The 144,179-nt window shown below is 38.2% G+C and overlaps 1 protein-coding gene, 1 non-coding gene and 1 pseudogene across 2 annotated transcripts; 2 read left to right on the top strand and 1 right to left on the bottom strand.

Annotated features, from left to right (window-relative positions):
• Positions 1-36,488: 36,488 nt before the first annotated feature.
• On the bottom strand, positions 36,489-37,582 carry LOC138432426 (small ribosomal subunit protein eS4, X isoform-like; annotated as a pseudogene).
• Positions 37,583-46,829: 9,247 nt separating this feature from the next.
• Positions 46,830-143,968, top strand: CSRNP3 (cysteine and serine rich nuclear protein 3). The gene is made up of 5 exons (XM_069574322.1): positions 46,830-47,023; positions 63,552-63,722; positions 120,916-121,175; positions 136,677-136,973; positions 139,378-143,968. Exons 2-5 carry the CDS (start codon positions 63,575-63,577, stop codon positions 140,425-140,427), a joined length of 1,755 nt encoding a protein of 584 aa, XP_069430423.1. The 5' UTR covers positions 46,830-47,023; positions 63,552-63,574; the 3' UTR covers positions 140,428-143,968.
• Positions 106,895-107,001, top strand: LOC138434817 (U6 spliceosomal RNA). Its single transcript, XR_011254896.1, has one exon. It is a non-coding gene; the product is annotated as a U6 spliceosomal RNA (small nuclear RNA).
• Positions 143,969-144,179: the final 211 nt, after the last annotated feature.

The raw sequence follows: 144,179 nt of genomic DNA, 5'->3' as shown, positions 1-144,179 counted from the left end.
GTCAGGCCTCCCTGTCCATCACCAACTCCTGGAGTTCACTCAGACTTAACGTCCATCGAGTCAATGATGCCATCCAGCCATCTCATCCTCTGTCATCCCTTTCTCCTCCTGCCCGCAATCCCTCCCAGCATCAAAGTCTTTTCCAATGAGACAACTCTTTGCATGAGGTGGCCAAAGTACTGGAGTTTCAGCTTTAGCATCATTCCTTCCAAAGAAATCCCAGGGCTGATCTCCTTTAGAATGGACTGGTTGGATCTCCTTGCAGTCCAAGGGACTCTCAAGAGTCTTCTCCAACACCACAGTTCAAAAGCATCAATTCTTCGGTGCTCAGCTTTCTTCACAGTCCAATTCTCACATCCATACATGACCACTGGAAAAACCATAGCCTTGACTAGACGGACCTTAGTCAGCAAAGTAATGTCTCTGCTTTTGAATATACTATCTAGATTGGTCATAACTTTTCTTCCAAGGAGTAAGCATCTTTTAATTTCATGGCTGCAATCACCATCTGCAGTGATTCTGGAGCCCCCCCCCCCAAAAAGTCTGACACTGTTTCCACTGTTTCCCCATCTATTTCCCATGAAGTGATGGGACCGGATACCATGGTCTTCATTTTCTGAATGTTGAGCTTTAGGCCAACTTTTCCACTCTCCACTTTCACTTTCATCAAGAGGCTTTTCAGTTTCTCTTCACTTTCTGCCATAAGGGTGGTGTCATCTGCATATCTGAGGTGATTGATATTTCTCCCAGCAATCTTGATTCCAGCATGTGTTTCTTCCAGTCCACCATTTCTCATAATGTACTCTGCATATAAGTTAAATAAGCAGGGTAACAATATGCAGCCTTGATGTACTCCTTTTCCTATTTGGAACCAGTCTGTTGTTCCATGTCCAGTTCTAACTGCTGCTTCCTGACCTGCATACAGGTTTCTCAAGAGGCAGATCAGGTGGTCTGTTATTCCCATCTCTTGAAGAATTTTCCACAGTTTATTGTGATCCACACAGTCAAAGGCTTTGGCACAGTCAATAAAGCAGAAATAAATGTTTTTCTGGAACTCTCTTGCTTTTTCCATGATCCAGCGGATTTGATCTCTGGTTCCTCTGCCTTTTCTAAAACCAGCTTGAACATCAGGAAGTTCATGGTTCACGTATTGCTGAAGCCTGGCTTGCAGAATTTTGAGCATTACTTTACTAGCATGTGAGATGAGTGCAATTGTGCTGTAGTTTGAGCATTCTTTGGCATTGCCTTTCTTTGGAATTGGAATGAAAACTGACCTTTTCCAGTTCTGTGACCACTGCTGAGTTTTCCAAATTTGCTGGCATATTGAGTACAGCACTTTCACAGCATCATCTTTCAGGATTTGAAACAGCTCAACCGGAATTCCATCACCTCCACTAATGTTGTTCATAGCGATGCTTTCCAAGGCCCACTTGAGTTCACACTCCAGGATGTCTGGCTCTAGATAAGTGATCACACCAGTATGATTATCTGGGTGGTGAAGATCTTTTTTGTACAGTTCTTCTGTGTATTCTTGCCACCTCTTCTTAATATCTTCTGCTTCTGTTAGGTCCATACCATTTCTGTCCTTTATCAAGCCCATCTTTGCATGAAATGTTCCCTTGGTATCTCTAATTTTCTTGAAGAGATCTCTAGTCTTTCCCATTCTGTTCTTTTCCTCTATTTCTTTGCACTGATCGCTGAAGAAGGCTTTCTTATCTCTTCTTGCTATTCTTTGGAACTCTGCATTCAGATTCTTATATCTTTCCTTTTCTCCTTTGCTTTTCACCTCTTTTCCAAATGGATATTTTAGACAGTGACAAAGGTTATCAGTTCTTTTACGTATTGTGTAACCTACACGTTGGAGATTAAAGATGTTCATAAAGGAAAAGTCCTTTTGTCTTATTCTCAATGTGATGACTTTTCACATAACTTCTAGAATGCAGGCTCTCAGTGACTCATGAGCACTAATAGAGGTTGTCCTATAGGATGCTGACTATCCTAAGGCCCCTCTCCTCTGTGTTTAGCTACTTTAAAATGACTTGAAATTGCAGGTTTGACTACCAGGTAATGGGTGGCACCTCCTATCAAAGTGTTCTGAGCATTTTATAGTACAAATTCTTCTCCACGCACATCTAGAGTATTGCAGGGTACCCAGCCCAGGGGACACATTCCGTGGGATAGGAAGGTGAATTAGATCATCTATGCCTATACAAGCAGTCAAATCTAGGTGCAATGCCTGCTGAACACTAATGATATCCCTGAAGATCTCATACCTTTAGCAACTCTTACTCTATGTGGGGCACAACCCAAGCAATTTTCTCCATTCCTTCCATTGTGCACTTGATTGAGGTCACAACTCCCCAGTTACCCCAGCTTTAAGGGTCTTAACTCACACTGGCCAGCATAATGAGGAAGAGAGCCAATTATTTCCCTCTACAGATTTTATATTTCTAAAAACATTTATATAGTATCCTGAAAGCAAGGTCACATAATAGAGAGATGGCAGAATTGGCTTCTTACCAAAGAGGAACCTGAGACTGTGTTCTATGGTCTAGTGATTTGTCCAAAATCTTGGCCAAGTCTAGAACTTGGAAATCTGTTCACCGCTTCGATGTCCTTGCTGGTAGTTTCCAAGTATAGTTATTGCAGCCATGGAGCCGTGATTAGAATTTTCAGAGATATTTTCCAAATTGCCTATTCCTTTCCGCAACTTTTTATGATCTCATCCTAGCACTCCTGACACTCTACTCCTTCCTCTTGAAAATTAGTTTCCCGAATGCAGAATATCACCGATGGGACTGTTCTGGGAAAGTGAATTGTGTGCAGAAAGTAAAAGTGTTAACTACCAAACCTTTTAAAATTAGATAAAGCTTTCCGGGGAAAAAATAAAAGGCCCATACACACAAATATTTGTATATACTTTCCTAGGACTCATGAATCTCTTAAAACTCACTGTTATCATTTGGTGTTGATCCTGTCAATATTAGTGAATGTATGTACACGTAAATATATATATATATATATATATATGTAAGATATATGTTGTGAAATATATATAGTGAAATGCATGTAAGTATATACATGTTTACTTAAAAGACTCAAGCATTTCATCGTGTGTGTGTGTGTGTACACCAAGTGGCTTCAGTTGCGTCCAACTCTTTGCAATCCAGTAGGTCATAGTCCACCAGGCTCCTCTGTCCATGGGATTCTCTAGGCAAGAATATTAGAGTGGGTTGCCATTTCCTTCTCCAGGGGATCTTCCCAACCCAGGGACTGAACCTGCAACTCTTACATTTCCTGCATTGGCAGGTGGGTTCTTTACCACTGGTGCCACCTGGGAAGCCCTCAAGCATTTCATTATGTAATATTAACTTTCTGATGGTTCAGAGGGTGAAGAATCTGACTGCAGTGCAGGAGACCCAGGTTTGATCCCTGGGTCAGGAAGATCCCCTGGAGCAGGGCATGGCAACTCACTCCAGTATTCTTCCCTGGGAAATCCCATGGACAGAGGAGACTGGCGGACTACAATCCATGGGGTCGTAAAGAGTCGGACACCACTGAGTGACTTTCACTTCACTTCAGCTGTCAATAAATTATGAATCTCTTCTCATATCAGCAGATATACGTGGCCTCACAATTTTAATGACTGAATAATATTATACTATGGATATATCAAATTATATGGTAAATCCTCTTTTCTAAACAATGAGATTGCTTATATTTTCCCATTATTCATAGTGATCCTTAGAGTTAAATGCTTAAATATATGTATGATAGTTCTTCTTTCTGCAGAAATTCTTAGAAATGAATTTTTTAAGACTTTTGATTAGAAATGACAACTCAGTGGACATTTATCTTGCATATTCTAATTTCAACTGATCATAGTATTCTCTTTTAGTAGTAAAGTTTATGTTGGGTATAGATATGATTATTTAGGAATATTCATAATCTTCAAGATTTCTGGGGACAAGTCTTAATGGAGTATCCAGAAGTAAATCTGAATAATATTCTCTGAATTTATCAAGAATCTGTGCTTTTGTAAGCAGCAGTAAATTCTCATACTCCTCTGAAACAAATCAAGCAATCAGCTCTTACTAGTAGTTGAAATATGTTATATGACTGTGTCCTCTCTTGAACATGCTGAGGAGGACAGTTATCTGGCTTCCTGGATTGGCTGAAACATCAACTGACTCATGTTTAATTTGAGGTTTGGGGATTTCCTACATTCACTAGACCAAGTTGTTTCAATCATCTTCCCTAACTATCCCCAGCATCTCCCTGGACCACAGAGCTATAGCTGCCCTTGTCTCTAAGGTCTTCCTGGATTCTTATATTTGTTATTTTTTCTACTATTGGAATTTTTATCTAATTGGTCTGCTTTTTTAAAAATAGAAGAAAATATCTGTAGCAAAAAGCTTGCAACTTAAAAGTACATTTAGTAGTAAAGATAGAAATAGAAATTAGTTGAAATGTTTAAGTAAGCTCCTGTGAACATTTAAATTATATTTTAATCAGAATTTGAAACTGGATATGTAACTATTACCATATCTCCATTATCATTTAGTTATAGCTTTAAAAGGTTAAATATGTTATTTTCTATCTATATTTAAAAAGCTGATTTACTAAAGGGAGAAGGGAAGATTTCTCAGTCATCAAACTCAATTATTTTCTTCTTATTCAGGATTGTGTTGATATTCTAATGAATGCAGAAGTTAATTAAAATAGTAGGAGTTAACTTATTTTGAAGCTGCAATAAAATAAATGGTTTTAAATAGTTCATTCAATAAGTACTGATTAAGTTTCTATTTTATGTGTAAGACATTATGTTAGGGCCTTGAACACATCAACAAAGAAAAGAGATGAGGATACCTTTCTCATAAGGATTTACTTCCTAGAAAAAGAAGATAGACAATGAGCAGTTAAAGTAATAATATGTTCTGTGTACCTGTTATATATGTATATCCTATATGCTTTTTATATAGAATAATATAGATTCTGCATATGTAAACTATTCAGAATATCATATAGTAGGTTAAAAAGAGATGAGGAAAAAGAAAAATAAAACTGGGAGAGTGAGATATGAAGTGCAGAGGGGATGGGGGCAGATTATAGTATTAATTAAGGCAGACATTTTACTGAGAGAAGGAAAGAACTGAAAGGTGTGGAGAAGTGGAGGGGGTGGTCAAGGGTTAGCAGCGGCAATTGGCCAGAATGGAGGCCTTTAGCAGGGAGTGGCTCCACTTCAAAGACATCAGTGAGGCCATGGATGGCTACGATAATTAAGAAGAATGACTGAGAAAAAGAGTTGGACAGAGCAATAGCAGTGGAAATGGAAGAAGTGGTCTAATTTTGCATGTGCTGTAGGCATTTCTAATGGGACCAATTGACAGGTTGTGAAGTGCTGGAAAAAGGACCAACACAACAGAACAACTGGGATCAAAATACGATGAGTAGAGATGGAGATGGCCACATATGACAGGACTGAGTGGGGGAATCAGCAGTTCAGGTGAGAACAGTAAGTTTAAAATATCCATTATACATCCCAGTGCAGATAGTGAGGATGCAGTTAGGCAGCGAGGCATGGAGTTAGGACTAAATATATAGCTTCAGCAGGGAAGTGATGGCTTCTCAGGTGGCACTAGTGGTAAAGAACCTGCCTGCCAAGGCAGTTAGATGTAAGAGACAGGGGTTCAGTCCCTGGGCTGGGAAAATCCCCTGGAGGAGGGCACAGCCACCCACTCCAGTATTCTTGCCTGGAGAATCCCATGGACAGAGGAGCCTGGTGGGCTACAGTCCAGGGGGTCACACAGAGCTGGACTCATCCTAGCAACTTAGCACTCAGCACTCAGTGATATGTAAAATCATGAAAGTGAGCATGTGCTCACAAAGGCAGTCAATGTAAACAGAGAAATGATCCAAAAATAGAGACGGGAACCTCTCCAATTTAATTGAGAGGTTGGGGAGAGAGGACTACCAGCAAAGGAGACTGGGAAAAGACCAAAAAGTGAACTAGGAGAAAAGACAAAGGATGTGACATCATGGGTCACAAGAACGTGCATCAAAGAGAAGGAAGTGATGGGTTGTGTCAGGTGCTTCTGATGGGCCAAGGAAAGGCAGATCGAGAATTGGCCATTGCATTTAACAACGTGGAGACCACTGATGGCCTTAATAGCCGCTTTTGTGGGCCAGTGGAATTAAAGCCCTATTTAAGTGGATTTAAGAGAGAATGAGTGGAGAAGATTAGTGTATGTGTACCTAATTCTTTCAATGCATTTTGCCACAAAGGGGAGTAAAGAAGGAGGGGGCAGTAACTGGACAGAAAATGGTGTTGGAAAAAGATTGTCATTTTCTTAACTGGAAGAGAACAGCATGTTCACGTGAGAAGGATCCTATAGACAGTGAAAAATTAATAACATAGGAAAAGGAAAGAATTGCTGACACAATGTCCTTGAATAAGCAGGATTTGGTAGGGCCTAGTGGAGATCAGTGGAGAAATAACTCCACAAAGAATGAAGGGATGGAGCCAAAGCAAAAACAATACCCAGCTGTGGATGTGACTGGTGATAGAAGCAAGATCCGATGCTGTAAAGAGCAATATTGCATAGGAACCTGGAATGTTAGGTCCATGAATCAAGGCAAATTGGAAGTGGTCAAACAGGAGATGGCAAGAGTGAACGTCGACATTCTAGGAATCAGCAAACTAAAATGGACTGGAATGGGTGAATTTAACTCAGATGACCATTATATCTACTACTGTGGGAAGGAATCCCTTAGAAGAAATGGAGTAGGCATCATGGTCAACAAAAAAGTCTGAAATGCAGTACTTGGATGCAATCTCAAAAACGACAGAATGATCTCTGTTCATTTCCAAGGCAAACCATTCAATATCATGGTAATCCAAGCCTATGCCCCAACCAGAAATGCTGAAGAAGCTGAAGTTGAATGGTTCTATGAAGACCTACAAGACCTTTTAGAACTAGCACTGAAAAAAGATGTCCTTTTCATTATAGGGGGCTGGAATGCAAAAGTAGGAAGTCTAGAAACACCTTGAGTAACAGGCAAATTTGGCCTTGGAATGTGGAATGAAGCAGGGCAAAGGCTAATAGAGTTTTGCCAAGAGAACACACTGGTCATAGCAAACACCTTCCAACAACACAAGAGAAGACGCTACACATGGGCATCACCAGATGGTCAACACCAAAATCAGACTGATTATATTCTTTGCAGACAAAGATGGAGAAGCACTATACAGTCAGCAAAAACAAGACCAGGAGCTGACTATGGCTCAGATCATGAACTCCTTATTGCCAAATTCAGACTTAAATTGAAGAAAGTAGGGAAAACCACTAAACCATTCAGGTATGACCTAAATCAAATCCCTTATGATTGTACAGTAGAAATGAGAAATAGATTTAAGGGACTAGATCTGATAGATAGAGTGCCTGATGAACTATGGAATGAGGTTCGTGACATTGTACAGGAGACAGGGATCAAGACCATGCCCATGGAAAAGAAATGCAAAAAAGCAAAATGGTTGTCTGGGGAAGCCTTACAAATAGCTGTGAAAAGAAGAGAAGCGAAAAGAAAAGGAGAAAAGGAAAGATATAAGCATCTGAATGCAGAGTTCCAAAGAATAGGAAGAAGAGATAAAAAAAGCCTTCCTCAGTTATCAATGCAAAGAAATAGAGGGAAAGAACAGAATGAGAAAGACTAGAGATCTCTTCAAGAAAATTAGAGATACCAAGGGAACATTTCATGCAAAGATGGGCTCGATAAAGGACATAAATGGTCTGGACCTAACAGAAGCAGAAGATATTAAGAAGAGGTGGCAAGAATACACAGAAGAACTGTACAAAAAAGATCTTCACCACCCAGATAATCATGATGGTGTGATCACTCACCTAGAGCCAGACATCCTGGAGTCCTAAGTCAAGTGGGCCTTGAAAAGCATCGCTACGAGCAAAGCTAGTAAGGTGAAAGAATTCTTATTGAGCTATTTCAAATCCTGAAAGATGATGCTGTGAAAGTGCTGAACTCAATATGCCAGCAAATTTGGAAAATTTAGCAGTGGCCACAGGACTGGAAAATGTCGGTTTTCATTCCAATCCCAAAGAAAAGTAATGCCAAAGAATGCTCAAACTACCACACAGTTGCACTCATCTCACACTCTAGTAAAGTAATGCTCAAAATTCTCCAAGCCAGGCTTCACCAATGAACTTCCAGATGTTCAAGCTGGTTTTAGAAAAGGCAGAGGAACCAGAGATCAAATTGCCAACATCCGCTGGATCATGGAAAAAAGCAAGAGAGTTCCAGAAAAACATTTATTTCTGCTTTATTGACTATGCCAAAGCCTTTGACTGTGTGGATCACAAGAAACTATTGAAAATTTTGAAAGAGATGGGCATACCAGACCACCTGACCTGCCTCTTGAGAAACCTCTATGCAGGTCAGGAAGCAACAGTTAGAACTGGACATGGAACAACAGACTGGTTCCAAACAGGAAAAGGAGTACATCAAGGCTGTATATTTTCACCCTGCTTATTGAACGTATATGCGGAGTACATCATGAGAAATGCTGGGCTGGAAGAAGCACAAGCTGGAATCAAGATTTCTGGGAGAAATATCAATAACCTCAGATATGCAGATGACACCACCTTTATGGCAGAAAGTGAAGAGGAACTAAAAAGCCTCTTGATGAAAGTGAAAGAGGAGAGTGAAAAAGTTGTCTTAAAGCTCAACATTCAGAAAACGAAGATCATGGCATCTGGTCCCATCGCTTCATGGAAAATAGATGGGGAAACAGTGTCAGATTTTATTTTTGGGGGCTCCAAAATCACTATAGATGGTGACTGCAGCCATGAAATTAAGACGCTTACTCCTTGGAAGGAAAGTTATGACCAACCTAGATAGCATATTGAAAAGCAAAGACATTACTTTGCCAACAAAGGTCTGTCTAATCAAGGCTATGGTTTTTCCAGTGGTCATGTTCTAATGTGAAAATTGGACTGTGAAGAAAGCTGAGCACCGAAGAATTGATGCTTTTGAACTGTGGTGTTGGAAAAGACTCTTGAGAGTCCCTTGGACTGCAAGGAGGTCCAACCAATCCATTCTAAAGGAGATCTATCCTGGGTGTTCTTTGGAAAGACTGATGCTAAAGCTGAAACTCCAGTATTTTGGCCACCTCATGCGAAGGGTTGACTCATTGGAAAAGACCCTGATGCTGGGAGGGATTGGGGGCAGGAGGAGAAGGGGATAACCCAGGATGAGATGGCTGGATGGCATCACCGACTCAATGGACATGAGTTTGAGTGAACCCTGGGAGTTGGTGATGGACAGGGAGGCCTGGCGTGCTGCAGTTCATGGGACTGCAAAGAGTCAAACACGACTGAGCGACTGAACTGAATGGAACTGAACTGAACTGAGTACATAAGAAAGTGAGCATTTTGGGAAAATTCTAATATACTGCTTTGGCACTGTATGACAGTGTCATTAGAAATAGTACAAAGAGTCCAAGATTCAGGGCAGAGATGGGGGCATGTGGATAGGTATCTGGGCTTATTGTCACTTCTTTCTAAGTCATTAATTTTTAACCAGGAACCATGAGGATAGTAACCATATCTATCTTATTTATTCTATGTTGTGCCTAGTGCCTAGGATGAGTTCTGGCACATTAAAGAGGTGCTTAATAAATATTTTCTAATTTCACTGATTATATGAAGGAGATTGGATTATATGAAGGAGACAGGAATGAGTGAATTTAATTCAGATGACCATTATATCTACTACTGAGGGCAAGAATCCCTTAGAAGAAATGGAGTAGCCATCATGGTCAACAAAAAAGTCTGAAATGCAGTACTTGGATGCAATATCAAAAACGACAGAATGATCTCTGTTCATTTCCAAGGCAAAGCAGTCAACATCACAGTAATCCAAGTCTATGCCCCCTGACCAGTAATGCTGAAGAAGCTGAAGTTGAATGGTTCTATGAAGACCTACAAGAACTTCTAGAACTAGCACCGAAAAAAGATGTCCTTTTCATTATAGCGGGCTGGAATGCAAAAGTAGGAAGTCTAGAAACACCTGGAGTAACAAGGCAAATTTGGCCTTGGGGTACAGAATGAAGCAGGGCAAAGGCAAATAGAGTTTTGCCAAGAGAATGCAATGGTCATAGCAAACAACCTCTTCCAACAACACAAGAGAAGACTCTACACATGGACATCACCAGATGGTCAACACTGAAATCAGATTGATTATATTCTTTGCAGCCAAAGATGGAGAAGTTCTATACAGTCAGCATAAAAAAAAAAGAAAAGAAAAAAAGACCAGGAGCTGACTGCAGCACAGACCATGAACTCCTTATTGCCAAATTCAGACTGAAATTGAAGAAAGTTGGGAAACCACTAGCCCATTCAGGTATGACCTAAATCAAATCCCTTATGATTATACAGTGGAAGTGAGAAACAGATTTAAGGGCCTAGATCTGATAGACAGAGTGCCTAATGAACTATGGACAGAGGCTCTTGACATTGTACAGGGGGCAGTGATCAAGACCATTCCCAAGGAAAAGACATGCAAAAAGGCAAAATGGTTGCCTGAGGAGGCCTTATAAATAGCTGTGAATAGACGAGAAGCAGAAGGCAAAAGAGCAAAGGAAAGATATACCCATTTGAACAAAGAGTTCCAAAGAATAGCAAGAAGAGATAAGAAAGCCTTCCTCAGTAATCAATGCAAAGAAATAGAGGAAAACAGTAGGATGGGAAAGTCTAGAGATCTCTTCAAGAAAATTAGAGATACCAAGGGAACATTTCATGCATGTCAAAAATGGTACAGACCTAACAGAAGATATTAAGAAGAGGTGGCAAGAATACACAGAAGACCTATACAAAAAGATCTTCATGACCCAGAATCATGATCGTGTGATCACCAACCTAGAGCTAGTCATCCTGGGAAGTCAAGTGGGCCTTCAGAAGCATCACTACGAACAAAGCTAGTGAGGTGAAAGAAGTCCAGTTGAGCTATTTCAAATCCTGAAAGATGATGCTATGAAAGGGCTACATTCAACATGCCAGCAAATTTGGAAAACTCAGCAGTGACCACAGGACTGGAAAAAGTCAGTTTTCATTCCAATCCCTAGGAAAGGCAATGCCAAAGAATGCTCAAACTACTGCACAATTGCACTCATCTCACATGCTAGTAAAGTAATGCTCAAAATTCTCCAAGTCTTCAACAGTACATGAATCATGAAATTCCAGATGTTCAAGCTGGATTTAGAAAAGGCAGAGGAACCAGAGATCAAATTGTCAACATCCACTGGATCATCGAAAAAGCAAGAGAGTTTCAGAAAAATATCTACTTCTGCTTTATTGACTAAGCCAAAGCCTTTGACTGTGTGGATTACAATAAACTGGAAAATTCTGAAACAAATAGGAATATCAGACCACCTACTGCCTCTTGAGAAATCTGTATGCAGGTCAGGAAGTAACAGTTTGAACTGGACATGGAACAACAGACTGGTTCCTAATAGGAAAAGGAGTACGTCAAGGCTGTATATCTGCTTATACCTCTGTCACACTGCTTATTTAGCTTATACGCAGAGTATATCATGAGATATGCCAGGCTGGATAAATCACAATCTGGAACGAAGATTGTCAGCAGAACTATCAATAACCTCAGATATGCAGACGACACCACCTTTATGGCAGAAAGTGAAGAAGAACTAAAGAGCCTCTTGATGAAAGTGAAAGAGGAGAGTGAAAAAGTTGGCTTAAAGCTCAACATTCAGAAAACAAAGATCATGGCATCTGATCTCATCACTTCATGGCCAATGGATGGAGAAACACTGGAAACAGTGGCAGACTTTATTTGCAGGGGCTCCAAAATCACTGCAGATGGTGACTCCAGCAATGAAATTAAAAGACACTTACTGCTTGGAAGAAAAGTTATGACTAACCTAGACAGCATGTTAAAAAGCAGAGACATTACTTTGCCAACAAAGGTCTGTCTAGTCAAAGCTATGGTTTTTCCATAGAGTTGGGCTATAAAGAAAGCTGAGTGCTGAAGAATTGATGCTTTTGAACTGTGGTCTTGGAGCAGACTCTTGAGAGTCCCTTGGACTTCAAGGAGATCCATCCAGTCCATCCTTAAGGAAATCAGTCCTGAATATTCATTGGAAGGACTGATGTTGAAGCTAAAACTCCAATACTTTGGCTACCTGATACAAAGAACTGACTCATTTGAAAAGACCCTGACGCTGGGAAAGATTGAAGGCGGGAAGAGAAGGGGACGACAGAGGATGAGATGGCTGGATGGCATCACTGACTCAATGGACATGAGTTTGAGTAAACTCCGGGAGTTGGTGATGGACAGGGAGGCCTGGCGTGCTGTGGTCCATGGGGTCACAAAAAGTTGGACACGACTGAATGAGGAACTGACTGATGAAGGTGACATTTTATTTTCTGTATTTATTACACCTAGTGTAATTTACCCTTACTACTTTTTTTTCTCCAGTTTTATTGAGAGACTGTTGACGTATAGCACTGTATACTTTTAAGGTATATACCTTTATTACATTCTAAAATAAAGAGTGAGCATTATTAGTCTTCAAGAAATAAATGGATCCAGGAACCTATAATTGGTGATTTCAAATGAAAGCCAGTATTTGAAAAATAGTCTACCTTAGGTGATTTGCTAAACACTATGTAATTCTCAACTGTTGACTGAAAAAAAAAAAACAAAACACAACATGTAAGTTGTGAGTTAAGATTTATTGGGGGGCAAATAAGGACTATAGCTCAGGGGACATCTCAGCTCTGAGACTCTGCACCAGAGAGGTAGGGTGAAGGTCAGCGTTACACATGTGGGGATGTGAAGGGGGATACATGCAGTCAGGCGCCTGTTTTGGCAGAGGCTTGCTGCTAGTCATGTGGTGCAGATATCTCCATTAATGATTTTAGTGCTTTTCTAGATATGGGGAAATGCAAGAATTTGGGCTCATAAAATCTTCTCCTGAAAATATCTAACTATATGAAAGCCTGCTCTGCCAATTTTCCTCAGAGCACAAAGTGCCTCCTTCCTGATCTACCCCAAACTCCTTTCAGGGTATATTGGAGGTCAGCAGTTGCAGTGGCTACTGACTTCATCCTTGTGGAGGCAGATGGTGAATGCCTTCACAAGGCACTGATTTTTAGACAGCAAAACCAAAATAAAAATAATATATGTTGAATGCCAATAATGTGGTAGGGTTTTACACTATGTAGTAAGATATTACAAATACTCCCATTTTAGAGATGAGGAAACTGAAGCTGAGAGATGTTAAGTCTCTTCCCTGATATCACAAGGTGAAGTGAAAGACATGGGTTCAATCTGGGTCTGTCTGACTTCCTGCTCTTTCTACTTTACAAGTTTGTCCTTTGCAATGACGGTAGTCTGCATAAAAAAATTGCTCCAAAAGACAATGCAACATTATATTTGAATCAGATTCATCCTAAGCAGTTTTTTACCCCATAAATTCAAAATTGTTTCCTAGCAGTGTTATCTTGTTTTAAAATGTATTTTTTTCTTCATATACTTTTTTTAAAATTTTAATTGGAGGTTAATTACTTTACAATATTGTGATAGTTTTTGCCATCACTTCAGTTCAGTTGCCCAGTCGTGTCTGACTCTTTGCAACCCCATGAATTACAGAACGCCTGGCCTCCCTGTCCATCACCAACTCCTGGAGTTTACCCAAACTCATGTTCATTGAGTTGGTGATGCTATCTAATCATCTCATCCTCTGTCATCCCCTTCTCCTCCTGCCCTCAATCTTTCCCAACATCAGGGTCTTTTCAAATGAGTCAGCTCTTCGCATCAATCCTTCAAAATATTTGAATTTCAGCTTCAACATCAGTCCTTCCAATGAATACCCAGGACTGATTTCCTTTAGGATGGACTGATTTGATCTCCTTGCAGTCCAAGGGACTCTCAAGAGTCTTCTCCAACACCACAGTTCAAAAGTATCATTTCTTCTGCGCTCAGCTTTCTTTATAGTCCAACTCTCACACCCATATATGACTACTGGAAAAACCGTAGCCTTGACTAGACGGACCTTTGTTGACAAAGTACTGTCTCTGCTTTTTAATATGCTGTCTAGGTTGGTCATAACTTTCCTTCCAAGGAGTAAGCGTCTTTTAATTTCATGGGTGCAATCACCATCTGCAGTGATTTTGAAGCCCCCCAAAATAACATCAGCCACTATTTCCACTGTTTCCCCATCTATTTGCCATGATGTGATGGGACCAGATGCCATGATCTTCGTTTTCTGAATGTTGAGCTTTAAGACAACTTTTTCACTCCTCTTTCACTTTCATCAAGAGGCTTTTCAGTTCTTCTTCACTTTCTGCCATAAGGGTGGTGTCAGCTGCATATCTGAGGTGATTGATATTTCACCCAGCAATCTTGATTCCAGCTTGTGCTTCTTCCAGCCCAGCGTTTCTCATGATGTACTCTGCATATAAGTTAAATAAGCAGGGTGACAATATATAGCCTTGATGTACTCCTTTTCCTATTTGGAACCAGTCTGTTGTTCCATGTCCAATTTTAACTGTTGCTTCCTGACCTGCATACAGGTTTCTCAAGAGGCAGGCCAGGTGGTGTGGTATTCCCATCTGTTTCAGAATTTTCCACAGTTTATTGTGATCCACACAGTCAAAGACTTTGGCATAGTCAATAAAGCAGAAATGTATGTTTTTTGCCATACATTCACAAGAATCAGCCATGGGTCTACATATGTTCCCCATCCTGAACCCCCCTCCCACCTCCCTCCCCATCCCATCCCTCTGGTCATCCCAGTGCACCAGCTCTGAGCACCCTGTCTCATGCATCGAACCTGGACTGCCAATCTATTTCACATATGATAATATACATGTTTCAGTGCTATTCTCTCACATCATCCCACCCTCGCCTTCTCCCACAGAGTCCAAAAGTCTGTTCTTTACATCTGTGTCTCGTTTGCTGTCTTGCATATAGGGTCATCATAAATTCCATATATATGTGTTAATATACCGTATTGGTGTTTTCTGACTTACTTCACTCTGTATAATAGGCTCCAGTTTCATCCACCTCATTAGAACTGATTCAAATGCATTCTTTTTAATGGCTGCGTAATATTCCATTCTGTATATGTGCCATGGCTTTCTTATCCATTTGTCTGCCACTGGACATCTGATTAGTAGCCTTTTAAGCAATGTGGAAGCACATTTTATTGGGTTCAGAGAATTTCCCTCAAGTAATACTGTATAGCCAAATTGCTTTTCCTGACAGGCACCTAACTTTCCTCCTGGGTGAAGGTGGGAGAAGAGAAGGAGCTCACAGTTGAAACCCATTCATAGTTTGAGACCCTGGAAAACACTATAAAGCAGAAAGCGAATTATATACCTTTTTTTCAAAGATGGAATTCTAACTGACTTAAACTACAGAATTTAATTCATTGGGTAGGTATCTGGGATTACTTTAACTATATTGCGACTTTTTAAAAACTTGAAGTATGTTGGTAAGCATTGTGAAGATCTTTGCAAATAATATTAAATATATTAAGTAAAAATTAAAGTTTCTTTATCTCCTTTCTTCTAATTGGTAAACTGAGTCAAAGACATATCTTCTTTTAAGCCTTTTTCTGTGTATGGTAAAAACATTACCTTGGTGTTCTCTACGTTGGAACATACATAGGAACCACTCATTTTTACATCTGCAGAGCACCCCATGTTATGAATGTGTCATTACTCATTTAACTATTTCCATTTGGAAAGACGTGTGAAATTCTTTTCAATTTTTCACTGTTACAAGTAGTGCTATAGAAGGCACTTATGTATTTCCAGAGAATATGCTCCTAGACGTAGAATTGCTGGTCAAAAGAGTTGGACATTCAAAACTTCTGACAGTGCCAAATTACTGAACAAAAAAAAACTGTGTCTGCAGTGAAGTAGGCAAAAGCCTGCCAGCACATCCCTTTGCCAACATAGAATATCATCAGTCTTGAAATCTGCCAGTCTAGTGTGTGTGCTTTGTTGGTATCTCTGGGTTTTAATTTTCCCTTCCCTGATTATTAGAGAGGTTGAGGATCTTTTCATATGTATATTGATAGTGTTTCTTTTTTCTGTTAAGTACATGCATAGAATTCAAAATACTCCCAGTTTCTCAATGATTTTTGCTTTTAGATTTGACTGAAATAGTCCAGAGGGTAGTCAAACTTTACCCAGGAAATAAGAGTATGTGCGCAGATAATTATTTTCAAAATAAAAAGCATATTTCTTTTTGTGTATTTTTTTTTACTATAAAAGTAAGTCATGATAATGATAAGAAAAATAAAATCCAGGTGTGCAGGGAACTATTTAAAAAAAACTACTAAGAATACACTTAAGAAAAATGTTAAAATCTCTTAACAATAACAATCCAGAGGTACCACTATCAACATTTAGGTGGATATATATATTTTATATTATTTTGTAGCATACTGGTTTACAAAATTAATAAAAGATATTAGAGCATATTATTTTTAAACTGCAAGTATTTTAAATTGTAATTTATTTTGTTTTTATTATGAAAATAATGCACACTCACGGTAAAGCACACAAATGCCTAGGAAAGTATGATATGGAACTCAAAACTTCATGCTCAGCCCTGCTGCTGCACAAGCTAATTTTTTGGTTTGCTAAATCATTTCCTGAACAATTGCCTTATTATTTTGGTATTCAAACCCACGGAGTGTGTAGATGTTAGTTGCTGAGTCGTGTCCAACTCTTTGTGACCTCATGGACTATAGCCTGCCAAGCTCATCTGTCCATGGGATCTTCCAGGTAAGAACACTGGAGTGGGTTGCCATTTCCTTCTCCAAGAGATCTTCCCAACCAAGGAATCGAACCCAGGTCCTGCACTGCAGGCAGATTCTTTCCTCTCTGAGCCACTGGGGCAGCCAATTCAGATCCACGGAGAAAACCTGCTTAAGCAATAATGTAGTGGAAATTCCTTCAACGTATGCACTGGGAATAATTAATCACAGAACTTTGCTTTTCCTGAAGTATCACAAATAAAACACAGCCTTTTGTTATGAAGACATGATTAGAGTCCCATTTCTGCTATTTATTAATAGTCTGACATTAAGAACTGCTTCTCTCCTCCTCAGATGTAAACTGGGATTAGTAACATAGACCTCTCCAAGATAACGCTGAGGATTAAATGACATTACTGCCTGACACATGGCAACTGCCCAATAAATATTCTTGAATTTGAATTATCCAAACTATCCCATATAACTACATTTACCTTATAACTAGATTTACATAGGAAATAATGTTATTTTCACATGCTATAATTTAAATATATATATATTTAGTTATAAATATATAACCAAAAGTCGTTGTGTCTTATCACAAAGACAGCAAACAAGATTTTAATATTGTGACATAAAACATAAGCGCTTCATATTAAGTCTTAACATTTATTATTTTCAAGAAAAAGGCATTTAAATTGTTTGGAGATGGTTATATATCCTAAAAATTGAGACGTGTAAACATGAGCAAGCACATAAAAACTACCAATAGCATCATTTTTTAAGTGACATTAAAGAATCATATTTAATCATGGTATCTCAATATTTCTGTGAAGAATCCATCATGGACAAGGTACTCTTTAAATAGATTTAGACAGAATTATGTCAAAAATTAATATAACACATATTCATGGTATTTTTCAAAACTACTTCTTTAGGAATTTCTATTCCAGTCTAAATAAAGAGAGAATTCACTTTTAGAAATATTTTCCCATTACTTACATTCCCATCCTTTCAACTTTTTTGGTAATTGTTTTACTGAGGATATATATATATATATATATATATATATTACTGAAGAGATAAACACACACACACATATACACACACTGAATATACATAGGCTAGTAAAGAGTTTTATGACTTACTTAAGGGAAACTACTTTTGAATTCTTGAATTCTTAGAATCTGGCTATTTAATCTGCTCTTAGTTATATTGAGATTGCCTGAAGGAATAATTTTGAGCTGGTGTTTCATATTGTGAAGATGGTTCTATTTATAATCTGAGCTAATAGAAACTGCATTTTTATGAAGTCTTCATCTCAGAGTCCTATTAAATCTGGGAAGTACCAGAAATACTTCTCAATTTTTCAATGTAAAAATACATAGCTTTTCCAAGGTTCACAACTATAAACTACAGATTTGTTTGGAAGAGTTGAAAGTTAGGGTAATAAATGTACGTTTAAACTTAAGGGACCAGTTTGAAAGTTTACACTTATAGTCAATTAATCCAAGTTAATAGCAACTGTCTGCTTATGAAACTAGGCTGCTATAGAGCTTGGCCTCTGGCATAGAAAGCTCTGGGGTTTTCTATGCTAGAGAGTTAGGTTTTTTTGCTTTGCTTAAGAAATACACCCTAGTTACTCAACTGTAATTTAAGTTTAAATATGATAGCTCTCAATTACATGTAATATTATTGTTCTCAGTGAACTGTTACATTTTCCTTCCATGTTATTCTATTTGAATCTTCACAAAATTGCTGAAAGATACATCTCCTCACCAGCACTCGAACTGGGAAGAATTGAAGGGATGGGAAATGTGACAGAATCTAACATGACAAGAAGATAGAGACCATATTTTTTCTACCTATTAAAATCCCCTACAAGGCCACACAGGCTCTAGAGTACAATAAAGATTCATTGTTACGGCTGCCTAAAGGAGCTTTCAGTTTTTCTGAAGTCCATATGCTGTAGATGATGTGTCCTTCCACATTTATATTGACATCTAGAGATAATCATCAAAATGACCTTGGAAATGTACAGAGGGAAATAAATCATTAGTCCAGCCCAAAGGTTTTCCTGCAGTCTGTTGCTCATCACTGAAGAATCGTAACATTTTTAGAGTGGGAAGCATACCATGATTTTAAGCAATTTAATTGTCATTATATGCACAGGACCTTGAATATTCTAAGAGCTGGCTAAATAACCCTAGCTTTAGGAAGGAATTAAAGATGTGGTAAAAGGATAAACGATCTTCCTAGGCCCTGGTGATGATTATTAGTGATTTGAGGGCAAAAAAAGACATTAATAAAACATCAACAAAATTTTCAAATATCACTGGTGGTGCATGAACAAAATGGAAAAGAGAAAAGAATTGGATGCCTGAATGAAGGAAAAATGTGATTTTGATGTTGCAGAATATTATTATAAGTAAGGCCTTATTTTAGAGAGAATTTAATACATCAGTACGTCTGTGGATGAATTATAATGTGATCCTGTGGGAAAAAGGAAAATCAAGGGAAACAGAGTGGACGATTTATTTTGAATAGAGGAGGAATGGTATAAACAGCTCAATTAAGTGCCAATAGTTTAGAATTCACTGAGAGTCATTGTCTTCCTGGGACAAATAAATTCTAGCTGTTCTAACTTGCTTTATGTTTTACATAAATGTGAACTAAAATGTGCTTACATCTTTCCTGTTGACAACAGAGCAGCCAGAAAAGGCTTCATCTGCTGAGGAGAAATGAAGATTCACCCGTTATTGTTTTCTAGAACACTGTCAGGGCACAAATCCTTTTAAGTTTCTATATTTAGGCTAATAGAGATACATTTTCACTGCAAAAATCTGGCCCAGCTCTTCTGAATCTTCCCCATTCCTTGCTGTCCTACTTTCTCTGTCTCCAGCTCACATTCACTAGCTATGTCTTAAGAGGCCACCATCATTCCATAGGGGGTTAAGGTTCTCTCATCAGTCATTCTGCCTGGATTCAGGCCTCTGACAAGAACAATTATTTGATGAAACAATCATGATCAGCTTTTCCTCAAACACAGTTTCTCTGCATTTTTAATTTTATCATATAATCCCACTTTCTCCACCTCACATCCTGAAGACTTTTTGTTTTACCTCTGAAGTTGCTCTTTTAGATCCACTTTCTCTTACCCTTTTTCTGTGATCTGCTTCCAGAACTACACAGCTTTCACAATCCCTTCCTGTGCTCTCATTCTTTGATTCCAAATCTGCCTGAGCTTTCAATGCAATTCCAAGGTCATTCTCTTACGGAGGGTTGAAGCTCTTGTTTCACACTGGCTAGGTCAGGCTAATATCCCTAGTCATTTCATCTCCACTCAGAACCCTAGGATAGACACACGGTTATGAGTTCTCCCCACCCCAGTGTGACTCTACAAAAAGATGTTGAAACAGACATTTTAGAAGTTCCCATTAAGAGAAAATGAAGTATCCTTCACAACTTATTTCCAGAGTGCCTATCTATTTTCCCCAAAATCTTTTAGTCGCCCCTATACCCAAGTGAATAGTGGGACTCCCACTGTTTGTCTCTCTACTACTCATCTTTCTCTTTCTCTGTTGTCCCTGAGTGCTAAATTGCAAATGGAGATAGAGAAATTATACATTAAAAACACTCATGTGTATCCAGCAATGGCAGAAATCAGTTTCAAAAGCCCCTGCAGATCTGGATAATGATGATTTCTTTCTAATTCTGGTTGTTCGTTGCTAAAATAGAAAGCTGGGAGCAGAACAAAATTGCATTACCAGAGGAATCTAAATGGTAGCATTTCATAACAAAGTAAAAATAATGTTCACTGATTTGCAAGCTCTGTGGATGTGTCATAAAATATTGGGCTATCATTCTGGATCTGGGAGCAAAACAAAAATATGTGAATTACTCTAAAAAAAGTTCAGAAGTCCAATCAACTTTAGCCTGTAATGTCAACTTGTTCTCACATGAGACAGATACATGGAAGGAAATCTTCAGAGGGTTTTAAAGAGTTTCCAAAGAAGTACAGAAATTCAGTAAATAGAGAAAGTGTGAAAAAGTGTTCATATTTATTTTCAATGAAGAATCTAGCCTATTAATTTTCATGATGTGATGATAAACAACAGAAGACCCTACATCCTTGTTTACAGACATTTTATGAAGAACACTATCCTCCAAAATATTGAGAACTCATGTTGCTGGGAAGGCCAGTGTCCTAACAAAATCTGTGACCCATTCTGTTGCCCTACATTTTCATTTATAAGCATGTTGGGCAGAGTGGCTCAAATGGAAATTTAATTGAAAGAGAAAAAAGCTATTAGTTTTTATGCAAATAGGTAAATTATGACTTCATGGAATTTCTGATTAATATATTACCAAAATCATCATATCACAGAAATTCTACTTCCTGTTCTCTTAAGCCCATTCCCTTCAGACTCCTACAGCCATCTCTATTAGTAATCTAGAGAGAAAACTAACCATCTCTTTTAGTATAATACTTATCCTCCATCAGCCAGTGTTAAGGTGAGATAGGCTTTGGTGTTGGCAACAGGTGGCTCAGACAGTAAAAGCTGCAATGCGGGAGACCTGGGTTCGATCCCTGGGTCGAGAAGATCCCCTGGAGAAGGAAATGGCACCCCACTGCAGTACTCTTGCCTGGAAAATCCCATGGACCGAGGAGCCTGGTGGGCTGCAGTCCATGGGGTCACAAAGAGTCAGCCACGACTGAGTGACTTCACTTCATGGATGTGATAGGATAATAAAAATCAATATTTTTGAATTCACTGTGGACTAGTACTCTGGAAATCACCTTATATGCATATCTTCTTTAATCCCCAGCAACCTAAAAGGTACAAGCTATCAATATCTCTATATACAGCTATCTATAAACCCCGTATGTCCCCTTCCTTCACTGAAAATGTTAGTGTCTTATTGTTACACTCCCTAACATCATATCTTCATAACCTAATTCTTGGTTATATCAATGTCCAGGCAGATAAGGAGAAGGCGATGGCAGCCCACTCCAGTGCTCTTGCCTGGCAAATCCCATGGACGGAGGAGCCTGGTAGGCTGCAGTCCATGGGGTCGCTGGGAGTCGGACACGACTGAGCGACTTCACTTTCACTTTTCACTTTCATGCATTGGAGAAGGAAATGGCAACCCACTCCAGTGTTCTTGCCTGGAGAATCCCGGGGACAGGGGAGTCTGGTGGGCTACCTTCTCTGGGGTCGCACAGAGCCGGACACGACTGAAGCGACTTAGCAGATGCAGCAGCAGCAGCAGGCAGATAACCCTTCCAGTGGCAGGTTTCTGACTACCTTCTCCAATAACTTTATGTTTTGCTTTCTTTCTGTGTATATACCACACAGCTTTTCATATCCAATCATTGTAGCCCTTCCATGAGCTCAGTCTCACTGGAACTCTTCTGTGATCACCATTCTCTAACTACCTCCTGTCTTACTTGCTTTCTCCCTCTAGTAATATGAATCTTGTAATTCTTCAGTCTCTTAAGGACTTACCATGCATGGATCTCACCACCTTTATACTCATGTCTTCCTTTCTTCCCCTAATAAACTAGATTCAGTTCAGTTCAGTCGCTCAGTCGTATCCGACTCTTTGCAAGCCCATGAACCGCAGCACACCAGGCCTCCCTGTCCATCACCAACTCCTGGAGTCCACCCAAAACCATGTCCATTGAGTCAGTGATGCCATCCAACCATCTCATCCTCTCATCCCCTTCTCCTCCTGCCCTCAATCTTTCCCAGCATCAGGGTCTTTTCAAATGAGTCAGCTCTTTGCACCAGGTGGCCAAAGTATTGGAGTTTCAGCTTCAACATCAGTCTTTCCAATGAACACCCAGGACTGGTCTCCTTTAGGATGGACTGGTTGGATCTCCTTGCAGTCCAAGGGACTCTCAAGAGTCTTCTCCAACACCACAGTTATAAACTAGATTACATTGCCCATTATTATAATCACTTCCTTAAATTTATCCTCAACTCCCTTTGCCCATCTCTCCCACTTTATAGTACATTCCTGGCATGCTCTGACCCCAGGTTCAACCTAACACTGCCTGTTTTAGACCTATTTCCAGTTGAATGTGATTGGAGAAAAATGTACAACTATACTGATTTATTTCTTTTTAAACTTATAACTACTAATTTCAACTGAGCTTTGCTGGTAGTCACTAATTCGATCATATTCTCCAGGTTCACTAAGTTCCTTCGAGTTCAAAAGACATTCTTTCTCTTCTTACAATAAATTTCTAACATCTCTTCCTGACATCTTTGTGATCAGCTTATGATCTTGTTTACTACTTCACTGAGAAATAGAAGCAGAAGAGAAATGGTGCAGGCTCTCCTCCATAGCTCTACCTTCCGTTAATATTTGTCACTATGGATGAACTGTTCGTGTTGCTCTCCAAGACCAGACACTCAGTGTATACATGAGATCTCATTCTTTGTTGCCTAGCCAAAGAAATTACTCTGATATTTACTCTTCTTTCCCATATCATCAGTATCTCCCTCTATTATGTCAGTTTTATCAGCATGTAAGTATGCCTTTTTTTTTCCTCTAAAAGTGAAGTCTCTTTTCTTTCACATCACCTTCCATCTATGCCTCATTACTATCCACACACTTAGCAAAACTCCTTGAAAGAGTTATTTACGCTCTCTGGTCACGCATTGCCCCTACCACCTCATCAAAGCTGCTTATCAAGGTCACAGTGGCCTTTGAATTTCTAAATAAAATAAAATTGAATTCTCAGTCTTCCACTTACCTGACCCATCAGTAGCTTCGGAGAAAGGTGATCACTTCCTCTTGTTCACTCTCTTATTTTATTTTTTTGCTTTCTTTACTTTACACTCATAATTTTCTTTTTGCCATGTTTGCCAACTCTTCTGTTTCCTTTGCTGCTTATTCCTCATTTCCCCAGTAGCTAAATACTAGAGTGCACAGAACTCAGTTCTCAGACTGCCTCTCTCTTTTATCTACAATCTAGAGGCTTTATGTATATAATTTGTTCACTGGAAAATGTTAATCTTGAGCTTAAAGACCTTCCATAAAATTCAGCTCATATATAGATTGAACTATCTATCTGACTTCTTCACTTAAATATATAATAGACAACTCAAAGTTATTTTTATCTAACCTAAACTCCTATTCTGATTTATTCCTTGGGAAATTTTTGCAGGATTTCCCAGTAAAAGCGCTAACACCCTCTTTATAATCACACAGGTGACAATCCTTGGAGTCAAGGTTGTCTCCTCTCTTTTCCCACACCCCAAATCCAGCAAGTCTTTTTTTTTTTTTACACTACTCCAAAATGTGTTCAAAATAAACCATGTCTTATCACCTTCACTTGATTCAAACTTCCATCATTTTTCATCTGCTTCATTGCTAACAGCCTCTAAAATGGCCCTCTTTCTAGCCTTCCTCTCCCATGATATATTTTCAACACAGCAACCAGAGTTATCTTTAACCTTATTCAGATCATCTGCTTTTCTGCTCAAGATCCCCGAGTGACTATTTCGCTCAAAGTCCTTACAAGAGGCTGCAAATGATAGTCCTGTCTGCTCTCTTCTGATACCGTGTGACTACCTCCCCCACAACTTGTCTCCTCCTCTCTCCTTCCCTTGCTCACTCTTTTCCAGCATTCTTGCCTCCTTGTTATTTATGGAACAGGCCAGTTCTTGTGTAGTTGCTGTTTCTCTTTCCCTGGAATTCTCTTCACTGTAGATACTCTCATGGCTCACCTCCTTCAGGTCTCTGCTCAAATATCACTTCTCAGTGAGACTTTTCCTAATCACTGCCTGAAATTTCCCATCTTCCTCGTCCATCCTATCACTTTACCCCCATGCCCTGTGCACTTTCCATATGTTAGAGTGTATATTTTAGTTATTTTCTTATTATCTATTTATTTTCTTTCTCCCCTCCTTCCCTTACGTCTACTAAAATGAAAGTTCCTTGAAAATGAGAATTTTTTCTGTGCTTAGAAAAATGCCTGAAACATAATCTGTGTCCCAAAGGTATTTTTTTCATGAATGACTTGAGTTTCTATTTTAAATATGAGGCTTAGAAAGTGTAAACCCCAAACCATAGAGCAATAAGCTGTGATGCTGGGAACAGAACCCAGACACTCTAAATCCTGTGCCTTGCCAAGTAGTCTTCACCTAAACCTGTTTACCAGTTACTGGAGTAGGAGCTCGAGTGACAATGACTATCCATACTTTACTTGTTTGGTAATAGTGAAGCTGAGATAGTTAGAGAAAAGAGAAGTCATACTTTCAATAGAAACTGAAAAATAAAATGAAAACAATGAGGAAAGGCTCTTAGAGCAGTCTTATGAATTCAGAGGCTGAATAAATAAGTAGGACTAGGCAGAGGAGAAAAGAGGAGGTATTTTTGATAGGAATAACATGTTCAAAGGCATGGAGGTATAGGATTGCATTATATAATAGGGCATTATATATGTGTGTGTTATTATTTTGTATTAGCTTTTTTCCATCCCCCCCCCCCCATTAGTGGGATGGAGATAAAACATATAGGATTTGATAGAAAGTAAGAGGCTTCCTGGAGAGAAGGCAATGGCACCCCACTCCAGTACTCTTGCCTGGGAAATCCCATGGACGGAGGAGCCTGGTGGGCTACAGTCCATGAGGTCACTAAGAGTCGGACACGACTGAGCAACTTCACTTTCATTTTTCACTTTCATGCATTAGAGAAAGAAATGGCAACCCACTCCAGTGTTCTTGCCTGGAGAGTCCCAGGGACAGAGGAGCCTGGTGGGCTATGGGGTCGTACAGAGTTGGACACGACTGACACAACTTAGCAGCAGCAGCAGCAACAAGAGGCTTCCTGAGGCAGGAAGCAGAATCTATATGGTGGAGGGTCTTGGGGCCATGCTAAGTATGCTAATAGTGAGTCACTCAGGAGGTTAGTGGAGAGGGTGGTTTCTTTGATTACATTGTGTTTGAGATGGCCCACCTGATGGCCATCTGGTGGTATAAAAAGGGAGAGCAGGGACTAGAGCAGCACAGTGGTCCAGCTCAGTGAGAAAGCCTGGGCAAAGGCAGCCATAGTTGGGATGTGGCTAGAGGGGCAGAATTAAGAAACATTTGATGGAGAAGTCAGTGCTTAATTAAGTGGAATTAGGTGTAAGGGCAGGAAAGCATTGAGCATGATTCTACATTTCTTGGCTTCAGCAACACGGGTGGCGTTGCTGGACTAAGATATGGAATGTGAGAGAGAAGCATGTCTGGTGGAAATATCTACAGATTCGTTGTCTGACACAGTGACTTTGGGGACACCTCAGGGAAATCCAAGTGATGAAATGACTCTGAAGTCTAAAGAGAGATCAAGGTCAGAGATATAAACATAGAGGTCACCTGCAAAAAAGTGAAAATAAAACCCTAAGAATGGATCAGACTGCCAAGGCAAGAACAGGGAATAGGGAGAAGTGGGTGGAGAATGCTGGGGGATACCAGGTGGGAAGGGTTGCAGAGAAGAGGGCTGGATAAAGAGGAACCTGCCATGGCAACCAAGAATCAGAAGTTGGAAAAGTAGAAAATGCCTGGAGGGATTTAATGCAAGTGACAGAAACTGAACACATAAAAAGGGCTGAAAAATTAAAAACAGTTTCTTCTGGAAAGGCCAGTTTTAAAGGAATGATGGAAACAGATGCCTTAGTGAAGACTAGATGAGAGATGATAAATTACAATAATTTTCAAAAATATTGGGTATAAAGAGAGTAGACCAGTATCAAGATGGCAGTGCAAAATGTGCTTTGTTTCATTTTTCAGATGAAATGAGGTGTGTTCTGGGTTGGTATTTGTCCTAAAGACATGAAAATTATTCACTAGTTGCTTATGGCTCCTATTAGATATGAGAGGTAGATTTTCCCTATTCTGATTGGTCAGAATCTAGAGTCATCAGTCAGTATCCAGAGTCATTGCTAAATATTTTTTATATTCTCCTTAGTGTGATTGGGAGAAGGCAATGGCAGCCCACTCCAGTACTCTTGCCTGGAAAATCCCATGGACGGAGGAGCCTGGTGGGCTGCAGTCCATGGGGTCGCTAAGAGTCGGACACGACTGAGCGACTTCACTTTCACTTTTCATTTTCATGCACTGGAGAAGGAAATGGCAACCCACTCCAGTGTTCTTGCCTGGAGAATCCCAGGGATCGGGGAGCCTGGTGGGCTGCCGTCTCTGGGGTCGCACAGAGTCGGACACGACTGAAGCGACTTAGCTTAGCTTAGCTTAGCTTAGTGTGATTATAGGCTAAAAGGGAGAAAGTAGAAAAGGAATGGTTGAAGATGTGGAAGAATGGCCATTATTCATAGCAGAGGTCAGCAAACTATGGTTGAGAGTCAAGTCTGACCTGCTACTTATCGTATTTGCTCATAGAATGTTCTAACATTTTTTAATAATTGGAAAAAAGAAAAATAACATTTCATGACTCATAAAAATTTCAAATTTCAGTGTCCATATGTAAAATTGTATTGGAACACAGATGCATTGATTTATCTACATACTGTCTATAGCAGCATTAGCATTGCAACAATAGGGCCGAATAGTTGCAACAAAGACCATATGTCTTGAAAAAGCATAAAATATTTATTATCTGGACTACTACAGAAAAAACTTGTTGACCACTGATTTATAGTGCAATTCCTAAGAAGAGAGAGGGAGAATATGGGATCAAGGGCACATGCAGAGGTATTGGCCAAGAAAAGGAAAAAAGATGCTTCGTCCTGTGAAACAGGGAAAGCGTGATAGGATTGCACAAATATAAACAGTTTTGTAGGGGCTGGAGGAGAAAGGAGAGGGAGCTCCCCTCACCATCACATACACCCCACACTTGAGGTGAAATGTGTTAGCTTCCATCGATCATGACATTCTAGAGGGCAAAAACTATGTCGTATTCATCTCTGTCTCCCACACAGCTTTCAGCACACTACCTTTCTTTCAGCCACTCTCACTAAATATTTAATTGAATCCCAGGTGAAACTCTATTATAAGCACATTCCTAGAAACCTCTGCCCTTAGGGCCTTGCATTTAATTCTCTTACTATCTGAGCCCACATTTATTAAAGTTTGATGTTATGTTTAGAGGTGTAAAGATAATGGAAGCTGGCTTCTCATTCAGTTAATTTCCAGTTCACTAAATGAGTCAATGTAGTCAAAGAGAGTTAATGTTCTTATTAAAATTGGCCTGTTTTCCCTTTTCTTTCAGCCTGAATAGTATTGTATATCTCTAAAGGGTTTTAAAAATAAATACAAATATCAGGTGTTAACACAGATTTTAAAAAAGCTACTAACAATGTAAAAGGAAAATAGAAACCATAGGAAAGTTGAAAAGTTAAGGGGGAAAATTATTATAAAGTAGAATATATGGCAACTCTTTAGTTATTTTATTTAGCCAGCATGTTAGGTTTTAAGAGTTTGAATTCTAACACCTTTGGGTATATACTACTCATTCATTGCCACTATCACAGTTTCTATTGTCTTATACCTACTCGTAGGAATACACTGCCGGCTCAGACCTGGCCTTTAATTACAAATTAAATTTGTAATTGCTAATGAAGAGTCATCTGAAATCATAAGAACAGTGATTAGCTTAAGGTTTATGTTTATCATGACTTAAATATACTTGCACACATACACATACAAGAATATTTACATAAATATACATAAACTCACCCCAATCAGCTCTCTCTTGGAAAACTAACAGCATGACAGTGGTAATCATATGGCAATATATAAATATATCCAACCATCATGTTGTACACTTTAAACTTACACGATATTGTGTGTCAATTATAAGACAACAAATAAGCAAATATAAGTAAGCACCAAATTTTTTAAAAAGTGACAGCATGTATGTGGAAGTGTTAGTGACTTTACCTGTTAATCCATTATGAATGTGAAGGTTGATTTTGCAAGCACTCAGTTATCTAATCTTCTTTAGCCCCCCGCTCCCAATAAATTTTTCCCATCTCCAAAGGGAGCTATTCATGTAGCAATATATGATGATACTTTTCTTGGCATGATCATCCTTATTATTAATCATCTAGCAGGCATAGATTGCTGAAAATAATACTCTGAATTACTGATGATAGCATTATAGTGCCCAAATGAAAGAGAAACACATCTATACATGCAACATAATAGTACGGAAAAGGCAGTGGCACCCCACTCCAGTACTCTTGCCTGGAAAATCCATGGACGGAGGAGCCTGGTGGGCTGCAGTCCGTGGGGTCACTAAGAGTCGGACACGACTGAGCGACTTCACTTTCACTTTTCACTTTCACACACTGGAGAAGGAAATGGCAACCCACTCCAGTGTTCTTGCCTGGAGAATCCCAGGGACGGTGGAGCCTGGTGGGCTTCCGTCTATGGGGTCACACAGAGTCGGACACGACTGAAGCGACTTAGCAGCAGCAGCAGGCCCATTTTCATACTCACAGGCCGCTGCCTGTAAACTAGACACTTGTCTAACAGGTCTAAAGTAAAGGACAAACGTACAGTAAAATGATATAGCAGAAGCTTTGGGGATGGGAGGCAGAGCAAGAGAGAGAGAAGGCATGTATAAAGAAAAAACTCAAAACCTTTTGCATGTTAATCAATTAATTTGGGATATGAAATTTCAAATATGGAAGTTTCCATTTCTTATTTCCAACTGCATTAGTTTTCAAAAAAATACAAATTTTTGGTTCTTTGCTGTTTTCCTCAAAAAAATCACTCTGGTACCAGAAAAAATACCCAAAACAAAACAGTGCATAAAGGTGACAGAAACAGCAATAAAAATATTCTGTTAACTGTTGATCTCTACTGACAGAGGTGCACCTTTAAGATCACTTGTTTTAAATGGTATCCAACTCAGCATAGATAAAGACTAGGAGAAATAGGATATGATTGTCAAGTGAACATGTTTTTTATTAAGTCTCTTATTTAAGGCTTTCTAACTGAACAACATTTAAATGCATTAAACCAAGATAAATGTTGGGAAGCTGAGATTTTTTTTTTTAATGAATGAAATATAATTTATTAGCAGACTAGTCTTTGGAAGGAGTCCCAGTTATTCACAAGTAAAGAAAAAGAATGTATAATAGGACTAGTAGTTGTACTAATGAACAAGATCAGGTTCTATTGTCACCATTTAGCTTTGACACATTAGAATTCAAGGGAATATAGCTAAGTTAAGAGATCTATAAGAACAAATCAGAAAACTATTACATTTGCATTTTAAGTCATCTTTCTAGTCTCCTATTTATCCCATATTATAGGATTACTCTCTGTGATACTTTCCAAAACCAATATCATTTTTAATTCATCCTGTTCCAAGAACAAAAGGTTATATATTGTTATAGTTAAGTCCTATTTCTTGTCTTAGAGAGCTCACAGACTATTATCTTATCTGGAAATTTCTTCATTGTTAAATGATGGGATCAATGGACTTCATCCCTAAAAATTCATTTTTAATAGGAATATCAATTTAAAATATTATACCTATATTCCTAGGGACAGAAGTAGTTTCTTAGTGACTTCTATAAAGATTTTTTGAAAACGCCCCAAGGTACAGGTCTCTTAAATAAGAGAATAATGTAGTTTGCCCCCTTTTTAGCACTCACTTCAAACATAGTTTTCATAACACGTGTGAATAATCTTTATGTGCCCATCTCTTTTCCTGCATCTTCATCTATCAAGTTATTCCATAGCCAACCCAAGCTCTATACTGTCTTTTCTATCTAACCTAAAGCCATGTAGTTCTCACCAAATGATTCCATTCATGCCCCCCCACAACCTCCCCATCTCCAGTGATAGTATCCACCCAAACAGCCAGAAGCCTGGCTCCCCAGTTGAGCTTGAGTTATTCAAATCACTCTGTTTTTGACAAGAAGAAAAGCAATACAGTAATCAGGTGATAAAGTCCTATCTAAAAGCAAAGCTCAAAATGTCTGTGTATAATTTGGCTAACTACTTATCAGATATGAAATTCAGGTCCGTATGGCGAACCAGACATTTTCCCGTTATGTGCTTGGCTTGCAGATCTACTCCATTCGTGATTTGTCTTCAATCTCTAAACTGTTTCACTGGTGTCTATGATATGATTTGGCTCACTGAAGCTTAAACTTTTGAGAAGCAAAAAATGCTATTATTTTTATATTTGGTTATAGCTATCCACTTTCATACAGTGCATTTAGGAACAGGAAGCATCCCTTTAAACACTATCCATTTATCTAACATATAAAAAGAAAGACTTTAATTCCTTATATTAGTTACTAAGGACTATTGCTTGTCAAATACATTTCTCTAGTTAAATAAAAGCCAGAGTGCTTGACTGAAAAGAGCATTAGTCTAAACTAAGAAAATGGTCCCTTGAAATATTTATGTCTTACTTTTCCCATCAGTAAAATGGGATAAAGTTACAAGTGGTGCTTCTTTCTTGCATGGCTACTTAAGGATGAAAGAAATGTTTAAAACATCTCAGGAGAAAATTCAAGTCCATCAAAAGGTTGAATAAATTCAAGTTACCCAGCACAACCCCTTCAAAAGGCCATATGAAATTGGACTCAGAAAGGGAGAATAGTTGAAATGTTTTTTCTTTCTCTCCAAGAATGATTTCTTACTTTTCCAATTTAGTAATGATATTTCTGTTTATTCTGTGCTCTTGATATTCAGTAAAAAGTCATTTCAATTTTGGCAATATATTCACTGAAACCTTTTGGGTTTTATTCTCTCTGCAAATATTATAAAATTGTATTTTTTTCTATAAATTTAGCAGCAACATTTACAAAATTGTTGCAATACAGGTCACCTTATAATCTCTTTGTCCTATGAAATTCTCTACAACTAAACTGAAATCTTACTATTTTCCACAGCACAGTATGTCCCTTGCCTGAAGAGGAAAGAATAGTCAGTTACAGGCAGATTCATGTTGATGTATGGCAAAACCAATACAATATTATAAAGTAATTAGCCTTCAATTAAAATAAATAAATTTAAATTAAAAAAATAAAAACAGATTAAGAAATTCCTACTTTGTAAACCCTTTTTCCTTCTGGTCCATCTGCTGTAGATTTGATGGGGGAGGGGGTTCTCATCATCAATCAATGTCTCAATGAGCATTTCTTATGTTAATAACCATTAGAGTCTTGTGAACTTAATGCTGAATGAATATAAATACAAAGCTCTTCTGTATGCACTATTACTGTGTGGCCATTTTAGTCTATCTAACATAGTTTCATTTAACACATGTCATGAATTGACAGAAAGCTTCTGTTGACAGAAAAAGTGTTCTTGAAATGGCTTACATATTGGCAGACGTGTTGATCTGAAATGTGACATGTTTGTTAAGGCCCATTAGCAAAGCCTGAATACCTCTTGATGTGCAAGTGTCTGTACTCTGAAAGAAACTGACCTCTGACTTCAAAGAGATCACGTTAGGCAAACAAGTACAAGCAAAATCACAGGCCCTGCTCTTGGACATAGCAACAGTTGAAGCATATCTCTTCTGTATTTGGAAGAAAAGGAGGGAAGGGAGAAAAATTGTTGGCAAAGAGGATAGTAATGATGATTGGTACTTGAGGAAAAGGCCCAAGAAGTTTTATCAGTTGGAGAAATTTTTAACAAGGCTGAAAATGTGTTATCAGCTGTGGAACAGCTACTAGAGGAGAGAAATTGTAAGATATCCTGTCTGATCCAATTTTCACAACCCTGTTGTGATGGGTGAGAGGAGGAAGTGTGCACAATCTTTCCAGCTTTTCATCTGTTTTCTATTGAGACAAGCTCAGAAAACACAGACTGGAAGCTGGTGTTAAACAATAATTCTGTCCTCTGAATAGCAACCTGTGTGTTACCAGTGTTATCAAATATTCTAAAGACAGCTATCTAAAATCTTTGTACATTTTATGTCTATATTCTAAAAACACTTTTGCAAGAACTTGTTCACAGCATTGAGCATCCCCCAGCGTGAAAGGGTTGTGGGAGGCACTAAAGATATAAATGTGAATAATGTGGAGCCTTTATCTTTGAGATCCCAGTTTATTGGTATCTTTCTAGAAATGCAAGCACATTCTACAGTATGATATTGTAAGGTGGATAGTAGAGTAATAAGTGAAGACATGTGAAAGAGAGAGAAAATTATGGCCTTTTCTCTCTGTGTGCAAGGGATATGGAGATAGGTTTTAAAGGGAAGGCAATTTTGAGCTAAATCTTAAAGGGGGAGCAAGAGTTGATTGATGAAGGAAAGAAGAGAGAATAAGGAAGCAGAGAACCATCTCTCAGTTAATACTGGCCTGTGGTCCAAGAATGGTCTTCTATTCCAGAGTCTCCTATTTATCACCAAAGATTTATGGGTCATTGCAGATTCAAAGTCGCTCCTCAAATTGTCCCCAGCTATGTTATACTTTTCCAGTATATGATTAACTGTAACAAAACTGACAATGGGATATTAGGTTCATAAGTTTTAGCATCATGTCTCTCTGGGATAGCAAGAAAGCCAGAGTTAAATGGCTGGGCACTTGTTTTCCAGGCACTCTCATGCATAAGGAATATTTTGTATGAATACATTAATATTTTCCCAATCAGATGCTTTTACCCCAGGCTTTTCAATTTTTCTGCTGTTGAGTTTCAACTGGAACTACATAATACCCAGCTGTAGATTTTTTATTTTTAATCCCAACGTCTTCTTCCAATTTAAACATGTATCTCTTACTCTAGGGCCCTTACCTTCTTCTGTATGTAAAACAACAATCATCTCCTCCAGGCAAGTAAAATAATGTATTGTAATGTAAGGCTCAGCAGCTCATTCAGGAGTGGGGTTACACACTGAGACCTTCTCGTGCCACCTCTAGTCACCTATTCTGGTCCACTGCCCTGAAAGAAGGCCTGCGAGTAGACGCGTGAACGTTCTTGCAGTACCTCAAAGGTGAATTTAGAAAAACAGCACACACAGTGTGTAGTTGCTTGAAGAAAATGTTGAAAAGGAATCTGTTCATCAATGAAAAAAAAATCACATCTTTGAAAACCTAGTAGACCAGATGGCATTGTGTCAAATCTGGCCTAAGGGTGGAGTGTGGAGGCAGAGTTCAATTTCCTTAATATCTGAAGGCTTAAAATCACAGCAGTTAAAATTGTTTGAACAATAGCCTTAACTTTAAATTCTTTTTCTACAATTAAATTAATTTAGCATAATTAATTTTAATATGAAAATTATAATATCATTAATTTTTCACTGTATCAGTAACAGGAAATAGAACACATAAAATTTAGAAAAAGCCAAAGTCAAAAATCAAAATCACCTGTTACTTGATGTCCAAGAGATAACTACTTTTTATGATTTTGATTCTACTTTTCTAATTATCCTATGCTTAAAACACTGAACTTGCAGTGTGTGTATTGTTTTAAACTCATACACAATCCCTAAATTCCTTTAATTCCTCACCAGTCTTCTTTTATACATTTTAGTTGTAATCATGTTTGTTTATATTTCTGGTAAATTTCTTCACTAATTATTATCTTTTAAACATTTATATTTTTATATAGTCATAATGCTGACTTTAATGGCTATATGATATTCTATGACATTGATAAATATGTAATAAGTAATAAGTATTGATATTAATTACATATATAATAAGTAATATGTAATACTTAACTTGTAGTTTATCAAGTCTTAAATTTATTGCTTCCACCTGGTTTCAGGGTGGCTATAATATATATTAAATTAAAGCAAAGGGAAAAAATAAATAAATAAAGGGGAAGTGAAATAAGGTAGTCATAGGCTTCCTGGGTCAAAGTGCTACTGTACAGACACAATGTAATAAGCATCAGTAGACAACATTAAAGTCACCTCACTGTGCATGGCTGGGAAATGGTAGCAATATAATGCCTAATTTTGTCTCAGTCATCATAATCCCGTTTCATAGATAAATATGGGCTTCCCCCATAGGTGACTCAGTGGTAAAGAATCCGCTTGCCACTGCAGGAGAGGCAGGTTCAATCCCTGGTCTAGGAAGATCCCCTGGAGAAGGAAATGGCAACCCACTCCAGTATTTTTGCCCGAGAAATCTCATAGACAGAGGAACCTGGTGGGCTACTGTCCTAAGGGTTGCAAAAAGTGGGACATGACTTTGTGATGGAATAACAGCAGCAACAACAATCAAAAACTATCAGGCTTCCCAGGTGGCTCGGGTGTAAAGAATCCGCCTGCCAATGCAGGCGATGCAGGTTCGATCCCTGGGTTGGGAAGATCCCCTGGAGGTGGGCATGGTAACTCACTCCAGTATTTTTGCCTGGAGAAGCCCATGAACAGAGGAGCCTGGTAGGCTACTGTCTATAAGGTTGCAAAGAGTTAAATACGACTGAAGTGACAGCATACACATAGATAACTATCAGCAATTACAGAGGCAAAGATTAAAATCTTGCTTTGGCCTCAAAAGAGTAGCAATACCTGTAGTATCCCTGATTGTCAGCTAAAGTTATCAGGAGTCACCCAGGAATCCCTCAGGATTCCAGATAAAATGTATTTACAGTTCTTTCTATTCTTAATCTAAGGTAAGAAATTCTTAGAGTATCTAGACAGAGTTTAAATGAGACTGTGATCAAAAGTCTTTTTTACTATTTATTTGCAAGACTGATGGCTTTCCTTCAATGGCATGTTGAGGTTCCAAATTAAGATAGGTGTGAAAGGTTCTTTAGCCTGATAACCCGAATTAAATAACACCACCGTCTAATACAAAGGAACACATATACACTCTGATCACATGTGTATATAACAATCGTGTGTGTGTGTGTGTGTGTGTGTGTTTGTGTGTGTTTTAGTCTCTCAGTCGTGTCCAACTCTTTGCGACCCCATGGACCCGTCAGGCTTCTTTGTCCATGGAATTCTCTAGGCAAGAATACTGGAGTGAGTTGCCATTCCCTTCTCCAGGGGATCTTCACAACCCAGGGATTGAACCCAGGTCTCCTGCATTGTAGGCAGATTCTCTACTGTCTGAGCCACCGAGGAAGTCAATTATATACCAGTACAATAAGGGTGTATAATTTCCTTCCCTCCAGAGTTAAAAATTAGAGCCAAACATGCTTGGATCATGGTTTCATGTAATAGTGCTCTTTGATAAAAATAGATATGAATAATGAATACTAAACAGGAAGCTGACTATATGAACAGGAAAGAAAATGCATTCCTCATTTCAAAGAAGTCAGTCACTAGCATTAATAGCAAGCCTGGGGATTAAGCTCATTAAAACACCTGCCTAAAGGAGAAATCTAATTTACTTTTTTGTATGTCTTTATGTTGTATGATTAATATAAAGCATGGAGATAGATTTTGTGATCTGGACCATGATCTTAATCTGCATAGAACACTTTTATATAGTTTCCTTATATGAGTATCACAGTTAAGTTCAATTAATGGTATTCCAGATTTGAAGTTTGATTGTGAAGTTGATTGTGTTTTCTTCACCTTTAATCAGGCCACTGAGAGAATGGAGAGAAATGTATATCTGGATAATTGATCTTGTCTGTGAACTGCTCTGCCAGGCACTGAACACTCAGGATGGAATCCTTGTGTTCTTAGGGCCTTGTGCTTTTTCTGGGTGCATTTTAGGCATCCAGTGTTCACCACTGACTGGCTCCATATCTTTAATTAAGTACAAAGACTTTGAGAGTCATGTCACCTAGAGATCATTTTATACACTGCTCTGTTTGGCTGCCGATCTCTTCTCTCCTCAGGAATGCTGAGGCAGATACCCTTTCACGAGGAAGAGAGATCCATGGTCCGTTGTCTGTGCCAATAACGAAATTGTTGGAGAGCTGGATGGCAAAGCTGTTACCGTTAGCATCTTTTACGTGAGCTACATCAAAAGAACCAGGATGTCTCTCCCTGTCGGTGATAATAGCAACTCTTCCCAAGTTGGCACCTCCAGTCACCATGCACAGGTTGCCAGCATTAAATTTGATGAAATCAGTGATATTTCCAGTCTTCAAATCAATTTGAATGATGTCATTCACCTTGATGAGGAATTCGGGGTAGCAGATAGTGTGGGCATCATGGGTCACAGGATGAGGGATTCCTTTTGTGCCCATGAAGATCTGTCTTACTTTCCACAACTGATACTTGGCCTCCTCAGGTATAATATGATGAGCAAAGCAATCCCTGATGTCATAGATCAGAGGAAAATTCTCTCCAGTCTTGCCAATGCTGATGACATCCATAAAATCATCAGGGTAGGTTGTATCAATGTGGACCTTGCCATCAATCTTAACAAAATTCTGTATACAGATCTTTTCTACTTCATCCCTTGGGGCATACTTAAGCCTGTTCCTTCAGTTCAGTCACTCAGTCGTGTCTGACTCTTTGCAACCCCATGAACTGCAGCACACCAGGCCTCCCTGTCCATCACTAACTCCTGGAGTTCACTCAAACTCATGTCCATCGAGTCGGTAATGCCATCCAGCCATCTCATCCTCTGTTGTCCCCTTCTCCTCCTGCCCCGAATCCCTCCCAGCATCAGAGTCTTTTCCAGTGAGTCAACTCTTCACATGAGGTGGCCAAAGTACTGGAGTTTCAGCTTCAGCATCATTCCTTCCAAAGAACACCCAGGACTGATCTCCTTTAGAATGGACTGGTTGGATCTCCTTGGAAAATGACTGGGTGGAAACATTCCCTCAGCTTATGGGGACTGGTAGCTGAATAAGGAGCAAACACACCAGTCAGTGTATCCAGCATGGCATGCTCTGGAGCTGCTACATGTTTCAGGTGCTACTTGGGACCACAAGTCATGGCTGCCCTAGGCATGAAAAGAATTCCTCTGTATTTCTAACACTGGTTACTGATATCATCATCCATGCTGTCCCCCAAATAAAAAATCCTGGATTCAGGGTTCCCCCTCATTCCCACCTAAGTATCTGCTGACCTACTTCCTGAATATCTTTCCTTTCCATAACTAGGGCTGCTACTGTCTTCATTCAGAGCTTTGTAACCTTTTCCTATTGGATATTTCAGCTGTCTCATTTGGTGTCCTTTTTTTCCAGACCTTCTCTCCAGTTCATTCTCCTGAGTCATCTAATAACAAAAGACAGATGAAGTCAAGCAGTTTTTACATCCCCTATAAGTACAAACTGATTCTTAGTTGAATTCCAAATAAGCCAGCATTACAAATGCACAATCCCATATCAAGATCAAATAAACTTACCATTTTCACAGTAAAGTTTTTAACTTCTTCCACATATACATTAGTCATGCCTCAGACTCTGTATATATTTTAGCTCTTCTGCCTAGAATACTCTTCTCCTTTTCTGCAGAAGAACTCTTACTCATCCCTTAAGATTCATTTTCCATATCACCTCTTCTATGAAGCCCACTGTGACTATCTCAAGTAGCATGAAAGCAGTGGAGACACAGTGCATTAAAGTTATACTGTCTGGCTTTGGATACTGACTCTGTCAGTCACTTAACTGACAAGTCACTTAACTAGCCTATTCCTCAGTTTTCTCATCAATGAAATGGAGATGGTAAAAGTAACTTACCTCAGAGGCTTGTTGCAATTGTTATGAGTCCATTTATATGTGTAAAGTAAAACACTTCAGTCTTAGTTAAGTACTTGATAACTATTAGCTATTTTTATATAGCTTATTCACTCCTGTCTTTATGTTCTTATACATTTTTCAATTAGAGGATGTATCCCATTATGTTGTATCTATTTCTTTATATAGGTCCCTCCCTCTCGGTGGAAAACCACTTAGCTTGCTGCCTGTGTCTTAGTCATCTCTTTAACCTGTCAGAGCACTGAATCAGATTCTGAGCATATAGTAGTCAGTGAATGTAAAATGAATATGTGAATGAATGAATGAACCCAGGTAAATAATATGCTAAAACTATTTCTGTATGTCTCATATAAATCAGAGTAGATTCAATCTAGTGAAGTACCTACAGACTTGTGTTAGTGAAATAAAACATAAGAAACTCCTCCCTGTCTTGAACCCCAAAGCAGTGTCATAGCTCTTTTGTGTGCATGCTCACTCACTTGGTCATGTCTGACTTTGAGACCCTACAGACTGTAGCCTGCCAGGCTCCTCTGTCCATGGGATTTCCCAGGCAAGGATACTGGAGTGGGTTGCCATTTCCTTCTCCAGGGGATCTTTCTGACCCAGGGATTGAACCCCCATGTCCTGTGTCTCCTTGTATTGGCAGGCAGATTCTTTACCACTGATAGTTCTTTTACTTATGATATAACCTTCCCGTTGATATGGAAAAGCCACTGGTCCTATTAAATTATTATTTTTTTCTTTTTCTTTTTTTTACCTGCTCAGTTCCATATTTTTGGTCCCATGTTAGACATCTAATTCAGCATAAAAAGAAATCCTTATAATCAAAGTTGATGGTCACTAAGAAATAAATGTATCCTTTGTGTTCTCAGAGAGGATGTTTGCTTCATTTACTCTTTTCTCTGGATAAATGCTGTTTTCTAATGCCTTTGTGCTGATAAAGAGAAAGAAGGGTAGGGGAAAACCTGGATACTTTCCTCTCTGGGTCACTTTGCATAAAGACTTCTTTGCAGCCGTGTTCAGATGATTTATATACATATTGTATATGCAGCAGCAGCAATTATAGCAATACCTACCATTTAACCTGCATCATTCTGCGTGGCTGTTCACTGGCTGCTTAACCTAACATCTGATACTTTGGCAGTCTAGTATCCAAATAGAATGAAGAATCAGAAATATAAAGCTCTAGTAGACTTGTATACTTTGATAGGTAATGGTGTGTGGTTTCGGGGGTGTCTTAGTTTGCATTATCCAAAAGTATCTACCTTTTTAATCTTTGCAGAATTAAGACATATTTTTATTTTCCCAAGTTAGGAATCAAACAGCAGAAAGACACATAAGTGGTCTCCTCTATGTACTTTTCCTATTTAAGGAAGAGCCTGTTTTAGTCTTTTGTAAGCTCCCAAACACAATGTTAACAAAATTTGATGTAAACCAATTTTCACAATATTTGAAAGACAAACTGAGGCCAATACAAATCAAACTACCCATGAAATCACTAAATCTGTTTAACAAAGCTAGTTAGATGCTCTATACTGGTCATATATAATTTGTAACTAAATCACAGAACTGTTGAATTTAACGTAATAAATCAGAGAGCTTGGCTTATCCCACCAATTTAAAATTCCTTCCTTCTTTATGATGAATTCCTTTTTCTTCATTCCTCAGTTGCCAGGGTTTCATCATTTCTCCGTATCTCCTCTTCCTCAGACTCCCTGCTGCCTTGCTCCTCTCCTGCCAGCGTTGACCATCACTTATTCATCACTTTGACCATACCTCCTTTTCTATGCCTCGGGCACTTCCCAGTGTCTCCTATGTTGCACAAAATCTGTGCACTTCATCACACTCTAAGAAGGGGCACCAGACTTCCTTTTTTCTCCTTTAACCTCCCAGCACATGCCTAAATCTCCTGCCACCCAAGCTTCCTCAAAGTTCCTCTTATTATAGTAAAGCTATTGCCTCTGTTTCTGGAATTTTCCCAAAGTGCCATTACTGGGAATTCCCTTTTCTTCTGGCTAGTGAAGCAGTCTCTTCTCTGTTAGTTCAGATACCCCATTTCTGCAATACACTCTTCTTGAATAACTCAGTCTTCATGTGCTTGGACACACTCTGAATTTTTTTTTTCTTTTTTCTCCACCTTCCTAAATTGTATTTTCTTTTAATGAATCTATTAAATTCATCCATTTCACTGAATGTGTGCATGCTAACTCACTTCAGTCATGTCCAACTCTTTGTAACCCTATGGACTGTAGCCCACCAGGCTCCTCTGTCCACGGGATTCTCCATGCAAAAATAATGGAATGGGTTGTCATGCCCTCCTTCTGGGGCTCTTCCCAACCCAGGGATCGAACCCCTGTCTCTTAAGTCTCCTGCACTGTAGGTGGATTCTTTACCACTAGCACTCCCTGGGAAACATGTATGTGTGTGTATTTATATATATATGTATTTGTGTGTGTGTGTATATATATATATTAGACTGCCCTTTCTTGTACTTTTATGTTTATTATGTTGTCTTTGTCCTATACATGTAAAAAGGTTCTAGTTATCAATATCTGAGTAACTACCACAACACTTAGTGCCTAAAACAGCAACCATTTTATTGCATCTTTTGAATTATTTAGGACAAGAATTTGAGAAAAACTCAGCTCAATGATTCTTGCCCCATAGTAACAACTAGGGTAACTTCACGATACACCTTTGGTGGATAGGTAGATTTGGAGGGTTCATGATGGCTTTACATATGGGTTAGGCATCAGGAATGGCCAGAATCCTGGGCTCAGTTCAGATCATTTGATCAGAGTGCTACTATCTGGCTTCTTTGTGACAGTCTTAGTGTAGTTATTCCTCTCACATGGCAACTCAAGCCTCCTGGAAGACTCAAGAGACTCTAAGAGGCTAGAGTGGAAGCTTTATAGTTTCTTAGGAACTAACCTTGAAATCTCCAAAACATCACTTGTGCAGCCACTATTGGTTAAGCAAATCATTAAGGCTAACTTAGAATGAAGGTAAGGGAAATTAAATTCAACCTCTTGATGAGAAGGATACCACAGGAATATGTAGCTAATACATGTTACATATATAGATATACACATCTGGATATGACATTTGATAAGTGATTTTCTGATTTTATGAAACAATATTGAAAAGAAATTATATTCATTGTACCTAAAATACATGTTAAGTCAATAAAATAGTCAAACTGTAGAAAACATATCTCTATTGTACTACTCCTCCCATAACTTGCTAAGCAACTTTTATTTTTTAGCTAGATAGATTATAATCTTCTTGGGTACAGTGTATTTTTCATTTTTATATCCCTAGCAACTCTCTCAATCTTAGTACATAGTAAACTCTCAAATGTTTGTTGAATTGAATTGAGTTAGTCCTGGATTTTGACATTGACGTGGCCAACTTATTGACTTCTTTGAATATACTGTAAAGAAGGGTGAAGGTACCTTGAAAATACAGCCTTATCAAAGATACATCTAACATGACATACTGGTATATGCCAGTATATGTGTGTGTGTGTGTGTGTATGTGTGTGTGTGTACGTGCCAATTAATACGGTTCTAGTTAATGCAGGTGATGGTATCTGTTAATCTTCATCTTTCTTCATGCGGTAGAATTTTCAAGGGACCATTCACTTGGCGTGTCTATATCCAAGTAACTGAATGAATTGGATAGCAAACATTCTGGATTGCTTCTGACAAGCTTTAGTTATTTTCTAGAAAAGAGGGGCAAACAAAATGATTCTAGGGGCAAACAAAATGATTCTATTATGCCTCTTTGTCATCAGAGAAAATTCAAGCTAGTAAGAGTCAATAATAAGAATTGACATATCTTTTTTGAATTCACAGCTTTCCATATACAAAGCAAATTAAAATTTTCTTTTAATCTTGGATGGAATTTCCTTCTTTAAGCTGTGATCTTGTGTTTCTCTAGTAATTTCAAATGTAAAGAACTCTTGGCTGATGAACCTGTTATATAAGCAGAGGCATTGCTGTTCATTGTGTGAGAATCAGAAACTACTGTAATTCTCTTATGTCCCTGACCAAGTTACAGAATTTTGATTGGAAGGACGGGTATATTTTGTAATTTGTTTTAATCCTGAGGCAATTTTGAGATTCATTTCAAATTACTTACTAAATTCATTTCTAGTTTATTTTCTGCAGGTATTAGGGAAAAAAATCACCTCTTGTTTCAGAAAGTCCTATCTACTTACTAGAACTGTTTATCTCTGCTATTAGGATAATGCATTTGAAAATTCTCTTAACTATTCATTAGAATTTTACATCATTTCTCCTTATTTTACTAATATTAGTTGACAATGCTTGGTTAAAACTTATTTAGAGAACTGAAGTATAAAAATATTGCTATTTATTTCCATGACATGTTTTCCAAAGATTTTTCTGTTCCTATTTGCAGACTTGACAAATAAGGCATAAGATGATAGAATAATTCACCAAGGTCATTTAAGACAATAGTAGACCTGGGAAGCTTATATACTGTTTCATGATCATTTTGTTTTTTTCCTAGATCTTTCCAACTCTGTTGTCCATCTTTAAATACCTTTTTCAACATTAATGAATTCAATAAGCTTTTACATTTAATACATTGTTTACAGACTATAGTCTTTCCATTGGAGATATTACTTTACTGATAATTTGTTTAAATTGCTTTCTATTTCTACATCCTTTGTTTTTATTTATAGTTCTTTATTATTATAAATCATTTCTTTATATACATTCACACAAAATTCATATATATGGAATTTTATTTCTAATTTCACAAACTTTGCCCCTCCCTCTCCCCAAAATTTGAAAGTAACTTGGTTTTCTGCTGATTCTTTTTTTCCATTTGGCGACCATTTTATTTCACTGTTTTTGAAGTGATGCAGTAACAGAAAAATGGCTGCCTTTTGTTTATTTCCTTGTACATTAACATGATGACATCATCAAAGATATTAGCTACAATATGCATATCTTTAAGAACCCAGAATTACACTGTAAGCCAGAAACCCTTGTTTTCCTTTTTCTTTTAATGCCCCAAGGTTTTCTAGCTTTAACGCGTCTCTTGTTTGCAGGGGAAAATGAACATGAGCATTTTGGAACAAATACATTAAAATGGTGGTATTTGAAACATATCTGAATATTTTTTCAAGGTTAAGAAAAACCCATGAAAAGGCATTTACTTAAATCATGAAACATTCTAAATCAATGTTAAGACTACAAAAAATATTATAAAGAATGATGTTAAATCATCATATTTAGAGACTGGCTATTTAGCCACACATGCCTATTTTGGCTTTAAATTATTTTTTAAAGTTTCAGCTGACACAGAAAAATTTTAAATTATAATTATTTCCAAAAAATAACTTCTCATTAATGAAAAGTTTAACAGGTATATAGATTTACTATTTTTAGGATTACTATATTACTTACAGGCATTATTAAAATGTTCTATATATCTAACTGTACAGAAAAATTTATTTTCTGATATTTATTTATGGTTTTCTGACTGACTTTTACTTCTGTGCTCTTCATTGCACATTGCATGTATTTGTCCTAAGATTTCCATTGAGATTAACAAGAAATAAGCTTTCAATTACCAATTCAATTTAGATTATTAAAGAGATAAGAAGTTTATTTTTTCATCAACTTCCAATTATTAAATAGCTTTTTCATTTGGAAATCCACTATCCATTTTCAAATTTTGAGAAACAATTTTAGGTAATTATTTTAAAATATACTTTGGAAAGATAATCTGACTATACCTATGTGTATATATGTATGTGTATTAATTTAATATTTACATAAGAGAAAAATTACTATAAATGTTGAGTAGTCAGCTTTGAAACTACTTGTTAACACTGAAATCAGATAAGGTAAACCATATGCTTTATTGAGGTAAGCTGTCTAAAATAAGTTACTGCGATTTTAAGAATTAATATGAACCACATGCCCTTTAGATCTTTAAATTGAAATCTTCATTGTTCTTTTAAGTCAGCTCTTCTAGGAATGTGTCATCTTTTGTGAAGATAAATTAATCTACCTTACTTATATACATCAATAAGACACTCACTCTCATCTACTTTATCAAAAGTAATTAGAACATCTCGATTTTTATTCATATATCTTATCTGTTAGTGACTGAGATTTTCATTGAGGCGATTTTGAGGGAAACAGTGACTTATCCTTTAGAAAACAACCAAGAAAAAGAAAGACCAGCAATCTAAAGGTTAAACATACTGTCAAATCATTCAGTTCAGCAAGGTTCTTTAATAACATTTGTACAAAAGTACTTTCAGAAAGCAAAAGGTGGGAAACAGCTTTTTCCTTAGTTCCCCTTCCTTAAATTATTTTCCAGCCTCTTATTAAAATGAAATCTAGTGAAGTTCTTTTGAATTCCTGCTCAAATGTTTTCTATAATAAAAAAAAAAAAATCTTGTGAAGGGATTTCCATAAGTTGTGCTGCATTAATGACTTAGAGCAGCTCCCTAATCTGTTATTCCTTCCTCCTAGCAGACCTCAGCTGATAAAAATATCCATAGACACAGTGAAGTCAGTGGCATGCCTGGCTTTCTCAGACAAAACTCCCATGTGATCACATATAGGCAGCCTCAGTGAGGCTGATGCCGTGCAGCAAGCAGTAGGTAATGAGTCTTTGTGCAGAGTGAAGCTCTTGTCGCTGAACAATAAAGCATACGGTACCAGCAATAAAACACAGGGCTGGCAAATTTCAGAAGATTCCGCTGAACCAGGAAGAACAGTGCCTTCGGTGATGCTGACACACATTAGAAAATGTTAATCAATTTATTTTGGATTCTAATGAAAAAAGAGTGCAAGGACTAAGACTACTGCTATTTGAACAGGTCAGTGATTTTATAAATTACTCCAACACTTCCTTGTGTTTGATTGGATTTAAATTAGGATGGGCTGATGTGTATTTTGCCTTAAAAACTTTGCAAGATATTTACAGTGTGTAATATGAAGGATGCACTTGAATTGACCCAACTCAATTAAATGGCTGATGTAGTCAGATGTGATAGAGAAATGTTTATATGATTATAGTAAACTGAAAAGTTATTTATCCAATTTAAAAATTTATGGGTTAAAAAAATCATTTAGTAATTTCTAACCTTCTATAATGCAGAAATAACTTATGGGAGAATACTAACAAATAGCTCAAATAAAAATCTTCACATTTATTTTTCCATGATTAAAAAATTCTGTACTGCAATAGTTTGTGTCTTATGAATTAGATGATATAGCATTCAAAATTTATTGATATCTTTTAGTGTACTACAAGAGATTTAACATAGTTAATTAAATAACAAATTTTAAAACCAAGAAAATTTTAAAATGTTAATAATGCTATCTCCCAGAACAATGCATTTTATATTTTATAAAATAACATATATCTATATTAATCTGTTGTGTGCCTTTTATTTTTCATGTTATATTTCTTTATTGCATTAAACCTTTTATTTCATAAATATTATTCACTCATTAAAGGAGAAAACAAATTAGCTTAATTTTAAAAAGAAGAATGGATTAATTATGTGATGATGCATACTTCCATTGACTCACCATTTAGAAAAGAATATGTGCCTTCATGGGTATTTATAAAAATATGTATACATGACCTTCTGTACCTAGAAAATAATCACTTAGGTTTATGAGCAAGAGAGTTTGTGTTTTAAATAGAGAGACTGCTGTGTGTAGGAAGACAAGGGAAGAAATAACTCTAGCAAATAATAGCACAACACTGAACATCTCTGCCAAAGAGAGACAAGCGTTACTGCTGCATGAATCTTTGGATCAAAACACATAGTTTAACTTTGCTCTACATTTTTATTGCTGTGTTATTTTAAAGGCATCGTGGGACCTAAATTCTTTACAATTAATTTCTCGGACACCATTCAGGATGATCTTAAGGCACTAGGGCGCATTTAACATTTTATAGAATTACCACAGTGACTTCATGTATTCGTATAGTGACTCAATGCTTGTAAGATGCTGTTTAAACCACAACAAAAAGAAATAGCCTATGTTCCTGATTATGCGTGCACTGTGCCTTCCAAGGGGGGAAAATAGCTATGTTTCAAAAACAAGAGGAGTTAATGAAAATTTTAAATTGGCCTTCCACATGTATTTAAATGAAGTATTTGACTATTTGGGTTTCCTTGGTTACCATAGTCGCGGCTGACAGCTTCTTTTTGGTGGGGAAGGGGAAAGCAGGGCTCTAAAACAAAGAGTTAAAAACACTTATACATTAATAGACAAGGGGGCCTGGGGGTGGGGCTGTGATACGGGCAGCCCGGCGCAGTCGGTGCCCACCCCCTCTCGCGGATTCCAGTTCTCGGGTGATTCAGGTATTCTGGCAGAACTGCAGTTCCACAATTCCTTACCCAGCATTCCGTTTCAGCTGCTGGAGGGCTGCCCGAGCCTTATGCAAATGAGACCAGCTCCGAGGCTTTGACTGCAGAAGCGAGAGGAGGGGGGGCAGAAGGGAGTTCAAAGGTCACAGGGCTGGTGGAAAGCTGGATCAGTTGCCCGAAAAAAATGCACTGGGCTCCTCTGCAGCAGTGTTTTGCAGCAGTTACATGAAGTGTGCTTTATGTCTCAGAGTGAAGATCTTACAGCGTGTGTGCCGTAGTCGTTTAAAGTGCACGCAGGTACGGTGACAGATTTCGTGATGCGCCTGATTTTATTTCTATAAAAGACACCGATGAGGATTGGCTATTTTAATTCATTGTGGAAATAGGCAGGGTGTTCTCGATTTTCACCTTCCCTTAACTAGTTTATTTAATCTTCTTACTGTTGTCTCAATTTGAAACGTGGGTATTTTGTTCCAGTGGAATAATGCCATGAGAGAAAAAAATTGGATTGGGGATTCTAAATAATTCTATTTGGGAGAAAGTTTTTGATTGCAGGGAGGTATCTCGGTTGAAACATCTAGTTGAATGTCAAGACTTTAAAGTTTTAGAGGATTTTCACATTTTTAATAATTTTGTTTTAAATAAGAACCTAAGATTGTCGTGAGGTATCTGGAACTAAATAATGGAGTTCTTTTGTTCATAACCCACATGATACCATAAGGACAGTTTCAATAAGTTATATGTTCGCTTCCTTTTAAGAGAGGATTCATTGTGGAGAGTCTTCATTCTGCATTTCATTACTAAACACCTTATCAAAGAAATAATTTCTTATTTGGGGGTTGCATCCTTTAAATCCTTTAATTTTCATAATTGTTATTAATTTTCTTTGGGACTTTTTGGATAATGCTATTTTGAACTCAACATGTTCAGCTTCCTATGACTTTTCCTTTCAGTTAAGTCTAGATTGTGAAGTGAACCTCATAAATGTCACAGGCAGGAAAAAAGTCTTTTTCCATGGACTAAATTTCACACTTTCGTAAAATGTGTGATTACATCATAGTAAAGTCTGACCTGAACCAAACAAATGTGTCCTTACTTTTATTGTTCATATTGCTTTTTTATTTAAAAAGCATATTTTTAAATAAACTTAATTAAAGCAGCATGATCAGACTATCTATGTCATTAAAATTTTCAAATATATCAATTCAGCAGTTACAGTGCTGATGGGGAAAAATGTTATTGTAATTTGCATCAAATATTTATATGTTTACCTTATATGTATATGAAAATAAGTTGGAAAGATGAAGAGGCAAAATAATGTTTCATCGTGAAATTACTTAATGCTTTCATATTTGCCTAAGATATTTTGAGTGAATTTTAAGAACCTTACCTACAAAGAGCTAGCACATGTTTAGATAATTACTTTCTTTTACATTGAAAAGGGGGGCATTAATTTTATTATAATGATTATCAAGATTTGGTAGTTTGGCACTAATATCTTTTATTTTAAAATGGGGTACGGGGAGCATGGAGGGCAGACCAAAACAAGAGAATGGCCATTTAAAACAGTGAAGGACAAGTATTGTAAATATTTATGAAATCACTTCATAGTAGTCATTTAGGGCCAGATTCTCATCCTTTATCACTCTATGGGGACATTCTGACATTTATCCAGGATCCTGAGATTAAATTAGGAAAAGATACTCATATTTTGTATGAGTTTTGTAAAAACAAATAAACTGCCATTTTCTTCTAAACTCTCTTTTGTAACTTTCAGTAATGAGCTTAAGGGGGTATATTTTAAATCAATCACTCCTTTTTATGTTGAATGGAAAATGCTGTCCTTTGGTCCAAACAACATATTTGGTTACTTTTGTTTTATATATAGGTATATAATTGTTTTGAAATACATATTTACATATATTTTATATATTTATATGTTATATATAATATATATGATACATATATATTATATATGTATGCTTACATACTACATGCATACATGTATTTCAAACAGCCAAATAAAGTCTTTCTTACAGTCAGCTATATTTTATCCAACAATTTTGAAAAGCAAACCTCTTTACTTTTAGCTCAGGTCATGCCCAGAGTTTATACCTACCAATCCTCTACGTGTGTTACAGGCAGGGCACAGGGAAGAGGAAAGAACTAGGTTTAAAGTTCATTTAGCCTGTCCAGTACTATTAACTTTGTAAATGCAACTGCTACTACCCATTAGCACATTCTGAATATAGAAATAACAACAGTGCGGGCAAAGAAGGAGCGCCTGTGAAGATTCTTGTAGAAAATGTGGTAATAGACAAATGTGAAATAAAGAGAATTGTTGTGCTTTCGTGAGCCACGAGAGAGCTATATATGTCCCGCAGCAAATTTATGGCTTTGAATATCCTGGAGAATTTATGTCTCTATGCAAATTCACTCAAAACTTTGAAGTCTTTTTTGCATTTGCTTGAACCATACAGCTTCCATACAAATCTCAGCAGCAGGTACCTAGTAAGTTCATAGTCTGGATACTTAAATGCATATAGAAAAATGCATTTCTGTAAATGCAAATAAAATTAAATTTAGAAAGTTAAGAGTAAATAGAGTAAAGTAAAAACAAATCATTGAAGGACATACACTTAGTGTACTTTAAGAGGTGGTATTATATCAGACTTCAAAGAAATCTTTACGGATTTTTCAAAAATTAATTTCCTGCTTTCTGATTACCAATCTGTCTTTGTCATCATTTGAAACTAGAGACCATATTGTAAGCTTGGAAAAGATTTTAGGGCAAACATGTTGTACTCAGTCTAGCAGGATGGAGCATAATCTAAAATCTACAAATAGCTGTTGTTGTCTCAAAATTGTGTGTGTAGGTTTTAGGGTGTATTATCAATATATGTGTCCTTTTCCTGAACTTCTGGTGCCTATGAAAAAGAAAGAAGAATAAAATTACAACATATAGATGGAAAATGTTCAAAATAATTGAGTATTCAAAACAATCACATTTTTTCATCTTAACCTGGCATTTCTTAGGAAACAAAGCAAATGATTGCATTTTTATTGGCTATTCTAAAATGTAAATAGACTTGTATTAATTTTGTTGAAGAGTATAAGGATAACAAAATTGTAAGATGGTTTTAAAGGTCTTATTTTTATTCCATATTATTAGACAGATGGCAACATTATAGTAATACTTTGTCTAGGACAGTTGGAAAGTAATCTACTAAATTAACCAATTTTCCAAATATGTAAAGTTTATAACTTAAATGGCCAGTTTTTCTTTAATGATAATTGGTTTCATGGAAGTAAGATATGGTACATATCATTCTGCTTTGTTGAGCAAAGTAGAAATCAGTTTAAGCCCTTCTTCATGGCATAAGAATCATTATTTCACCGACTTATAGCAAATGATAACACTGTTACTCAACTGTACCCCAGTACTAAACAGTGTTAGTTGCTCAGTCATGTCCAACTCTTTGCAATCCCACAGACTGTAGCCCACCAGGTTCCTCTGTCCATGGGATTCTTCAAGCAAGAATACTAGAGTGGGTTGCCATTCCCTTCTCCAGAGGATCTCCCTGACACAGGGATTGAACCCGGGTCTCCTGCATTGCAGGCACATTCTTTACCATCTGAGCTACAGGAAAGTCCAGTACTAAATAGTGTTGCTATTATATACTTTTTAGCATATAGCTTTATATGCTTTCTATATACTTTATGTGCCTTTTATATTTTACTCTTTCTTTTCTCCTTTTATATTTATTATTTTAGTAATTAATAATTACTCCTTATCTGACAGTAATTAAAAATGAAGTGTATGCACTTTATTTTACATTAAATTCCATATAGCTTAGACTTTGGTGGGCAAAGTGGGGAGAGGTAAACATCCCTCTATACTACCCCATGTGCTGACCTTCTGACACATGCAGATATGTAGTATACTCAGCACAGAGACGTAGAATTTGTCTTCGTTTTTCTTACATTTAGGATATTTAAAATCATGTTGGAACTCCAGATAAATGAGAAATTGATTTTGGTTGCTACAGTGAGAATCTGTCATACTAAATCACCAACAGGGATTCGAAAGTACTTTTTCTAATAGGAAAATTAGGAGTTTCTAACAAGTATACCGAAGAAAACACACAGACCAATTATCTTGGTGGCGTTTGACTAAACACTGGTGCATATACCTATTCTTACCAATTTCAGGAGTTGTGGTCTATTTCATTCTTGAATCCTGGGACTTTTAGGTACACCACCATGCTAATTATTACTCAGGCAATCTCTCATCTCCATGTAAGCTTATGAATGCACATATTCATTTAGAAATGCATTTTTAGTTGTTTGTGTGTGTTCATGCATGTACACACGTGTGTACACCTAATATTCCCCCAATCATATACAAGAAAAGTAAGACAACAGAGCCATCAATCCCTGTTTCTTCAAAATTCACTAGTATAGTGTATATGTTAAGACACATACAGTGGTTAATATCATACCCATTAATAGATGGTCTCTTACATTCTGAAGATTTTTGAGGAGCTGAAGAAATGTTGCTTCTCATTCTGTAAGAATTAGAATAGTCCAAAGTGCTGGGGAAAATTTCCATATCATGGTCTTTTGCCCACTAGCATTTAAAAATGCCTGAGAACTACTTTAACAAGCCTGGGTAATTTTGTCTAATACAAGAAAACATTGTAAATCTAGGGCAATTCATGAACAACTGAAAAATCAGGAAAATGTTGTACATTGTTTTCTTGATAAGTAAGTGCTTTTATGATGTAGTTTTAAAGAGTGTGAGTTCACACTATATTGTGGAGCATGAAAAGACTGAATAGCATGGTGTTTGGGAGTTTACCTTTAAGTTCCAACCCTGGCATCACTTCTAAAGCATGGTCTGCCATTTACAATCCATGTGGCCCTGGACAGAGTACTTGAAAACTGTAAGCCTCATCTTCATTTGCAAAGTGGAAATAATTGTATCTATATCAAAGAGCTTTTATGAAAACAAAATGGCATGATGCATGCCTGGCACAGAATATCAGCATTAAAAGTGGTAACTATAGTAGTAGCATATTAAAAAGCGGAGACATTACCTTGCCAACAAAGGTCCATCTAGTCAAGGCTATAGTTTTTCCAGTGGTCATGTATGGATGTGAGAGTTGGACTGTGAAGAAAGCTGAGCGCCAGAGAATTGATGCTTTTGAACTGTGGTGTTGGAGAAGACTCTTGAGAGTCCCTTGGACTGCAAAGAGATCCAACCCATCCATCCTAAAGGAGATCAGTGCTGGGTATTCATTGGAAGGACTGATGTTGAAGCTGAAACTCCAATACTTTGGCCACCTCATGCGAAGAGTTGTCTCATTGGAAAAGACCCTGATGCTGGGAGGGATTAGGGGCAGGAGGAGAAGGGGACGACAGAGGATGAGATGGCTGGATGGCATCACTGACTCGATGGACATGAATTTGGGTGATGGACATGAATTTGGGTGATGGACAGGGAGGCCTGGTATGCTGCGATTCATGAGGTCTCAAAGAGTTGGACACGACTGAGCAACTGAACTGAACTGAACTGATAGTAATAAATTAGTAATATTTTTCAACCTGCAGGAGTTGGTTCCCTGGTCCTCATATGACAAGTTCAGCTTAAGTCTATAGTTACAACACTCTTGATAAGATTTCAATGAAGACATGTTTTCCAAAGATAGAAACCCACTAGGAGTTTCTTAGAGGTCATACCTAGGAAGTACTGGGCCGTTGCTACCTTATATTCAGATGGGACAGTAGAGGTGGCAGCCACCATAGTCATCAAATTCAAAATATATGTGGTTTCATAGTCCTACCAACTAGAAGTATAATATCCACAAAATCCTCACAAATGTAGTAATATAAGCTTTTTTAAAATTCTCTTGTTTTATATCCTTTGTTGCTTTAAAGTTTTTCATTTTTAAGGCTTTGCTCTACTATTTTTTTTCTTTTCCATGTTGACTTTGTACAATTAAGGCATTAGTTGTTCATTTTCCACCCAAAGTTCCTGGTTTATCCATAGACTATGTGTTGCAGGAAGGGGGACCTCTTTAGGGCCCGAAACTGGACTCTTGTCTAACATTCGGAAATGAATTGTCGGAAGAGACACGTGCTGATAAAGCAAGAGATTTTATTGGGAAAGGGCGCCCAGGCAGAGAGCAGTAGGGTAAGGAAACCCAGGAGAACAGCTCTGCCACATGTCTCGCAGTCTCGGGTTTTATGCTGATGGGATTTGTTTCCCGGTTGTCTTCAGCCAGTCATTCTGATTCAGAGTCCTTCCGTGTGGTACATGCCTTGCTCAGCCAAAATGGATGCCAGAGAGAAGGATTATGGGAGGATGTTGGACATGTGGTGTCTCCTTTTGACCTTTCCTGAACTCCTCCGGTTGGTGGAGGCTTATTAGTTCCTTGTTGCTTACCAGGACCTCCTGTCATAAAACAACTCATGCAAATGGTTACTATGGTGCCTGGCCAGAGTGGGCGGTTTCAGTCAGTGTGCTTCCCCTAACATATGGACCTTTCAGTTATAGAGGGAGCATGGCTCATGTTCGGTGCCCAAGAAACGTTTGCTGATCCAATGCTGTTGTAGAGCAGGATTCCAGTTCTGCCTCATGACTTAAAAGCGCTAATTTGTTTAAATCATGAAAAAAATATTCATGGACCCACTGCTGTTTAAAACTTCCTCTGTATCAGAATGATGTCTAGAAATACTGCATCAATTGATTTAGCCACAAGGTTTTTCAAAAGAAATCTAAGAAATATATCTACATCTTTTTTACTTAAAAATTATTTTAACAGCATACATAAAAGTGTTCTGTGATGACTATACGTGAGTAGCAAGTGTTGGATAAATTGGTGGTGGAGGGTGGGGGATATCATGATTCTGCTTTTGTGAAACTTGTTTGAATGATGGAACTTTTCTCAATAGTGGGTTTCCAAGTTTTAAAAGATTGTATGAGTTTGGTGTGATTTATTTCTGTTGTGAATGATTTTAATTTATGCCAGGAGAATCTTCTCTGAGACTTGAAAATTCAGGTATTTAATCTTACTCTGTAAATTATTTTTACTAATTGCTGCTTCATGCAATGTCAGCTGCAGGTTGAATAACTATTTACTATCTGCCTTCGATAGTAAAAAAATCTATATCTTGCCTAAGGTAGTGATCATTTTCAAGAACATGTTAAGTACTTTTTCTACTTATTCTAAGTTTTCAAATCTTCTTAATTTTTTTTTGCACAGTATCTTTGTCAGGATCCCAGTGCTTAGATGGGTATGGTCCTGAAGTTTGACCATATTTATTATGATGTCCACTTTAGGGTACTTTACAAGGAAGTGTTTTTAAAAGATCTTTCACTTCAGTCTACTCCCATGATTCTTCTGAAGGAAAAGGATGTCATATCTCTCAAATATCTTTTGATCTATTCTGACTACTCTATTATTTAGTCAGAAAATTTCTAAATGACTGAAGAGAAACTTCTTAAGTGCTCAGGAGAAAAAAATGTTAACTTCCAGTGCTGCAGTAATAATTCTAAATTCTTTCACATTTGTGTGGTCCTTTTTTTTTTTTTTCCCCTGATGTGGGAAGTCCAAGAAATTAGACTAAGTCTTAATAGAAGCATATAAAATAAATTTTTCATTGGTACTTTTGTTGTTGGGGTAGGAAAAATAGGCTTACAACAGGCACTTGATCAGTTTTCAACAGTTTTAAAAGCCTTATCATGTTCCTGGTTGGGTCTCTCTGCTTTTGCTAACTGAAAATGCATCCTGAAAGTTAACTTTAGGGAACAACTTTGGCTTTCTGTCCACATGTATTCTATTATATTGTGTTGCCAAATAACAATTAATGTACGATGTTTTTAGGGTTACAAAGCATTGAAAATCAAGTTCTGGCTATCTTATATGGACACTAATCCCAATGACAGGTAGTATGGAAAACTTCTTGGGGTTCTATAGAACCCTTTTAGCATTAGTAAGTGGAGTAGGCTTCCATTCCTTTGTCAGCAGGGCATGCAGCAGTTTGCACACGGTGAGGCAGGACAGTACTGACAGTTAGAGGCACCCACCTTTGATGGAGGCCAGGCTTTTATCATTTACTCCTTGGTTGTGGGGACTGTACTGCATCAGAGCCTGTTCTTACTAGGTATGCCCTGCCCCTTGTTTCGATGGAAGTGGAAACTGAGACCCAGAGGAGATAATCCTCTTACCTAAAATTAGGCCACTTGTTAGTAGCTGATCCAGGATTAGGTTCCAAACTGATGACCATTCATTTACTGAACAGGCACTGGAATACATACTCAGTTCAGGAAGAACCTTTCAGTTAAGTATGTGACAGTCAGGTGAACTAGTAATTCTGATGCAGTGTAGTAAATACTGCTTAGTGCACCAACCAGGTGCTGTGCTGTGAATGTAGGGAGGTCACTAGACCCAGTGTGATGCTGGTCAGGAAATATTTTTCAGAGAAAGTCTGGCTCAGGTCTCCTGGACCAATGACCTAGATCTCTGAAACCACAGTTTCCTTTGCTAAAACTACCCTGCAGGTTTTGGGAAAAGATTACAGAGGATAGGTGCAAAGTGGCCCATAATAGATATTCACCAAATGGTGACTGACATTATTATAAAAGGAATGAGGCAGTCTAAACTACATCTTAGGAAAGACAGACACTGTTTAGAAAGGAACCCTTGAAATCAGTAAGGAATGTCCACAGGAGATGCAGTTCACTCTTTGGCACCTGTGGCAGAAGAAGCTAGGGGAGAGAGAACCTTGCCTTAGGAGAGGGATGACCCTGGTGTAAAGGGAACAGGAGGTAACAGATGCTCAGACTTCTAGGATACTGTAAACTAATGTGTTCACAATCAATTATTCTTTCAAGTTCTGGATGTCCACCAAAGCTGAGGAAATGGCATTAAGTCACTAGAGCAGAAGTTTTTAACCAGGAAATCCATGGATAAATGGCGTATGCATGTGTGCGCTTGTTTCAGGGGCAAGCATTCATTTCTTTAATTAAATTCTCAAACTGCAAATCATCAAGCTACAAAATTGTCAAAATTCAAAAAATATAGAGTAACTCAGACCTTTAACTCAAGGTCACAGCTAACTCTGGCATAAGGAATTCGTACATAATTGGGGAACCCTCCAATTGTTTCTCCAACAAAAATATTCATTAGACAAGAGCACTCCCAGCATTTTTGGCTTAAGCAGACACCTGGACAAGAGAAATGTATTTGGCTAACTTGTACTCCTTGAGTTGGCAAACCACCAGTATCATTTTTCACATTGGTGGTGCCCCATGGAAACACCTTGCAGGATTTTACCTTGTGAATTCATTGCCAAATCCCTATCTTCTTGGCAGCAGCTATATTAATTTCTTGCCAAATGGGTTAAGGCAGAAATGGCCTAGTATTGTGGAAGAAGATATCCCCCCTTTTAAAAAAAGCAATGGATAAGCATTCTGAGACCGTTTGGCATGGTGTGGTCAAGGCATTGAAGTCAGATGCCAACTTCTTAAGATAATAATTATCTTATTTAGTAGCAACTTCAGCCAATAGTCAGGTTTGATTCATATAACAGTGTAAGGGCAGTAGCAGTGTGAATGTTAGGGCAGAACAAAGATTACTCAAATTCATGGTGTAAAAAACAGGATGCAAAAGATTTTGATTTAAACTAACTCATTTAAAATTGTATCCTGATGGGCTTTCTGGTGGCTCAGTGGTAAAGAATCCACCTGCAATGTTGGAGACCCAGATTTGATCCCTGGGTTGTAAAGATACCCTAGAGGAGGGCATGGCAACCCACTCCAGGATTCTTGCCTGGAGAATCCCATAAACAGAAGAGCCTGGTGGGCTATAGTCCATGGGGTCGCAAACAGTCAGACACAACTGAGTGACTAAGCACGCATGCAGTCAGGAACACATCTTGATAACTAATGATATCCCACCAGAAAATACTACAGTGTGATATTTTCAGCCAAGCCCTCTTTTCTTAAGTACTGGAATAAAACCTGCACACCATCAATTGAGCAACTGTCCTCTTCATCCTCTCTCTGGCCCTGTAGACAATCTAGTTGATGAAGTGTGACATTGTGAATAATCTTGGTTTTGCCAGCTAAGCTTTTCCCACCTGCTATCACAGAAGAGCCATACACCAGTATTTTCATCAACCTGTTTGCAGTGCTTCTCATCTCATCATCTGAATTTGGTGAAGCAACCAGAGGAAACATCAAAATTGCTTTCCATTCTGCATAACAGTAAAGGAGAACGATCTGCTTTTTCTGTGCAACTGAATCCTGACACTGGTGGTTCCTGGGCTCCGGGCCCATTGCTGACTGAAGTGAACAGCCTTAGCTTATCAGAGTCGTTGGGAGAGAACTTTTTTATGGTTTCTTAGCTTTTTGTGCTTGCTGGAAGAATCTGATGAGGATGTAAAGTAAATTATTTTCTTCTTTGATAAACCAGGAATAAATATCCTTCAAGTCAGGTTACATTGCAAGCTAACACGCTCCTTTGATATATGCCACGTCACCGAGGCAGAAGGGTCTTTGTTAATGACCTTTGCAGTTAAAGATTACTCTCATTTTGATTAACTACAAAACTAGCAAGCAACCAATGCAAAGGATACACCCAGGTAAAACTGAGCAGAGAGGCTCTAGACACACCTCTTTGTTCCTGAGAGAGGACCATGCATAGCTCCTGGTCTAAGTAGCCTCCATGGAATTAAGGACCTGCAGGTCAAATGAACCATCAGGCTAGGGAAGAAACAGCATCTCACTGAAAATATCTCCCCATTTCAATATAAAGAAATTCTTGCCACGGCAGAATTACTTCCTTTTAAATGCATTTTTTTCAGCATCAGTGATAGGGCAGGCTTGCCCTTAACTTATTAACTATCTCCCACCGCCCCCTCACCTTTTTTTCAGTTGTTTGATGAACTCGTGATTCACCCTAATGACCTTACATGTTTCATTTACTGGGTTTTATCTGATTGGTAAAGAACAGGAATATTCATATGCAGTAGTTCCAGTTAGTGAAGTGAAGTGAAGTGAAAGTTCCTCAGTTGTGTCTAGCTCTTTGTGACCCCATACAGTCCATGGAATTCTCCAGGTCAGAATACCAGAGTTGGTAGCTGTTCCCTCCTTTAGGGGATCTTCTTAACGCAAGGATCGAACCCAGGTCTTCTGCATTGTAGGCAGGTTCTTTACCAGCTGAGATATAAGGGAAACCCAACAGTATTGGAGTGGGTAGCCTGTCCCTTTTCCAGCAGATTTTCCTGACCCAGTAATCAAATCAAGGTCTCCTGCATTGCAGGCAGATTCCTTGCCAACTGAGCTATCAGGGACGCCCCAGTTCCAGTCGGTAGGTGGCATCTTTTATGTAGATGTTTTCTTGATTTTCTAGTCATTCTGCTTTTTCACCAAGAGCCAAGAGCACCAGTTAGGGATGTAAGAAGAAAAGCAGAATGCCCAGTTAAATTTAAATTTCAGAAGAGCAACAAATAATAGGTAAATTTATATCTCAAATGGTATTTTTTTAAATCTAAAATGTAACTGGGTGTCCTTTATTTTAATTTGCTAAATCTTGCAACTCTAAAATGAATCTTCTCCAAATCAAAGAACTTGCTGTACAGAACTAAGAGATTAACAATGCTCTTAAGCCATATTTTCTGTAGCCATTTCCTTATAATACATAGCAAAACATTAAAAATAGGGACAGACTGTCATAAGAAAAAAGGATTAAACATAAGATGAATATAAATGGGATAGTAAGAATTCAGTGAGTTACCTAGAAAAGCTATGAAATTTTTAGTCTGTTGAAAGAGAGGAACATGAACAAGATTCCAACAAATACCCAAAATTTAGCTTCAGTCCTTCCCGAGGCATTAAAGTGTACATTTTTATCCAGTGTCTTACTTATTTTCACCTTCCAGCTTTCTGGTTTCTGACATTTTTTTCCAGAAATACATTAAATAAAATAATTGTACTTATAGAAAATCTAGTGTAATTTATCAGTATCTTTTTGAATAGAGATGGAAACATTTCTACTTTGCAACTACTTTTTCTTTAAATATCCAGAGGCTTCTCACATCTAATACAGATATGAAATAAATAGTATATGTTAATTAAGAATAACAGATATCCAAGATTATAAGATGTTTATTAGAATTTTAAAGTTGAATTTCACAGTAGAAAGGGCACTTGAGTGTAGGGAAAAAGGAATCGCAAACCAAGAGGCTGGCCAAGTGATAAATTCATGGATTATATTAATAAACGAAAAAATCAGATAAATCAGTGCTAGACAAAGAGAGACTATTGGCTTTGAAATGCGGTGAGCTTATTGAAGCCTCTGAGTGAGGTTCTTCGTAGTGATACCTAATTGGATGGCTCCTTGCCCAGTGGCCTTGTAGTAAATGGTCACAGGACTGACACCTGACCCAAAATGGGCTAAAGGTTGCTCATGCCTTGGAACGTTAATCTTAAACTGTGAGACTCAGAAGTTGCTAGACTTAAACCCGGTAACAGTGGTGCTCTAAAAAAAAAAAAAAAAAAAAAACACATCAAGGAATTTCTACAGCCGTAATCTAGAAGTGGTCCTTATTCCTGCTGTTCCTCAGTTTTGCATTTCAGCTGTATTTTAGATTGCATCAACTAGTTCAGTATTTTTCCAACGGATGTCTTTGTGCTTAAGTTAGCTAGAATTGGCTTTTGGGTTGCTTGCAAGCAAAAAGAAATTATATGACGATTTGAGGTCAATTTCATCTCATTTTGATTCTCATCTAATCACATATGCCAGATAGTTTGTTAGGAGAGATAGAATGGTGAATGAGATGAACATGATTCTGCTTTATGGAGCTTTTAGTCTATCAGAGAAAATAGACACTGACAACATAATTAAACTGTGGAAATGGAAGAGTTTCATTCATTCATCATACAAACATTTATTGAGCCCCTATTAGATATAAAGCATTGTTCTAGATGCTTGGAACATCTGTAAAGAAAACAAATATTCCCACCTTTGAATCTTCCAGCAGCGGATGAAAAATAATTAATAAACCTAAAAAGTACATAAATAATATAGATTTAGAAGGTGGTAAGTGCTATGGGAAAATAAGCTAAAAAGAAAATTGCAAGAAATCATGCATGCATCAAAGGGCTTAGAGTCCAGAGAGAAAAGACAGGTTGGAGAAAGTGGATTATTATTAGAGCTGAAATACTGGCAACAAGGCCAAATGGTCCAAAAAGGTGAAGTTAACCAGAGTATGTTGTTAAAGACTTTATAAGCCATTTTGAGGATTTTGAACTTCATCCTAAGGCAATCCAAAGCCACTTAAGAGTTTTAAGCTACGGACATGATCACATTTGCATTTTAAATTTATCGTCCTGCCTCCAACCTGGAAAACCCATTGAAGGCTAACCAGTAGTAGATGAGAGAGAATAATTAGGAAGTGGTTGTCCTAGTCCAAGTGAGAAATGGTGATACTGTTGATTAACATGTGTTTCTTGAATTGGAAAATGGTAGCTGTATTTAAATGGCTGTTAACGAGGCAAATTTTCAGCTTATCATATTTAGAGTAAATTAATGCCTGTCAGGTTTATCTTCTGTTCTTTGAGCTTTGATGCTGTTTACCAATTTGAAATGTTGACCACTTTTTCATTAGCTTCGTACCTACCAAGTTTAATTATGTCTCCTCTTTAGGAAAAAAATATATGACAAGTTAAGGAGCTGTGCAGCCACAGGACAAGAATTGATTCTGTTCACCTGCATCTGTTCCTAGCTACCTACATATGGTTGTCCTCAAATTCTGAGAGAAATAATACAGGGGACAAGCAAACCACGTATATACAACTCCTTTATTAACAGGCCTTCTCTTTAAGTTCTTGTATTCTTTTCTTCCTAGTGAGACACTATAGATGATATAGGAGAAAACCACATGCTCCTTTTACCATTCCACTATTAGGTCTTGATCAAGGTTTATCTGCTGGTAAGCAATAGGTCACTTGGCCCTCATAATTTGTGATAACATCTTGTTACACTCACATAATATTTTTTAAAGGCTGTGAAACTAGACAAGTGTTATGCTTGGTTGCTGCACAAGCAGTTTAGCACTTAACCAGTTTCACTGGTATGAGTGAAGTTATAAAGTTATAAAGTGTAAGTCGCTCAGTCGTGTCCAACCTTTGTGACCTGTCCAGGGAGTTCGCCAGGCAAGAATACTGGAGTGGGTTGCCATGCCCTTCTCCAGGGGATCTTCGTGACTCAGGGATCGAACCCTGAAACACATATTAATCAAGGATATCACCATTTCTCACTTGGACTAAGACAACCACCTCCTAATTCTTCTCTCCCATCCACTATTGTTTGCTTTCAATGGGTCTCCTGCCTTGCAGGCAGATTCTTTATCATCTGAGCCACCAGGAAGCCCAAAGTTAAAGTTATACCCACCTGTAATTATTTGAATGTTTAATTTTCAGCATAGATACTAATCCCGCCTTAACGAGTCCGTTCCTTTTCTGCTTTGACCTGGGAAGAGCTTAGGCTCTTTCAGTCCCAAAAATGAAGACAGAAATTGCAGTCAGCCTTCAACTCCACTGCTTCAGGTCTTGCCAGTACAAATGTAACAACAATGGGAAAAGAGATTTTTGAATTATCTTAGCATCCCTCCAAAAATTTCCCCTCTCATGCTTGAGGAAGTGAGAAAGGAAGAGGAGAGTGCCAAGTACCACATTTTGCCATGCTGGAATGTAGTTTCCTTTGGGCCAATTGGGTGTCCTTGATTCTCAAGAAATCTGCCTTTCTTAAGGAAGTTGGAGGAGATCAGATGGTTAAATGGCACTTAAGGACGTGGTTTTTAACTGTTACCATTGCAAAGTCTTATTTAAAAATGTACTTTTTAAACATGGGTTTCCATCTTGTATTACTTTGTGTCTTGGTGTCTCTCCCTCATGAATTACTTTGCATCTTGTTTGAAGTGAACAATTTTCAAATTTATATCCTGTCCTACTTTTATTTCAGGAACTTTACTTAAAATATCTTTTTCCCCCTCCACCCTGCTCAGATATGCATGAACATTATATGCATTTCATACTCTTTAAGACAGAGAAAATAATAAGCCCATCTGAATAATGGTAAAAGAAGAGTCAGAGTAGAGATTTTATTCTCAAAAGAGGGGACAGTGCCGTATCTTCTTATTGCTATCAGTTATCTATTGTTAATATAAGTCATGAAAAGACATAAATTAGTAAAACAAGGCAATAGAACATGAATTTGGAGGTATTCTCAATTCCATGCAGCCCAGCATAGTGAATGCTTGCTTCTTGGGAGCAGGTAACACAACACATTCTACTGCTTTTTGTACCCCCTTACTCAACTGAAGGAGTCAAGCGTATGCCTACTGGTTACTAACCACACGAATAGATGAGTAGAGTAAATTGAAATTAATGATACTTAAGAGACATCTAATACTGTCCTTAACTTTACTAGAAGTCACACCAGTTATGGACACAGAAGATTTTGATTAGGAATTGAGTGCTGAGTTATATAACTCTCTGGGGCTGGTGTGTGGCCACACTCAAGGAAGGAAAAGTCCAAGGAAGGAGCTACTGGAGAAGAGACTAGAAATAAGGCAAATGGCCCTCAATTTGAGTATGTGCCAGAATCACCTGGACAGCTTCAGGGAGCAGTGTCCTAGGCCCTAACCTCCAAGAGAGTTTCTGATTCAGTAGATCGGGAATGCGGCTTTAGAGTTTGCATTTGTTAGAGTTTGCATTTCTAACATTTCCCCCTTAGGTGGTTCTGATGCTGCTAATCCAAACAGAATTTGAAAAACTGGCCCAGCTCCAGGGATCTGGTCAGACTGTGCGCTTTGTGATTTGCATAGAGAAGGAGGTAATTACAGCAATTTCTGAAGCCAGTACCTAGATAATGTAACAAAGAACTTAAATGGGAGTTAAAAATCAGCTGACATAAATAAGATGGAAGATAGAATGAATGGAATCAACCTAGTAATACCTTCAGCTTAGTTAATTTAGCAATGTTAGACCATCCACCTATATCTGAGCTAATATAGTAATAAGTTATTCCTGAAATATGTTCACATTGGCAGAAAGTTTATGCCCTTGTGCATATGTCAAGGTAAATGATGAAGATGGAGAGAGGGCAGCTCAAGGAGAGGAGACACATCATTCATCCTTTAGGAGAAACTACCTCCACTTCCCACTCTTCCCTCTTCCCACCCAATTAGTGCGATATCCCTTGTAAATATCCTTAGGAGGTTTCTGAAACTGTGGCGACAGCTTCAGCAACCAGGTATCATGTGGAAGCGTTTCACTTTATTGTAATAGTTAAGCGGAAACCACCTAAAATTTAGACCTGAATGCATATGCTTCGTTGTGCTCAGCTAATTGGGTTTCTTGTATTTTAAAAATTGAGTATGAAGTTTTTGCATACTTATCCGTGTTCCTTCCAGTAATCGTTTAGGACTTTGGGGAACATTAACGTTTATCTTTGTTACAGAATTTTACATACTTAAGTGGATTTTCTCAATTTGCCAACAAAAAGGAATAGAGGTAGTGCATTAAAATGAAATATGTCTAAAAAACTGTTACATTTTGGTAAGCAAGTGGTCAGATGCTTGTATTTAATCTAAGTTCATTACTGAAAATATTTTTTAAAAACTGCTTAGTGATCCTTTCAAGGGAAAACTCAGCTCATGTATAAAAAGCCGTATAAAAATGACTCCAGAGACCTTGGCTGCACATCCAGCGGTCAAATATTTCAATGCTCCGCTGCTCCCGTTCCTGTTACAGGTACATGTGACAGCACTGCAGCGATGAGTGGAATTTTAAAGAGGAAGTTTGAAGAAGTTGACGGCTCCTCGCCCTGCTCCTCTGTGCGGGAATCAGATGATGAAGTTTCCAGCAGTGAAAGCGCTGACAGTGGGGACAGTGTCAATCCGTCCACTTCTAATCATTTTCCCCGTGAGTACAGAAGCCGTAACTGAAGCGGATTGTTTGGTTCTACAGTGAAAATAATTGTATTATTGTGTGATTTTTTTTTACTGTTATTACTAATTTTGTTTTGTTTTTACAATTGAACTAAAAGCAAGACATGATTAAGGAAAAATGAAAGATTTTTGAGGCATCAGTGGATTCCTTTGTATGGTGGATTATTTGATCATGTTAACCAACAGAGTCAATGAAAAATGACTTTTTATATTATTACTTTTCAAAGGAAATGCCCTACTCTGGCAGTAGATGGGGAAAGACATGTCTAGGCACAAAAAATGTATCCTCGTCAAAGCTGCAATGATACCCTAGGAGGAAAAAAAAGTGGGGAGGATGTATTTGGGAGTGGAAGGTCTGGGCTCACTGAGAAGGGGCATAGCCAGCCATGATTTAAGAGATTAAAAGCAGCAAAACTCTCCCAAATGTGCGAGTGCTGTTTTTCCTCTTTCTACTCATCCCTTTATTCTCCTATCCTTAAGAATAATATGTAAAGCCCACAAAATAAAAAAGGTGTATTCTTTCTCTTTTTCCACTGCACTGTAGCATCACACCTTCCTGGCAGGCAAGGTACTGTGAGGTTTGAAGGACTGGCAAGAGAATTTCATAAGGTAATACAATAGACAGGCTAAATGAAACTGACTATTACTAGCTAAATAATCTTGAGTTTATGTTTCCCATAGGAGGCTTTTACTATATCGTGATATGATGATAGATAACTAATTTTAGTTTTTTATTTTTCAGTTAAGTAGCTGATTTTATTAATATGTCATTACATATTGTAGAATTTATTTTGCTAATGTGACTACCGAGAAAATGAGAATCATATTTTTAAGAGTTAATAAGGAGCTCAATAAAACTATTGAATATGAAACACACTAAAATCAACAGCATTCCTTTAAGCAAGCAAAATTCATAGAAAATAGCATGAGAGGACATCTACAATTATTATAACAAAAATGTCATCAAATAATAAGGGACAAAGTAATTGTATGTTGTAGGTTGATCTTCAGATATATTTACAAATGTCATGATAGTGTGAAATGAGCTTGTGTTTTGATTTTAAAGATGTATGTTACCTGTTTGGTCTTAATATTAACAGTGATAATAACAACAACATCATCATCTAAGATGTTTTGTGAAGATCAAAGAGCAAGTGAGATAATACACATGAAAGAACTTTGTAAAATGTCAAGTACTGAGCACATGTTATATTAAAATTTATTCTCATAGCTCACGTTTATTGGGTACATGCTGTAATCCAATAGTTTTATATACATTATTCCTACCCTTTACAGCCATCCTGGAAGAACCACTACCTTCAATTTACAGAGGAAATAACTGAGGCTCAAAGAGGCTAAATATCTTGCCCAAGATCACATAGGATTTAAGACTAGACTCACATATATACATGTGTGTGTGTATATACATATATATATATATATCCATATATTTGTGTGTCCCATCCCATAGTCTTCACCTTTTCTATTATCTCATTCTGCCCTTTAATAATATAATATTGGACATATCTTTATAATGCGATTTATTGTGAGTTAGAAAAGTACTTGAATTAATGAAGAGACAGATTATGCTTCTGGATATAAAGGTAAATCTATTAAATATTTCCACATTAGTTTGTGGATATAAAAGTATAATCTTTATAAAACGCTCAACTAGACTTTCTTCAGTTCAGTTCAGTTCAGTTCAGTCACTCAGTCGTGTCCGACTCTTTGCGACCCCATGAATCGCAGCACGCCAGGCCTCCCTGTCCATCACCAACTCCCGGGGCTCACTCAGACTCACGTCCATCGAGTCAGTGATGCCATCCAGCCATCTCATCCTCAGTCGTCCCCTTCTCCTCCTGCCCCCAATCCCTCCCAGCATCAAAGTTTTTTCCAGTGAGTCAACTCTTCTCATGAGGTGGCCAAAGTACTGGAGTTTCAGCTTTAGCATCATTCCCTCCAAAGAAATCCCAGGGCTGATCTCCTTCAGAATGGACTGGTTGGATCTCCTTGCAGTCCAAGGGACTCTCAAGAGTCTTCTCCAACACCACAGTTCAAAAGCATCAATTCTTCTGCGCTCAGCCTTCTTCACAGTCCAACTCTCACATCCATACATGACCACAGGAAAAACCATAGCCTTGACTAGACGGACCTTAGTCGGCAAAGTAATGTCTCTGCTTTTGAATATGCTTAGAGGTGATGGAATAATGAAAATCTATTTGGAAAAATAAGCTAATGAGAATAAAGGGATATTTATAAAAAGAAGCCATAAATCTTGAAAAGCTACTCCAGATATTAAATAATCATAGAAAATTACATAGTTTAACATTTTTGGTACTGTATTAGATCTAGGAAAATAGAGAAAATCTCAACGTAGTATAGATAAGAATTATATATATACATATAAGAATATGTATATATTGTGTATATATATGTATACATTATATACATATATGAATAGAGCATTGTAAAGCAATGTGAGAGGGAGGAAGTATTTAATAAATGATTTTGGTATTAGAGTTTGAAATAGAAAAATTCAGAAACATATCTCACAACATATACCAAAATACATTTCAGATGGAGTAAGTAGACAAAGATTTTTAAAATACATACCATGGGGGAAATTACATATTTGCTAAATGTTTGGTAGGATTTTTATCTGAGCTTTGTAGTAATATAAAAAAGTCACATTGCAAAATACTTAAAATATTTAATAATAGAAAAGTATTAAACATACCTGACCCCCCCAAAAGCCCAAAGTAAAATAATCTATATTGGAAAGTAATTTGCAGTTAGTATGGGAAAGCATTATTGTCTAATGGCATACAAAAATACACATGTAAATTTTTCATATAAATTAAGATACATACCTTCAAAGATAACCAACATGATAGCAAATACAATTAGCAAATATTTTGAAGCATTACAGTAGTAATACCAGAGAGTAAAGTAATACTAGTGAGACTTCATTGTATGAAATCGTGGAAATTTCATCTCCATGAAATTAGTGTTCTTCTCTCCAATAAAAAATGGTAGTACAGTACTTAAGTGCTGGTGACGGTCACGGGACAAATTGTATGTACATCCATATTGCTGTTGATGGCAATGAAATTTATAAAGCACTTTGGAAATATAAGAGCCATAATGATATTCATCTCTATACATCTGTACTTCAGATAATTTGTCTAAAGGGGAGAACATCAAAAACACAGGGAAAATGCATAATTGAAAATGTTGATGGTTGGGGGTAATGCCAAAAAATAGGGATTAGGGCAGGGAAGAGGAAGGTCATGTGTCTAAGAGTGGGGAAATGAGTCATTAAGTTTATGGTAGCTGATACAGTTAATGTATTTTCATGATAATTATGAAGACATGGGGCTTCCCAGGTGGTGCTAATGGTAAAGAATCTGCCTGCATGCAGGAGATGCAGTTTCTATCCCTGGGTCAGGAAGATCCCCTGGAGCAGGGCACAGGCAACCCACTCCAGTATTCTTGCCTGGAGAGTCTGATGGACAGAGGAGCATGGCTGGCTACAGTCCACAGGGTCGCAAAAAATCGGACATGACTGAAGCGACTTAGCACAGCACAGCATGAAGACATGAGGTAGTGTTAAGAAAAGGAGAACACACAATTTTACCTACACTGTCAGGGAAGGTCTTTGTATCATAAGTTACTCTAAAAACTGAAAGCAATTTGGTTTTTTGAAGTATTAGAATGATAGATTAATTTCATATTTGCTAATTTTTATTTCAGTTAATATTTATATATCTCACAAAAAGTGTTTTACATTTAAACTAAAATAACTGTAGTTTAGATTGTGTTTATGTAAGCAAATGGCATGATTGCTAAACCATGCAGTGCTTCAGTTAGCTAGTAAAGACTTTTTATGAGTTATGTCCAACAGATGTTATTTTTCCTGTTGAATAAAATAGACATATTTTGTGATGCCCAAGAAGTTACTGAAATTTTCAACTCATCATTTATTGTCAGTGGTAGTTGGCAATGGTTAGTTTTCAAACTTGATAATTTAACTTTGTATTAAATGAAATCTGGCAGAGATTTTTCATGATTTTTAAAGACAATTAAATGATTGATTTAATAAAAAGTGCCCTTTTGATTTAATAGTCTCTTTAGTTCACCATATTAACATTATGAGGAAGGAGAAAAAGTGGGAAGAAAAAAGGCAAAACATCAAAAAACAAAAATTCTCCCTAGAATATTAATATTTGCTGTATAAAAGATCTGAACATGTTAACCCATGTAAGAGTAGCTAAAAAGATTTCTTGTTTCTTGAAATGTATTTCAAATCATTTGCTAGCCCCAAATAGAGGCATAAATTTTTGTAAAATGTTTTATTTATTTTTTTCAGCTAGATTAAATTATGTACTGATCTGAAGTCATTTTTAGAAATATGTATTATTATTGATGAATCCTATTTTTTAAATATATTTTTATACTTTCAAAATAAAGGTAAAGTAAATTACCGTAAAGAAGGATTTTTGATTCCTATCAAATTTATGTGGTATTAGGAAACCAAATTTAGCTTCACACAGATCTTTTAAGATACGGTTATTTAAATCTCACTCATTGTGAGCTCGTCTTTCAAATTTAAAATGTCAGGTACACCCAGTGCTTTATAAGCACTAACATATTGTGTAACATAACATTTTGTTATCATTACAAATACAGGAATTGATACAAAAGGTGGTATGAGTCAGCATCTATGGTAGTAGAAGATTCCATGCTATTCCATGCTTTCTGTAAGTGTATTCAGTTTGTAGCACATCACATTCTGATATCAAAAGCTTCGAAATGTAAATCAGTAAAGACATTATGCCTTTTTCCTTGGACTTCCGAGTTTTGCTAGGCAACTAGCATACTCGCCAGCGATCAACCAAGGTCATATCTTGTACTTCCCTTGAGATAGAAGCAGCTGGATTCTGTCTTGCTGTGGAACACTTTGTTTCATCAAATCCCTGTGGCTCTATAGCCAGTCAGCTATACTTGAGCTCTGTCACAAGGAGAGCTACGGAGAAGCTGGTATGATTTTTTTCCTACCCTCTCAAGATTCTTGGCACTTCATACAAGTAATGAGAAGCTGTTCGATGAAGCATCCTCTCCCAAGGAACACGTATTTTTCCTGAAACATAGTGTTTCTACAAATAAACATATAGTATTTAGGCAGTGGAAATATAAAAAGGCAAATGATAGGTATTCTAAATTGCATGTGAAATCTGATAGTGGATGTCTTATATAGGACAAGAGTTTCTAATGTATACTTCCACATTCTTGAGCTCATTGGGTAGCCTAAAATCATTGTTTGATTAGGAGCCATTATTGTACCCATTTTATACAAGTAGAAGTTAACATTCAGAGATATATTATTAATTTATCCAGTGGCTGAGATTATAATCTGTGTTTGTCTCCCGCCCTCCCTCCCTCCTTCCTTACTTCCCTTGGTTTTCTCTCTGAATACACAGGACGTGAATATGCTGCCACGTGCAGCCAAGTCACCATTTCCCTCCAACATCATTTCCCTCCCACCGACTGCACATTTTATAGTGGGATTAGAGATAAAAAAAATCAATGGAAATCAGATCTTGACGTGAAACTTTGTGCTGGAAGTATGACCAAAACATATCTATTCTCTTTACCAAGCGGTTAAAATGCATTGAACATTTAGATTCGGTTTTGACAGATATCATGTATCTTATGTTCGGTCTCTGTGGTAGGTGCTTTTAGACATGTCAAAATGATGAACTACATGCGGTAAATACAGCTCAGATTACAGCGACAGGTCATGTCTACTCAGCATTGTGATAATAACTTAAGAACTTACTATAGCAAAAACAAACATAGCAATCAATCCCTGAATCAATGATTTTTCAAACAATGGAGGCCTGTTAAGGCAGAAAGTGAACATCGAAGTTTTAGGGAAGTCTTTGAGCAGGAGTTAGCACCATGTGACCCTCAAAAGCTTCTTTCTACCTTGTGATAATATGGTTCTAAGAACAAGGATCAAAATTGGTCTTAAGTTAGAGCAGAAACCAAGTAGGAAAAAATAAGCAACATAGGTCGAGGAACCTCTGATAAGCTGTTAAATTAAGACCTTCCCAGACCCTGACTCCCTTCATCTCCTTGTGCTAGAAAAGAACCAGTTAGCCTGGTATTGTGAGATCAGATCTGGAACCAGTTGCAGATTTACACAGTAGGTCATGTCCCTATCTGGACACTAGCCATGGACCAGTTAAGTCATTAAGTGTTTAGTTTAGTGGAAATATGGGATTTAAGTAGTTTGAGTGAAAGAAATAGATACAAGTTAGTGGTCCGTTTGGAAAATATTTAATACTCACTTGAATATGAATATATTATAAAAGCCATTGACTGATAGACAGTGGAATTATTTTCATATTATTTTGCCTGAGAAATCTGGGAAATCCAGTGCAATGAATCAGAAATAGTTAACCATTGCTGCCTCCTCTGACTTTACTTTCCCGATCCCTCAGGCTGAAAGTTCTCTGCTTCACAATCTCTGACTATGAAGTTCTGTACCTGCTACAAGGCTCATATCAAATGTTTTTTTCCTCTATGAAAACTTAAGCAAGTCTCTTATTCTACTCATCCTCTTTGCCTGAATCTCCTGGTATTTCACAACATTCAAACACTTTGGCAATGGTTTTCTATCTTCTTTCCAGCCCAGTATTTCCCACCAAACCATGATGTGAATAGCCATGTGATAGCTCACAGAACCATTAGCCTCTTGTTTCCTTGACCACCTCTATTCTGGAGTCTTCTATCCCATTCATATCATTTATCTCCACTCCTCATAGCTGCTTGTGTCCACAGCTTTACCCATGATAGTTTGACAAATCAGAACAGCTCTATCATTGAAATATCAAATCTCAGTGCTCTAAACTCAGACCATACCCCTTCTCCTTCCACTCCATTTCTCCCTCTACCTGTATTTTTATCTCATACTCTTTTTTTTCCCCAACATGTGGGTGCATGCTACGTCATTTCAGTCATGTCTAACTCTTTGTGACCCCCATGGACTATAGCCCGCCAGGCTTCTCTGTCTCTGGGATTCTACAGGCAAGAATACTGGTGTGGGTTGCCATGCTCTTCTCCAGGCGATCTTCCTGACCCAGGGATCGAACTTACATCTCTTATGTCTCCTGCATTGGCAGGTGAACTCTTTACCACTAGCACCAGCTGGGAAGCCCTTTCCCCAACATAATACCAACTTACTGTCTTTACATATCTTTCCACAGCACCCGTTATGTTCACTCTATTGTTTTGGCTTTTCTTGCGGAGAGTGTGATGAGGCCTGGACTCTTAACCATTTTCCTCCCATATCCTTTACTCCATATTTCCTTTTTATTCAAAACAGCTGAACACTTTAAGAAGTTTTGGAGAAAATGATGAAACTGGGTGTTTTCAACTTGGCTGCCCATTATTGCAACATGGCCTCCTTCTAAGGTGCCTAGGGTTGTTTTCTCTTCCATCTCAAAGCACAGAGTACTTACCAGACTCATCAAGTCCCTCCAGCTCTGACCTCATATTGAACAGATTACCTTGCCTTCTCATCATCACAAACCCTACTTTCCTCTTTTCCTTCTCTGCATGTCCTTCTTTCTGTCTTTAAGCAGGGCATTCAAAATGAGTTTCAAAGGAATGAGTGTAAGCTCAGCAAAGGCAGGAGCTAGGTCTTTGTATGTCTCATATCTAGTAGCCCCTCTTAATCAATATTTGTGTAAGTAGATGAATGAACACTTATTAAGTACTTACTGTTTGCCATAGCACTAGTACTAGGAGCTGGAAATAAAAAAGTAAAGGAGACACCATCCAGTTCTGTGGAAACTTATAGTCTAATAGCTCTTCAGCCCTTGTCTAAATTACTGTATTCTGTTTTGCGCCATTGTTATTTGTGTGTATACCTTATCTTTTTGGAGATGTATAGAGCTTAAGCATATAGTCTCAGCACTAAGACTGTTGCTGGTTCAATTGCTAATAAATACTTGATAAATAGCACTTAGCTTTGTAAAGAGTTTTCTTTTTTAGTACAAATAAATCACATAAAGAAAAAAAGATGCATTTGTTGTAGGACTTCATAATTACATGGACATTAGTGGAAATAAATACCAATTTTCAGGCTAACTCTGTAATTTATGAGTTGGATGGGTGTTGTGATATATCAGGATCCTGATTTATCGGTTATTATATTTGAATATGTGTAATGGTGAATTGGGTTTCAAATAGGTTCCCGCTGTAATTATGTATTCCCAGCATGTACATGCACCTTTCTGGTTTCATTTGCTTGTATACAGCTTTCCCTGGCAGAAACATCACTATTTAATTGGATGCTGTGCAGCTATTTAGGCAGTAGCAATATAACACGCTTGAGAGAATCCAAGATGCTTTCACCTTCACCATTCTTTGAAACAGCTAGGGAAGAAAAGGTATTACCAACTCATACCACTAACATTATATAAGTGCAGTTCATTTAGTGTTGTTTGGTTTGGTTTAAATTTAGAATCAGGACCTCACATGTAGCCTTAATAAATGATGACTTACTATATTGAGCTGTTTATTTCAGCCCTAAGATTTTTTTTAAAAAAATTCTGTTTTGGTCTTACTGTCTTTCCCCTAGAGTCACATGTTATATAATAGGTCTCAGATCTGTCCACCGATCCCCATATGTGTTGTACTCCCAGTACATACGACTTGCATCTCTCCTCTGGACTGCTGCAGGAGACTGCCAGCTGCTCTGAGCTTCCTTTCTTGTAGGAAAATCAGCCTCTTCTTTATGCAGGAGTGTTTTGGATCACATCTCTTTCCTGTTTGAGTCCTTTAGTTGCTTTCAGTTGTATTCATTACCTCAGCCTCCAGAAATCTATGACTGAGACTTTGCTGTCATTTCCAACTCCTCTCCTGCCTTTCCTCCATCTCCAAACTCCAGCCATACTGATCTTGACTCAGTTACTTGAATCTAACAACATTTCTTGCTCTAAGATCCTTCTTGGAAGAGTCTTCCAATAACTGACTCTTGATATTTGAGGCTCCAGCTTGAATATCTGCTCTTTGAGGTAGCTGTCTCTGATCCCCCATCCAGAGCATGCTGATCCAGAGTCTTCATCTGTTAGTGATATATATGCAAGTTTTTACAGGAAAAATGATACTATCTTGGAGTTGCTTTCCAATAACCCAGCAAAAAAAAAAAGGAAAAAAAAAAGAGCAGATGAAATGAGATTTAAAAGTATGCTACTCTCTTATATTTTTATTTAATTAAAATTTTACATAATACATTAAAATATGTAGGTACCATTTATCCTAAAATTTCTGTGAAAGGTCTAGGGCTTAAAAAATGACCCAGTAAAATTTTGAAAAAGAATAAGGAAAGGGGAGGATGTGCTTACCCTAATATATCTCAGTACTGAAAATGTTATAGTAGTTAAAAACATGGGACTGCACGTGGAACAAATGGAGAGCTTAGAAACAGAGCCACATTTAAATAGCAACTTAGTTTACATCAGAGGAGACATTGCAAATGAGATGGAAAAGCAAAGACTGTTCTAGTGAATATTCTTTGAACAACTAGCCAGTCACATTGAAAAATATAAAATTAGATACCTGCCTCATACAATATATGAAAATAAATTCCCAATGAACTAAATCAGTTCAGTAATGAACAAAATACCTAAATGTAAAAAAAAAATCAAATACTATAAAACTTGTAGAAAAATGTAGAATATCTTTATGTCAGGTATGATGCAAGTAATACAAAACATAAGGAAATATGATATATTTGCATATATTAAGCTTGTTTACATGACCAAATATGCAATTAAAAAGGTGAAACAATGGGCACAGATAGGAAAAAAAATATTTGTAATTCAGTAACTGACAAGGAATTACTATTTCAATATGAAAGGAACTCTTATAAAAATAAAAGCCAATCCAATAAAAAATAGACACAGAATATAAATATATAATATACAGAAAAACGCTAATACAATTATGAATAGATGTTCAATTTTGTGGTTAGTAAGTAGGGAAATTAAAGTTGAAAGAAGACACTGTTTCACACATGACATACTATCACCGTGGCAAAATTTTAAAGTTTGACGGTATAATTTATTGACAAGCGTATATTGAGGCAGGAGGTCTCATAATGTACTGTAAGTGCCAGATGCGCTGTGAGCGTGGCATCTAGGAAACCTGGTAGTACAAAGTTAACCGTCAATATGGGGCTTCCCAGGTGGCTCAGTGGTAAAGAACCTGCCTGCTGGGGCAGGAGACACGAGCAAGGCAGGTTCAAGTCCAGGTTTGGAAAAACCCCTGGAGAAGGAAATGGCACCTACTCCAGTATTCTTGCCTGGAGAAACCCATGGACAGAAGAGCCTGGTGGGCTATAGTCCATGGGGTTGCAAAGAGTTGGACACAACTGAGCAGGTACGCATGCATGCATGCACCCATCAGTATAGGGTTGGATAAGCTGTGCTTTGTTCATCTAATGACAAAATAGGTAATAGACTGAACTGAATAGTCAGATTTATGTATATATACACCGTTCAATGAAAATTGCAAGTTGGTAGACAGTACTTACATCATTAAAACACACAGAAAAACAATCTATTTTATGAAACAAAAAATATACATAGGAAGGGATGATAAAAAAGGATGTGAAAATTGGTACCTCTAAAAAGGAAGGATCTAAGAATGGATGATGGATGCTTTAACTGTACTTTTTCATTTTCATTTATATTTCAAAAGGAGGAATCTAAAGTTAATATGCTAAATACTAATATCCATTAAATGTAGGTAATAAGTACATGTTACATCTGTAACTTTGAAATATTTTACAATTTTTGATAAGATTTATGTATCTTTCACTTGGGATAAAAATCTGTGAATAACCCACTGTCCACATCCCCGTTATTTTCTTTCTCTGCACCTTTTTACCCTTTCATAGGACATACCCCAATCTGCGACTATTTTATATTTGTTTACTATTGCATATGTATTTTGTTTACCATTGTATTCTGAATAAGGAAGAACAGTAGAGCCTGCAGCCCACTAGAAACTTTCAGGCCAAATTTGGTTGTTAGTTCCTAGTTAGTTCTTAGTTCAGTCACTCAGTCATGTCCGACTCTTTGCGACCCCATGAATCGCAGCACGCCAGGCCTCCCTGTCCATCACCAACTCCTGGAGTTCACTCAGACTCACGTCCATCGAGTCCGTGATGCCATCCAACCATCTCATCCTCTGTCGTCCCCTTCTCCTCCTGTCCCCAATCCCTCCCAGCATCAGGGTCTTTTCCAATGAGTCAACTCTTCTCATGAGGTGGCCAAAGTACTGGAGTTTCAGCTTTAGCATCAGTCCTTCCAGTGAACACCCAGGACTGATCTCCTTTAGGATGGACTGGTTGGACCTCCTTGCAGTCGAAGGGACTCTCAAGAGTCTTCTCCAACACCACAGTTCAAAAGCATCAATTCTTCAGCGCTCAGCTTTCTTCAGAGTCTAACTCTCACAACCATACATGACCACTGGAAAAACCATAGCTTTGACTAGATGAACCTTAGTCGGCAAAGTAATGTCTCTGCTTTTCAATATGCTATCTAGGTTGGTCATAACTTTCCTTCCAAGGAGTAAGCGTCTTTTAATTTCATGGCTGCAATCACCATCTGCAGTGATTTTGGAGCCCCCCAAAAATAAAGTCTGACACTGTTTCCACTGTTTCCCCATCTGTTTCCCATGTGGAGTGATGGGACCAGATGCCATGATCTTCTTTTTCTGAATGTTGAGCTTTAAGCCAACTTTTTCACTCTCCTCTTTCACTTTCATCAAGAGGCTTTTTAGTTCCTCTTCACTTTTTTCCATAAGGGTGGTGTCATCTGCATATCTGAGATTATTGATATTTCTCCTGGCAATCTTGATTCCAGCTTGTGCTTCTTCATTAGGTAGAACTAAATTTAATGTATTCATTTAGTGCCTTTCTCTTGTCCACAATGATAGTCAAGTGATGTTATCAAATTTTTTTCCTGAAACCTCATGCCTTCATTGCCTTGGTTCTAAAATGTACGGAGCCATCTCTTTCCCAGGTGTTATGTTCCAGGCTGCACAGAGATAGCTGGAAAAATATTCATCAAAATTCGCTTCTTGTACTTATAAAATACACTATACACTGTTATACTCTATATACAGTAAGTCCTACATAACCTTTATGTTTCCTTTATGGTGTTAAAAAGGAATATTGTTTCTTTATTTGATTATCAGTGAATAGCTGCTTGTGTTTGAGAGCTATTGTGAAAGAAAAATATTTAGGTTTGCTATGATTTTGCTTTCCTGATTGCATCAGTTGAATTTGTGAGAAAGAGACTCTACTGCAAATTCCTTCAGTTCGTTGTGATTGAAAAAGTCATAACTGAGGAGCCAGAAGATCCTCAGTCTAGTTTTAGTTCTGTTAGAAGTAGCTCTGACCATGATTATATCGTTTATTTGAAAAAAATCTATGAAAGAGATTGATTTTCAAGGTATTTTAAATTGTGTAAGATTCAGGTAATCGTTTTCCCCTCCAAATATAATACGCCTCTGATGGTCTTTTAGCTTGAGTTAGTATCGTGCTTGAGGACATCTTAGTGTTTTCAGTGTTCATCTTTGTATACCATTAATGTAGCTATATACAAGTCCAATAGAATATTCCATCTGGCACTTTTAGTTTATAGATTGCACCAGAAAAAAACAAAAAACAAAAAAAAAAACAGAAAATCACGTGAATTACATTTTAGGATGTCTTGATTAAATCGATTATGCACTCAAAGTATAGTACGTTATTGTTCTTGTTTAGTTGCTTAGTCGTGTCTGACTCTTTGCAATCCCATGGACTATAGCCTGCCAGGCTCCTCTGTCCATGGGATTTCCCAGGCAAAAATACTGGAGTAGTTTGCCGTTTCCTACTCCAGGAGCTCTTTCCTGACCCAGGGACTGAACCTGCGTCTCTTGCATTGGCAGGATTCTTTACCACTGTGCCACCTGGGAAACCCGTAGTACATTAGAACTGTAAAAAAAAGACAGTTTAATGAGGATGGAGTAAAAATAAGTGATGATGGTTGGAATAAGGAGTTAATGTATGTTGTCCTATTGACAGTGAAATGTTAGAAAATAAATAGAATATTCATGTACTTATAGTTTTAAAAAATTATCTTCAATGCTGTCTTCATCTGAAATGTATAAGTGAACATTCTGGAACATCTCATTACCACAAAGGAGTATGCTAACTAAAAATTTCTAAAGAAAGCCACAAAAGAATGAAGAATTGGAAGGGATGATTTGTCTGGAGTATGTTTAAAATACAAAATACATAGTCATTTGATGTCATGGAATGTTATTTATAAAACTAAATATCTACATTTGTCTCATTTATGCGCTAATTGTATTTTTAAATTGGTAAGGTCAACCCTACTTGTCAACACAATGTGCAGACATTTGAGGAGTATATTTTAAGAGGCTTTTCTGTCCTAAAATATCTTCTACCACATGACTGAAATTCCCACCATTAATATAATCACTTTGGGATGATTCCTTTGGAATGACTATTAAAATCCACAATAAGTGGCCTTCTAGTCTATCTATTAGTTAAAAATATAACGTCTAGACTCAAATTGCCTATATTCTCTTCAAAGATCGTCTGCTCAGTAGCAAGTCATGTAGTAGCCTAATGTTTGGTTTTCTCATCCATCCGTGCATGCATGCTCCGTCTCTGTCATGTCTGACTCTTTGAGACCCCATGGACTGCAGTTTGCCAGGTTCCTCTGTTCATGGGATTCTCTGGGCAGGAATACTAGAGTAGTATTTCATTCTCCAAGGGGATCTATCTTTCTGACCCAGGGATCAAATCTGCATCTCCCGTGTCTCCTGTATTAGTAGGCACTTTCTTTACCCCTGAGCCACTGAGAAGCCGTCCTCATCTATAAATACTGGTAAAAATTATATCTACATTGGAAGTTTGATGGTGGCTTACATGAGTGAATACAGGCAAAATGCTTTCATTGTACTTGATTTATATTAAGTGCCCAGGGAAGTGTTAGCTATTATCATAATGATGGCTCTAATGAGAGACAACACAAATTTTATTAATACTTATTCTGGAAAACTACATGAGCAGAACATAGTTTTCAAGAGGAAGGAGACATATGCCAGTTGTGTTTTTGGTAGCGTGGGATAGAAGTCTAAAAAAAATCTAGATCAGAGATGCAAATCCAAATAAATCTTCAGATCCAGGCAAGTCATAGGTCTGTGAGAAAGGAGCCAAGTGTATGACGTGAAGGAATGGTGGATCTAGAGTATACCTCCTCAGAAGACCTTAGATTTAATGGTGACAATAATAACAGCAAATCTATTCCAGTGAAATTCTTCTTGAGGCCGTGTTCAGTTTACTAACTACCTGTTTGATACTCATGATATAGGCAGGGGAACAATGTTTAGGGAACATCATGAGATTCAATGGAACAGATACAGAAGTAAGAATTTCCAGAGTTTACTCTCCATTCTTACAGCAGTAATAACTGGCATTTATTGGGCTTTTATTAAACATCTGTACTGGGGACTGCACTTACATTTTACACATGTGATTTTACTTACTTGGCATAACCTATTAAGTATATGATGCTGATTTTAAGTAGTTGCCCAAAATCACAAAGCTAATATGTAATGGGGCCAGCTTTTGGTCTTTATGTCAGCGTGACTCTGGATCCTGTACTTTGTATTATTAGATCATATTGTTTCCCATAATTATTGTTAAAAACAGCATTGACAATCTTTCTCATTCTCACATCACTTCTCAGACTTCTGAAAACATTTCCTAACTGTCCTCATCCAATTCAGAAAATACAGTCTACTGATAATTAATCAAATAGCGCATAGATTCCATTTAAAATGAGAGGTGCTAATTTGACACTCATTACATGGATTGGGTTCAAAGTAAATAAGGTGTATTGGCTTATTGTTTTCTTTGTATTTAAAATGCAGGACAGATAATCAGAGTTTTGTCCTCTCACACTTTTTGAAGCTGAACGCTTAATTTTTTTTTCTGAGTTGTATTTTCTTCTTAGAGTAAAACGAACAGGGAAGAGTTGCTGACATTGTTATGACTGAGGCGTAAGGCTGGGCATTGTGGCACCACCAGCCAGGCCCACCTCCCTGCAGAAAGTGCTTCAGAGCTGCAGAGAAGAGAGTGTCTTGGCAGCTGCCTCCCCTCTGATTGACCACATCAGGCTTTAAAAATATCTATGGGCTCATTAGCATCAGCCATTTGCAGAGTTCTCTCTTTGACCATCTTAATGGAACTGTGAGAGCTTTTAAGAGTGCACTCCACCACAGGGTTTATGGGAAAGAGTCACAGCAGGTGTTCGATGTCTTTTGGACTTATTCTCCTGAATTCTAGGCACTATCAGAACATCAATAAAGGGTGACTTTTGTGTAAATACCAGCACAGAGAAGTACGGTGTTGGCACAGGTATTTCTGGAAAGTTTTCTATAACATTTATCAAGGACAGTGTACTGGAAGAAATAGGTAGTAACTTGAGGTTTAGTAACTTGAGGTTTAAAAGTCAGGGAAGGAGGAAGGAGGAAGGGATCGAGAAAGAAGATAATGCAGTTGATCACACTGAAAATGTATACTTACATACTCAGAATGTGGGGTCCAGAAAGGAAAAAGGGTAACAAGCAGGAAAAGCATCTCGGGGTGGAGGCCTGTGCTTGGCCCAGGCCCACAGCACAGACAGTAAACAAGTAATAAATAAGCATATGCATTAAAAAACAATTGCTGTCCAAGTGAGAGGGGACATGGGTAAGCCTATGGCTGATTCATGTTGATGTTTGGTAGAAACCAACACAATACTATAAAGCAATTTTCCTTCAATTAAAAAATAAATAATTTTTTTTAAAAAAGAAAAAAATTTCTTGTGTTCTAGTTAGCATCTCTTAAAGTTTCCAATTAAGAGACAAAATCTGTTCCAAACTCACTAGAAGGGTGGGTTTCCTTTCAAATGGTAAAAGAAATGTGAGCTTTTTAAAAAAAATTATATTCACTGCTATACTTTTCGTGCATTAATACACGTAACAGCTGTTACTTTTAATCCTAATTTTGCACATGAAGGAACTGGAATTCAGAGGCTAGTGACTTCCTGGGTCCTATTGTTAGTAAGGGCAGAACCACATTCAAACCCTGGTCACTTCATTCTAGCACCTGAATTTTTAACCATGCAGATTTACTCTTCTATGGCTTCCCCCCATGGCTCAGTGGTGAAGACTCTGCCTGCCAGTGCAGGAGACACAAGAGACACAGGTTCGATCCCTGGGTTGGGAAGATCTCCTAGAGGAGGATACGGCAACACACTCCAGTATTCTTGCCTGGAGAATCCCAAGGACAGAGGAACCTTTCTATGGAAGCATCAAATGATCTGCTCAAAGAAACTTTTTTGCCTCTGAGTTACAGTTGTTAATCTAGGCTTGATTTTAATCTTTGCAGAGAACTATGTGGGTGTGGTTTAATTTTCTAAATATGAAATGAAATAATTTAATTTTCTAAGTATAAAATATAATCTTAATCCAAAAAACTTCATTGTACAGCTTTTATTTGTATTGCCTTAAAAGTAAAAACATTTATAATATACATATTTTTTTTTGCTTTTAATAAAGATTACCTTTATATTGTCTATGTAATATTTACAAAACCACAGAATGCTTGCCAAAGTATTAAATGCATATCGGCCATATGCAAAGAATTTTTTAACTTTATTTTTGTGGTTATTCTTTGTACTTAATTAGTTCTCCAGTTTTCAATTTTATGCTTTATATAGAGCTGCAAAATCAATTACCTTAGAATTCTTGAATAATAGAACTATGCTTGTATAAAAGAGTGTGTCAGAGTACTACATGACCTTCATTCATTTTTCCAAAGGTCTGAGGACATATGGGTGAAACTGTTTGTTGTAACTCTTAACCAAAATTTCAGAAACTGAGACCTGATTGAAGTAAAGAGGCATTTATTTGGGGTTTGTTAAGACAAAACCTGGGAGACAACAGATTTAAGAAGCGCTTGAAATTGTGTTTCCCTGACTACAAAATGCTGGAGGCTGATGAAACCAAAAAACTTCAAGGTTACATAAATTGTTTTCAATAATTAGGATTGGAGCTAGTAAGAAGAGAATTCATAAGCAAGGATTGGTTGGGGTCTGAAGTGGCTTGAGTTTTCCTTGAGTTTGATATGTTCTAGAGAAAATTCAGGTTCTTAATGATGGTGAAAGGTGTCTGAAACCACATCTACAATGGTAACTTGGCTTCATTTTGGATGCCTGAACTATAACTCTTCCATTTTGAAATTTAAATGGTCTTAAAAATGACATCATAATCATCAAAACAGTGAAATTCTAAAAATATTGTTTGACTCTTTTTTGATGGTTATCATAAGAGTTCTTTTGCTTGTATGTTTATTGTGTACTTTGAGTTATTCCCATAAATATTATATTGCTATAAAATTATATTAAATTACCAGCCCTGGTGGGATTATTTGCTCCACAGAAATTGGCAAATGCCCCCACATCAGGGCTATCAGTTTATTATTTTATAGATTGTACAGTAGGAAAGAATGGAAAAATGTGAATAATGCAAATTAAATCATTTCTGTAGCTTTTACAGTGTGCATAACACAAGAAGCTGAATAAATATTCTTCTGGTCTTCAAAACTTTAATCCTACTTAGCAGAGAAGTCATTCATGTCATTGACAGATGAGTGAAGTTTCAGCATGTTTTTGATATGTCATTTTCCTTTGGCCCATGTGTGTATGCTCAGTTGCTCAGTCATGTCTGACTCTCTGCAGCTGTGTGGACTGTAGCTTGCCAGGCTCCTCTGTCTAGGGAATTTTCTAGGCAAGAATACTGAAGCGAGTTGCCATTTCCTATTCCAGGGATCTTCCCTGACCTAGGGATCAAACCCACGTCTCTTATGTCTCCTGCGTTGGCAGGTGGATCCTTTACCACTAGCACCATCTGGGAAACCCTCTTACCTATTTTCTGAAATGAAAATGCCAACCAATATTCATATCTTAATTACACTCATCTATCATTTGCAGCTGGAAGTTGGTGATGGGTACAAAACTTAGGCAAAACTCAATTAATAATCAACTCTGTGAGAATCAATTGATTAAATGGAATTATATAAAGAATATTTTATATTTTATTATTGTAAATAGTGGGTCTATGCATTCTTTGTATAAGTAAATACATTTTTGTGGAGAGCCAATTGTTAACTATTAGATTTAGCTCTCTGTTGTTAAACCCACCAGTTTTTGTGCACCTTAAACTTTGTCTACATTTTTCCTTTATTTTTTTGAATGCCCTGGGTATAAAATTTTAGTGTTTCTTAACTGATAAAATGGTTAATTATCATAAGTATTGACTCATTACAAATTCTTAAAATTGTTAAGAATTGGTGGAGGAACAGTACTCATTACAATAAAATGAAAAAATAATTTGGGTGATAATTTATAGATACTTAAATATTTTAAAAAATACCAACCTTTCTCTTATGTTTCTCAACCATTTCCAGTCTTTTTATGCCGTGAGCTTTTGTCTGATTTGTGGTCAGTTAGCTCAGTTACAATTAAAGTGTGAATATCAGGCACAACTCCAGACTAACCACTGCCTCAGCTTCCTTCTCCTCCATTGACACAGGCTAGCCCCAATTCTGATCAGATAGCTACACTGTCTATCCTCCAGTTCTACAGAAATGAGGAGGACAAATACATGAGAATATGCCACAGCAACAGAAAACCACAGTTCAAACTGTTTGGTCCTCAATGATCTTTGTACACAGATTGTACCAACAAAAATATTCCATCTGTGACTTTTTAGCACAGTGGTGGCAGGTCATTTGCTGTGCTGTCTTTAAGTAGATGCTTGAAAAACTAAGAGAGTCTTTTTTTCCCCTCTTAGAAATTGAAGTGTGTTATCTGATTAACATAGCGCTTATTGTCATCAACATTAGCGAATATTTACTAACACCCAAAAACTACTGTCATTTAATTAGACTCTTAAATTCACAAAGTTAGGTACCTTTGTTATTTAGCAGAAAGACAGTATGAACCAAGAACTAAACAAATTGACATTTACACAAATTACACCATTTCATATAATTGTGAAGCCAGCATTAAGACATCTTTGCTATCCGCTCACCTTTTCCCCCTCTCTACAGGCCCACACAGAGAAAATTATATACGTGGAAGGATTATGGAGTGCTAGAAATAATAGCTTTCACAGGGTTGGGAAATGCTCTGAGGTTAATTATAAAGGGTTTATTAGGAGAACCAAACTTGGCTTTGACTTAAAGAATGATTTGGTAATGTGTTAGAATTTGGAAAAAGAATTTTATAGCAGTACTCTTGCCTGGAAAATCCCATGGCCGGAGGAGCCTGGTGGGCTGCAGTCCACGGGGTCACGAAGAGTCGGACACGACTGAGCGACTTCACTTTCACTCATGCATTGGAGAAGGAAATGGCAGTCCACTCCAGTGCTCTTGCCTGGAGAATCCCAGGGACGGGGGAGCCTGGTGGGCTGCCGTCTATGGGGTCGCGCAGAGTCGGCCACGACTGAAGCGACTTAGCAGCAGCAGCAGCAGCAGGATTATGCTGGATTACCCTTATGAATGTGTGGTGTGACTTTGGGAAGCTGTTCAAAAGTGCTGTAACATGTTAGGAATACATTCTTTTTCATTTAAACCCATCCTTTGCGTTATTTCTTTGGGGATGGTTAATATCAGGTCTTTAAAGCCATGAAATTGTCAATCACAGCCAAAGTAGTGAACGACTTGGTTTCTAATAGAAGGTGCATGGGGCCCCAGTAGTGCCCTGCATGTCTGAATTATAGAATAGCTACAATGAAATCCACAAAAAGAGCACTAAAGCCAAATCTCTCCTAATTTATAATTTTACCTAAAATTATTTCTAAAAGAATGTGAGTATCCCCTTCTGTGTCTTCATTTTCCACTTACTGAGTTGTGAAATAAAAAAAAATTACAAGGTTTTTTTTTTTTAACCTACTTACCTAATGGCTTGGTGGTAAAGAATCCACCTGCCAATGCAAGAGATGCATTTTCGATCCCTGGGTTGTGAAGATTCCCTGGAGAAGGAAATGGCTACCGACTCCAGTATTCTTGCCTGGGGAATCCCACGGACAGAAGAGCCTGGCCAGCTACAGCCCATGGGTGGCAAAAGAATCGGACACAACTGAGTGACCGAACAACCAACTCCTTTTGGAGTCAGATTCACACGTGATAAGATAGCAACTGTGGCGTCACATTGACTCCTTTTGCTTCCACAGACTATTTCATTACGTTAAGAGTGAGCTTAGGGAGCAAACAATGCTTCTCGGTGAGTGGGGTCACGTGTCATTCCCCCCCCACCATATAGTACCTCAAGTGTGTGTACTAAATTGCTTCAGTAGTATCTGACTCTGTGCGACGCTATAGATTGTTGCCTGCCAGGCTCCTCTGTCCACAGGATCCTCCAAGGCAAGATTACTGGAATGGGTTGCCATGCCCTCCTCTAGGGGATCTTCTCAATCCAGAGATTGTACCTGGTAGCTGCTAGCAAAATCAAGAAATGGTATAAATATTGTGAGAACATGTCTTTTCAAAATCAGTTCTAAAAGTTCTACACACACAATGTAAAGCATTATCAAAAAGAGAAGCGTTAGAGGCTCAGAAATTCTTTTGTATCCAGAGTTGGTTTACTGTCAAACATCCTGCTATAGGTAATTTCCACCTGTGCTGTTCCCTTACTTGCTCAATCTGATAAAGGTACTGAATTGCCTATACAGTCGCCTAAGTCAGAAGGACTTAGAACTTCTGAGTAAAAATATTTTAAAGGGTTTTTTTCAAGCATACTAGTGATATCATTCATTTGATTATTAATAAGACTAAACCTGCTACTCTCATTGAAGGAATAGATGCTTAGTAAGAGTAAGGTTTGGAAATCAAAAATTCTCAGATAAAGTGCATGTATCTGAAGTGGGCACTCAAAAGATATGCAGCTTTTTTCTTCTGTATTTTTAGAGATTTCATGTATTACCTAAGCAAAACTATTTAATTGCACAGTTGTTTTAAAGTAGAATTAAAGCAACTTTATACTTAATAATTACTTATTATGTGGTTTTCTATAAATGTTGTTGGATAAAGCATACAAGCTCTTAAAATTTTTAGTTTTTCTTTATGATTAATTTGATCCAGACAGAACTTATAACAATATAAACATTCTAAAAATATCTAAGATATCTGGTCATCTACTATTCAAAAACAGAAAAGAAAAAAAGGAATGTTTTAAAGTGAATAAATATTTTAAATTTTCTTTTCTTTTTTTTGGCAATCTATGTAGATGCTGTTGTAGTTAAATAAAACATGTTCACTTAAAATAATTACAAGTCCAAAGTAGCCTTTTTATGTGTATTTCCCAATTAAAATTTAATGTGGGAGATGGTAATTTTGATATTAAAAGGGAGCCTCAGTTTGAAAACATTGAAAAACCATTGTTCTAAATACTCCAATATGATTTATTAGGAAATAAGGACAAGTCCAGTGGGGTTGATAAGAAGACAGTTCAGGACTTATTAGTATCTCCTAGATGCCTCTGTCACTTCAAATGAGTACTCTATTCAGATCAACTCTACATAAATGTTTATTTTATTTAAGAATTATTTATAAGGTTAATAAAGCAGAAAAAAGTTTTACTTACATATTACCATCAAGTTTGCAAAATACTACAAGCACACTCTTGATAAATTGTGACTGATTTTCCATTATATTTTGTAATGTAAGCTCATAGTGGGTAGTATTGGTATCCCATAAATGCAGTGGCTGATATCTTTTTAAAAATTATTTATTTATTTTGGTCGTATAGCATAGCATGTAGATATTAGTTCCCTGATCAGAGAGCAAACCTATGTCTCCTGCATTGGCTGCGTAGAGTCTTAACCAGTGGACTGCCAGGGAAGTTCTGTGGCTGATATCTTCTTACATTTGGTATTTGTAAGGTGCCTTTTCATTCAGTGGATGCTCACATATTTTCATAGAAGGAGTTTATCTGAAAGATATTACATTATAATTCCTTCTCTACAACAAAATGTCAATATTACCTATGGATTAAGTGGCCTCAAACTTTGTTTACCAGCCCTTAATTTTATCTTCTCTTTCGTATGTGTATGTGATGTATATATAAATAGATACAGTATTCTTGCCTGGAGAATCCCATGGATGGAGGAGCCTGGTAGGCTGCAGTCCATGGGGTCTCAAAGAGTTGGACACGACTGAGCGACTTCACTTACTCACTTATGTGAAAATGAAAGTTACTCACTCATGTCTGAATCTTTGCGACCCCCTGGACCGTATAGTCCATGGAATTCTCCAGGCTAAAATATTGGAGTGGTTAGCTGTTTCCTTCTCCAGCCAATTTTCCCAGCCCAGGGATTGAACTCAAGTCTCCTGCATTGCAGGCAGATTCTTTACCTGCTGAGCCACAAGGGAAGCCCAGGAGTACTGGAGTGGGTAGCCTATCCCTTCTCCAGCGGATCTTCCCGACCCAGAAATTGAACTAGGGTCTCCTGCATTGCAGGCGGACTCTTTACCAGCTAAGCTACCAGGGAATATGTAATGATTTACATATATGATGATTATATATTATATAATTGTATTACATATGATTATATATTATATATAGTATAATACATGTAATGATCAATTCTTTAGTGGGTCTTTGTCTAATCTGCTTTTCTTCAAACTTATACTTTAAGAGAGTAATGACCATCATATAGTAACCTTGCTTTTCTTACTTTATTTCCCTGATGTTTGAAAGAACATATGGATATGGTCACATTATGATACATCTTAAGCTGGAAATCAGAAGCCAAACTAAACAAATGCCATCCTTGGTAAGCAGTTGTGGATCATTGTAGTCCTGGGTGCTTTGCTGAGTCTTGTCCAACCACAGCTGTTCTTGGCAGCTTTTACTGCAGGCGTCTTACCAAAATATTATTATTTGTGTTCTGCTCACTTCCTTCAATCCTTTTCTGAAATACCACTGATGCCAGCTTTGGCTTTCTTTTCTGGCTTTTCATCCCACTTTCCTCCCAGCAGACAAAACTGTCCTCAAGTATTCTTTCATTTGATATGCTAAGAATGGAAGACACAAAGAAATAAAACATGACTTAGCCCTCAAGGAACTCCCAATTTTAGTGACTGGAAACGAAGATGCAAACAGTTTTCAATGGAGCATAAAATGAGTCCATAGAAGTAAAGGAAAGTTGTGTCAAGCAGTGCAGAAGCAGAATATTTCTGTTTAAAAGACTATGGACCAAGAAGGTCATCCAGATGAGGGGATATTTGAACTGCTTTGTTTTTATTTAGCTACAAATAATAGTATTTCTTTATTAAAGAAAGCTTAATATATGTTCTCATCAAATTCTCTATCTGTTCTTGTTCTTAATGATTTGTACCATTGAAAAAAATTAATTAAAGTCTAAACATTTTTATCTTCATACCTGTGAGATATGAAGTATATTGCCTTAGTCTTGTTTCCTCCTTGCATCTCATTGTTTTGTCTTCCCATTTGATTTTTTATCTAAGTATGCTATTATTTCCACAAAGGAGTTGAATATTTATTTTTCTCTTTAGAGATATTCTGTGGCTCAGCTGTTAAAGAATCTGCCAACAACGCGGGACAGCTGGGTTCGATCCCTGGGTTGGGAAGATCCCTTGGAGAAGGGAAAGGCTACTCACTCTGGCATTCTGGTCTGGAGATATCCATGGACTGTATAGTCCATGGGGTCGCCAAGAGTCAGACACAACTGAACAACTTTCATTTTCACCTTACAGCCATCAACTTTACTAAAAAGGGAATTTTCGTTAGATAATTTAACATGTTCCCCTACTCCTCAGTTCAGTCACTCAGTCATGTCCGACTCTGTGACTCCATGGACCGGAGCATGCCAGGCCTCCCTGTCCATCACCAACTCCCTGAGTTTACTCAAACTGACATTCATTGAGTTGGTGATGCCATCCAGCCATCTCATCCTCTGTCATCTCCTTCTCCTCCCACCTTCAATCTTTCCCAGCATCAGGGTCTTTTTCCAATGAGTCATTTGTTTGCATCAGGTGGCCAAAGTATTAGAATTTCAGCTTCAACATCAGTCCTTCCAATGAATATTTAGGTCTGATTTCCTTAGGATGGACTGGTTGGATCTCCTTGCAATCCAAGGGACTCTCAAGAGTCTTCTCTAACACCACAGTTCAAAAGCATCAATTCTTTGGCGCTCGGGTTTCTTTATAGTCCAACTCGCGTCCATACATGACTACTAGAAAAACCATAGCTTTGACTAGACAGACCTTTGTTGGCAAAGTAACATCTCTGCTTTTTAATATGCTGTCTAGGTTGGTTATAACTTTTCCTCCAAGGAGTAAGCATCTTTTAATTTCATGGCTGCAATCACTATCTGCAATGATTTTGGAGCCCCCCAAAATAAAGTCTGTCACTGTTTCCACTGTTTCCCCATCTATTTCCCATGAAGTGATGGGACCAGGTGCCATGATCTTCGTTTTCTGAATGTTGAGTTTTAAGCCAACTTTTTCACTCTCCTCTTTCACTTTCATCAAGAGGCTTTTTAGTTCCTCTTCGCTTTCTGCCATAAGAGGGGTGTCATCTGCATATCTGAGGTGATTGATATTTCTCCCGGCAATCTTGACTCCAGATTGTGCTTCATCCAGCCCAGTGTTTCTCATGAAGTACTCTGAATATAAGTTAAATAAGCAGGTTGACAATATACAGCCTTGACATACTCCTTTCCCGATATGGAACCAGTCTATTGTTCCATTTCCAGTTCTAACTGTTGCTTCTTGACCTGCATACAGATTTCTCAAGAGGCAGGTCAGGTAGTCTGGTATCCCCATCTCTTTAAGAATTTTCCACAGTTTATTGTGATCCACATAGTCAAAGGCTTTGGCGTAGTCGATAATGCAGAAGTAGATGTTTTTCTGGAACTCTCTTGCTTTTTTGATGATCCAACGGATGTTGGCAGCTTTGATCTCTGATTCTTCTGCCTTATCTAAATCCAGCTTGAACATCTGGAAGTTCTCAGTTCACATACTGTTGAAGCCTGGCCTAGAGAATTTAGAGCATTACCTTACTAGTGTGTGAGATGAGTGCAATTGTGCAGTTTGAGCATTCTTTGGCATTAGCTTTCTTTGGGATTGGAATGAAAACTGACCTTTTTCCAGTCTTGTGGCCACTGCTGGGTTTTCCAAATTTGCTGGCATATTCAATGTAGCACTTTCACAGCATCATCTTTTATGATTTGAAATAGCTCAACTGGAATTCCATCACCTCCACTACTCCTAAGGCTCTTGAAAGACAGGTAGAAGTTCCCTCTTTGCTCTGGTGTTACTATTCTATTTTTAAATGTTTCTTTTATAATAGGCATCTTACTTGTTCTGCCATATTTTCCACTTTGAACAATAATTTCAGAAGTTACTATGGCAGTGAGAAAAGAGACTATGTCTCAAACTGAATTCAAAAGGTTCTCCCTTGCAAATATTTTTAATTCCAGTAGTCCATTTTCCTTCTTTCGTACATATATTTTTCCACCACATCATTATCCAGCTAAGTCTCCTTAATTGACATCTGGCTTTATAGACCTTGCGATGGGTTAGTTCTGGGTCTGCATATTTTTGTAAGAGTCAAGTACGTATTTTAAAAATAGTATGTTAAAGAGAGGCTTATATTTAAGCCTTCTCCTTAGTATCTATGTATTAGTTTGGCTGATGTAACAGAATAATAGCCACTTTAGCTACACTATAGAATATAGCTTATGGTTAAGGTTATTATGTAGCTTAAAGAAAAATAACAGTTTGTTTCACCCTACACATAAAGGTCTAAGCCTAAGCAGCCACTGCCCATTTGGCGGCTCCCTGGTTGAGGGAACTCAGGCTACTCCTGCCCTGTTGACCTTTGATATTTCACATCCAATTGATTGCTTGACTGTTTGGCCTCCTGCCAGCATGTTCACATTCTCACTCGTGGGCAGCAGATAAGAAAAGAATGATGAGGAGAAAGACACCTCTTTTAAACACAAGACCCAGAAATTGCCCATGTGATTATTACACATCCCCACTGGTTAGAACCTAGACACTTCATCACCCCATTTCACTGTCAGGGAGGCTGGGTGACCAGATTGAGATGACATTAGCAGAGATGTAGCCAAAATATTGGTAAAAGAACTACCAGTCTCTCTGCTATTCTACACCTGTAATCTCCCATTTTCTCCTCCTCCAACCGAGACCTCCTGCCTTTAAATCCACTTGTTCCTCACCTTTCTGAAGAGTCTTGCCCAGGCCTTTTGTATGACATTTAGTTTATTGGTTCTTTGATGTCCTTGCCCAGCAGAGTCTTCAGTTATCACATATCATGGTGTGATGTCATTAATCTCTCTCCTGCCCTTCCAGTTCCCACTTTTGAACCTCAGACTCCTCTTATAGGTGGCTGTTGCCTCGGGTTTTTGCCTCTTACCATCAGTTTTTCTAACACCCTTCCTTTCTGTTTTAGAGCAACCTCAAGTGAAATGACCCTAACTGTCTCCTCTCTGCAAAAGTTATGTTTTCCTTGTCTAGCATTTCCCTGGATTCCTCAGGAAGTCTATCAGCCTCATTTTCCCGTTCCTCCCTGGAGAATCCTCTTGCCAACCTCACCCCCGCCTCCCCCCTGCCCCCCCCTCCCTGCAAACAATAACAAAAGAGTCCTAGCTGCCTGCTCTGTTTCTCCAGTCACTTGCTTTATTTCTTCTTTCATCCTGGGTTGGGCCCTAAAGATAATGCAGAAAAGTCATCCTGGAATTTAGGGGGAAAGAGCAGAAGGAAAATAGCCCTTATTTTATATAATTTGGTCTTTTAAATAAGGACATTTTATTAAATATTTTATTTACCTTAGGCTTTTCCCTATATATTCAGAAGCTAAAGGGTTTATCAAAACACAGAACTGTGTTGGGATTCTGCGTATCTACGCCCCAGCCTGGTTCCGTGAGACCTCCTGAGGGCATGAACAAAGCCTCCGTGCCTGCGGTGCAGAATCACACAGAGGGCTCCTGTCAAGCCAGCCCTTTCTTCTTCCTAAAACGGCCTCCAAAGGCAGCCTTTTTCCCCCTTTGATGTAAGCTCACAATTTCCTCACTTTCAGGGATTTAAATTACAACAAATGTTCCGTGGGTTCACCTGGTTTTTTTTTTTCCCTCTTGTATTTTTTCCCCATTGAGCTGAAATTCACATAAAATCAACATTTTAAAGTATACACTCAATGTAGGATATATTTTTAAAATTTCACCTTGATTTTCTTCATTTTTACCATAAGGGGTCAAGATATTCTTTCTTTTTGTAATTTTAAAATAAAAATTGTATATATGGAAGGTATACAACGTGATGACTTGTTATATACATATACAGTGAAATGATCACTCTAGTGAGGCTAATTAATATATCCATCTCCTCGTATCGTTACCATTTGTGTGTGTGTGTGTGTGTGTGTGTGTGTGTGTGTGTGGTTGGAGCACCTAAAATCTACTCTCTTAACAAAGTTCTGGTCTACAGTACAGTATAGTAGAGTCTTCATGTTGTATATTAGCTGTCTAGACTTATTCATCCTGTATCACTGCAACTTTATGAAGGTTCACCATTCTGGGGGAGCATGGTATCTACAGAGTCCATTGCTGGCCAGCTGCTCTCCTCCATTGCTAAACTGGGGCCTCATAAATTTCCCCTTAGAGATCCTCCCTTTTTATAAAAGCTGCCTGTTTTCTGCTTCTTAACCAAGAAGACTTCTTTCCATCCCACAGCTCTCAAGGAAAGCCAAACACACCGAAGTTCTCACCTTTCCTTCCCAGCCTTTCCCTATTTCCTCCTGCTTCCTAACACCTCATTCTTTTATTTATTCTGTCCACTCCAGTAGTCTCACCTACCATTCACTAGGAATTGCTTAGGTGCCAGACGTTATACTTGTTAATCTCCACATCCCAGTGGGGTAGATATTCTCATTTTACAAAGAGGAAACAGGCAAGAGAGGTTACAAAGCCTGAAGAGGGTGGGCAACTAAATTGTGGCTGAGCCAGGATTGAAATCCCAGTCTGGCTGGGAAGCCGACACTGTGTCACACTGCCCTTCAGACATACGTGTTCTGCTTTTAAAGAGGTCACACAGAGGAACTGAATCAACAAGCCAGTCCAAAAGATTCAATTTCAAATCCTGACTCCATCATTTTGTGTCCTAGCCAAGTTACTACACTTCTGAGTTCATTTTCTCGCTTGTAATATGGGGCCAATGATTCTTTGTTCCCCCAAAATATTACTGAGCACGTTTTTTTAAAAGAATTTTTTGATGTGGACTATTTTTGAACGCTTTATTGAATTTGTTACAACATTGCTTTTTTTTTTTAATTGGCTTATTGTCCAAGAAACATGGACAACCTCACAGGTTGCCTCCGTGAGATCTTAGCTCCCCAACCAGGAATTGAATCAGCACACCTTGAGCTGGAAGGCAAAATCCTAACCACTGGACCACAGGGGAAGTCCCTATAGGAGTACTTTTTATATGCTGGCCACAGTTCTAGGTTCTGAGGGCCCAGCCTCAGGTAGATAGATGTTACCCTGCTCTCAAGGAACCAACATGTTAGTGGGAAAACAGATAATGAATATACATATCTTGTAAGCACTTTAAAGAAAAATAAAATAGGGGAGAGGAGAGCGTGAAAGAAAAGAGTGGAAGACAAGACCACTCCAAGAATGTAAAACTTAGGCGGAGACCCATAATAAATAAGGAGCAATGCACAGAGGGAGCAATGTGGTTATTCTGGGACAAGAATGTTCTAGGCAGGAGAGTAGAAAGGGCCAAAAGCAAGATTTAGTAGTAACTAACACAAAAGCTTGTAACTATTAAATTAATCCTGACAGTGCATTCAGATTGGTATATTTCAAGTGCGTAAATATTGTCTTTTCTTCTTCAAAGTTTTCATGTGTTGTTAACACTCGATAGCTCCCTGTGCAAAGCATCGGTGAGAGCTGCACACATCTTAAAACTTCCTGTTTTGCTTCACTGCCAAGATGCACAGTTTCTTTGTGCCTGCTGCCAACACCTTGTACTGCCCCCGCTGTCTCTTTGTACCCAGTGGCCAAGTAGCTTCACCCCAGGGTGGACCAATCTCTCCCAGTGTGAAAACTCTTTATTCTGCCAAGCTTTTTAACACAAGGATAAAGTTACTTATGTTTATCCTCAAACCATAGAAAATCCCTCCTCATGCCTCTAGTTTCCCGTACCCCCAATCCCATCCCATTTCCCCAGGAGCACAATGAACAGCTTCCTTTCTTTCTCCAGCAGCACTCCCCTCGCCACCGTATAAACGGCGTCTCCGGCCTCCTTGTTCGGATGTGATACATGTTGCTTATTCTGGCTTTATGCTTTCATGCACTTTAGAGAAGAGGTTCTTCATGGCTTCCTTTGAATACCCCTCAGCTCCTGTGAGACTCTTCTCTTTTACTACCACCTGGTTTTCTCAGATAATCTCTTAAAGACTCTTCTTGTCACCCAGGACTTGACAGTGTTGAGACATTGTGGAACCCATTTAACTGGGCTGGATGTTGCCCTTCAATATTCTCCTCAGAGCCTGAGAAGACCTCTTCCTCATATAAGCCCACCCATCTCCTCTCTTCAGCAGGTGCAATCATTTCCTTTTCATTTTCTTGATTTCTGTGTCATCCAAGCTGAGCTTTTTATCGCCTGAAATCCTCTGCCATCCTGCCTGCAAGCCCTTTCGCATGAGCTGCTCTTGCTGCGCTATGGTAGCCACAGGTAGCTCCCCTGAGTTCTCTTTCATTCTCGACCCTTGAAGTAGGCATAGCCCACTTTTACTGAGAAACTGTGGCAATCTGCTTTTCCCCCTCATCTAAAAGGACGCACTGCTAGTCTCTCCATTTTGAAACCCCTCTTCTCCCTTAACACTGTACTTGATTGCACCACATGCAACCATGCTTTTGGTGCCCTCTCTTGGAGCCACTGTGGAATTCTTGAAGAAGAGAATGGATCGTTTTTAGCCTCAGCCTGTTCGATGTATGGATACATATTAGAGTGTGATGCACATTAAGTTTGAGAACATATTCATGGATCACATATGACCCTGCTCAGAGGGGTGATCTGCTTCTTCAGGCTCTCGCCAAGTTGTTCTGATGTTCCTCCCTCCTGTATGCTTTGGGTCCCATGGCTAGATAGAGGACCACTGTGTATGCTCACCATTTACCTCCTCCTGACTCATTAAATAATGTGCAACAGCAGTGGATCCCATGACCCTGGAACTCTCTCACATTCACTTCACTTGGAGTAGCTGTGCTTTCTCATTCCCCAGTTCATGCGCCTCTTTCACACAGGAAAAGCGCCCATGGTTTTTCTCCCACATGCTTTGAATTCAGGAGGGTGCATATGATCCGTCTGTCTCTGTGAAGCAGCTGAAGCATCATGGGGTCATTGGGTACCTTTCAAGTCAGGAAAGAGGGCAGAGTTGGAGGCAGAGTGTAATCTTTTTCCAGATACTGTGACATAGTCTCCAAGTGAGAAGTGAAACTATCTCTAGTTATGTTTGATTCAGAAACCAAATTAGTAAACATGAAACTCCAGAATCATCAAATTACTGGGTTTGTGAAAACCTGAAGCATCAGCTGAGCATTAGTCCTATTTGATCAGCCCCTCTTTATTCCATTTAAAAGTTTTCATCTTTATTTATCTTCATTTTGCACTCTCCTGTTCATTGATTCCCTCTTTTAATCCTGGACGCCCTGCCTGCTGTATTCAGCAGACTCTTCCTTCTCTCAGATCTAGAGGAGTCTAAGCTGATTTCCTGTGGTTCAGTTCTCAACCACTTAAAAGAAAGGTTGCAGCTTTTTCTTTTGTAGTCAGGTGGGTTTGATTGTTTAAAACAAGCTTTCTTTCAAAGAATCTCAACAGACTACACAAAAGCTTAATCTTCGTATCTGTATATAGACTAAAATAAGACCTGGGGTGCACCATCCGAGGTGCTTGTTCTTTGACTTTTCAAAGACATTTTAAAGCTCCTTTTGGTCTCCTTTTCTGCCTGAAAAATTAAATTCTAGTGTTTTTAGTGAACAGTATATTAATCTTAATCTTGCATGCATATTTTGGATTGGTCTTTTCTCTTTCTTCTAAAACGGCATTTAGCATTGCAATTTTTATTTCTTCTACTGCTAAATCTGAGTCCCTTTCCTCCAGTGTTTATTCACCCTGCTTCATTGCCTTTCTTGGTTCACCCACTTGTAATGCCTTTTCCTTAATCACTTTGAGATCCACCGTGTTTTCTCCTGTCAGCGCACGTCCTCCCTGGGGCACTAACTGTAGCGAGTGGTGGACACATTTTGGGTACTCATGAGAACCTGCCATGGAGCTTTGTCCCTTCAGTTGGACGCCAATAATTTCTCCAGCCTGGGTCTCCAGGATCCTCCCCAAAACTGCTCTTCCACAGCATCTCTTTTCCTCCCAGATACCAGATGAAGAACAAGGTAGACACTTCATATTTACCCTGAACATGGATATCTCTCCCTCATGGTGAATTTCAGCACCATTTTAAGAGACGTTGACCTTGCACAGCTATCCTCCACTGGGAATTTTATCAGATATTCTTTTATATCTCTTATCATAAAATTGCTAACATTCAACAGGTTCCATGTCAGCCCTTCAATCCCTCAAAAGTGGTGAAGCAAAGGCCTATTGCCCTCATTCATTCAACAAACATTTGTTGAAAGCCTACCTGGGGACACACAGGAACATGTGGATGCCCTGGGGAGATGGATTGTGTGTTCCACATCCTCTTACTAGGGCCGAGGTTTTCAATTATTTGTATACCTTTTTCATTATGTTTAAAATGAGAGATTTATTACCTGCACTACACAGTATATAGCTTTACAACTTAAATGTAATTGCCTCGCTATTGCAATTTTCTGAACCAGATCACTTCTGAGGAGGCATAGAAGACGGTTTTTAATTTAAATGATAAAATAAATCACATGTTCCTGGTAAACAGCAGTTATGCCATATATCAGGCACTTCCAGTATTTCAGCTCCCAGTGACTACAACTTGAGGCAACTGACTTAGTAGCTGGGTGGGGGTGGGCACTGTGTGTGCAGGGAAACGGCTGTTCCTTTCCTTGCAAGGAGAAGCCTGGGGTGTGTGCCATGCGTATCCTCAACAAAGATAAATGGTGACAGTGAAGGCTTTTTTATATACTTTAGTGACAATGAGACCAATTTACAAGTTGCCAGTCTCAAGAAATCCAGCTTTACTGGCACATATATTTTATTTATTCCTGTGATATTCTAATGCCCCGTTATGGATGCCCTAATAGGAACCCTTGGCAACCACCCAGTTGTCCTGCCCTTAATATACCAGGGATATTAAGGGAAAGCCAGATGCACTACATGCTCTGAAAGATCTTAACCCAATAAAAGAGGCAGCAGTGAAAACAGATTAGTTGCACAAACTAGTAATCAGGTGATCAGAATGTCTTCTGCTTAAATGATATTTTATAGCAGTAATCTATTTTATAATTCAGAGTTCAGCAAACTACAATCACTGCAAGCCTAGCCTCTCCTGTCACCCACTTTAGTAAGTAAAGTTTGACTGGAGCACAACCATCCTTGTCCATTTACATATTACACATTGTCTGTGGCTGCCTTTGCACTGTAATGGCAGAGTGGAATAGCTGCAGGAGACAGAATGGCCTGCAAAACCAAAATGTTATTATCTGGCCCTTTACAGAAAAAAGGTTTGTTGACCCCTGCAATAAAATATGCATGAACCTATTTCAAAGTGATGAGTTAAAATACTGTTGGCACTTAAAGCTTTCAACTCGAGAATTGCTTGGAGTATTTTCACAATTTCTGTGCAGTGTGGTCAGAGCTAGAAACAATAATGAAATATGACCATCCTCACACTAGCAATAATAGAATACCATTAAGCGTTGTATAAATGCTTAGAATACTGCCTAGGTACTAATTCTGAATTTAGTGAGAAAATGTTCTTTGTATTTTCTTAGCAATGTCACAAGCCTGACATCCTATTAAGAAAAAAGAAAGCAAGAAAAACCAAATGTTGTTTTCTCTTTCTTCAACAGTCTCTCCCTGCAATGGGATTTGAGAGTCTTACATTTACATTTTTCAAATCTAAATCTAGAAATCAACAAATTGAAACCATTTGTGTTGAAAGAAATTCTCCAGTAGAATACTTGACTGTGATTCATTAAAAAAAATAAAATAAAACCCTTGGGTTAAATGAACATCTCCTCATGGGATAGTCCCAATAAATATGATTGTGGCATACCTCATGATTCACTTACATTTTTATTTTGCTACTGTGTTTGTCAGAATTTGCACTCTCCAGTCTAGTTGAACAACATGGACGAAGCGACTTAGGCAGCTGTCAGTTTCCATTTCCTATCTGCAGAGTAGAAGCCCTTTATTTCATTTGCAGGACTGTGCCAAGAATTAATGAGATAAAACCTGAAAAACACTGAGCACTATGGTATAAATGTGAAAAATGTTTATTTTCTTTCTCTTTTTTTAATACAGTCTGTGATATTTGACCATTCTTTCATGTCATGCTTAATGCAAATATTCCTGTCACCTTAAACATAGCAAAAGGACCACCCGAGTGAACCAGATGCTCACTGAATGGTTAAGCTGATTCCTTGTCTCTGAAAGCCTTCATCTCTGTCATTACCTGATAATACCATTTCAAGTGATTAAAACGTAGGGATGCTCACTCCAGAGGGCTGATAATGTAATAATATTGTTAAAAGAAAGGCAACCAGAACTGTCTTTTATTGTTTCTATCACTTAAATCATCTGTAACTACATTGGAATACAGATCATTAACCTCCCAGAGTCAGCAGGTTTGGGGTTTCTATCTTTAAGGAAGAATGCAATGGTCTATCATGAAACCTCAGATTCTGGCATTCATCGTATTCTGATCTTGTTATTTTTCTAGAATTTCTTATGAACCAGCCTGGGAAATATTTACTTTTTAATTACAAGAAGAAAGAAATCTCTTCTGATAATTGGAGCTTCTTTAGTCTTGCTTTAGTCAACATTCTAATGCCTTTCTTTGTTTTCCACCTAATAACTTCAATCCCCTAGTTTACAAGCTTTCTGAGACACCCCACTGAGAACAGACTAAAAATCCAGTCTCCTGATCACAAGATCTGAGTTTAAAACCAAGCTGGTCTGTTCTGTGTTGTATTGTGTCTAACTCCTGTGTTTATTTCCTCAGTGCTAAAAATAGTACCTGGCATATAGTAGGTGCTCAATAAATATCTGTTAAATTTAACTAGTAACTATTGTATAAACGGAACTTCATCTGCAGCCATCCACTCTGTGGTCCCTAAATGTCTTCTGCCACTGGCGACCTTGGGGTTCTTTTCAGTACCACTGAAATCTTACCCACATTTACAAGGCCCTGCTCCATAAAACCTTTCCTGATCCTTCAGTAGCCAAGATGAATTTCTCCATTGAGTTTTCATAGCATTCCCTACTTCTTTGGTAGTATTAAAGCAATCCATTCATTCTGCAAGTGTTTATTTGTTGTAAAATATTATTTATAAAATATGCAGTGAGCACCCATTCTGCAATATTCCAGCACTGAAGATACAGTGGTGAAAAGACTGATAAGGCCCTGTAGGTTTATATGCTGATGGTCATAATGATAACAGACAAATGTATAACATCAGGCAGTGATAGGGACTCTGAGAACAAAGGAGGGAAAGGATTGAAGAATGATGGATGGGCTTCTCTGAGCAAAAGGCACGTGAACAGAGACCTGGGTTACACGAGGAAGTGTGCAAGGCCTTGTGCTAGGGGCTGAAAAGATAAAGACGTGAAGCATGCTCTTTGCTCTCATCAACATGAAGAAACTTACCTGCTAGGCGATAATTATTGCACACTAGTGTCGGAAAACTACAGCTAACACGACCTCTAGAGGAAAGCCATTCTAGCGCCTTGTTGCCTTGTTATTTGAGGTACTTCTGTGTTCCTTGCTATATTGTCAATTTGTCTAGGAAGGAATGACAGATTGTTCATCTGGGTGTCCGCCGGCGTTCTCGCGGTGCCTGGTGCCTTCCCGGCCCAGCAGACTGGTGGGCTTGGCCAGTGCGGTCCTGAGCAGAACCTTCCCTGCAGAGCCTGCAGCTGCAGGAGGAGGCGCCTGGAGTTCCTTCCGGGCGTTCTCCGCAGAGGGAGCCGATTGCTCTCCCCTGTGAATTACTGTCCGCACTGAGAACCCCGCAGCAGAGAGTCGGATGAGTGGGAGAGCTGCCAGAGCAGTGCTGGGAGGCTGGGCCCTCCGGGCGCCAGTGAGCTTCATCCTCGAGCTTTCTGTTTGAAAAATTTATTGTGATCACAGTGGAGATGAGTGGGCGGAACTTGGAGAAAGTCGTACTCTTTTTCTCTCCACATATATATATATCCCAGTACGACACGGGGCAATTTGATTTATCCAGGTTGACAAAACCCTGCCTCTCTTTTTTTCCCAGGAAAAGAAGGAATTTTAATTGGAAACTAAATTCCAAAGTCTTCAGAAACCGTAACCCTTATTTGCAAGGCACGTCTGAGAGTTTACTGTCTGGGATAATTGTCTGCTTTAATAAGTTGGTTGGCCATTTAATAAAATGGTTGGCCATTTGTTGAAGCAGAAAGATAGCAAGTAAGAAAGAGCAAGTGTGTGATTTGTATGCAGGTAGAAACTTGGCATCATAGAGTGTTGGTACATGCAGTACAAATAGCTACTTTGAATCCCTAATCTTATTTGTTATACTATTTACATATGAGGTAATATCATCTTGCCTACACACACTGTCTCACCTAATGATGAAACTAGTCTGGACTGGTCTAGATTTTGTGTCAGATAGCAGAAGTCATCTCAGAGCTGTGGCCATGATCCAATGCAAGCTCACCAGGATTGCACATGAGAATGACCCGATTCTATAGAATTGAAAATCTGTTTCAGAGTCATAGGTAATTGTTGCATGATAAAAAGTGCAACCTCGCTTCTCTCCCTAGCTCTATTCTTCCTCTGTACTTCTCCGTTTTCCTCCTGAATTGCTCCCCTGAGAGCTGCAAGGCACATCCTTTCATTATGCAAAGCCCTTTAGCTCCCTCCAGCTTCTGCTCTCAAAAGTTCAAACACAGCATGGGAGTGGCAGATTAAAGAGTAAAGAAACCTGGTTTTTGTTGTAACAAGTTCCTACATCTATGTAAACACATCACACTGTTTTAGTAGTGTTCCTATAAACATTAAGAAAAACAATGTCTTCCATTGGGTCAAATGAACATCCTTATCTTATCAGCTTGGGGCCAGTGGCAAACTCATTATGTCAGCAGATTGGTAATGTATGCGGAAGCCACATAGAAATTGCCAGGGTTATAGGTGCTTAATATATGTTTATTCAGTGAATGAAAAATATGAATGTGTGCCTGCATGCTGCTGCTGCTGCTGCTGCTGCTGCTGCTACTAAGTCGCTTCAGTCGTGTCCGACTCTGTGCGACCCCATAGACAGCAGCCTACCAGGCTCCCCCACCCCTGGGATTCTCCAGACAAGAACACTGGAGGGGGTTGCCAGTTCCTTCTCCAGTGCATGAAAGTAAAGTGAAAGTGAGGTCACTCAGTCGTGTCCGACTCTTCGTGACCCCATGGACTGCAGCCTACGAGGATCCTCCATCCATGGGGTTTTCCAGGCAAGAGTACTGGAGTGGGTTGCCATTGCCTTCTCCTATGCCTGCATAATTGGGTGCATAAATTAGGTGTTTATGTGTGAGGAACTCTTTGAAGGAGTGAATAATATAGGAAGATGATCTGTGTGTTTTCAGAGATCTGAAATGAGGAAAGCTATCCTAACTCCATCATAGACATATGCTTTGAGGTGCTTTCAGGAGCGCTACTGTATTTGCCTTATTCAGGTTCGTCTCTCCCATTTAATTCTCATGACTTATAGCATTGATGAGGTAGTTACACAGGAGAGGTAATTACTATGTACAACCTTGGCTTCACTAGAACCAAATTAGCAATCTACCAGATACTTGAAACAAATGGATATATGACTATTTACATATACCTCTATGTTATTTGTATATATAACTACACATATATTTGAATTCTAGCAAAACTTAGATTCTATGGATATTCTTTGCATCCATTCCAAAATTCCATCATGATAATTCTCCTACTCTTGCATTATTTTTTAAGTAATTAGAGAATTAAGCATTAGTTGACTGATAACTGACAAATTCTTTTGCTTTTTACTGATGCTGGAGTAGAGCACACAGAGATTTGGTTTATGACTAGTGGATTGGGATTGAGGGCAGTAAGGGCTGGGCAATAGGGTTGACCCCTATGTATGAAAATCAGCAATCCTATTCACAATATCATGGCATATGGCTCTGATCTAGGTCGGTTATTTCCTTTTAGCTAAAATGGCTGATATGGTGAAAAGAAGTATGGCAGAAGATATTGTGGGATTAAGGAAATAGGCAGGTCATAGAACTTTGATTCTTGGTTGATTCAACAAGTCTTATTCATAAAGTAGCTGGAATTGAAGGAATAAAACCAAGTTCTGAGTAGGAAGAAACTAAATGAGACTGGGGTCTCGATAAGAAAACTTCAGTTCTGACGAGGAAATGGAATTCGAATTCAGAACCAAGAATGAGGCTGATTTAAACTGTCTGAATCTTTACGTAGAGATTTATAGAAACACTACTGTCCAGTGATGGTAAGGATGTCCTGTGAAGAAAGAACAGACTAATTGTACACCTGGCATGCTAATGGAGATGAACTTATTAACATATTTCTAGGTTCATCCACATTGTTGCTGAATTAGTACTTAGTTGGTTGTGATGAGATAGACAAGGAATGACACGTTCATAACCATTTTGGAGTAGTTTAGGGTCTTAAACATAGTCTGTGGAATCTATGTATAAGGACTTGTGGTTATGTTTAATGGAATTTTCAAAATGTGAAACATATGGTCATAAATGCTAGAGTATAAGATGACTCATTTATAGTAATGCCATTTCATGAATGCATTAAACAATTTTATTGTCTTACATTCAAAAGCAATAGAATGATCTTAAAGTACAAAATGGAGAATTTATGTCTATAACTTTTCTGCTTTTTGTGGCATTCACTGTAGAAAAGTTGGAAAATTCAAAACTGTAAAGAAATGGATTTTGTGGAACTGTAATACTATCACTTCAAGATGATAATAGCATTATGGTATATTTTCTCAGTATTTCTTTTGTGTGTTATTATATAGCTGTTATATATTGTTAAACATTTTTTTCTAATCTAATTTTTATACTGAACATTGTATCAGGCATTTTCCAGTATTATTAAAATATCTGCAAAATCTTATTAATTTTATTGGCTACAGAACTATCCCTTCATATAGGCAAAGCCTTATGTTAACCATTTCTACAGTGTCAACCATTTAGGTGGTTTTCAGTTTGTCATTATTATACATAACTTAATGAACATGTTTGGCCACATAATTTTTAAAACTTCTGATTACTGTATCCTTAAGGTCAATTCCTAGATCCAGAATTATTTTTATTGAAAAAAAAAAAAAAAGATGAACCTTTTCTGAGGTTCTTGGAATATACACTGAGAACTTGCCTTCTGAAAATGTTGTAATAATTTATATACCAATCAATAGTATAGAAAAATGCTCATCTCTTTGTACTATTGCCACAACTTAAGATTATTCCAATTTTTCATTATTGGCTAGTTAAATGGGAAAAAATTGTATTTTGTTATTGTTTTGATTTTTACTTATTTGATTATTAGTGAGTTTGAACACTTTTTATATATTTTAATCATTTAAGTACCACTTTTTGTCACTTTTCTGTTAACTTTGCTCAGCCGTCAATTGTTAGAAAAATGGCCCATGAACAGAGAAAAAGTACTACTAATTCTCATTGTTGCTAGTAGTTGTGTTCTATAAAGTTGCAGCAAACAATAAATTAGCAAATACTGAACCTCTGCGCCTAGGAAATATAGGGTTAGGTTTCTGGGAGCCTGTGGTCATGTTTTCATCTACCGGTCAATATATACTTTGTTTAGTGTGTTTCTGTTTCAAGGTAGTAGTGGCAATGTGAGTTGCTGAGTTGTGTCCAATTCTGCAGCTCCATGGACTGTAGCCCACCAGGCTTTTCTGTCCCAGCCAAGAATACTAGAATGGGTTGCCATTCCTTTCTCTGGGGGAATCTTCTCAACCCAGGGATTGAACCCGAGTTTCCTGCGCTGCAGGCAGATCCTTTACCATCTGAACTACCAGGGAAGCTTACTTAATTTTTATTCTTGATTGATTAACATTAAACTCATAGTCAACAGCACAGTGACTCATGCCCATACAAAGCTTATCTAGCACGACATCACAGCCTTGCACTTAGGGACACTGGACCTTTCAGCACTATGCTTGGGGCCATTTCAAACAGCAAACTGACCAACAAAAAGCCCCAAAGTGCATCTCCTGTGACACTGAACATACCACGCGAAGGATGCTGGTTTACATTAGGAGAGCTGAAACAGATTCAAGCAGTCAGCTTGTTCAGCCTCAGCTGAGAACGTGAGGCTACTCAGAGTTCGCACTGCTCTGGGCATGTCTGTGAATGATCATGAAAGCACCACAAGTATTGATTGGAGGTTACAAATAAGTTTCAACAAGAAGGTGAATTCACAAATCCAGAATCTATGAATAATGAGGAATCACTGTTTCTTCATTATCTTAGAGATCTGGCCCCAGGTTAATGGTGATAAATATGGGTGGGTAAAGAAATGAACGCACAGATAAATGTAAATCAATTCTTGTTGAAGGTAAAAGAAAAGTGTTACTTAAATCCTGTAATTTTGAAGTATAGGCAGGAGAATGAGCCGAAGAGGGAAACGCAGAGGGCACCAGCCTGAAGCCAGACAGAGTAGAACCTGCGTCTCATCGACCAGCTTGTGACCTTGGATGAGAACCACTCTGGGCCTTTATTTTCTCCTCCATAAAATCAAGATTAAAATATCTTCCTTAGACTAAACCTCACTTGGGGAACCTTTTGTCTCTTATTTAGACAATCCTAGGACCTTGTGTAATTCCCAAAATATATATGTCAGCTACGTCAGGTGTATATATGTATGTCAGATACTCAATGACAAAAATGTACCAAAAATGAAAAAAAAAAGTATTTAAAGTCCAAAATATTGCAGATGATAATTGCAGCCATGAAATTAAAAGACGCTTACTCCTTGGAAGGAAAGTTATGACCAACCTAGACAGCAGATTAAAAAGCAGACATTACTTTGCCAACAAAGGTCCGTCTAGTTAAGGCTATGGTTTTTCCAGTGGTCGTGTATGGATGTGAGAGTTGGATTATAAAGAAAGCTGAGCACCGAAGAATTGATGCTTTTGAACTGTGGTGTTGGAGAAGACTCTTGAGAGTCCCTTGGGTGGCAAGGAGATCCAACCAGTCCATCTTAAAGGACATCAGTCCAGGGTGTTCATTGGAAGGACTGATGTTGAAGCTGAAACTCCAATACTTTGGCCACTTGATGTGAAGAGCTGACTCATTTGGAAAGACCCTGATGCTGGGAAAGATTGAAGCCAAGAGGAGAAGGGGACGACAGAGGATGAGATGGTTGGATGGCATCACTGACTCGATGGACATGGGTTTGGGTAGACTCTGGGAGTTGGTGATGGACAGGGAGGCCTGGCATTCTGTGGTTCATGGGGTCGCAAAGAGTCGGACACGACTGAGCTACTGAACTGAACTGAAAATACAGAATAGAACATTTTCATTGTGAAACACTTGTCATATGGGACTAGTCCCTGCCAATGAATAGTTAACACATATTAATCTCTCCATTTCACATACTCTGCTGCTCTATATAAATGATTTATGTCAATTCAAATTATATGAATGATTTATTGATTTCTTTATTTTTATTTAACAAACACTTGCATAGTACTTCCCTGGTGGCTCAGACGGTAAAGCATCTGTCTACAATGCAGGAGACCCGGGTTCGAGCCCTGGGTTGGGAAGATCCCCTGGAGAAGGAAATGGCAATCCACTCCAGTACTATTGCCTGGAAAATCCCATGGACAGAGGAGCCTGGTAGGCTACAGTCTATGGGATCGCAAAGAGTCAGACATGACTGAGCGACTTCACTTTCACTTTGCATAGTACTTACTATGCACCAAGCTTTGTTTAATGCTTAACAAATACCAATTTGTTTAATCCTTGTAACAACACTATACAGTGGGTTTTATTACTAAAACTATTTTATATTAATACATGAGTCATAGAGGGAGTAAATAACTTGTCCAAGGTCATACCATAAGCAAATGGCAGACACAGGATTTGAACTAAGTGTTTTGTTTTCAGAGTTCATGTTTATAACCTCTACTCTGTCACAACAGCCCTAGGAAATTTGAGATAAAGAAGCAGGGGTTAAGTCACTGCCCTAAGTTAGCAATGAGCCTACTGGTATGTCTGACTTTAAAGCCTGTGTCATTAAGATTTATAGCTCCAGGCCACTAGCATTCTGGTAATCAAACAGCAGAGGCTTACAACAGTTTACTACCTATGTTGCTTCTAACTGCTTCTAAAACAAAAGCAGCTTGCTTTCTCTCTTCCTGTTTTCTTAATAATGAAGCTAGATTTTCATTGCTATAATTCTAGTTTTGTTCTTTTTTTTTTTTTCTGAGTCCTGAAAGCTGATTTTCATGGAACGTGAAAGTGAAAGTCGCTAAGTTGTATCCGACTCTTTGCGACCCCATGGACTATACAGTTCATGGAATTCTCCAGGTCAGAATACTGGAGTGGGTAGCCTTTCCTTTCTCCAGGGGATCTTCTCAACCCACGGATCGAACCCAGGTCTCCCCCATTGCAGGCTGATTCTTTACCAGCTGAGCCACAAGGGAAGCCCATACCTTGGCATAAGGCCTCTTTATTTTTATGGATGCCAATCCTTGACTAAAGTCTGATCTGACAAACATACTTACGTCATGGAACATAAGAAGGGAGAAAAAAGAGTCAGCCCATTCCAGAACTAAGAATGGGCAGGAGATTGTTAAGATTAACAGCTTGAGCCTTGGACTGATGCTGTCTGCATTCACATCAGGCTGCTCTGCTACCAGCTGTGAGGTTTTGGTAAATCGCTTCACCTCTCTGGACCTCAGTTTCATTTATAAAATTTAACAGTCTACCTATTCTAACAATGCTTGTATTGGTATGAAGATTCAATGAATTAATACCTATGAAGCACTTAGAAAGGCCTTGGCACGTGGTCAACACACAAATAAAACTTCATCAATAGAAGCAACATTTTAAAATTACCCAATTATCATTACTAGCTTCACCACTGGTGTACTAGTAAGTTTTCAAACTTTGTGATTACACACCTCTACCATTAAAACTGGCCTATGTACAAATATCCTTACTTTATGTATAGATTGTCAAAATATGTAGCAGTAGTTTGTAGTAATAGATTGCATGGAACTTTAAACTAGATCACAGCAATGATTCACCAAGTCTTGGTTTATCTTTTCCTAATGCCCCTAAGCTGCCCCTGGATTCTTGTACCCAGACCTCTCCTCCCCAAAGAGTTCTTTGCTCAAAGCTACATACGGCCTTTTCTAGTCTTTCTCAGTTTCAATGGCTTGCTGTAGAAGAGAGGGTAACTTCTGTTCAAGGAAAGTAATTATATCCATTACCATCTGGGAACAATAATAGTCCCTTAACTCTCTCAAGATTATTCAAGTACTCAAAAAACATCCTGTGTTATCCCCACTGAATCCTTGATCAAAGACCCGAAGTCCGGGGGGTCAAGGCAGGGTCGACCTCAAATTGATTCTGCTTCTCACTTTTTTCCTTATGCCATCTCCCAGCACCGATTCCCTTTGGTGAGCGAATTGGTCCCTGGCAGGGCTGGAGATGAATGCTTTGCTTGTGAAAGTCACTTAAAAGTTGAATTTAGAGTGCTGGCTTCAGCATCACTTATACAAAAATTGGAATAATCCAGAGAAGATTAGCCTGGTCCCTGCTCAAGGGTGACATGCAAATTTGTGAAGTGTTCCAGACTTTTTTGACATATGTACACTATGTATGAAATGAGGGCAGGAGGAGAAGGGGGTGACAGAGATGAGATGGTTGGATGACATCACTGATTCAATGGACATGAGTTTGCGCAAACTCAGGGAGATAGTGAAGGACAGGGAAGCCTGGCATACTACAGCTCATAGGATCGCAGAATCAGATAGGACTTAGTAACAGGCAACAACAGCATATAAAATCGATAACTAATGAGAACCTACTGTTTAGCGCAGGAAACTCTACTCAGTGGTCTGTGGTGACCTAAATGGGAAAGAAATCCAAACAGGAGTGGATATATGTATATATATATATAATTGATTCACTTTGCTGTACAGCAGAAGCTAACACAACACTGTAAAGAAACTCTACTCCAATAAAAACATTTTTTTAACTGAAAAGAAAACCTTAGACTTAGAGACATCGCAGACCATATATGCATGAGAGGAGGTCAGGGAACTTGTTAGTGGAGAATGCTGAGAACCAGGGATCCAAGGTTGAGTTCACTCCAGATGTAAAAGAAGCATAGAAATCATTGAGAAGTGATGCTCTTGAAGATAGAGGGGGTTGAATCCTACTTTTATGAAACTCAGTATTCTCATTCTGCTTATTTTTTTCTCTTCCATCCCAAGGAATAGAAAATCCTAAAATATAGAAGGAAAAGAAACCTTTTTATACCTTCATTTCTCCTTCATAGCCCAAAGTCACATTTAGCTTTGGAAAAAGTATTTCCTGTAACAACCTATATGTCATATGAGTAGCATAGAAAGGGAAAACATAGATCCCAGAAGGGGGACTGTTTCTATACATCCTAAGGTACCTGAGAGTATATGCAGATGCACACAGTTGACCGCCCCCATATTCGTGGATTCTGCATCTGCAGATTCAACCAACAAATGATTCAGAATATTCAGAAAAAAATTCCAGAAAGTTTAAAAAGAGAAACATGAATTTGCTGTGCTCTGGCAACTATTTACATAATATTTACATTCTATTTGCAATAATCTACATAGTATTTACATTGTGATGCTGGGAAAGATTGAGGGCAGGAAGAGAAGGGGACAACATAGGATGAAATGGTTGGATGGCATCACTGACTCAATGGGCATGAGTTTGAGCAAATTCCGAGAGAGTGAAGGACAGAGAAACTTGGCATGCTGCAGTCCATGGGGTTGCAGAGTCAAACACAACTTAGCAACTGAACAGCAAGTCATTATAAGAAATCTTGAGTTCATTTAAAGTATACAGGAGGATGTACATAGGTTATGTGCAAATATTATATTACTTTACTTAAGGGACTTGAGTATCTGTGGACTTTGGTTCCATGGGGGTTCTGGAACCAATTTCCCATGGATACCAATGGACACCTTTATCCCATTTACCCCATAGATGTGATATCAAATCATAACCGGGTCCACTACTGGGAACTGCCAAATACATTCCCTAGAACTTTGGGCTGATTCTCTCCTTTGGCAAGATATTTTCAAAGGGAGATATCTGTGAGCTGCAAAGAGATCCTGGTAGCTCAGTGGGAAAGAATCTGCTTGCAGTGCAGCAACTCTAGTTCGATCCCTGGGTCAGGAAGATTCTGTGGAGTAGGAAATGGCAACCCACTCCAGTGTTCTTGCCTGAGAAATCCCATGGACAGAGGAGCCTGGTAGGCTACAGTCCATGGTGTTGCAAGAGTTGGACACAACTTAGCAACTAAACCACCACCACCCTGAAGGGTGAGGTAATGTCTCCTTCCCAATGAACAACAGGCTTGTTTACTGCTTGCTAAGAAAAACAGTGGATTCCCAAACTCATTGTGCCTTTGGTACAATGCAAACGTACTGTGTGTGCAGCATCCGTTTGGCTCCTCCACCTTGCCCCTGTAGAATCTGGTGAACAAGGAGTACCAACAGAAACAAGATGCTTGATCTGCTTCTTGTACTGTGAATACTGAAAATAGTTCGTTTCTGACCCAGCAACTCGTGTTTTTGCCCCCATCTGCGAAATATTAAGAGGACAACTCTTTAGTTGCAGAGTAAAATTGTCCCAGACAAGATAAATAGCTGCCTTCTCTCAAATTACATAGTAGCCTATATTGTATCAGTTCTGCCTGGCTCTCATATTTCAATAAAAATTCAAAATTCTCCTTGCTTGCTTCTGCAGTTTGTCTCAGGAACTCGACAGCCATGGCTTTTACTTTCGTTTCTACCAACCACAAAAAGAGGAAAATTAGATGTCTTAGCACATGGCTGTATATCATAAAATTCCATAGGAAATTAATAAATCTTGTGTGATATGATTTTATTTTTACAGGATAGTCATGACTCTAAGGCAAAGATAATAATTTAAATACCAAGAGATAGAATTGTTTTGTAGATCTATCACTACTGAGCTGCTAAAGGCAAAAATTTCAGTCTTGTTTTTGCTAGAGGTCAGTACCAATTAGTGATGTTTTATCAGCAGGATTTCTCTTTCAAAACTGTTTTCTAATGTTCAGGTAACTCCCCTACTAGTTACTTGCTTTTTAGAGATGGGTTTGGTTTATCAGCTCATTATTAATGGATTATTTAGAGGTTTATTATGGTGCCAGGGTTTTTGTTTTTATGTCTGATCTATTGAAATGGAAAATACAGCATATTTCAAATGGTTTGTAATACAAAAATTATGTGTACCCTGAAGCCATGAAGGCAAGGTGTCCTCTCTTCAGTATATTATGTTTTTTATTGAAGAGTACCTTCAGAAAATAAGGTGACTAGAGACTAAGAAGGGAGGAAGACACTGACCACGAGGCTTTAGGGGAAAACTGTCAAATGCCATCTTATCATTTAAAATTAAGGAAAGTGTATTCAGGAAATGTGTACGTTTACATACTTACCTCATAGCTCAGTTATTCATTCATCTCATTTGGTTACACAAACATTTATCAAGTGAGTCCTCAGTGCCTGGCTGTGTGCTGTCCCCTGAGGGCTCTTTAGGGAGCAAAATTACCCCCTTGCCCACCGGGTGTTTACCAGGCAGTGGAAGAGAAACACACCCTCATATTATCTATACCAAGTCAGGGGTGTTCTGGAAATGTGTAGAAAGGGCACAAACCACATATTAGGGATTCTATGAAAGGCTTCTTAAAGTTGACATTTGAGCTGAATCTCAACTAATTTTTCTATCAGTAGTAGATACGGAGCGGTAATTTTATGCCAAACATGAAGCTTTAAGCAGTTTCCTTATTTGTAGCTTTTAAAAGTGTCTGAGAGGATGATGAGAAGTTGAAGCATATGCTCAGTCAACAAAAAACTATTTTTGGAGAAAAATCATGAACTTTTTCTTTTGTTTTTCTTTCTTTCTTTTTGATGTTTACAACCCTCCCAAATCTTTCGTTGACAGCCAGGAAGCAGAAGGTACCACAGTAACCCCAGCTGCCCCACTCCCAGCTGCCTTCCCAGACTCCGTTTTAATCCCAGCTCTGCAGCCCTAGATCTTTTTTAAATTTAGAATGTCTGACATATGGAGCCAGTAATACAGCATTGATGAATTTCTTCCTTTTATGTTTTTTTTTAATGATTTTGATTTTTGTTTGGGGTGAGCATAGTAAAGGCTTTTTAGGTTAAGGATATAAAAAAGAAACGTGCTTTCAGATTTCCTCATTCTTAGCAAAGTTCAAGTGCATTACCTTTGACCCAGTCCTCTCCAGAATGACTTGATCTTAGTTGCTCTTGTTATTTTTGAGGATTTTGTTTCATTTTGTTGTTGTTGTTGTTCAGTGGTGCTCTGACCTGGATTATCATGATATATTAGGCTTGATGGGCCTACATTGTTGGGCCAGATGAGATACAGTGTGGGGAAGTCGTTGAGCAGGTGGGAAGTGCTGTTTAATTCTTCTAACAGGGGAGGCTCATGGTGGTACTGAGAAAATGTAAAAAGCAGCAAAACAGGTTAGTAGAGCCAAAGAATAGCAAATATCTCCTTCTGTCATTGTGTGAGCATTTTAATCAAATGGCCTGCCTCATGCAGCTTTATTTTGCATTGAGATATTCCATGTCCCCCAAATATTTCTCAGATGGTGGTAATGAATTGCATTGCCCTCTCAGTTGTAAGAGCGCGGGTATTCTGCTGCGGAGCCATATGGTTCCCATTTATTTTAATGTGTCTTTGACATCAGGAGAATTGCTGAGACAGCAGAGGAAAGTGCTTACAACTTGAACTGCAGCCAGAGCTGCGAATATTTATGTTTAGTGACAACTACCTTTTTTTCTCAGTAAAAAACGATATGGTCCTAAGATGGTATACATGTTGAGATTTTAATAAAATGAGAGTTTATATATTTTGGAAATATCTGTTACTTTAATAGCAGTGGAATGTATTTCTTAAGCATGTAGTTTTAGGGTTTAATTGCACATATGAGAGATTAAGGAAACAAGCTGGGAAGTAGGTGGTATTTATTTTCTCACTGATAATAAAGGAACACACTTTTTGTTTGGTTTAACAGCATCACCAAAATAGTAGTCTGCGTATGTAATGCTTTCCATCTGTGATTCTTAAGGTTTTTTACAAAGGTAATATTTCTGATAATACTCCTGAGGTAAACATAATTCTGAAAATACTAACGGAGGGATTGAAAAATGCAGGTGCCCCTTAATTTAATCTGTATAATGGAAATCAGCAAATTTAGAATTCAGATTTTGAATTAAGTACATTATCTAACAATTTATTATTTTCCAAGTATGAGGATAGGATAATACTTTCTCTAATTCATTAGTGATATGGTATGCTTACAATAAAGAAGCATTCTTTAAAAAATGAGATGACAAAGACCTCAGTAATAATCAATGTTCCATATATAAATGTTAATATCATCTCTGTAGAAATCTTAGATTCTCTGAAAAATTATGTTATCTAAGGAAAATACATACTGTTAACAGAGAAAAGTGGTGATAACATTGATCAGTTTCTGTGAAATTGTTCTCACTAGAAATAAAGTCAGATGGCCAGTTGAATATATGGAACAGGGAAAAAATTTCTGAACTTTCAGTTGTTTGAGACAGAACTGAACAGAATGCAGGTTCTAAATTTAGCAAAACACTTTAATATTATATTGTCTTTCAATATCTTGCTAAAGGATTTTAATATATAAACTTTATTTAAGTGATATGTTATATAAACACACTATTTATCATATAAAGATCAGAAGGAAGACTTCATTTCAAATATAGAATTAGAATCCCAAGATTCATGATACCTAGTACTATAAATTTGATGGATGAATTGATGAAAAAGGAAAATTAGAGTGAAACTTGGTTGATCGTTCGGTTAATGGTACTATTTTAATCAATGGTTTAATCTAAATTTGTTTTAGTTTAACAGTTCACTATTCCCAGTATTAATTGCATTTGATGTTGATGGATAGGGCTTTCTAAGTCACATTGCATTTTCAATGGGCATCAATTTAATATAAGCAGTGAAAGGGTTAGTGCTAAGTCATCTATAAAGATTAAAGATAAGGGAGAATGTGATTTCTTTTTAAAATTTTTGTTCTTTCAATTAAAAAAAACTATATTGGAGTATAGTTGATTTACAGTGTTGTATTAGTTACAGGTGTACAGCAAAGTGAATTAGTTATAAACTTATATCAATTGTTTTTCAGATTTTTTCCCCGTATAGGTTATTACAGAATACTGAGTAGAATTCCCTGTGCTATACAGTAGGTCCTTATTCATTTCTTTCAGTTTTTTAATTTCAAAGTTATAACTTCAAAATACAGCATTTATTCCTTTTGTTCTAATAAGTATGAGAATAAAATGACCCCCTCCCTATTTTTTAGATAACTCACAAGAATTAGGGGGAAAGTGCAGAGGGCATTTTTAATAAATTCAGATGTATGAATAAAAAAGAGCTAGTTCTGAGAAATGACCACTCTTTGTGAGTTAATCATCATAATTATTTATGACATCAAAGCTGGAAGGTCGAAGTTCTCAATTTTTATTTGCAGCTTTCTAAATATATATCAAAATCCTGGACAATAAACTTTATTTTTTTTTTCAAGCAGAGAATTGCAAGTAGATGATGACACTATTAAACCACGCTCTCTAATGTCAAATTCAGCTTGCAGTGTGCTGAGCGGCCTGGGCTGTAGCTGTCAAGAGACTGGGGAGAGAGCTGCCTCCCTGCACGCCGATCTCTAGCTTGCTTGTGTGGACGTAGCTGACAGACTGAATAGATGACGACGTGACGCGCATGCTCATTATCCAAAACAAAGCGTTGGTCGTCCAGCCTGAAGGGGCAACTTTTTATATTATTTCTGTTTTCTTGTTAAATTTTTTGCTTAAATGCGTTTGCAGTATTTGTATGTCTTGATAGAAAATTTATTATCACATAGTCTTATGAGAGAGGGTTTTTTCTTTTGTTTTGTTTTTGTAAAACTAACGGTTTAAACAAAAGGGTTTCATCTTGAGTTATTTCCACTCCGAAGCTTCAATGCACCAAAGACGTTATTAGTCTTCAGAGTAATCCATTGTGAATATTTTCAACCTGTTATTAGGATGGAAAATACTTGGGGCTAAATGGTTAAACTACCTAATCTTGTCTGTAAATTATAAACCTATTTCTCTTCTACAGAAGGACTGACATCAGAATGCTGACTGGTGCTTATGCGTGTTTATCATACTTTATATTCTCCAGTCGGTTTGCCTCGTTACTAGAACATAAATTGGTTGGTTGGTTGGTTGGAGATGGGGAAGAATGGCATTGAGGGGCTGGAGAAACAGATGTGCTGCAGTTTGAAAAGCAGTTAGAGCTATCATTCATAGTACAGGGAACCAGAAACAAACCGGGACTTGATATCTCAAGCATCACTTCACGTGGGAGCTACTCTTCCTTGATTTTTATTTTTGAATGCTGCTTTCATAGAAATAAGGGCACAGTAAAAGAAAAAAGTCCCTAATTTGATGGGTCCTGACATTTTCTTACATTTACCGACTTTGTCTCCATTCTGATGGCCTTTTGGGAAATGCAAAGCACTTCAATTCTAAAACATTGGGAATATCCCAGTATTGTCTCTAACAGATCCAGTGTTTGGAAAAGTCTTTCTTTCATGATTGTTTTTCCACATGGTATATCTTTCATGCAGTGAAAGTGTTATTCGCTCAGTCCTGTCTGACTTTTTGTGACCCCCATGGACTGTAGCCCACCAGGCTCCTCTGTCATTGGAATTCTCCAGGTAAGAGTACTGGAGTGGGTTGCCATGCCTCCTCCAGGGGATCTCCCCAATCCAGGGGTTGAACCCTTGTCTCCTGCATCACAGGCAGATTCTTTACTGCTTGAGCCACCAAGGAGGCCCTATATCTTTCATCACTGAATATAAAATAACATCCTGAGTATAGCATACTATTGATTTGGCCACCACTTTTTTTTATATACTTCAGGTAATTTGAATTCTGTTCACAGTTGGAAGGAAAATACTCCCAAATAGTCTTTACTTTCATTTGCCTCTCATTTATCCATGCCTTAAGACATTTCCTTTTATTAGTCTTTTGGAATTGTTCCCACTTGAAAGATTTATTACTTCCCTAAATACCTTACTTGAGCAAAATAACCAAACAAACAAATAAAAAACCCCACAAAAATACAACTGTGGTAAGTAGATTTGAGAAACTTGAGAATGTGACATAAAAGAATGAAAGGGAACAATTAGAACAAGGAAGAATTACTTTTGACAGAAAACTTGCTTCATTTTCAAAGGAACTACTCCTGTTTTGCTTGGTTGCTGGATTCATTTCACGCCTTACCTGTGATTAAGCTCTGAGACCATGTGTGGGACACCATGATCAAGAGGGGCCGATCTTGACAATTGTGTCAAGCTGGAGAAGATGTGAAAATATGATCACGGGAGATTTGTAGAAGTCCCTTGGATAGATTGAGGACATATATTTTTAAAAATCTTAATAACTTTAACCATTGAAAGTTGATTTAATATCTAAGGTGTTATTGTTAATTCTATGCAAAATATTTTCTGATGACAATGGGGTTTTTGTTTGAAAGTTAGGTTTCATGACTTCATTACTGATATGATCTTGATTTGTTCTTTAAAAGGTGAGAAACAACATACTTTCAGAGACCCTGATTAACTTGGCCTGTATAATTTAAGAAAACAAGTTTTTATTACCCAGGATTTACCTAGATAAACTAATTTGAACAATCTCACTTTGCTTCTACTAAATTCCACCCCACTCCTACAACAAAGAAAAATAAACTCAATATTGACTTACAAATCATCTGGTGTTTTCCTTTTGAATATACTGGATAAGAGAAAGAAGTATACTATTAACTTCATCAGACCCAAATGATAAAATTATTATTTTCCACAATTTTCCCCTTGTTTAACATCAGACTGGACCAAAAACTCTCAACCTCCATGTGGCAACTTCAGAGCCAAAATACATAGTTCTGTTTACTGCTGTCTGCCTTTCCACCTCTATCTGGACTTTGCTGATAGTTGTTGACACTAAAAGAGCCAAATGTGCATTAAGAGAGTAACTGAATTACTCCTCAAGCACTGGCCCCAGAATGATTGCGCTATAGTGGAATCAATGATCCAGAATCTTGTCTTCAGTTTTATAGACTCAGACACACGATGGTCTCGTGCATACAGAAAGGGCAATCTCAGATGCAGTGACACACACATTCACAAATGTCTGAAGTATAAACCAGAAAGCAAATTTGATTATTTTCAGCAAGAAATAGAATTGACAGTCAATCAGATAATCTTGTTGACTTTTGAAGTTATATTCCAGTGTGAATGAACAGGTTGGTTTATGCGTGTCGAAATGGAGCAAGGTTGGTTGCATTTTCTTAGAGCCTGATGTGAGGCAGCTTTGGTATCTTAATATACTCATCTTCTCTGTAGGATCAGAATATTCACTTAGCTTTGGCTTCCATTTTTTAAACATGTATTTTATTGAAGTATCTCTGATTTACAATGCTGTGTTTATTTCTGCTATATAACAAAGTGATTCGGTTATACATAAATATATTCTTTTTCATATTATTTTGCATTATGGTTTATCACAGAATATTGAATATAGCTCCCTCTGCTATATAGTAGGACTTCTGTTGTTTATTCATTCTATATATAATAGTTTGCATCTGCTAATCCCACATGGCTTCCATTTTTAATCCACTCTGAGCATGAACTCTTTATATAAATGTATGGTATAACTTATTTTATTTTATCTACTTACTTTCTAACCCTGGCATCGTGAATTAATTTCTCAACTCTCTTCCTCATTCATTTTTAAAAGCTTTTTAAAGATGAGTAGCTTCTGCAGATAGTTAATGCTGGTTACTCTATGCTGTTTATTCCTTTAATTTACAAAGATCAATATTATCTCCATAATATGTGATGATTGCACAGCAATACCAGTACACAGTGATGTGCTAGCCGTAATGGTGGTCTCAAGAGCTGTGTCCTGGTTGGGACAAATAATACTGCTGCACTTAGACACTTCTGCTGCAGGATGGTGACTGAATGAGATAAAAGAAGAGGAGCTGGAAGGCAGCAAAAAATTAGCATTGCATATGAAAACAGACTAGTTATTTTTCAAAGCAGTAATGAACGCCACCTTCTCCATTTTTTTTTTCTTGCTCTTGACCTTGCAGTAATAAAATGAACCCTGAACTCTGTAGAGACACAACGTTGAGTTCAATTATCCTATAAAGGGCACAGATTACTAGGTAGGTATAGCATCGAGGTTTCAGATTCCCTATGGCAGATGTGCTGGGTGGATTTCATCTGTTTTTCTCAGGTTTGAAAAACAGACTCTTTTTTGATAACTTCATTCTGTGATTGTTAGTCAGATTGGTTCTGGAGGCAAGAGACAACCCACAAGGGCCTGTTCTAGGGCTCTAGTTCAATCATCAGAAGAGAGAGACATGAGTGCCTCTTAAGTTTAGGAAAGCCACATTTAAAATATTCCTCATGAGGCTAATCTTACAACATCTCAAAGGCTTCCTTTAAAATGTATTCTATAGGCTTTTTGATCATATTTCTATAGTGCTACTTATAATATGCAAATGCTGAAATAAGTATAAGCACGTTTGAATTATAAGCTGTAGTGGATAGGAAAAAGCCTAAGTCCACGTGCACTGTGTCAGTGTTAGAAATGCCAAGAGCCCAGGTGAAGGGGTTCTACTCTCTGCCGCTGTTGTCTTTTTCCAAGCCTTGGAAAATCATCTCTTAACAGTTTTCTGGGGAAAGTATAATATGGCCTTTTGTGAAAGGATGGTACAGTAGATTCATCCAAAAGGTAGAATTCTTTTATCATCTAAAAATGCAGGTACAAAATCTCAATAAAAATTTCTAAAGGAAACTCATGTAGAGTACTGTGAATTATCTAAAAGACAAGTAAGGAAACTATCAGATGTGTTTATAATAATTATTTTAAATGAGTACATTAAAATATTTTTATTTTCTTTGTAAATTATGGCCTTGAAAGATAGTATTTTCAGGGCATCATTCTTATGATATGAAGAGCAAAATGAGTTCAAGATTATCACCCGAAAAGCAGAGGCTCTAGCCTGCTGTAAGGTGGTGACAGATGAGGTTGTCAGATCAGGTAGCAAATTACTGGGCAGATGGTTGAATTTTGCTTTCTACGGTGAAATCTTTTACATTTTGACAGATTCTTCTTTGTTCTGAGATGATTTAAACCTACAGTTATGAAGCAGATCAGAGCTTTTAAATCTAAGTTGAAAATTGTCACTACTGCCAGGAGTACAAGTATGTTGCCGTGAACATGTACATAGATAACTAGAAAAGATAAATGGAAAAATTACATACACGCTAGAAGCATTTGCTCCCTGGCAATCTCTTCTGGAGAAGTAAAGCATTAATGAGGAGGAAAAGTTGAGATAGCTAAATTCTTGCCCAAATGTCTTATTTCCTTTACTCTGTTTGAGTCTATTTATTATGAGTTTGTCATCACTGGAAATGAAAGCTCCATGTGGGCAGGGATCACAGATGTCTTTTCCACCAATATATCCAATCATTTAGAAAGTGCCTGGGAAAACTACTGGTTTATATTTATTAAATATATAAATCCTCAAAATGATATGTATCACAGCAACTTCTCTATTTGGCTTGAAGGTTTTATAAGGAGAAAATGAGACAACTGAACTTGGAAGTTCATTCTATTCCCTTAGAAGCATCAGTTCAGTTCAGTCGCTCAGTCATGTCCAACTCCCTGCGACCCCATGAACTGCAGCACTCCAGGCCTCCCTGTCTATCACCAACACCTGGAGTTCACTCAGATTCATGTCCATCAAGTCCGTGATGCCATCCAGCCATCTCATCCTCTGTCATCCCCTTCTCCTACTGCCCTCAATCCCTCCCAGCATCAGAGTCTTTTCCAATGAGTCAATTCTTCGCATGAGGTAGCCAAAGTACCAGAGTCTTAGCTTCAGCATCATTCCTTCCAAAGAAATCCCAGGGTTGATCTCCTTCAGAATGGACTGGTTGGATCTCCTTGCAGTCCACGGGACTCTCAAGAGTCTTCTCCAACACCACAGTTCAAAAGCATCAATTCTTCGGCGCTCAGCCTTCTTCACAGTCCAACTCTCACATCCATATTGATCACTGGAAAAATCATAGCCTTGACTAGACGGACCTTTGTTGGCAAAGTAATGTCTCTGCTTTTATATGCTATCTAGGTTGGTCATAACTTTTCTTCCAAAGAGTAAACATCTTTTAATTTCATGGCTGCAGTCACCATCTGCAGTGATTTTGGAGCCCAAAAAAATAAAGTCTGACACTATTTCCACTGTTTCCCCATCTATTTCCCACGAAGTGATGGGACCGGATGCCATGACCTTCGTTTTCTGAATGTTGAGCTTTAAGCCAACTTTTTCACTCTCCTCTTTCATTTTCATCAAGAGGCTTTTTAGCTCCTCTTCACTTTCTGCCATAAGGGTGCTGTCATTTGCATATCTGAGGTGATTGATATTTCTCCCCGCAGTCTTGATTCCAGCTTGTGCTTCTTCCAGTCCAGCGTTTCTCATGATGTACTCTGCATGTAAGTTAAATAAGCAGGGTGACAATATACAGCCTTGACGTACTCTTTTTCCTATTTGGAGCCAGTCTGTTGTTCCATGTCCAGTTCTAACTGTTGCTTCCTGACCTGCATACAGATTTCTCAAGAGGCAGGTCAGGTGGTCTGGTATTCCCATCTCTTTCAGAATTTTCCACAGTTTATTGTGATCCACACAGTCAAAGGCTTTGGCATAGTCAATAAAGCAGAAATAGATGTTTTTCTGGAACTCTCTTTCCATGATCCAGCGGATGTTGGCAATTTGATCTCTGGTTCCTCTGCCTTTTCTAAAACCAGCTTGAACATCTGGAAGTTCACAGTTCACGTATCGCTGAAGCCTGGCTTGGAGAATTTTGAGAATTACTTTACTAGCGTATGAGATGAATGCAGCTGTGTGGTAGTTTGAGCATTCTTTGGCATTGCCTTTCTTTGGGATTGGAATGAAAACTGACCTTTTCCAGTCCTGTGGCCACTGCTGTTTTCCAAATTTGCTGGCATATTAAGTGCAGCACTTTCACAGCATCATCTTTCAGGATTTGAAATAGCTGAACTGGAATCCCATCACCTACAGTAGCTTTGTTCGTAGTGATGCTATCTAAGGCCCACTTGACTTCACATTCCAGGATGTCTGACTCTAGGTGAAGCATATTTTTATATAAATCCAGACTGCTCCTGTAGTTACTTTTCTTTCATTGTTTATACAGTCTTACAAATAAAAATCATCTTTGGAGTCTGCAGCAGTTGACATCTCCCAGAAGCAGTGTGGCACCAAATCTTAGCCTTGTTCATTTTCCTTTGTTTGATCCCAGCTTTCTACAGTGACCTGATGGCTAAAAGACTGGGTTCTAGAATAATGAATCCCATTTTCACTGCTAGTTATATGACCTTGGCCACGTCATTTAACCTTTTGTGGATTGTTTTCCTCAGAATGGAGGCTTGGATTATTCTAACTCAAGCAGTCATAAGAATAAAATGAGATAATTCATGCATAGTCCTTTGTATAGTTCTTTGAACAGTCCATAAATGGTTCATTGTTTCTTTTTGTTTCATTGAAAGAAATCACTCAAATTCTATAAGACTGGGTTACTTCACAACAAAATAAACAGACCGGCACGTCTTCCAGCTTCAAAAGGTCAATGTGTAATTCTCTTTCTCTCAACTACAGAGTTCATCGCAACCTTCCATGGTGCTCTCTGCATCTTGATGTCTCTGTAACTAATAGTAAAGGTTCTGATATATCTCATGATGTTTTTGATATTCTCAATGTATACTTGGATTAAAGTCCCACTGTCCATAATGTTACTTATTGGTGTTTTTTCAGATGAAAACTTGGCTAGATTTAGATTGTAAAAATGCCTAAATAGTGCCATTGAGCCTTTTTCTATAAATTTTTATTGCATTTTGGAATTTTCTAAAATTTAAAAATAGACATTTCACACCAAGAGCCTTCCATATCAAATGAGAGCCAAAAAGTTTGTAGTATGTGTCCTTTCTGATTATAGTAAAATACAACTCATGTGAAAATCATAAAAGCAAAACTTAAAAGGTGAAGGAAAATGAGAAATTAAATTCTGCCACTGATTCACAGGCTACTGGCAACTTGCCTAAAAGTTTGCTTAGACTACCGTTATAGAGGACTTAAAAGCCTACTTCACCACAGCTAGGAGAAAATCTAAGCAAGGAATGTGAAGTCTGTGCCAATTCTGAGTGACAACATTTTTAGTGTCTCCCAGCCAGAAAGGGTTGACCGTAAATTTAAGATCATCGAGTGGCATTTTGCAATTCGTCACCTCATCCGAAAGCTGCTGTGGGGCTGTTCTCTGAGTTGTTTCTTTCCCTTTCAGCTTCCTCCATCCTCAAAAGAGAGAAGCGGCTGAGGACCAAGAATGTACATTTCAGTTGCGTCACTGTGTACTACTTCACCAGGAGGCAGGGTTTCACGAGTGTGCCCAGCCAAGGCGGCAGCACCCTGGGCATGTCCAACCGCCACAACAGCGTGCGCCAGTACACCCTGGGCGAATTTGCCAGAGAGCAGGAGAGGCTCCACCGGGAGATGCTGAGAGAACACCTCAGGGAGGAAAAACTGAATTCTCTAAAACTAAAGGTAAAAAAAACTTAGAAATGCACTTTTTTTTTAATTTTTATTTTTTGGCCAAACCCCCAATCCTTACCTCAATCTGGTTGCATTATCCCATTTTCATATCTAGATCTGCAGATTAAAATGGGTATTTTCCAAGCAGACTCTCTGCTGAGGCTTTTTTAAAGGAAAAACAGTATAGTCTCATCACTGAAAACAGGGCAGAAAACTTCCCTGACATCGTGTATTTATTCACTCTATAAATATTTATTTAGGTCATAAACCCTGTGCTTCAGCTGGGGCTAACTGCTATGAAAAATAGATGTGCTCTCTTTTCTCCTGGAACTTACATATTAACAGAAAAGAAAAATATTAATCATGTAGACAAAATCACATCTTCATTAAGTACCATAAAGGGGAGTTGCTAGGTGCTAGGAAAGTATGTAACCGAGAATTGATGTGGGCCGGATATCAAGGAGTTTCCTCAAGAGAGTGACGATTGAACTGAAATCTGAACAGGTAACCAGGCAGAAAAGGTTGGTGAGAATCGTTCAGGCAGCAGGGAACGATGAGTTACCTTGTGTCAGGAGGAAGCACGGGAGCATGCAGAGGCGAGTGAGCCTGGAGCAGAGATGGAAGGAGCAGATCGTGATGGGGGTAGGGTTGGGCTTTGTCAGTCTGATTAAGACATTGTTTTTCTCTTCATCCTAATGCCATCAGAAGTCATATAAGAGTTTTAGGCATGGGGTCCGTTGGCAGAATAATATAATATGGTTCATGCTATGATTTGAGAATGGTTTAGGGGCAGGGGTAGCCGTGTCGGGGGAGCTTATGGAGTCAGACCAGTTAAGAGGCTGTTACAATAGTCCAGGAGAGAGATGATGGTAGGTTAGATTACACTGATGGTAGGGGAGATGAAGAGAGATGGACAGAGGGAGTAATTTAGGAAATGAAATCAACAGTCCTCGATGATGTGCTGGATTTGGAAGGAAAGTGGGGAGCTGTCAAGAATGACTCCTAAATTTCTGGCTTGCAGAACTGAATGAGTTGTGGGTGATAGTACCTTTCTCAATGACAAGAATATGACAAGGAATCCAGGTGATTCTGAGAGGCTTTTGAGTTATTAAAGTGATGTCAGGGAGGGGTCCAGGTAGAGATAACTATCATTGTGCCATCTTAGAGATTAAGTGGAGAGAAACACAGCTCAGACAACCTTTTCCTTGATCAGAGACACTCTTTATATTTGTATGGATCCATCAACTTATCAGCTTATAGTAAATGGCCTCCCATTATTATCTAAGGACAAAGGAAAAAAGACAAAGATTTTTCTTACATAATCCAGGATGCTTAACATAAAGAATCACTGGTTAAGTAGCAGAAACACCATAAGCACACCTGTGTTACCTATACCTTTAGAGGCCAATATGAAGTCAGTTAGCAGAGTTGTGATGTGTGTTTCAAAACACCTGTTTTTAGGTATTTTAAACCTCATGTATGTGCTTTGTTCCCAGCTGCACAAGAAGACAATCACTTAAATGAAGCTAGTTACAACCTAGCCTAGAGCAAGTCTCATAACTCCTTTGGAGGTATTTTTGACACAGTTCATTGAAAGGCCCTTAAGATTTATTTGGTAACAAGTCACTATTGTTGCTGTTCTTCATGATAGCTTTGAATGTAGCCTAATTTAATAATAATTCTCAGATTTGCTTCTGAAATAGACTCTCTGCTTTTCTAACTCACTACAAACCAATTGTAACCCTTACTCAAAAGATGAAGTCATTCTCCAAACTCAAATATTGGCGGAACAATAGTGATGGGCTGCCATTCATTAAATGATTTTTTACTTGCCAGGCATTTTATAAACATTATTTAATTTAATCCTGACAAAAACCCACTGGAATATGTAAATTATGAGACCATGTGTACAACTGAAGATAAAGAAGCACAAAGATGTTAACTGGCTCACTCAATAGAAAACTATTATCTTGTTACTTACTATTCTAAAATTAATTGATTATCCCCAATAGGTGTCGGGAAAGACAATCTCTGTACCTATTGGGAGTCATCCCTGTCTGGGGTTTGGAACTGTGTGTGGTGGTTTTTAACAGGTGGGGAATTGTAATTCTATCTGAGAACCAGAAGATTTATTGTGGTGACCTTCGTAGCAGACACACACAATGACTGTTGGGGGAGCTACATACCTTCAGGAACATTCCTCCTTGCCAGGCAGTGATGTATTCTGATACTATAATTTGTATTCAGTTACTTCTACCCTTTTATTTTTAGCAAGCTGAAGAAGAAGCAGAAAGAGGCTTCTGTCATTGATTTCCTTTTGTCATTGTGCTTAGCGTTGCAAGTTGAAGAGGCAATCTTCCGAGTGGGTGTAATGCCTTGGTTTGTCATTGATAACTGAAAACATGCAACTTTCCATTTTGGTGAAGATACAAACAAAAGACATTTGGATATCATCACTCCTTTCAAGTGAATGCCAAGCAAAAAGATAATGAATGGGATTCTAAGGTGATCTGATCTAATCCTACTGAAAGTATTCAGAAACTGGGAAACACATTTCACAGAAAACTAATAAAAGATCAAAGCATTGTGGACTCATTGACCGAAAAATCTGAGGGGTATTAATGGAGGAAAATGTATATTAACTTCAATGAGTTTTTAAATATCATTGACTATGTTTGTCTAAGGTTTAGCTATCCAAAATCTAAAATTAGCTATCCAAAAACATTACGGATCCCAAAATTTCAATCAGATACTTGAGATTTCACTTTCAATATGATATTTTCTTTGAAATATACCTCTGGGATAAGCAACAGAATGTGACTAAATTGATTCCAGTTTTTGGCTAAAGCAGCTAGAGAGGGTCAGCAGCAGAGAGAGGGACCCAAAGAAGAAAGGGAGGATTATTAAGGACAAACTTTGCCACTTAAATTTGGTTTTCCTGGAGATGGTCCTCTGTGAGTGACAGTGAATTGCCCATTAAGGGAGGAGAGAGAAGGAACATCTGATGAAAAAATAAAAATAAAAAAACACTTTGCAAAGCTTTCAGTGTCAAACTTTTTCCAAAGCCTTCACTATGCCAACCAGATAAAACACACCAGAAAACTCAGTGGACTTGGTACTGGTCATTTCCTTCCTACCTCCCTGAGAAACAAAAGCTCCAGGCCATAAAGGAGATGTTTTTCTTTCCACTCTACCTGTGTGTCTTTCCAGGGTGTCTCAGGTTCTAAACAGTGAATCAGTTTATACAATGACATCTCTTCCAATGGGGCCTTTTTTCAAAATTAATTTTTATGGCGTATTGTTGCTTTACAACGTTGTTAGTTTCAGCTGTGCAGCAAAGTGAATCAGCTACATTTATACACACATCTCCCCTTTTTTGGATTTCATTCCCATTTAGGTCACCACAGAGCACCGTGAGTAGAGTTTCCTGAGCTATACTACAGCTTGTCATTAGTTATATATTTTGTACTTAGTTATCAATAGTGTATACATGTCAATCCCAGTCTCCCAGCTCATCCCATCCCTCCTTCCTCTCTTGGTTTCCATACATTTCTTCTCTAAGTCTGCGTCTCTATTTGTACTTGCGAATAAAATCATCTATACCGTTTTTCTAGATTCCACATTCATATATGCATTAACATACGATATTTGTTTTTCTCTTTTTGACTTACTTTACTCTGTATGATAGCCTTGTGTTGTGTGCTTAGTCGCTCAGTCATGTCGGACTGTTTGCAACCCCACAGACTGTAGCCTGCCAGGCTCCTCTGTCCATGGGGATTCCCTAGGTGAGAATACTGGAGTGGTGGCCATGCCCTCTTCCAGGGGATCTTCCCAACTGATTGAACCCAGGTCTCCTGCATTGCAGGCAGACTCTTTACCAGCTGAGCCACCAGGGAAGCCTAAGAATACTGGAGTGGGTAGCCTATCCCTTGTCCAGGGGAACTTCCCGGCCCAGGAATCAAACCGGGATCTCTTGCGCTGCAGGTGGATTCTTTACCAGCTGAACTACCAGGGAAGCCCAAATGACAGTCTTAAGATTAAAGTCTTAAGTAAAAAGAACACAGGCTTGTGTTTTAGTGTTTCTTTATAATAAAATACTTCAGAAGCAAAATAAGGATAGAAATTTAGCTTTTCATTGTAAAATGTCTTCTTAGTGATTCATCTCAATCTAATTATGAGTTTGATATATTGAGAAATAATATATATAATTAGATTTGTAGAATGAATCCAGTTTTATTTGGTGGGGTAGGGGGGGAGTTCAAGTGTGCCTTTATTGGTGGTGGTGGTGGTATTTGTTCCAAACATTGTCTAGAAACAATTAATAGAGAAAGCTTATTGAATAAAGTACATGTTTCTAGAAGAAATAACTAGCTTTAGATGTCTAAATTACAGAGTACAGTTCTTTTTCCCTGTCAAGCCCATTCAGACATGTCATGCTCTTCACAGTAATCATTGCAGTCATCTTAATACTACACATTTTTCCAAATTAAGTACTTAGATTTCATCATCTGCACCACACTGTTGAACAATTACATTAGCCTTTATTCCCATTTCATGTGTATCTGTAAAATCCATTAGGCGGCTGCTTCTATGTTTCAAAAGAACCTTGGCATTGAATTCGCCTCTGGGGTTATATTTTTCTGGATTCTATTACCATGGTATAGGAAATGTAACTTAGTTTTCACAACTTTCACTGGATTCTTTTTCTCTGTTTTCTCAACCCTGACCGTTCTTCCTCTCCTTTCTAAGGTCAAAGCTGTTTCTTCATTGTGGGGTTTCCATGTGTTCCTCGAGTAGTGCTTGGTTGTTTGCTCTCTTTCTTCATAAAAAAAGAGTTGCCAGATGGTAACTGTTCCTTTAATGAGCAAACTCTAAAACGTCTCTGTCTAAATTTCCTTTACCCAGAGTCTTAGATTTATTACTGTGTTTATTCAGTTAGTAATTACCTGTACAGTATTATAATTCTCCACCTGCACAACCCAGTCTTCCAGCCCTGCCCTCTTGTTTCCTCTCAACAGTTTCATAATTTAACTAATCTTCAAGTAAAATTCCTAAATGCTCTAGGAGATAGAAGCCATTAGAGGTTTGTGAGAGATGACTGATGCCAAGTATCTCTAACCTATAGTTTCCAAATTTAGGGATAGGTTTTTAACTATTTCCTCATACTACAGTTCTTACTAGATGGGTCAGAGAATGCTGGTCTTGTTGTAAAGTAAATAAATAAACTCCACTTAGTATTTTTAAACTCCATACAGAATTTCTTTGTCAGCCTCTGTAGAGATTACTCAAAAGCTTATATAGGACCAGTACTTCAGAATGCATTGCTCTGACACCAAATGGAAAATAAGGACTTCCCAAATACTTGCCATATCATATGTGCAACATATTTTGAGAGGATCAGAGAAAATACACCTAACCAAAGTGGTGCATCCTGAGAGGCTGGGCTTCAGTCCTGAGCAAATGCAATAAATTTAACAATCAGTTCCTTCAAAAATGCTGGCGTTTTTATTTAAGTGGAAAAATTAAACATATGTAATCAATCTCTACAGTTTTCCTATGCAATAAACAGTGATCTTCTAGTTCAGGAGACACCCATTCAGCTGATTCTTCTCATTAATAGTTGGGGCTCATGTTGTGTTCTGGAGTCAGCGTATAAAAATTCATCGCTAAAGTGGACTGGACTGACCTCTGCCCCCATGGTAGCTTGAAATCATCGGTGATGGGAATAGTCATATTGTGGGACTTGACAAGCACAAAGCAAACACAACATTAGACAAACACAACAAACTCGACAACAAATTAGAAACAGCCCTCCCTTTTTTTTCTGAGACATAGTTATTAAATATTTACCAGCACACTCTTGGATTTATTTCACTTATTAGCCTCTGCTAAAAGAGACAATGTTTGTCTAAACCAGAAGGAAGAATAAAGGAATGTATGGAAAATTTATGTCTTATTTTTTGATATTGTCATCTTTTCTGGTGACTTTTGGGGTAATATGTAAACCAAGGCCTCATTGTAAATTCAGGTTGTTGAAATTCTTATCAGCTGACAAAACAGCCAAACATAATGAATCTGGTTCCAAATTGCCACCTACAATTAACAGCTAATGAGCCAAAGACTTATACTGTAAGATCTGACTGAATATCAAAGTGATATGAATGTTTTAGTTTGGTTTGCCAGAGACATTAGCACCCAGACTATTTATTCAACGCATAACATGTAACCAGGAATTTCTTTCATCAAATATATATCCTATGTGTATTTGGGTATACAAATGCAGATATGTATATCCAGCCTCTTATTACACATGTCTGGCAACCCAAAGCACATTGCTTTTTTTAAAAAATGTATTGAAGTATAGTGAAAGTGAAAGTGAAGTCGTGTCTGACTCTGCGATCCCATGGACTAGCCCACCAGGTTCCTCTGTCCATGGGATTTCCCAGGCAAGAATACTGGAGTGGGTTGCCATTTCCTTCTCCAGGGGATTTTCCCGACCCCAGGATCGAACCCGGGTTTCTGGAATTGCGGGCAGATGTTTTACCGAAGTATAGTTGGTTACAAAAGAGGAAAGAAGGGGAGGGATAAATTAGGAGGTTGGGATTAACATATATATATATATATATATATATATATGTACTACTATATATAAACACACACTGCTTTTTGAGAAAGCCCATTCCATTTTGTAGTGATAATTGTTAGAAAGCTATTCTTCATATTGATCAACCTGCTATCATCTAATTATACCTTCTGACCCTGATTCTGGCCTCCAGAGACATAGAATAAATCTTGTTCCTGTTCCCCAAACTCCAAGTGTTTGAAAGCAGTCTTGATGGACATGCAACTATTTGACAATAGGTTATATGGGCTCCATGTGTCTCTGTTCTATAGATTTAAACATCCTTAGTTCTTTTCTCTAACGCTCCTGTTTTCCAGACACCTTATAACCTTGGTTACTTCTTCTGAATATAATGCTGTTTATTAATGTCCACCTCAAAATATGGAACCTGGCAGTGGGGTGGGAGTGAGGCTCATGAGAGAGGGGATATGCATATACATAAAACTGATTCATGTTGTTGTACAGCAGAAACAAACACATTATAAAGCTATTACACTCCAGTTAAAAACTATGGAACTTGATCTGGACATTGCACTCAAGATGGGATTTTTTCAGTACATAGGGATATGTTACATTACCTGCTAACTGAGCTGTAGATACTCTATCCACAGGTATATGCTAAAGGTACAGGAGCTTTTTGGATCTTAATCAGTTTGTTTGTTCATATTATACTGGTGGTAAGTAAAACAACAACAGCAAAAAGACAATGAAGCAAACATGCATATCAGGCCTGGTAAATCAGGTCTGCGTCATCATGCAAATTAAAACTTTTTAACGTCTCCTGGGTAAGAATCCTCTTTAGTACTATACATGGTGTACAGACAGCAGTCAGTAAAATTTTGGTTTTTTTATTTGAATGAACTTGATCTTATCATCTGAAAAATGTGCTAACCTGCCTTTTAGTTATCCATCCAAGATATTATTTAAAAGCTACATTTAACAAGACAGGGCCAAGTTCATAATACCCTCTCAGAGGGTCCTTTTCACCACCCCATGGTGACGTTCATGGAGATTCCTTTCCTGGGCTGGTCTCTACTGCCAATAGGATCTCTAGGCAGCACGCACCTTATTGGTGGTGCAAAGAGGCTGAGTATCTCTGTTCTTTGAAATATTTTCAGCATTTCAACTAACTAAAATCCATGCATTCAACCATACCCTCATTAATCAGCTGGTATCCCATCCTTCCGTGTACAGAACATAAGAAACTTTGTCAGAGAATCTCAAGACTAGATCACTGGTTTTCCAGTTATGTTCCATGGGGTCAGGGCTTTGGGTAGCTTTCTCACTTTTGTTTGTTTAATAGGTTAAGATTCTGCATGGACTTTAATTTGACAAATGGACATTCTCTCCCTAGTGAGCCCAGGCACAGGTCTTATAGTTACTGTTCCCTGTTCTCACCTGTACAGAGACCATCTTTTTAAATCATCTCTTTTTTTGGAATTTTATCTAGAATTTACACTTTAAAAAATAATAATTTACTTGCATTTTGATTACCCTTTAATTCCTTTCTCCATGACTCTTTGCAGATACTAGACAGAGCAGTCATAACTTTCAACTTTTTTGTTGATTTAAAACATGAATAGCCCAGGCCTAAGGATTCTTACATAAAACTGCTGAGCACTCTTTCACTATCTCCCACCTTCTTTTTTTACGTGAAATTCTTCCTAACGTATCTGTTCTTCCATTTCTTGTTTAAAGGTTTTTCTTCTTGATACAGACTGTAGAATGAGAATAGGAAGTAAATGATTCTACTTTGAGTCTTTGTAGCTCCCTCCCATTTTGTTTGTCTGTCGTTTGCTCCTCTCCACTGCTTCTATAACTTGCTCGTATATTTTGTTGCACTTACCACACTCTATCATATTTATTACATGATCATCTCCCCAGCAGACTAGTAGCTGGTGGTCCTTATTCTCAACATATTCCCATTATAATGAGGGAGATAGACATAAAACCAATCACCAAAACTAATATATTACTACAAAATTAGGCAGCATACTATGGCAATGATGGCTCAGACAGTAAAGAATCAGCCTGCAGTGCGGGAGACCTAGGTTCGATCCCTGGGTTGGGAAGATCCCCTGGAGAAGGGAAGAGCAACTCCAGTATTCTTGCCTGGAGAATCCCCATGGACAGAGGAGCCTGGTGGGCAACAGTCCATGGGGTCCCAAGAGTCAGACACGACTGAGTGACTAAGCATATAGCACAGGGTAAATGAGTTACAAGTCAGCTGGGAAAATCAAAAGTAACACATGAGGTCAACACTGGTAGCTCTCACTTGGACTAGCTTCTTTTGCTGGCATGTCTATTAGAAAGAACACCTCCACAAGCGCACAAAATAGATTACTCAAAGGAAATGCTAACTGGTGAGAATGTCATATCTTCAGCTGGCTTCCTGTATTCTTTTTTGAGCTCTTGTTCTCTGTGTATGAATCATATATATTTTTTTAAATTTCTGAATGAGCTAATTATAAGGAAGCTTTTCTGCTCTTTTACCTCCTGCCCCACAGCACTGAGATCAGCTCTTGGAGTGTAACTGCAACCATATCCTTCTCTTTTCTTCTATTCAGGTTTTCTATTAATATTATTCTAAGAATTTTCACTCCAGACTGGTCTTGTGAGCCTGGCTCAAGCTTTGGAGTCAAACCAAACCTGAGTTTGATTCTCAGTGCAGTCACCAATTATCTAAGTAGCTAGACTTTGGCAAATTATCTTCTTCATGCTCCAATTTTCTCAACTGTTAAAATACTTCCTATGACTGTTTGCACATCAGGTGAGATAATTTATATAAAGTAGAGAGTTCAGCACCTGGTTTTCAATATATGACGGCTTGGGTCATTCTCCACATCACCCTCATTATTATAGGCAGCAATCAGTGTTTGTGGAATTGAATTATTTTTTCACATTCTTATTGCCACTATCACTGATACATGTGTTAATAACTTTGTAATAACCAGGAGTTTTTACTGTTAAGAACACATTAAACCACTGAAAGGAAGTGTTTTTATTTTTGTGGGTTTTTGCTTTGTTTTTAGCATTATGGTCAATCCACATTTTCCGTACTGTTTCCCTCGCTATAATTATTTTACAATAAATTAGTTTCTTCAAGCCTTCAATTCATCAAAAAGCTCATCTTGTTGGAATTTACAGTGGAATATATTCACTGCATGATATAGGGAAAAAAAAAAGATTGACTACTGAGGTGACAATCTCCCACTCACCAATCCCCTACCCCACTCACTCCCCCATCCCATCTGGTCCTTGATTCAGGATAGTCTAAGAATCACTCTGCTGATTCTGGAAGTAATGTGTAACATGTCCCATCCCTCAAACATATTTAGATGGGCAAAACTTTTACTCTGTTGAGCTTTGGAAACTGTTTACTCATACTTATCAGTATATATCAGATAGATTTGCAAAAGTAAGGAGTTTCAATTCTGTTTAAGAAAAGCTATAATCCTTTAATTTGTAGAGTGAGTCTGTAGAGCCACACAGTGGCTCAAGAACTAAGTCCTATCTTAAGTAGCATCATTAGAACAAAGCAAACACACACACACACAGCATCCCTGGAGATATTTCCAATACAGGATAAACACACGTACACATAAATGAGATAAATAAATATAAGTTAAGGATCACTGAATCAAATTATGAGTTAAGACATTACTTATCACCTGAAGATGGCAAAGGCAGAGGAAGGGGGATGCTACTTTCTGAAAACGTTCTGTTTGTTTACTTTTTGCTTTTTGCTTATGAGCCAAGACAGGAAGGGATGCCACACAAGTTCATCCAGTCTGGATATTTTGTAGGCCAGTGAAAGCTCTGTCCCATCTCAGGCCTGTAAAGCTACTGTTGCTCAGCAGGGACTGCCTCCATCTGCTCAGCTAACTGCTACTCCATCTTCAGATTCAAGCTTAGATGTGAAGTCTACCCTCCTCACTCCACCACTTGCCCCACCACTAGAGGCCGCTTCTGGTGGTCTAGTCACTAAGTTATATCACTCTTGTGACCCCATGGACTGTAGCCCACCAGGATCCTCTGTCCATGGGATTTCCCAGGCAAGAATACTGGAGAGAGTTGCCATTTCCCTCTCCAGGGACTCTCCCCAACCCAGGGATCCAACCCCAGTCTCCTGCATTGCAGGCAGATTCTCTACCATCTGAGCCACCAGTTGCCCCTTCTACATAATCTCAATGCCCTATGTCCACGTTCAGTTAGAAAATCATTATCAGTTCAGTTCAGTTCAGTCGCTCAGTCGTATTTGACTCTTTGTGACCCCATGGACTGCAGCACGCTAGGCCTCACTGTCCATCACCAACTCTTGGAGTTTACTCAAACTCATGTCCATTGAGTCGGTGATGCCATCCAACCATCTCATCCTCTGTCGTCCCCTTCTCCTCCTGCCTTCAAAAATTACTAGATTCCTCTTCTCTTTAATCCATTGATTTCAAGACCCATATCTTGTGCACCAACACACCTAGAGCCTAATGCAAAATAAGCATAAAAGATTACTGAATATATATTAAATATATAAAAAGAGTGTATCTCAGTAATTATCAAAGCAGTTAAGAACACAAGCTGCAGAGTTAAATATTTAGGATTCTGACATAGTACATACCTCACCGCCTATGATTTTGGACAGGTTATTTAGCATTCCTGTGCCTCAGTTTCCCCATCAGTTAAACAATCTAATGCTAATAGCTACTTTATGAGATATTTTGTGATGCTCAGTGAGCTTATGCAGGTAAAGTGCTTGAAGCAGTGACATGCAGATTCAAAACTATTGTTATTCATATTGCTATTATTATCTCATATCTGATTCTCTCACCTCTCTTTCACCCCCACCTCCAATCTCTCTCTCTCCTTCTCTGTCATACACACACGCGCGCACACACACACACAGGTTTGAAGGTCAGTATCATTTGATGGTCTCCTTAAATCACATTTTTTTGGCAAGCCTTCTTTGAGCTCTTGGAAAGGCAGCATTCTTTGGGAAAACAACACTGAGCCAGAAATGGTCCAAGACAGATTGTCTTCTAAGGAATCAACTTCAAAAGAGAGCATTTTTTTGAATGTGGTCGTTACTCTGTATGCATTTATTTTATAAACAAAGGAACTTTTTAGACACATTGTGGTTTAATTTCACATTATATTAATAGTCCCCATACTCCATTAGGTACCATTGAACGTGGAATCCATCTGTTTTATACAGGGAAAGCATACTAAAGTAGAAGCCAGGGGATTAAATTCTATAAGCATGTCTTAGAGAAGATGTAATTGTTAATAATCTGAGCTTTAGGAATGCATAAAATCAGGAGGCTGCATTTGATGAACTAACGTCTGAAAATTCAATGATTCTATTTTAAGATAGGAAAAAGACATTTAAAGGTATCATTCATGTCAAAGAGAAAAAGAATTGTACAAAATAAATATTCCTGTGAAGATGGGTCATGGGGTAAAGGAGATGCAGAAACAAAGGCAAAAACAGATGAGGAAGTCTTGGAAGACTCCCCAGAGTTTGTTGTACTAGATCTTGAAAGTGAAATGAACATGAGTTAGTGAACAGAAATAAAATGCTCATTGACTTATTTCTCCATTGCTGTAATATAGAAAATGCATTTGAAAATAATGTATGCAATACTCTAATTTAAAAGAGCATTTAAGCTCAGTAGGTTTGGCCTGAGTTTTAAAGGTGCAAATAAATGGGCATATCCTGGAGGAGAGAGTTGGAGAAAGACTTCCGAGGGGACAGCAGAGAATAGTACCTGTCAGTGGTTACACACCAAACCAGATACTGTGAGGAGGGGAGACAAGCCAGTTAACTAGGATGAACTGGAATAGTTCCAGTCTTCACTAGAAATGGCAGAGATGATATTGGATAGGTGAGGCGAAAACCTTGTCAGACCACTTCAGTGATAATATGAGATTTTGAAAATCTTCATTACGGCCCTTGTGTGTTCTTGAACAAGAGTGAAAATAGTTTGCACTCTGTATCAAGGATTTTTAGATTCTTAACTGAATTTTTATTTTAAAATGAAACTCCATATTGTAATTTAAGGGACAGGTACACAGCAAAATGATTCAGTTATATATATATATATATATATATATATATATATATATATATATGTATATATGTATATCTTTCTCAGAAGCTTTTCCATTATAGGTTATTACAAGATATTGAGTTCCCTGTGCCATACAGGGAACCAACAACCGACCCTGTTGGTTATCTATTTTATACAATATATAGTAGTGTGTATATTTTAATCCCAAACTCCTAACTTGTCCTTCTTTTCTCCTTTCCCTTTGGTAATCATAAATTTCTTTTCTGTCTGTGAGTCTATTTCTGTTTTGTAGATAAGTTCATTTTATCATTTTTTTTAGATTCCACATGTAAGCAATACCATACGATGTTTATCTTTGTCTGTCTGTCTTACTCCCCTTATTATGATAATCTCTAGGTCCACTCACATTGCTGCAAATGGGGTCATTTCATTCGTTTTAATATTCCATCACACAGACATATATATATATATATACGTATACACACACACACCACATCTTCTTTATCAGCTTTCTGTCAGTGGACTTAAGCTGCTTCCATGTCTTTGCTATTGTAAATAGTGCTGCTATGAATGAACACTGAGGTGTGTGTATCTTTTCAAATTATAGTTTTCTCCAGATAAATGCTCAGGAATGGGATCAGTGGATCATGCGGTATTGGATTAAGAATCATCTGTAGTTTATTTGAGATACAGTTGTTTCTTTTTCATTCTTAGATGCCAGTTGGGTTATTCATGTTGTCCTAAAAATGTTCATGTTTTTAAAATATTTGCTTATTTTTATTGATTTTTAGATTCCATGTGTTATATGACAGCTGCCATTATTTTTTAAAAAATCAAGCCCTGTTAATATGAAATGAAGTTCTTTGTTGTTTTTGTGATGTTACCAGCTTCACAAGGGAGCATAAATATTATAGAACACGGAGATTAAGTAGGAAGGAGGTACTGAAATGAATCATGCTAACCAAGTCCTGGGTGTCCTGCATGTGCTGCGGAGTCAGAACTTTGATGAAGTTCACATAGACAAGCCAGGAATTCATGAAAACATAATTTAAACCCCACAGAAATGACAAAATAGGAAAGGTAACCCTCCTGTTGGTTAATTGAGTATATGTTAGGCAGGACTGAGCATATGTTGGGCAGTTATACACTTGAATTCCTTCAAAAGTCAAATCTTTACGGATGGAAAGATGCTTCTGTGGGCAAATAAGAACTAACAAAAGTGCTAATAGCAGCCAAACAAAGTCATATCCTATTAGTGGACATCAAAGAAAAGTGAAAACAGCTTAACCGATGCATTGATAAAGAAATTTCAAGAAAGGTAGTAAATTACAGATCACAGCAAGAAACAAAACCCAATAAAAGGAAATGCCTTCACTTTGTTAGAACATAGATTTAAGCTCTGAAGTAAAACAGAAATTTTATATAATAAACCAACAGCTTTTGAGAATGTATTTCAGGGACTCTTTGCAACACACAGACACACACACACACACACACACACTTGCTACTGTGTTGTTTCCTCCACCTAAGGGCAAAGATCAACCTTTTATTTGTTTTTCAATGCATTCAGAGTTGTCAAGTTGTCAAGTTTGGGATTTTTGGTCAGTAATGAATATTCTTCTCTAAATGTCAGACTTTTTCCTATGAAGATGAGAAAATGATGTCCGGTGTCACCAGGGTATTTTAACTGTGTAATAACTGAATTGTTGTTAAGATCAAAAAGCATAGTAATGGTTACAGTTAATGAAATCCATAAAGTAATACATTGAAAAGCTAAAGTTCTATTTAGAACTTCCTTGAATAGTCCCCTACTGAGTTTCTGCATTTACTCCTGAGCTGCTTCTCAGAATATATGTTTTGCTCATATTCAGAGAAAGTGTCTCTTTCTAAATGCTTATTTATGAAGAAAACATGTTATGTGGTGACATAGCAGTAAGAAGTGAAATACTGACTCTGGGTTTCCTGATGAATGAAATTAATTTAGAAAGGAAATATACATGGAAGAGAACGGTTATGGTATGAGACCCAGCCGCCCACCGGGGCTCTATTGCAGAAGGTACTGCTGTGGGTAGTCTCCTATGAACTCGTTGGAGGGCAGAGTTTGTTTGGGTACCTGTGTGCAAGAGCCTGCCTCACTGCCATCTGCTCTTGTCTTACTGAGAGCACAGTGACCTGACTGACTGCTTCGTATCAAGGCCTCATTCATGGAACATTCTGTACAGAAACCATGTTTGTAATCCCAACAGCACAGGGCAGCAAAACTTTATTTCCTAGTGCATGGCTTCTCTGGAGCCCAAAAGACAGAGTTGTTTCAAGGACATGTTTTGCTGATTTAGGTGGGCAGCAGCTTCCACTAAGATGCTATCACCTCTGAACAAGGATACATTTATCCCAACATCAAATGTGTCCATCATGAACTGAGTCTAAAGATAGCTTTCAGTGACGGGCATCTGTAACCTTTGGCCTGTTTCGCATCATGCTGGCTGAAGGCTCCAACAACTGTAGCTCCTGGATTAGGAGGTTAAGAGTTCCAATTAACGGTCTTGTGTCCATATAAAAGCCTATCATTTTGATATGTTCATGTGCCTTCCTGTAACTTCTCTAAAGAGAAAAGTAAGAGGAAATGATTTGACTCACAGTTTTTTTTTTCATCCCATATGAATCATTTGTAAGTGGAAGTGTAGATCTCTTAATCTCCCACACCTATCCATAAACACTTATGGATTATGGGGACATAATGTTATATAATAACTTCATTCTTACCAAGTGCAAAAGTGGGGATTTTCAAACCTGCTAAGTCTCTAATTTGCTGCTTTGTATTTCTAGATGACAAAGAATGGCACCGTGGAATCTGAAGAAGCGAGCACTCTTACAGTGGATGACATTTCTGATGATGATATTGATTTAGACAATACCGAGGTGGATGAGTACTTCTTTCTTCAACCCCTGCCGACAAAAAAACGAAGAGCACTGCTGCGGGCCTCTGGAGTTAAAAAGATTGATGTGGAGGAAAAGCATGAGCTGAGGGCCATCCGCCTGTCTCGAGAGGACTGTGGTTGTGACTGCCGGGTGTTCTGTGATCCAGAAACATGTACCTGCAGCCTGGCAGGCATTAAGTGTCAGGTAAGGACTGGGATTTCAGGGAACCCAAAGGCAAGACATTATACACTACCCACTAAGAGGTAGTTGTGTTACATGTAATGAAGTTTCCCACACGTGAAAAAAACTCTGAAGCAAGGCAAGGCACATGATTCAAGAAGAGAGAAATGCTAATTCAATGACATGAGTATATGTAATATGTATACTTATACATAATATATATTATATAAACATGCATATATACATATCTATGTAAATATATGTGTACATAATATTTTATATATTATATATGTGTATTACCTATACACACACATATTTATGTTATATAATATTATTTGTATATATAATATATGTATTATATACATAGTATACATAATACATAAATGTGTATATATAATATATTAATGTGTATATATACACATATTACATAATATATATACACACACATATGACATAGTGTGAAAGGCAATCCAAGCTGCAATTATCAGTTGAAATTGTTTCCCCTTGGATTCGTTTATTATACGAGCTCATTTTGGCTTCTAACAAGCAGCCAGGGAGATCATGTCATCCCCACCATTTGAGTTTGCATTCTCTAATCCATCCATGGGCTATAAAATGATGATTGGTTAGAAGTGGTGCAGACTAGTGAAATAATGATTATACTGAAACTTCAGAAAACTGAGTTCTCCTGGCTCTGTTTTCTGCCACTGTGTGAAACTGGCAAGTCAGGTAAGCTTACTGGGTTCAATTTTCGCACCTCTGACCTGAATGGGCTAGACTAGATCAGGGGTTGGGGAGTGATTACTCACAGGTCAAATCTGGCCCGCCACCTGATTTTGTAAATAAAGTATTATGGAGGCACAGCCATGTTTTTGTTTTTTTGTTTACATGTTTCCTATAATTGCTTTCATAATTCTACAGCAGAGTTGAGTAGCTGCTGGAGAGACTGTATGACTCACAAAGCTTAAGATTATTCTCTGGCCTTTTACAAAAAAAAAGCTTACTAACCCCTGAACTAGATGATTCTCAGGTTCCTATCCATCTGCAGCATTGGTGCTATGTGATTAGATAGGGGGTGGTATTTTATGCAGAAATTCAACTTTTTCAGTTAAAGCCCTCAGGCAGACAAAAGGAGAAGGCTATTCTCCTGAGCTGAGCAGTTGCTTGAGGTGGATTCACAGAAAAGGAAATCACAGCTTAGAAAGCCAGCTCTAGATTCTGGCTCTGACATCTGCTACTGCTTTTTGTTGGGGCCAGGATGACTGGGATCGAATCTGCTTTCTTCTCTGTAACATGGGAAATTCCTGAGCTTGAATAAGGTAGCAAGAAAGGCAAGTTCTTCCTGGTTGCCTATACTCTGGTCTGCATACAGATGGGGTCTAAGACAGTAAGCATATCTTAGGCTTTCCTTGGGATGCCCAGAATTCCACTCATCACCTGAGTGAGGAGCTCAGTCTTACAGCCCTTGCTGAACCCAATCACTCTGTCTATAGAGTCCAATTATTGGAGTAATTCGGGGGTATTGTTGAGGTTAAAGCCTCTGCCTGCAATGCGGGAGACCTGGGTTCGATCCCTGGGTCGGGAAGATCCCCTGGAGAAGGAAATGGCAACCCACTCCAGTATTCTTACCTGGAGAATCTCATGGACGGAGGAGCCTGGTGGGCTACAGTCCACGGGGTGGCAAAGAGTCTGGACACGACTGAGCGACTTCGCTTTCTTCGCTTTCGCTTTCTAGAGAAGCCTGTAGTCTAAGGGAGGGACAGGGGACGGGGAGCCAGCAACTGAACCGGAGTCCACCAGGCACAGTCATGAATGTGCATACCTATCGCAGCCCCCGCAGTGCATCAAGTACCGAGAAGAATAAGACAGGGAACCGATGCGAGTGAATTATCACGCTGCATGAGACTAAACGGTGTCTCAGGCAGAGAAGTTCATTTTACAATAAGAAAAGAAAAAACTCATGGCTAGTGTAAGGAATGTCATGTTATTTAGACTAAAAATAGCAGATGGGTATTGAGGGCAGTAAATTTGTTTAAAATTGGGCATGTGAGCTGGCTTGCTGCTGAAAAAAGAGAGCTCAGGAAAAAAGAGAGCCGCACTGGGGGAAAAAAATGGGACCGAAATTAATGTGCAGGAGAGAAGGGGTAAGGGAGGATGGAAACAGAAGTAAAGAAAGTGCAGGAGGGATAAACGGACTAAAACCATACCATCAACTCATTGTTATATGAAGCATAGGTTTAAAATTAGTTTAACTCTTCTGTCCTCAGCCTTCACTTCCCCTTTTGCTTCTGTTTGCTGTTTAATTGTCATTTATTCTGGCGTAAGTGGGTTTGTCATCCCAGATTCCAAGGGTTTGCCGTGAGGTACCGGATTTTGATTTGATTTGTTCAGAGTTCCAGGGGGGCTAATCTGTGTTCTTCCTCCCAAGGTGGATCGAATGTCTTTCCCCTGTGGCTGCACTAAAGAAGGATGCAGTAACACAGCAGGTAGAATTGAATTTAATCCTATCCGTGTCCGGACTCACTTTTTGCACACAATAATGAAACTTGAACTGGAGAAGAACCGAGAGCAGCAAATCCCCGCGCTGAACGGCTGCCACGGGGAGATAAGTGCGCACGGTAGTTCCATGGGCCCAGTGGCTCACTCCGTCGAATATGCTCTCGCAGACAATTTCGAGATTGAAACGGAACCGCAGGCTGCCGTGCTGCACCTGCAGTCGGCCGAGGAGTTAGACTGCCAGGGGGAGGAGGAGGAGGAGGAGGAGGAAGAGGATGGCAGCAGTTTCTGCAGCGGAGTCACGGACTCCAGCACGCAGAGCCTGGCCCCCAGTGAGTCCGAGGAAGAGGAGGAGGAAGAGGAGGAGGAGGAGGAAGAGGACGACGACGAGAAAGGGGACAGTTTCGTGGAAGGTCTGGGTCCCCACGCCGAGGTAGTCCCTCTTCCTTCCGTCCTTTGTTACTCCGATGGCACCGCCATCCACGAGAGCCACTCAAAGAACGCTCCTTTTTATGCCAACTCTTCGACCCTCTATTACCAAATAGATAGCCACATTCCAGGAACTCCCAACCAGATCTCTGAGAACTATCCGGAAAGAGAGACTGTCAAGAGCGGTACCCTCTCGCTGGTGCCTTACACCATGACCCCGGAGCAGTTCGTGGACTACGCCCGGCAAGCCGAAGAGGCATACGGCGCCTCCCACTATCCAGCCGCCAACCCCTCCGTCATCGTTTGCTGCTCCTCTTCGGAAAGTGACGGCGTGCCCTGCAATAGCTTATATCCCGAACACAGGTCCAGTCATCCTCAAGTGGAATTTCACTCATACTTGAAAGGCCCCTCCCAGGAAGGGTTTGTCTCTGCGATGAATGGTGACAGTCACATTTCAGAGCATCCTGCTGAAGATCCTTTGAGCCTTGCAGAAAAGAGTAGATTGCACGAAGAGTGCATCAAATCGCCCGTGGTCGAGACTGTCCCTGTTTAGTAGTTTAAGTTATTCTAAGACCAACTCTTCTCCTATTTAAAGCACTGTATTTAATTGGATTTCCTGGGCTCGTTGTGGTTTCAACTGAGGACCAAGAAAACTTGGCCCGTGGTGAAGCTTCCAGACTGTATTTTGTTTTCTCCTTTCTAGCTACATGACTGTGCCATTGCACAAACGCAGTCTCTATGAGGATTTTAAATGATTTCAGACTGTTTTGATAGAAAATGCTAATTTTAAAAAAAGCATATCTCACAGTTGCCTACCTGTCAAACTGTGTGAAACCTGCCAAGCTGTTTAGATCAGAGCTCCAAGTTTTGGATTATCGGGCCTGTGCAAGATTGTTAACTAAGACTGGGAAATGAGGTTTAGAGTCCTAATTTTCGATATATCTGAAGATGACGGTGACTTTTTAATGTAAAAGTTATTATTGTAAGAAAAAGATTTAATTGCCCCATGTGTATTTTATTTATGGTAGCTAGAAGTCATGTTCTGATGAAAACGAACTGCAGCATGTTCTTTTCAGCTGAAGATGCATAGTTAGTACCACCGAGCATGCCCACATGGATTGCCTCTGGAATCCATTCATGTTTTTATGATCATGTCTGATCAGATTTGCAAATACTTTCTTAAGGGTGAAATAGGCCTATTTTTGCTATTTTGGACAAACAAATGAGTCTGTATGTGCAGGTCCTTACACAGTTTTCTCTAAAGTTAAGAGTTAGGACAATCCTCTGGTGAGGGCCTAGTTCATTGCCCTCCCTCAGCTGACTCCAGAGATGGAGATAGAAGGAATTGCCTTTCTTTTTTAAACACAGCATCATCTTGGTTCTTAGCTTGGACAGCACCTTCAAACTCTACTCCCCTGCATCAAAATGCACTTTAGTGCCCCTTCATGGTACCTTGTGAGGGGTGGGGACTAAGAACTCTTTGAGATGAAAAATTAAAAACAAAAAAACATTTTTAAAATCTAACTATTATAAGGTTCATAGAATTAAATAGAGGAATCAATCCAATGATACTTTATGAAGGAAAAATGACCTGTTTTCCTTCACCACTCTCAAGACCTAACTCGGTCAAAGCAGAGGAGGCTGAGAAAACATGGAAGAGACACAGCCTCAGCAACCAGCCTTTTTCTACAGCGTGATCAATCCGTCTCTACAAAAATGAGTGTTTAATGAAATTTACACTTAGTGACTAGCTGACTGAAGTGGGGGCCTCTACCCAAATACTCAACTAGGCCTTACTTTTCTGAAGCATTTTGATTTCTCTTGCCTGGGACAATTAGCAGAACAGTCCAGAATGCATTGAATACTTTCTAATTACCTCATGTTCTCTTATAAAAGGGGACAGATAGAAATAAAACATGCACTCCCCACCTTTAGATTATCTGCACTTGGTTCGTCGGAGGACTTCTAAGATCCTGTTTTCCTGTAAATTAGTTTAGGTAACTAAATAGTGTGTTCTAACTTTTTAGTTCCAATGCAATATGACTATGCTAAATCTGTTTCATATTTTTGACCTTCTATTGTCATGTCATTTCACATTTTATGCCTCTTTGAAATGTGGACATGCCTTGCTATTCAGTGACTGCATCACTACTTATTTTTTGTCTCTTAGACTTGGATGTTTAGAAATACGGATATAAATACATTGTAGATCTCAAGTCCTTAAAGAATACTATTTTATTTCACTGAATTTAAAAATGTTTGGTCTAGAGAAAGTCCTCCAATGGAAGAATTTCTACTAAGACTTGACTTGGGGAAAACATGTTTACTTGGCAGCTCTTCCACTGTGCAGTTGGTTACAGCCCCTACTCTACCCCCACAATGAGCCAACCCAACCTTAGAACCATTAATATTAATATTAAAGCAGCTTTGGGCTGGTCTTTATGGAGGTAGCAGTAATAGGGGCAGGGATGCTCCTTTTGAATGACAGGCCCTTTGGGCTATTCAGATTGGGGTTTTGCTCAAATCTTGATAGCATATCTCATGTTGTCTATAAAATTACAGTTTTTAGTGCTTGCTCTCCAAATTTTTCCCCCTATCAATACAATCTAAAGAGCACAGGCCCAAAGAGAAAATGACAAGAAACTATTGTTCCTTCATTTGAGCACATGAAAAATCCTGTGTGCCATATTGATTAGACCATTGCAAGCCTTTGAAATAGTTACTCGTGTGTGAAGCACTCAGCTTATGCTTGGAACACAGTGCGGCAGAGTGGGGCAGGGGTGTCTCTGTGCAGAATTGAAGGGTAGAATGCCAGTCTAGATTCTGAAAGGATGGATATTTAATTCAGTTCAGCTTTATTTTCACAAGAAGGTTGACACCTACTTGTTTACGTTGGACTGGGTCTCTGTTTTGTAGCTTCCTTTCCAAAAAGATGCTTAATCTAGAAACAGGAAAACAAACAAAAAAACAGAGCTTTTTCCCCTGTCTGTCTAATTGGGGTCAAAAGTCACTGCTACACAGGATTAACCTTCCAGCCACGAGAGCTTCTGTTCCAAACGTTCATATATGTATTTATAACCTAACCCCTAAATATTGCCTACATACATAGATTACCTATGAAAACACTCACGCACATGCCTCCCTCAATACACACAGTAGGTGTAATACCACACATCAGAGAATGTCAGATTTTAGGCCAATAAGGAGTACTGAATTTTTCCTACCCTAGCATTTGGTTGGGTTTTATGATCTAAAACTGTGGTCTGGAAATGAAGATGATTTTTAAAGCTATAGTTTAAATATACTGGTTCAAAGTTGTAAATAATACTAATGGTAGAATCGGTTCACTGTTACTTTTTCCCACAAAAGCTGAGAGAGCACAGTGTGCCATTTGACTCTTTTTTTTTCCATTAATAGATCATCTATTCAACAAAAAAATGCCCACATGCCAGGAAGGGCTACGGTTTTTCTAAGCATTTTTAAATGGGGACCAAGAGCTGGACGCAGCCAGTGGATTCTTCAGATCTTTACACGGAGACACAGTAACCTGACCTGCAGCTGTTGCATTATCCCCGTAGTATAGCTAGCCAAATTATAGTCTTGTTTTGACACACGGCTTTTTAGTCATTCACTGTCAATGGCAAAGCTTCGTGCTTTAGTCCCTGTTGTTTTAGCACCAGCCCTCTACCTTTTATTAGGGTTTAATTCCCAGTTATAATCCAGGCCAAATTGATTTGCAAGTCAAGTGGCTGGAGCAGCTTGCATTTCCTTTGTCATTCTAGGTTTCCTCTGGGGGAAAGAAATCAATCAAAGAGATTTACTTTTTTCCCTTCTCTTGATCATTGATTATTTAAGACATCAGTAAAATCCATTTGTCTTCTGCCTTTTGGTTAATTGAAGAATATGGTTACTTTCTGAAAGCCAGTCTTTTCTTCATGGTGAAACAGCATTTTTCCCAGAGTGCCAATCACGTATAAAATTGGAAGCTAATACTTACTAATTAATTTTATTATTAAAATCTTCATAATCATCTATAGCCCAGCAATACCTCCCCCAATAAAAACAATAAATTACAGAAACACCGGTCTCACACATTAACAAAGGAAAAAGGAGATTATAAATGATTATGTTCTTTAAAATTTTATCCTCTGACAGATGATTTCTAGGCAGAATTCTGGTTTGGTTGTCATTAAGCAAGGAAATGAGTGATTTATTTCCTATTAACTGATATATCACTGATTCTTTGGTTAAACTTCTGAGATTGTTGTACAAGTCAAAATCCTTTGGTCTTAACATATTTACAGT

The sequence above is a fragment of the Ovis canadensis genome, chromosome 2 (assembly GCF_042477335.2).
Source record: "Ovis canadensis isolate MfBH-ARS-UI-01 breed Bighorn chromosome 2, ARS-UI_OviCan_v2, whole genome shotgun sequence".
NCBI classification, from domain to species: Eukaryota; Metazoa; Chordata; class Mammalia; order Artiodactyla; family Bovidae; genus Ovis; species Ovis canadensis.
This window is presented reverse-complemented; position numbering and strand designations above follow the sequence as displayed.

Excerpts from the sequence above, each read along its gene's own strand:
- CSRNP3 (XM_069574322.1), top strand. The coding sequence starts at position 63,575 with ATGAGTGGAATTTTAAAGAGGAAGTTTGAAGAAGTTGACGGCTCCTCG. Across the intron at positions 121,176-136,676 it reads TGAATTCTCTAAAACTAAAG|ATGACAAAGAATGGCACCGT; the intron begins GTAAAAAAAACT and ends TTGTATTTCTAG. Across the intron at positions 136,974-139,377 it reads TGGCAGGCATTAAGTGTCAG|GTGGATCGAATGTCTTTCCC; the intron begins GTAAGGACTGGG and ends CTTCCTCCCAAG.